Consider the following 112,224-nt stretch of genomic DNA (forward strand, 5'->3'; position numbering starts at 1 on the left):
ATTGTAAACACAACCTAACAAGACTACAACACGAAATGATTATGGAGATATCATTGTATCATTTGTCCCGCTGCTTCCGGTTCATCGTTTCTGCTTGAGAGAGCCCAGACAGGAGCAGGCAGGAGGAGGGAACTCGTGAACTCAATACTGCCGCAATCTGGCAGAGTCAGGTTAGAACCAAAATGCACACATAGAGATAATTACTTGGAATGTCCCCGGGCGGGGTCTCTGTCCTCTGAAGAAGGTAGTGTACGCACATCCGTGACCCAGATGCTAGATGAAGCATCACAAAAGAAAGTAGTCTGCACACTGGTGATGCTGAAAAAGCTCTGTTGTATTAGTATTGTGTCGTCAACATTTCGATGAAACAGATCTTCTGTCCTCTCTCCCTATAGGCTGTTGAAGGACGCAGTGCAGGACGCGGCCTGGGGGAGGCGCTATGAGCAGGTCCTGGGGACCTTGTTGTGTCTGTGCGGAGAGGGGCTGAGGACGGAGCTGGACAAACAGACCCGCCTCGTCACCCTGCTGGGGTCCGTGGCCGAGAGAGTGAGACAGGCTGGAGGAGGGGCCACAAGACAGGTAGGGGTGTGTGTGTGTGTGTGTGTGTGTGCGTGCGGGTGCGGGTGCGGGTGTGCGCGCGTCGCTGGCTGGCAGATTTGGGATGTGTTCTATTAGTACTTTAATGAAGTGAGACAAAGGTGTGTTTGAGCAAAAGTTGTGGGAGAGAGACAGAACTGTCATGGAGTGACATGGCGACTGTGTGTGTTGTTGTGCAGGTGGCTCTCCAGGAGGGTTTAGAGAACATTCAGAGCTTCTTCCAGAGGGGCAGCTGTCGTCTCCCCCTCAGTCCCGGTCTGGTGGCCAAAGAACTGAACATTAAGGTACCCGTCTCCCTCTTAGCTCTCCTACTGTCTCTCTCTCCTACATGGTTTAAAATAATGTCATTCTAACTGGGGACGTGTGTGTGTGTGTGTGCGTGTGTGTGTGTGTGTGTGTGTGTGTGTGTGTGTGTGTGTGTGTGTGTGTGTGTGTGTGTGTGTGTGTGTGTGTTTGTGTGCGTGCACGCAGGCCTGTTCCTTCTTCAACTCCAATGCAGTGCCTCTGAAACTGGCTCTAGTCAACGCTGACCCATTGGGTGAAGAAATTAATGTCATGTTCAAGGTACACAGCACAGGCATACTACATACATAGAACATTGCACCCCCTGATGGCCAGAGTATGACATGACAGTCACATAATATCAAATTGGCATGGAGACATTGTGTGTGTGTGTACTGTGTGCGTGTGCGTGTGCGTGTGCGTGCGTACGTAGGTGGGAGAGGACCTTAGACAGGACATGTTGGCTCTTCAGATGATCAGAATCATGGACCGCATCTGGCTGCAAGAGGGACTGGATCTCCGTATAGTGAACTTCAAATGTATCAATACTGGCAAAGACAAAGGTAACACATGCACATGCATCCAGTATGCTTCCAGTATGCTAAAAAATGCTTTATTTATTTTTTTCTGTTTCCTTTGTATTTTGTTTCTTTTCTTTGTATTAATTTTGTATTTTGTCTTTTCTTAAAGGCTAGGCAAAATAAGCTTCGGCTACAGCCTAGACCTTTTCGGTGCTACCCCTTTGTAAAAAAACGTAAATGCAAATGATGAAACTTAAATAAACTATTCATTCATTAATTCAGTATAATGTCAATTAAAATCATCAATCAACATATGAAAAATAATGTGTGTGTGCGTGTGTGCGTGTGTGTGCGTGCGTGCGTGCGTGCGTGCGTGCGTGCGTGAGTGTAGGCATGATAGAGCTGGTTCCATCGTCAGACACATTAAGGAAGATCCAGGTTGAATATGGAGTCACAGGTTCTTTCAAAGACAAACCGCTGGCTGAGTGGCTTCGCAAATACAACCCCGCTGAGGATGAATATGACAAGGTACATAACAAAACAATTTTTATTATTATGGGTTGATGACATTGGAAGCGGGTGACTGGTTAGACAGGTCTTCCTGCACGGCTCATGGTTATAACCCTGCAAAAGTGCAAATTCATTCATATCTGCTGGTGATATCCTCCGTGACAGTTAAACAGAATGTGGAAACATTATCTTCTTTGCAGAGGTAAACAAACTCAGTACTGCTGGTATGGAGTTTGTTTTTGTCGCTTCGTAAACTGAGCTGACACTCAGCCTGGCATTTGCACTGTGTAATATTTCTCTTGTCATTTACTTTTATGTACATTGTAAGGACGGATAAGTAATTGAGGCTAACGGTGAAGGCAGTATTTTTCTCTCCAACCCTTTTGTTGTTGTTTTAAAACCCAGAGGTTCCCTGTACTGCAAAGTTACAACCATGTGACCTTTAACACCTTTTAAATGTGATACCCTTACTCCCTAGTCCCTACTTCTCCGCACGCACGCACGTGGCACACACGCACGCACGCACGTGGCACACACGCACGCACGCACGTGGCACACACGCACGCACGCACGTGGCACACACGCACGCACACACACACACACAGACACACACTCACTCACTCACACTCCCTCTCACTCACTCATTGTAGAACATGCTCTTCTGGGATTACTTTAGTATTTCAGTATGCAGGCCCTGTTGTATAATTAAGGTCTGCTATTTTTTTTTAATTGAAGAACTACTGACATAGAAACATAGCTTTTTAAGAACTGTCAGGATGTAGAAGACATTTTTAGAATCTGATCTCAGGTCAAAATGGGTTAAAACACGTTCCTGCCATTACTCCCTTTTGATAAGAACTTTATAAATAGATTGTATTGTTAGTGGTTGTTTTTGTAGTTATTGTACTGATGTTTAACAGCCTAAGCAGGGTTTCTTTCAGAATATTCACAATTTCCCCATGTGCCACTTTGTCTCTCTCTCTGTATGTCCAGGCATCAGAGAACTTCATCTATTCATGTGCGGGGTGCTGCGTGGCGACCTACGTGTTGGGCATATGTGATCGCCATAACGACAACATCATGCTGCGCTCGACGGGTCACATGTTCCACATTGACTTTGGCAAGTTCCTGGGCCACGCACAGATGTTTGGCAGCTTTAAAAGGTACAGCGTGTGTCTGATGTGTTTTCATGTCTTTATTAAATACACACAGCCTTAGTTATTCATAAGGACAATACAAAAATGAGCAAGTGACATTAGCCAAGATTAAATCATATTTAATCTAAATACGATTATCAATATTTATCATTGTACCGTTCCTGTGGGAAACAACAATTGCTTGGGTAATAATCTCTGTCTATATACTGTATCTAGGCGTATGGAAATGTCTGTAAGAGTTATATTCTCTGTCTGAGCAAAAAGATTATTTTCAATGGACAAAATACAGTATTTCTTGGCAGATGCCTACTCTAAAGGTGGCCTTACACTAGCCGATTCTTTTTCAATCTGAAATCTGATAGCACCACACACTGCAGGATAATCGGAGCGGGCAGAGCAAATATCAAACATTCTTGATGTTGATCGGGTCGATCCCGATCGCGCTTTGAGCGGTCGGGCACCCCCCGAGCGTCATAAATGCCCGATTATCGGCTAGTGTAAGGCCACCTTTAGTCTTAACGCGCCTGATACAAATCCTAGTACTCTCATCTTCAAATAAGTTCAAATCCAGGATATTATTTTCTCTCCATCTGCCTTGTCTTTCCTAACATTCGTTGTAAAGAAAGTAAAGTGAAGCAGTGAAGCAGCCATTCTTTAAGGATAATTTATTTTTAAACGGTGTCTCTGCCAGGGACCGCGCTCCTTTCGTCCTGACCTCTGACATGGCCTATGTGATCAACGGAGGAGAGAGACCTACCAGTAGATTCCAGCTGTTCGTAGACCTCTGCTGTCAGGCCTACAACCTGATCCGCAAACACTCTGGACTGTTCCTCAACCTCCTGGCTCTGGTGAGACATGCACGCACGCACGCAGACACAGTCAAGCACAGACACAAAAAGGGCCTTTCTGTGTGTAGTTTGCATGTTCTCCCCGTGTCCCCTAGGGTAGGTACCCTCACAAAAAACATTAATAGCAGTAATCCTGGTCTCTAAACTACCTCCCCCTGGCCAGCCAGGGCGCCTGATGGAGGGGAAAGGAACTGGTCGGAATAACGTGTTCCTTCCACGCGCTACGTCCGGCCGGGGAAACTCCCCTGTCAGGTGAAAAGAAGCAGCTTGGACTCCTCATGCATAGGAGGCATGAGGTCAGTCTGCTGCCCCCCCAGGTTGGCAGAGGAAGTGTAGCGCCCAGGATTACATTAGATAATTGACACTGGGTGAAGAAATGGGTTACAAAATCGTGGGATAAAAATCATGTATTGATTGATTGATTGATTGATTGATGGAAATTGTATTCATTCACAGTATGTAGAATGGGTACATTTCAAATGAAAGCACAATTCAAGTCAATACAAAAACTGCTACGAGGATGAAACCAGAAAAGTACTAAAACTTGTCCCTGTGACAGGGACTACACACGTGTGGGGAAAATTGGGAATTGGCATAACTAAGAAAAGAAAAAAATCAAACTAAGCCAAAACTCCATTTAAGTCAAGTCACACTAAATCTTAGTCATACTTTCTTTGTTTTCCCTGTACATACTTAATGTCAGTACTTTGTATGCATGTATGGTGCTTGTGTTGCATTGTTAAACACCTGCAACCCACTGTGTCCAGCAGCATGATAAATGTCCCCGGGTGGTTCCGTGCTTTGTGTGTGCTGTCCTGGATGTGTCCCACCAGGGCCATGTGTCCCACATGGGACATGTTAAATGACTTGTTATGAAACTGGGACATTCCATGATACTATAACTGTACTGCATGTCCTCTATTCACGGCCCTACTTATCTGCTGGAGGACTTCTCAAATTGGTAGTTGTGTTGCACAAACTGTATTAACAGTTTTAGTAAGAAATACTTTGTGTAGTAGGACCATTTATATAACTCAACATTGCATCTGCGTGCGTGTGTGCGCGTGCGAGGCATTGGGGGCGCGGCATTGCAATGCCGCCCCCCAATTGCCTCCCAATGCGCGGCATTGGGGGGCATGTGTTTGCGTCTGCATCTGATTGCATATGCAGTCTAATAGTGTCTGTAATGTGTCCCTGTCAGATGACGTCATCAGGTCTTCCAGAGCTGACAGGTTCTCAGGACCTCAAGTACGTCTATGACGCCCTCCAACCTCACAACTCTGACGCCGAGGCCACCATCTTCTTCACCAGGTACCGCCACCGCCATACAACCATGGACGCTTTAGAGCCGTGTAATCCTGTTAGTTTCATGTCCTCGTCTTGGTCTCCCTCGCGAGAGATCACATTTATTTTTTCATACTGTTTCACAAATCGCCCGGTAGGACTTGGCCATACATTTCCAGTCGTGAGATTTTATTTTTTTAAACCGGAAAAGCATCTGTGTCATTTTAGATTTTTAGCCAGATACCTGTATATGTAGCAAAATTTTTCAGAAAACGGTTAGGATTTAGAACAGTGGTTCTCAAAAGTAGCAGATGTACCTGTGAGCTTGTGCATATGCTATTTTCTTCTTTTTTTAAAACATTTTTGAAACATTTTGAAAGGGTTTGAAAAACTTCAATAATTTTGATCTGGGCGATATATAATATCATTTTGTGGGTCTTTGACACGAAGAGGTTGGGGAACTACTGATTTAGAAAGCATTTGTAGAATGGGGCCTCAGGTTATTATAATGGGTCAATCCATGGACTCTCTCTCTCTTCTTCAGGTTAATTGAGTCCAGCCTGGGCAGCGTCGCCACCAAGTTTAACTTCTTCATCCACAACCTGGCTCAGCTGCGTTTCTCCGGGCTGCCGTCAAGCGACGAGCCCATCCTGTCCTTCTCGCCACGGATCCACAGCCTCAAGCAGGACGGACGCATCCGCCACGCCTCCATCTTCTCCTTCCAGAAGAGATATAACCCTGACAAGCACTATGTGAGCTAACGATACAATACAATGATAACGTTCTTGTCCATGTTGACCACCATGAGTCCTCAATCTCATCATAACAATACAATACAATGATAACGTTATTGTCCATGATGACCACCATGAGTCCTCAATCTCATCATGAATCCTGATGGATGTTAAAACTGCATGTTTAAGGATTCAACAAGGATATTCCATGTTGGATAAAACACTGATTAATGTAGAAATACTTGCAAGCAAAAGAATACCGTTCTGCACTCTGCACATGCACAGTTGTCGACTTGTAGATTGGCTATTTCCGCCATTCGTCGTATGACTGGCATTTTTTTTAGGGGCACTAGCCTCTCCTATATCCAGCTTTGAGGGTTTGTGTAAACGCAAACATTGAAGACAAAAGTGTGTAAACACAAACATTTGAAGATAAAAGTGAGGACGCAAATTGTGATTGGCCAGAATGAGATGATGTATGATGATAAGAGCGCCCCTCACTTCACACAGGTGTTTTTTCCCCAATATATAATAGAAGGAAGTGTTAAGTTAATGTTGTTCCCTGCTTACTACTTCCAGTGAGTGTGTGTGTTATGTGATGCACTGTGACTTTAAGGGAAGACCGGTGGATACAAACCGGATATAACCGGATGTTGTTATACTGTGAGTTAAAGTTGTGTTGTGAAACTACAGTTGTTTTATTCCAGTAACAGGAAGAAAATAATTTCACAATTTCCCTCTTTTAATTTGAAGCCTTTCCTCTTCCTCCCCTCCACGTCCTCATTGTCCCCCTCTCTCTCTCTCTCCCTCTCCCTCCGTCTGTCTCTGTCTGTCCCTCCCTCTGTGTCTGTCTCTGTCTGTCCCTCCCTCTGTGTCTGTCTCCAGGTGTATGTGGTGAGGCTTCTGAGGGAGGGACAGACTGAGCCTCAGTTTGTCTTCAGGACGTTCGATGAGTTCCAGGAGCTTCACAACAAACTCTCCATCCTCTTCCCGCTCTGGAAGCTGCCCAGGTGTGACCCTCTGCTGTCTGTCTGTCTGTGTTCAGTGAGATGGACCTGGAAGTGAAGCTTAGTGGCAGGCCATTATACAATAATATCTCTAACAAAGAAATATTAAATCATTTCATCAGAACTTGGATAGTGTATATTTCCTTCCTCGTCTCTGCACTGCGTCTGTAGTTGGGTGTTTACAGACGCTCAGAGATCTCCGCCTACTGATTTCTTTTTTTTCATCCTTTATTTACCCAGGGAAGTAGCTGAGCACAGGTGCTCATTTTCAGCAACGCCCTGCACATAGAAACACACACACACATTAAAACCTGGGAGCTGACCAGTACAACCACAGTCTTATACTGTTGGCCACTAAGCAGCTCCAGGGGGAGCAGTTGGGTGTTCAGTGCCTTGCTCAAGGGCACTTCAGCAGTGTTGGGTGAGTGATGACAATCATTTCCCCACCCAGATTTGTCATGCCCGTCCGGGGCATCGAACCGGCAACCTTTCGGCAACAAGGGCGCTCCTCTAACCCTTAGGCCACCGCTGCCCCCAAATGATATGTCTATTGCGGTAGCTGCTGGAATAGCAGCAACAATGGCCGCCAACAAATCTACACCTGCTGGTTTGGAAACAAACCCAATATGAAGGACCCCCCTAAAGACTTTGGATTGTGTGTGTTGGTAAACCGTGTCGTCTCTCTGTCTCTGTGTACGTAGTTTTTCCAATAAGATGGTGCTGGGGAGAACACACATGGTAAACCGTGTCGTCTCTCTGTCTCTGTGTACGTAGTTTTTCCAATAAGATGGTGCTGGGGAGAACACACATGGTAAACCGTGTCGTCTCTCTGTCTCTGTGTACGTAGTTTTTCCAATAAGATGGTGCTGGGGAGAACACACATCAAGGACGTGGCGTCCAAGAGAAAGATGGAGCTCAACAACTACATCCATAACCTGATGAGAAGTTCCACGGAGGTCACACAGGTCAGAGGGGAACATACGTACTATATATTTTACACGCACGCATGCATGCACAAACACACACACAGTTGTTACACATGCAGCATACCATTTTTGGTCTTATTTAATGTTTATTCAACCAGGCAAATTATTATTATTATTATTATTATTTAGATAAACTAAACACACACAAACTCAGATGGGTATACACACACACATTGACGTATTCACACATTGCGAGTTTATAGATTTTACGTCCAGGGACCGAAACGTCGTTTGATTAACTCATCCATCGCCACTAGGGGGCGCCAAAAGGCCCTGACCGCCACCATATATCTTTTATTTTATTTTATATATTTTTATTTTTTTCAAAAAAAAAGTCTAGTCTTTTTTTTTTTTTTACCATGTTATAAAACACGAAAAACACGTCCTTGGCGCTCCAGGACATCATGAAAAAGAAGTTAAATAAGTCCTTGGCGATGGATGAGTTTTAATAAGTGTTTCTGCAGGTCCTAGACTGTGTGCGTGTGCGTGTGCGTGGGAACTTTTCCATTTCTTGCACACAGTGACATATTGTTCTTGCTGATGTACTGTTAGTTGTAATAGTTCCGTGTTCTCTCCCTTCAGTGTGACCTCATCTACACATTCTTCCATCCAATCGCACGAGACGACAAGACAGCTCTAGTGGCCAAAGCAGCAGGTGTGGAAAAAACAACAAGTTTCACTTCTCTAACTACACTAACCACATGAACCCTGTGCGTTCTCGGCGAGGTTATCTAACTCCGAATCAGGGCCCACTTAAAACTCTGGACAGCATTTGCGGCCCACCGATCTTTGTTTTTATGATCAATCAATTGATTTGTGTTCCAGCTTGGATCAATGGAATCAACAGAGTATACTTTGAGGTCCTATTTATCGGTATCACTGTGAAAACAAATTTTTCAAGGTTTGAAAGATTTAAAAAAAACCTACTATGACCTATAGAGCGTCGCAGTCCCGCCTCCTACCCTGGACCAGGAAATGAAACCCAATGCATTATTCTCATAGACATTTCTTAAAGTATTTATTTAAAGACGGTTACGCCGCGGACAAAGCCAACTCGAGTCGTGACAACTCATGACGACACAAACAATATTTTGGACCAAACAAATAATTAGAAAGAAGAAAAAAACGGCAGGTTACAACACTTTTTTTGTTGTTTTTCTTCTTTGTAATTATTTGTTTGGTCCAAAATATTGTTTGTGTTGTCATGAGTTGTCACGACTCGAGTTGGCTTTGTCCGCGGCGTAACCGTCTTTAAATAAATACTTTAAGAAATGTCTATGAGAATAATGCATTGGGTTTCATTTCCTGGTCCAGGGTAGGAGGCGGGACTGCGACGCTCTATACTATAGGTCATTCAGGAGGGTCCCCAGCCAAAAACGTTGAGAACCCCTGTCCTATAGTAACCTGACTCCGCCAGATGGGGCAGCAGAGAGTACACTGTTCAGGAGGGGGAACCCAGTGTACTCTCTGCTGCCCCATCTGGCGGAGTCAGGCAAAGCAAAGTAAAGTTCTTTGTTTACCCAGGGTGAATGGACTAAGCTCGAGATGCTTGTTTACAGCCAGACCCTGCTCATAGAACATTTCATGGTAGGGGTTCAATGCCTTGCTCAAGGGCACTTCAGCGGTGGTAATTTTAACGTGCCGGTCCGGGGATTCGAACTGGCGACCTTCCGATAACAAGACCGCTCCGCAAACCGTTCGCCACCGCTGCAGGTTAGTCCTATAGGCCTATAGGTTGAGAATCACTGGTGTAGACTAGTGTAGAGGGAAAAAGGAGTATAAAAAGGATAGAAACTGATCTGGCGCGAAGCTCCGCTCCCCCCCCCCCCCGCTATTCATGTCAGTGGAAGTTGCTCAGTGGCGTGTTGAAGCACCAAAATGTGGTGCCCAAAATGCGGAAGTGCAAACGCGCTCAACGTTAAAGCCCAGCTGCACAGGGTTTCCTCGTCATACTTCCACGGGTCCGCCTGCAGTCCCTCCTCTTACCACTAGGGCCCAGTGCTTCAACGTTGGAAAGCCTCACTGGCCCCTTGGTATAGACCCCCTGGGGGACCCCAGTCTGTCGGTGTAGAACATGATGTGTTGCATCGTCGTGATGTGTCGTGTGCCTTATGGTTGTGTCATGGTGTGTGTTTTGCATCGTCGTGATGTGTCGTGTGTCTTATGGTTGTCATGGTGTGTGTCTTATGGTGTGTCTCATGGTGTGTTTTGCAGAGCCTCCACCAGTGAGTCCTACGTCGGGTCGAGTGGAAGGAGAGGTGAAGCTGTCTGTCTCCTACCGGAACAGCACGCTGTTCATCATGATCATGCACATCAAAGACCTGGTACTGACGCACGCACGCACGCACGCACGCACGCACGCACGCACGTCAAAAAATAAAATAAAAAGATTGTTCTGCTGTGGATATTGTTACAATCTGACTCATGATTGCAACAAAAGGGAGACACAGGCACAGTTAAGTGTATAGAAATATATTTATTTAAAGGTTAACTAAGTAAATCACAAGTATAAGATGTCAGTAATATGAATGATCATCAGTGTGTAAGCAGTGCATGTGTGCGAGTGTATGTGCAGTGGGAATGTTGTAAGGTGTAAACCAAGGCACACAAACAAACAAACCAGTAGAGAGGAGAAAAGACTCAGGAGTGAAGGCAGATTGTCACTTATATAGGCGTGGGACACACCAGACTCAGGTGTGGTCCAATCTCACTGACGATCCAACTCCACCCTGCCAATCAACCCTAGCAGTGGCCATGTTAGGCAGGGTAGGAGAGGGTCGTCACACCCCCCCCCCCCCCCCCCCCATAAAACAGGGACCCTAGGGTCACTGAAAACCAACAAGATCAAACAAACCAAAATTTACCATTAGCTCAATTAAGAAGTTACTGCTGACTCCCCATCCAGCTCAACCACAACCTCAGCAACTCAGACCCAGAAAGTGCTTCTCGAGTCGAGAAGCACTTTAAGAGAACAGGATTGACCCAGCTAGTATGGGAAGAACACCAGATATATTTAACAGGTACTTTAGTTCTGACATGTATTGTGAAAGGACAATCTAAGGACAATGTGAGAGAGCTGACAAATTGTCTCTGAGGCCTCATTCACACGTACCAAACACCAATCAAGCAATGTTTGGTCGTTTTTTTGTTTTTTTGGGCCACCACAATGCTTTTTCAATGGGAGTCACATGGTTTGATCAAACATTTGTGTTTGATCGCTGATTGCTGATTGCTCCCCCCTCATCAAACAAAAATGTTTGGTCAAACCATGTGACTCCCATTGAAAATGAATTGGAGCAGCAATCAAAAAGCAATCAGCCATCACACACGGACCGAACATTTGTTGTGTAGGTGTGAACTAGGCCTGAGAGTGCACAGGCCAAATCCCATGCCATCCTACAGAGAAACCAAACAGGTACCGTACCGTAGCCAACCAGTCTCCAAGCTTTCACAGGCCAAATCCCGTTCCAAGTTCAGAGGAACCAAAACAATGACCACACAATCAGAACATGGACATCACCAAAACGTCAACTATGACGCTAGACCAGACCTCAGGCATTACAGGTGTCCTCCTTGCTCTCAAGGCCCAGGAGACAAACACCACACCATAAGCACCCAATCCCAAATGACTTCAGACGACACTGAAATCCAAATGTGAGCCCAATGAACTGCACCTCGGTACCATGTATTAAGTCTTTGACCATTTGACATGTTCTATGATACTCCCTCACAAACCCTCAACTCCTGAGAGCCCTACATGTCTTCCACACCAACAATAACTTCAGAACTCCTCAATTTACCTGTCCAAACTACTACTTGAGCCAATGCAAAAAACAAACAAAACAAGATAAAACAAAGGGAAGTTCAGGTTCTTAATTCACCATAAGCAAATCTTCCTCCCCATACAAGTACTGTAGCAACCATTGCAAAATGCTCCCTCCCTGGTGGATACAAGGATAAAGACTCAAAGACAGAGACAGAGCTTTCCCCCACCTAGATAACTCACCCTAGTCTTCATGTGTCCTACTGGCGGGAGGTATTTATGCACTTGAGCCCGATGGGTAGATTGGGCAACCATGAAATGGCAACCCTCTCAAAGCCATGGATGTGCCCCCAGGGCCGCACGGAAGACACACAAAAATAACAAACAGTTTAGCAAAAATAATAAACAAATGAGTCCCCCTATCGAGGCCCCATTTCTTTAACCTATCAGGGAAAAGCTCCACACTTCCTTGCACCACACACTTCCTTGCACCACCAGGGAGACAAGCATACCTCTTCAAATATGAAGAGGTATACACATTACACACAGGGTAGTCACAAATAATTATACCGACAAACAGTAAGGCAGAGACATATTAACACATCTAGACAGAGAGACAGACGGCACACGAAAAACAGACTATTCAGTGACATACAGTATGCAATGCATGATGTATACTCCGTGATAACAATCTTGCGTTGTTTAACTGTCATGTTGTCTCTCTGTAAAGGTCTTTGTGATAAACCTCTTTGTATAACGCATTCCATGATTGATTTGGTCTTGACCAGAATCCCCACACTGCTCCATGAAAATAATGTGTCCTTGTTTGTGAATGAATGAATGGCCTCTCCAGGTGTCTGAAGATGGCACAGACCCAAACCCATATGTGAAAACCTACCTGCTCCCGGACCCACACAAGACTTCCAAACGCAAGACAAAGATCTCCAGGAAGACCAGGAACCCAACCTTCAACGAGATGGTAATGGCCATGCTGAACATCACAACCATGCAGATTTATTACCATGCCACCATAGGAAACATTATGAGCTCATGCTTTCAAGATTCAAGGTTTTTATCGTTACGTCTTATTACAGCAGCAATAACAGCAATACGAGAAATATAGAATAACGTGTGCATGGTTCCTCACAGTGTGCACGTTTCTATATGTGTGTATATGTATGTACCAAGGGGGTTTCTTCATTTTGCAGACCCTTTAACACTGAAAATTCAACACTAATATCTTAACAGACCTATGATTCAAAACGGTGCTAATTTGGTTTACACAAATAATAATAATAATGTGAATTCAATCCTCAGAATGTATTAACCTATATAGTTATTGCTTTTCTAGCAAACTACATTAAAAAGTAAACTAAACAACCACTTACCAGATCTCCCATAATAGCACATTTGTCCATCCCAACAGCAGTTGATAGCATTACAGTCAGAATCGGAGATGTCTTCGGGGCCACACTGTATCTTGAGTTGGTCTCCAACCTCACATAAGTTAAATGGTGCGACAGTAGTTGGTAAAAGTATTGGGTCTCTAACTTGTTGTGTGTGTTTAATGCTGACTTTGGAGGCGGGTTTGGGTTTCATGGGTCTGCCAGTGCCAAGAACCTGAGGAGCACCCACATTGTTCAGCAGCACCACCACAAGACAAACATAAATCCACTTCATCGCCTCGGCTTCACAGCGAAAAGTGATTCTCAATGTTTACCAGTTGTTGTGAATAGCGCAGTGAAACTGCTCCCTTTTATTAACCCTAAAAGGACGGGACACACTGACTTGATATCCCACAGGTGATTCGCTGACCACAGGTGTCAACGAACTGCTTGTCAACAAAATGCAGGTCGTGGAGACCTTTTCAAGGCCTCTGTGACCGGCATGTGGTCATGATGATGAACAAAGACCACATTACACAGCAGGGTGTATATGCACATAGGTGGCCTTACACAGGGACAGCTAAAACAATGAAACAAAGACTATAAAAAAGGGGAAAGAAATGGAGAAAAAAAGAACCGTTAAAGACAAAAACAAAATCGATATTCATATATAAATATACTGTAACTCGAGTCAGCAAAATACAATAGGATTATCCTTTTGTTCAAAAAGAAAAAAGGAAAACAATAAACAAAAAAACAAAACAAAAAACATACAGACACTACAGACAAACACAGACAAGGACGAGACAAGACAAATAAGACATGTACAGTAGCCTACAAGGGCTACAGATACAGACAAGGGAGCCAAAAGCAAACCGTTGGGTCACAACGTCATATCAATTAAAAATAATTAATTGAACTGCGTCAAGAGCTTTGGACCAGTTGTCCACAGTGTCCGCTCTGGCGTCATTCATCTTGGCAGTAGATCGCTCCAGTAAACAAATATCAGAAAAGCAATTAAGCCAATCTCTCTTCAAGTTAACAGTCGGTTCAAACCATGATAATTGTTTTCTTATAAACAACACCTGATGTATTGCTATATATGTTAATAAATAAATATCTGTGTGGTATAACTGCATACTGATACGAATGCATGTTGTGTAATCATACTGTACGTTACATCTGCAGATAAAGTGATCATATTGTACAGTCAGGCCACATCTTTGAATGTGAGGACATTTTAGTTCATTGAAGAAGCATTTTATCTGCAGACAGTCAAACTCCTTTTTGAACAGAGATAAGAAACAGCAAGATGGATCTCTTTCATAGAACAGGAGCTCTTTGGTTGTTCAAGGTCTCTTCGGAGAGGAACGGAACAGTACATTATTTAACCTATTTTGACCTGAGATCAGATTCTAAAAATGTCTTCTACATCCTGACAGTTTTCTGAAAAAGCTATGTTTCTATGTCAGTCGTTCTTCGATTTTTCAAAAATAGCAGACCTACAAGTTCATAGTGCGCCACTCGGTGGCGCGCTATGAGCTTGTAGATCTGCTATTTTTCAATAGCTAAAGCATAACATAATGCTAACACCAAAAGGGGTTCCCGCCCAAAATGGGTTAAGACATGTGAAACACAAGATTTCAGATGGATGCAATCATCATAACAAGCGTTCTTCCAGTACAGGTTGACTCTCGTTTTGGACATTATAGGCAAACTATGGGACTGTCAGGCACATATCGTAAATTATTTACAGACTAAAAAGCCAGGCCAGATATTATTATTGGTAGGACAGTTCTGGCCCACGGACCGCCTTTTGCTTACCAGTGGACATGGGGTTCAAATCTGCATGCTTGGTTGGGATGCCGGGCAGGGAGGACTATCTCTGTCACTGCACTAGCGACCTCTAATGGTTGCTCAGGGTACTAATAGGGGTAACCGGAATGCTCACTCTGTTTTGCTGTGGTTAAGGTTAGGAATAAGGTTAGGTTTTGGCATAAGGCAGAGGCAAGGAAGCAACCAGGTGCTCAGGAGGTGTGCAGGTATAAAAATAAAAATAAATAGTAAAAAGGTGATCAATCGGGATAACACATCGATATAGAACAAAGAGGAGATCCGGGCACACTTAATGTTAAAAGGAGGATAACTTTATTGAACCGACATGTTTCGACCTATACGGTCTTCATCAGGGCTAGAAAGGTTTTGGCATGGTTGTACTGAGGTTAGGTTTAGGAATAAGGTTAGGTTTTGGCATTGTTTTACTGAGATTAGCTTTAGGGATAAAGTTTAGTTTAAGCATAGATTTACTGAGGTCAGCTAGGTCAGCTAGTCCAGAAGGAGAAGTGAATGGCTGAGGAGAACGGATCCTCGTTTTACGAGGCTGCCATGATGATGATGATGACATTTAAGAATAAGGTTAGATTTTGACACAGTTTTATTGAGATTAGCTTTAGTACTAGTAACTAAGGTTTAGTTTAAGCATAGTTTTACTGAGGTTACATTTCGGAATAAGTTTAGGTTTAGGCATTGTTTTACTGAGGTTACGTTTAGGAATACCTGGTGGCAACCGTTCAGAGGTCGCCGGATTTACCCCGGGGCGTGCATGTTTTGGGGCAAGTGTTGTTGTATTCAAAAGAAGCAGCTGAAGACATACGTGCACGTTACCTACACCGACAAACCAACCAGTATGAGACAGCAAGGGGGATACAATACGAGGGGAAATGGGAATTGAATTGAATTGAATGGGAAGCAAATGAATAAATGACCACACAAAGCAGATAGTGCTGCTACTGGTGTTGAAATGAAACCTTATGAAGAATGTTGGACGTTCACTTGTTCTTCATCGTTTACCTCTCTCTCTTCCTCAGCTGGTGTACACCGGCCACAGCAAGGAGAGCCTGGCCCTGAGGGAACTGCAACTGAGCGTCCTCAGTGCCGAATCCCTCCGGGAGAACTGCTACCTGGGAGCAGTGGCGCTGAGACTGAAAGACTTTGACCTCAGCAAGGAGACGGTCAAGTGGTACAAACTCACAGCCGTCCCCTACTTCTAGACGACCCCCCCCCCCCCCTTCATTCAAGGAACCTGTGCGTCTGTAGTCCTCCCAACGTGCCCTTGAAAAGGACAACCGGGACAGTGTTGTTTTTTTCTTTTGGAAAACGGATGTCGAAAAACTGAACATTTTTATCAGGCACTCTTAAAACGAAAAGCGATGACGTTTCCATCCCTGAAAAAGAACATCACCACCTCCTCACTCCATCTAGTTTCTTGCCCTTCCCTCTACCTCCCTCTCATTCTTTAACTCATTGAGATTGTTTCTGTGACCAACAATCTCTACTCACATTTTTGCTCCCTCCTCTCTCTCTCTCTCTCTCTCTCTCTCTCTCTCTCTCTCTCTCTCTCTCTTCCTTAAAGCCACGCTGCAGAACTGTAATGTTTTGTACATTATTTTGACGTTAAAGGACCAAAAACAGCTTACTTTCTGAAGAGATATACTATATAGACTGAATGATGCATTTATTTTTTATGGAAATAGGATGAAAAAAAAGGCAGGGGTTGAGGGATAATCTTTACGGGGTTTCTTTTTCTTTTCCTTTAGATTTTTTAATTAAAAGACATAAATTAGACAGACTAGGAGGCACGGGGAGGTGGGGGGGTTACTTCTAGTAAAGCTAAACAAGTGCTACAGGCAGGGATTGTCTTTTTGTTAGCCAGCACGTATAAGTTATGTCCACTGTGGGTTCCCACCACAGATTTGCAGTTTAATTTCTGCATTGGCTCATGATAAATTAGGAAGATAAGCTCTGCATCAAACAAAGGAAGCAAAGAAACAAATACATTATTAAAACCTATATACAAGGTTTTCTTAAACAATATAATTTCTACAAACCAACACTTTTGTTAAGTAAAAGAAGAAGCACATACAGTATCATGTTGTGATATTGACAAAATGTGAAACTCTCTTCTGTTAGCCACAAATCTTATGTTATTGTTGTTATACATCGGGAACCCACTGTGAACTGACTTCCACTGTTAGGACTACAAACCTTAACACACTGTTCCCTAAAATCATCATGTGCCAAAATATTTATAAAGGCATTATAATACAACTACTCTAGCCCGTTTAACCACTCCCCCCTTGAAAACATCTCATTCCATTCTGCGAGAGAAATAATTTTCTTTCGGCAGAAAGAGATACAATGTGATTTTGAGGGGGAGTGGTTGACCCGGCTGCAACTACTCCACCCTGACCAAGGACTGTCTAAAGAGGACGAGACACGAAGACCGTACAGGCGACGCCATGTTGCTCACATGGTGCTCCATGGAAGGAAAGAAACATGCACAGTTGAGACCAGGAAGTTGGACATGACAAATCATAGATATGGCACAAATGGCCCAGCAGATGGCGTGATGCCACTGACAGGAGATATGCTTGTACATATCATGTCACGTCATTGCATTTTACCTTTTATATTAACGTTTTAACAGCAAATGGATAAGTAAGTCCCAGCATGGATCATCACACAGACAGTAATGTTGGTCGGACGTGACATATGTACAAGCATCTCTCCTTTCATTGGCATCACGCCATCTGCTGGGCCATTTGCGCCATATCTATGATTTGTCATGTCCAACTTCCTGGTCTCAACTGCGCATGTTTCTTTCCTTCCATGGAGCACCATGTGAGCAACATGGTGTCGCCCGTACGGTCTTCGCGTCTCGTCCTCTTTAGACAGTCCTTGACCCTGACAGGGAAATGAACCGAGTGCCTTTGTTTTGTGCTCACAATCTCAACTTAATCTCCACTGCCTGGCCTTAATATTGCCGTAATCAAATATATATTTTGTTAACATTGTGATATTTCCCTATTATTATTATTATTATTATTAAAAAACAAAGAGAAAAAAAAAACAGTCTTCTGTAAAGCTATGTCAATAGTTCTTCCAGAGCCAATCAGTCACTGGAGCAAGATTGTAAGGATCATTTTGGAACTTCTTGGAATTGATGGACTGCTACTACTAAGTGTACACTACCAGGTGTTTCTCCTTGTCATGGTATTCATACTGGACTTCCTCTGGCATACACACGCACACACACACACGCACACACACACATGCTCGCACATGCGCGCACGCACGCATGCACACGCACACACACACACACACACACACAGTTTTTTTTAATTATAAGCTTTGAACACACTCTTGTTGGCGTTTCAGGGTGGCCTGAGGTTTAAGTTGTCCTCAAATCACTGATCTGCATGTCAGTTTGAACCTTACGATTGAAATGAACTAAAGCCAAGCAGTTTGGACTTGATGAAAGTGTTTAGGAACTGTTAAATGTAAGTAAGAGCAGAGCAAAGCGTGCGTGCGTGCGTGTGCGTGCGTGCGTGTGTGAATTGTACTGTGTTGTATATGTATAAGTATATTTAATTGTAACGCACTACCTGTGTTTTATGTGGGTTGTGTTCAGGCTACAATACCACAGTCTGTCACCAGAGGGCGCCCTCCTCCACTTTGTGCAGTGATTTCACACCATGCATGATGATTTGGTCATGCAATGTCAAGTTTTACAGACCAGAACCATCATTAGCATTATATTGTCAGTTCTTATGTCATGGCCCCAATGCTAAACCAGTTTAGAACCACAGACTTGGAGATTCCATTCACATGTTTAGATTTCCTATGTGTAGTGATTATCAGCTCTATGAACACTTTCACCTGCTCCATGCTGTGGCAAAATGTCTCGTCGTCTGCTTGAAGATCAGTGTTGACAGGGTAACTTTGTCTCAAAGCACGCACCCCCACCCCCGAGGTTGACGTCTTTGTTTTTTACAAAAGGGAACAAGATCCTGAGATTAGCTGCTTTCCTCTCCTTTAACAAACTACGAAATCTAAGATGTTTAATAAAGAAATTTAAGAAGAATTTATCCTCGACGATTTTGTTTTGTTTTTTTGAGTATCCACTGTAAAACCCTTAAGTGTTCATTTAATTTATCCATTTGTACCTCTGAGAGTTTACTCTCAGGAGTTGGCCTAAAATGAACACAGAGGATTTTACAAAATGATCTGAGAGCTTCACTCACATTATGGGTGGTAGAGATTTGACATTTGATCCACTGTTTAGTGACTGTGAAGATCACATCGGGGCAGAATTTTTATTAACATGGCCAGTTATTTATTCTTAATTGGTGAACCAGGTTGGATCAGTGTGTGCTGTAATCCCTCCTTCTAAAAGCAAATTAAATGTTTTTTGGAACAACATTGATGTCAAACTGATCTGTTCTGATATTGTGTGTGTGTGTGTGTGTGTGCGTGTGTGCGCGTGCGTGCGTGCGTGCGTTACTCAAGTACTGTACTTAAGTACAATTTTGACGTAGGCCTACTTTTACTTGAGTCTTGCCAATACTTTTTTACTCCTTAGTACAATTATTTGAAAACATTAGTTACTTAAAGGACCACTTCACCACTTTTCAACCTATCTTCATATAATGGGTCCTCACTAATAATCATGAAAAAATGGTGCCATTTTTTTCTACTCGGTCTGTGTCTCATAGGAGGGCTGTGGGCAGTTCAGAAACCCGTCCACCAGTGACATCATCGATGGAGAATCCAAGCTAATAGAAACTGCAGGCTTTCTAGTCCTGAAAAGTTGCAATGCGAAAATGGAAGCCATCGTTCTCACGATAATGAAAATCTAAACATTTTTGTAAAAAAATCTTGTTTAAAAAAAGATCTGCCTAATGATGATGTCACTGGAAGATGGTTTCTGAACTGCCCACAGCCCTCCTATGAGACACAGACTGAGTAGAAAAAAAACGTGCCATTTTATCATGATTATTAGTGAGGACCTATTATATGAAGATAGGTTGAAAAGTGGTGAAGTGGTCCTTTAATGTAGATGTTTGTATTATTAGTACCAAACATACAATAACCACTTCAGCCCATCGGCTATTTGAATTATATCATCATAATATCGGTACCTTTTTCCACCACGGAGTGTGTACATTTGTGGCCTCATACTGTTGTTGACAATACATTCTACAGCTCCTTATATATTATCTGGGTTCTCATAATAACTAGATATTGTTGGGGTAATAATGGGTCAGATAGAGACCATTATATTCAACTACAGCGGTCTTGGCTTGTGGGCAGATCGGGTTAACCTGGTCTGAACCCCGGACCTGTGGCAAGATGCTAAATGCCTTTCCACTTGCCATGTGTCCATGGGTAACATGAACACACAGCTTGTTTTCAAAACAAACCGTCCCCATTCCCACAAAGTTTCACTGAAGCAGATGGAAGTTAAGTGCCTCGCTTATAACCACTTAATCCACTTTAAGCCCTACGCTGAGCTCACGCCACGCCATCGTGGTGTGAGCTTGTAGATCTGCTATTTGTTCTATTTTCACCATTTTAAGACATGAGGCAGATTCTGCAAGTGCCTTCAAAATCAGTTTGTTCTCACACTTTCAAGATAAAAAAAGCATACATTGTACAAGCACGGTGAGTTTATAGATCTGCTATTTTTGATTTACCAACGCTCAAATCTAAAATGACAAGGATGCTTTCACAGTTTTAATGGGTTAAAAAGGGTGTCTTCTTCTTCTTCTTCTTTCGTGTATCATCAAATGTCCAACTCAGTATCGAGTAGCCACGCCCTTGTCTCTGGTCCCACGTGGAAGAGGCCGGCCTCCGAAGGAGGTCTGTACAGGGGGCAGGTGTTAATGATGTGCTCGGCAGATTGCTCAGGCTCGCCGCACTCGCATCCTGCACTGTCCGCCAAGCCCCACCTCTTCATTGCTGATTTGAAGGGTGTCGCTGTGTGTATATATATATATATATATATATATATAAGTGAGTTGTGAGCCTCCGCTTTGTAGGGACGCCAGGTTGGAAGTGGTTAAGGGTACAATTTTACAGAAGTTAAAAGGAGGGAAGAGCATTATTCATTTACATTCATGAGTGGGATCTTCCAGCCCCTCTCTGGAGTTTGTAACAATAGCATTACAACATTCTGCAAGCTCACCTTCATAAGCTTCAGACTATCATTGAAAACAAGCTGAAAAATAGATCTCATGTTGATGAATTATCCTTAAGATTTATCTGTAGCAAAGTGTGAAACTGAAAGGAATGTATAGGCTACTGTGAAGATTTCACTGATGTATGCAGAGTAAAGTACATACAGTACATAGTTGCCTTGTAGGCAACACGCTGGTTTCTTAACATTATGGTTGGAATTTAAAATGGACCGATATCTTTTTTTTTTCTTCAACAATGTATTTATTTTCCTTTTTTACACACAAATGACAATACAAATATACAAAAAAACAACAATGAACAGTACAAGACAATTACTGATATAAAGAAAGCAAAACAACAATAACCAAAAACAACAAAACAAAACAACAACAACAACAGCACTACTCCTCTTCAGCTCCATCCATTAAATGTGACAAATTATTGTTCTTTATGTATCTTATAAAACGGCCCCACACCTACTGAAACATTTCTTGTTTGTCCTTAAGAATGTATGCAATCTTTTCCAAAGGTAAACATAAAGACAATTCCCTGAACCACTGTGTAATACTTGGTTTGTCTGGCCTCTTCCAGGTCAATGCTATCACTCTCTTAATGGACCGACCTACAAGGGAAGTTACTCTCGTGTGTTTCCAAACAAGGCAGATCTCCCTGTGTTCTGCAGCTCTTTCCCCATGTCCCCCCCCCCCCCCCCCCGTCCCCCCCCCAATTCTGTCAAAAACACCCACCCAACAACAGTCCTAGGCAACCTAAAGCGTGAGAAACTTTGCTACTACCAGCAGGCTATTTCAGCTTTGTTTTGTCATGTCAAAGTGAAGAGGGGGGAGGTAGTGTAAATATATCTACCACGATGTTGCAGAAAGTCTGGCAGGTGTTCTGTGAAGGGAGCCAGATTGTTGTCAAAATCTGTCTCCCACTTCACTGAACACCTGCCAGAGTTTTGCTGCTGTTAGTCCCAGAAGTGACAAACCATGAGCTGGACAAGACCAGGGGGTATCCTGGGGGAATATATACTGTAGCTACTAGGAGAATCTTTTTGCAGAATGCAAACGAAAATAAAAGCCTGGGTACAGAAGCAGGCTACTAGGAGAATAAAGAAGAAGGGCGTTTTAATGTTATTTATTGAGTTGGCCACCACTTTAACCCATTAAGACCTATAGGCCGATTTTTCAAATGTCTTCTAAATGGTAAATGGTGCATTTATATAGTGCCTTTATCCAAGGCGCTTTACATAGATTGTGCATTACATTCACCCATTCACACACAGATTGTGGCGGAAGCCATGCAAGGTACCAACCAGCACATCGGGAGCAATTTGGGGTTCAGTGTCTTGCCCAAGGACACTTTGACATGTAGACAGGAGGAGCCGGGATTCGAACCGCTGACCCATGGATCATTGGACGACCTGCTCTACCTCCTGAGCCACGACCTGCTCTACCTCCTGAGCCACAGTCGCCCACACTTTTAGGGATGCTCTTCTATATTCTAACAGTTTTCTGAAAGAAAACACTGTTGCTCAGTGGTGCTCAAACGTGTTCATGATGTCAAGGACCCCCCCATCCCCATCTCAAAGATAGCAGATCTACAATCTCAGCGTAGCACAAAGGTACGTGCTATGAGCTAGCCAAAGAAATCTAAAATGACAGATGGGCTAATGTTATTTATTGAGTCGGCTACCACTTTAATTTACCAGAACCCAGCTGGTCTCCCTTATCTGTGAGACATATAATAGAACAATTTCTTGGCTATTTGAGTACACTCAGCTCTGGTCAGTCTGGTGGGATTGGAACAATGCTCAATCAATGACTCATTAGCTGCAGCAGACTATCTGATTGGGTTCTCTGTCCTTAGTCACTGGCCTGCAAGAGTTGGGGAAATCATCTCTTGCCTACAGCACCTGACAATTTGCTGTTTTTATTGGAGGGAGTGAGGGATTATCTGTAGTAGTCCCTCTGTGTGGCACAGGTGACAGGGAAGGTGAAGATGGAATGGTTGTTTCTTTGTCCATAACAGAGAATCCTTGAAACCCCTCCCCTTTACACCATTATGGCAATTTTCATAATAGGAATACACAATCGTATATATGCAAACCATCTGTCATTTTAGCCATTATAAAGCATTGTCTTGTATTTTTGTATTTAGCCACATTTTGACAATGGTGGATTGAGAAAACACCAGATGTGTCCTTTAGACTATAGGATTAGAATAGATTAGTGCACTATTTCACTAAATGTACACACCAGACCAGCCAATGGCATCTCTGTTTGCTGCTGTTTTTTTTGGTCACATGAAGAACATTTTACAATTTACAATTTACAATTTAGGCATTTAGCAGACGCTCTTAATCCAGAGCGATTTACATTAAGCAAGAACAAAAAGCATGGGAATACATCACATATATAAAAAGCATTTATCAAGAAACATGCGTAAACTAAGAACGTAGCTAGAACATATCTATATAATGACACTGTACCTATAAACTATACATATAAACTATACTATGCTGTACATACTATACATATATACATATACTATGTCAGGGGTGGGCAACTTTGACGATGGCGAGGGCCACTATATTTCCACATTCACTCCAGAGGGCCACATGTAGTGCATATTACTGTCGTAGCAAAAATAGCCGATCTACAAGCTCAAAACGCGTCGCAATGCGACGCGTTTTGAGCTTGTAGATCGGCTATTTTTGCTATATTTGAATTGAAAACCTGAATATCTTTTTGCTATTTTTTTATTGGAATCCTGAAAAGTAACCTTTTTTATGAAAAGACAATAACATTTTAATACTATAGTCATTAAGTACTAGTCATACTAGTCATGAAGTAATTAAAGCGGGTTTGGAATTGTAACAGCTGAAATAAATACTATATCAGTATTCTGATATTAACATGCGGGCCGCATTAAGTGAAGGTGGGGGCCGCATGTGGCCCCCGGGCCGCCAGTTGCCCACCCCTGTACTATGAAGTGCTATGACTACATAGAATGCAATTATTGTGCTGTCTACATAACATGCTATAAGTCTGTATCAAAAGTGCTGTCTAAGGGGGTAGGGTAAGTGCTATGGGCCATGGTGGAGTCTGAAAAGGTGGGTTTTCAGACTACGGCGGAAGATTGGGAGTGATGCTGCAGTTCTGACTGCAACGGGGAGTGCATTCCACAGTTTTGGAGCCAGAAGGGAGAAGAGTTTGGGACGTGTGGAGCGTTGTCCTGGGGACCACTATTGTGTTGGGTGGGGATATGGGCTAAGATTAGTGCTTTTGTAAGTTAACACTTGCTATGCATCCCATGTGTATACATGGGATGCGGTCACGGCCACACAGCCAACTCAAGGTACGGCCACAGGGGCCGACTTGGGGACCCAACGCAGCTCCTCCAAGGAAAACAAACAAATGAACGGAGCTGAACGTGAATCCCCCCCACCGCCCACCCCTTTTTTTCCCTCACTGTATGTTTCTTTTCCCTTTTGACCTCCTTTATGATGAATTCCTGTTCTGTCCTATATAGAAGTGTCTATTTGTACGTCTCTAAATGTTTTTGATGAATTGAACATGGTGGACCCTATTGGAAACAAGTGTAATGCTTAATTGGGTCGTCCACTCACAGTTAACAGCCTTTGTATTGAGTTTGTGCTTGAAATGTACTGTAATTCTGCAAACTGTTAATACATTTTTCAATCAATCAATCAATCAATCCCACTGTTTCTCAACCGTTGACTACTACTGGTAAAATGTCCTAATAATAATGACTCAACCAGACAATCCGGTGCACTTCCCCTTTCTTGAGATTCTAACTCCCTTTTTCTGTTGAATTTCTTGAACTCCAACTTGTCAGTAAATTACTACATGGATGAACTCATCATAGGTCACCAGGTCACTCAGTTCACGGTCTCTCAACTAGTAGAAAGAACATTTAAAACAAATCAACAAATCCTACATTACTAAATGCATGGTCCACCAGTGGTCCACGGACCACCTGTTGAAAACCCATGAAAGTGATGCGAAAAACATTTTGTATTGATTCTAGATTCTGTATTGTTTTATATTTTATTTTCATTTTTTATTTAATACTGACCTTATACAGTATTAATATATACTGTATTGATGAACAATATGTTGCCAAACTGGACACTGTAATTGAAGTTTGGCAAAGGATGGAAGGGGATGTTCTGCATTAACAGCATAAACCTGCTCAAATGATTTTAAACCCCTCCCGAAGCTGGATTGCTACATCAGCGTCTCTTATGTCGAATTTATTGGTACACTTCACACTTGTCAATCACTTACTTTGTCCTTGTAAAAGGCGGACTCGGCCACTAACACAGGCTCGTTGGTCTAGGGGTATGATTCTCGCTTAGGGTGCGAGAGGTCCCGGGTTCAAATCCCGGACGAGCCCGCTTTTAGGTTCACGAAAGCCTAAATTAAAACCCCAAATCTACATTCCATTGTCTTGTCCCACAAGAAAATTGCTAAATCTATACGGGTGCGCTTAAACCTCAGTCGTTCATTCCCACAGCAGGAAATCATTTGCACACGAATTTGCACACGAAATGTCTCTTTCTGTGGTGTCTTTGAAACTGTCAACGTGTCATTGTGCTATTACTGTTTTATACAAGCTTTTTAACCATTACTAGTATAATTTGCAGCATCAATAGTTCTATGATTCTTTTTTTCCATATAGGCTAGCTAGACTATATTGAAAATCCAATTGTGAGGTCTCTTATTCATTATTCCAAATTCAAGTAGCCTTAAATAAACCTAAGCCATATGTAATTTAAGGCTACTTGAATATGTGCCATGGATGGATGGACACATGTGGACAAATTATAGCCATAACGCATCTAAACTTGGAGCCGCTTGGCGCTCTACTGATAGATAGTTTGATAGATGTGTATAATGTACTATGCAGGCTATGTCTGCGAATCTTTTGTTGCATATTCCGTTTTTAGACTATTATTAATGTGTCCGTGTGCTATGAGCCATGACCAAGCATATTCCATGTGGTCGCACGTGAGTAGTTTTTTTCTAGAACATTACTTCATCGTGTTATTCACGCCAAGTCAACGGGGGCGCGGGGCTGGGCGCAAAACCAGTGTTATCATCATATAATTCCTTGTGTTTGTTTATCTCTGCTCACGGTGTAGTAGTGGAGTCACTTGAGTGGAGTGGCCAGAGACCGGCCGAGTGCATAACCCGAGAGGGGGGGGCAAGCCTCAGTGTTGCCAGGGTTTGAGAGAAATAAGCGACCAAGTCTATGAAAACAAGTCCAAAAGAATTGTGACTATTCATTCATAGGCCACATGAGCGCTTTAAACTAAGTATAAACTAAGTAACTTTGTATCGACTATTTGATTGCCAACCTACACGTCCACAATGCGTCGCGTTGTGAACGTGTAGTAGGACTACTAGGCTAGGTCTGCTATAAGTGCTACTGGCCTACTGCTATTTTTTTAAAGGGGGGAAACAAAGTTCAAGTCAACATTTGAGTATTAACACATTTTCCTCCGAGGTGGAAAGTCTGGTGACGCAAGGTTAATTTACAACAACAACAACAACACACTACTCTTTAGAAACAAGCCCAACAACCAATAATATTTACAAGCAACTTTACATAAAAAGAAGCCCAAAGTCGCTTATAATAAGCGTACATGGCAACAACACTAGAGGGAAGGGGGCGCGCCCCCAGGAGAATGACAATAGCTTTAAACGGCTGTGTAGTGAATAGTAGTTGGATATGTACCGTGTGCAGTCAGTGCAGTGTTGTGCACACAGCTTGCAACCCAAATCACGGAGCTGACAACAACAGATACTAGCTGAATCATTGTAGCCTGAGGCCTGAAGAAAAAGAAAACTTCGATTTGACATTGGAATTATAGCCTGCATATATGTATAGATTTAGAAGAAGCCTATTAACAATCACATAGGATAATACACCTAATGCTTTTCCCTTTTTACCTCCTTTATGATGAATTCCTGTTCTGTTCTTTGACTATAAGTGTCTATTTGTACGTCTCTAAATGTTTTGATGAATTGAACATGGTGGACCCTCTTGTAAACAAGTGTAATGCTTAATTGGGTCGTCCACTCACAGTTAACAGTCTTTGTATTGAGTTTGTGCTTGAAATGTAGCCTACTGTAATTCTGCAAACTGTTAATAAATATTTCAATCAATCAATCAATCAATGGTATGTGAATTTAAAATAAATCGGATGTGATTTTTACTTGATATGCAAATGTCAAAACCGATTAAAAAATACAAAAGTCTTGAGATCCAACCAAAGCTGTGCATGTTACGCAATGGTGTTTTGGTTTTCCTCGAGTCGAGCCTCCGCATGATGTGTTAATTAATTAGAAATCCATTGTCCCATATACATGTCAACAGCCCCCCCTTACATAATTAAAATGCCATCTCGTCCTCCTCGCCCGGTTGCTGCACACTGCCCCGTCGCCGTCGGGCAGACAGAATGACTGGACACATCAAGTCTCGTGTGCACAAGTTCTCTTTCAATCATTCATCATGGGAAGAAGGCGCGAGACAGCCGCGTTTTGCACCCGGTGCAGTTCCGCCCAGGACGCTATAAAAGCCGCTCCGTCACCGAATATCATCACAACAAACAACCCACATCCTCAACCGAGAGAAGAACAACAGTTACTGAAGACAAAGACCTTTGAAAGAACTTAAAATGGACAAGTGCGACTGCAACAAAAGTGAGTGTTGAAAACAAAATTACTATGGTTTTATTGCTCTTGAATTGTACTAGACTACATTGTCTTTTGTTTTACTTGAAATAACTTGTCTTGTTTTCTGTGACTTATTATTTGTAGCTGGAACCTGCAAGTGCGCTGGATCCTGCACCTGCCCCAACTGCTCCTGCACCTCGTGCAAGAAAAGTAAGTAATACTTCACAAGTTTAAATTAAACTTGACCATTTCTACACTGGTGTGAACTAGTCTGGCTCTGGCATTTATTATCCTTAGCAGCATTGTATAATTGTACCACTTTGCCAACTGTTAAAGTAGACTTATTCAATCAATATTGTATTCTGTTTGGCTGAAACTAATGCATTTCATTAATTCACTGTTTGCTGTAGGCACAGTAGGTTTATTGTCTTTAATGACCACGTGTAGCCTACACACAGGTGTGTTCCCTATGCCAATCACTAATTGTCTACTCTGCCTCTCTTCCTGTGCAGGCTGCTGCCCATGCTGTCCCTCAGGCTGCGAGAAGTGTGCGTCTGGGTGTGTGTGCGAGGGTGGCAAGAACTGTAACACCGGCTGCTGCAAGTAGGATGACCACCTGACCTCCTGCATGGCCCAACCTGTCGTGTTTGAAGACGAAGAATGGATACTGTGCATAATCTACTGTCACTGATAATGCCCCTTTTGCAGTTACAATCGTTTGTGTTTTTGTACCTCATGTAAATGTGATTAATAAAAATGCATTCTTGGATTGCAAATCACTTCATCCTTAACTGTCTGGACTTTCCTATTATGCTGTGCTTCATATGGACTAGCAATAGATTGGTTGACAATGTGTACTGTAGGCATGGTATATAAATCATTGCTGTCAAAATGATAACTCAAAGCTGTAACATCTCAATATGAGACCACATGACTAAAGGCCCTGCAGCTAGTGAGGGAGGTTTGCAAATAAAATTGACATGCGCTCCATCACATTTAGGAAGGGAAGGCACATCCACTTAATGCCAGTTATGTGACAGGCAAACATTTCATTATGCCTAAGTAACCTGTGATGTGACAAACTAGGTGGTTTTCTAGCCTGGATCCAGCCCAAAGATCCCGCTGGGCGCAGTCTGATAATCAGGCTAGTGGTTTTCATGATTCTGACTATTTGCAAGCATAAGTTTTGCATGAAAAACAATCCTTGGGATAAAAACGGCCATAGCCATTATCACAATGTTGATTAATGAGCATTGTCCCTGTCAAATAAAATGTGATGAGGACCTCATTTTATTTGAGGTCATGACATTTGGTCAAGTGGCTATGGTGGATTTTAGCCCAAGGAGTTTTATGTGAAACTATGTTTGGAATGGATTCTGAATCATACAAAACTAGTTTGGCATGCTACTTAAACTTGAAGCATAATGACATTTTGCCCCATCAAACTTTTAGATGCTGTTTTTATCCCAGTTTAACCAGAGTTTAACCTCCAGTTGCTGTCATAAGAACGGGAGGTGCGCAGAGCCTGTTTGTCTATGGTTTGTGCACGGCTGCACGCGCACCTGCAACCCATCAAGTATAATTTATGCTTCGTCCCGCGATGGTGTCGCGCACGCAGACCTCTACGCTCACAACAGTCGCATCCGCGATGCGATGTGAGCTTGTATATCAGCTGTTCTCTGCGTGCAGTACTGTTGCGCTTTGAAGTATAAATATCTCCTAGGGTGCATCTCACTCACTAGCCAACACACAAGAGAAGAGAGATTGAATGGACTGAAACCAGCGCCCTACATGAAACAGTCACCCGTGCGCCCAGTCCCAATGTTTGTAAACAATATTAATTGGTCTATACAGATGGATTTAAAATATCAATCATATTTTATTCATAAAATAAATCCCGGAAAACGGATTACAAGCTGAAGTTTGATTATTGCATATGTTTGTATGTATTATCACTGTCACATCTTGTATAATCATTTGGCGTAAATGTAATGCTTTGAAGATGTGGAACTGATGAAGAAGCGGAACTGACGGAAAATAAGTGGTTTCAATCAGGAATATTTACATTGACGCACACACATATACCGGAAGAGCGTTGTGTGAGCTCGACGACGATGTTTGGTTGTTGTTAATACGATTGTTTACGACATTACCAAACATCTGTGTTCAGTCTCTTTAGTTTAAATTATAAACTAAACGAAAACATGCCGAAGGTCGTGTCGCGAAGCGTCGTGTGCTCCGACACACGAGACAGAGAGGAATACGACGACGGAGAAAAGCCTCTCCAGGTCTACTACTGCCTGTGCGGTCAGATGGTTCTGGTTCTGGACTGCCAGGTGGAGAAGCTGCCCATGCGGCCCCGGGACAAGTCCAGGGTGATAGACGCGGCCAAACACGCCCACAAGTTCTGCAACGTGGAGGAGGACGAGAATGTCTACCTCAAGAGAGCCGACGGCATCGAGAGACAGTACCGCAAGAAGTGCGGCAAGTGTGGCCTGCTGCTCTTCTACCAGCACCAGATGAAGAACACGCCGGTCACCTTCATCGTGGACGGCGCGGTCGTGAAGTTCGGACGAGGGTTCGGGAGCACAAGCGTCTACAGCCAGAAGCTGCCTGAGGCGCCCAAGAAGGTCCGCGTGATGATGACAAAGAGGACCAAAGACATGGGCAAATTCAGCTCGGTCACGGTGTCCACCATCGACGAGGAGGAGGAGGAGATCGAGGCCAGAGAGGTGGCCGACTCGTATGCCCAGAACGCCATGGTGATAGAGAAACAGCTGGAGAGGAAGGGCATGAGCAAGAAGAGGCTGCAGGAGCTGGCCGAGCTGGAGGAGGTGAAGAAGGCCAAGATGAAAGGCACCCTCATTGACAATCAGTTCAAGTAGTAGTAGAGTAGGACAGGACAGTCTCCCTGTGGGGTGGTGCAGCAGACTTTTGACACACACACAGACTCCTTTTCGGTTGGAAACTCGGTGCAGTGCTTTGACAAGGTGGGACGGATACAAGAAGAGTGGGCACAAAGGAAGAGTGGGCACCTCGATGTAAAATGAGCTTTGGTTTTAAATAATAAAGTATACATGATTTGTCGTGCACACATGTACATCATTATCAGCCTTACATTTACTCTCAACTACTTGTTTTTTTATGCTCAAAACGATCGGATGTATTTTTTTTTGTGCTTTTCTTTGCCTTGATACCTTGATTGTGAAATGTTCAATCATGTTCATCAAGTTTTTCACAATGTTTTATTTTAACATTTTGGACCAAATAGCCAATTGTACATGATGGTGCCCACTCTTCCTTAGTGCCCACTCTTCCTGTTACTGGTGGGACCAGCAGTCTATCTGGGGTGTCTGCAGGACACCAAATGTGTCTTATTATTCAAAAATAATTCAAAAATAAATTTCAGATGAAACATAACAACATTCCCCTTTACTTTAAGGAAGATTAAGAACAATACCACTCTTTGCGAGGAATAACACATCATGGTGATGTTGAAAAATGTTTTTGGTATATCCCGTCCAAGCCCAAATCTAAGAAGGCCACATCTAAGAAAATTAAAGACTCTTATTGAGCAACAGCACAATTAAATAGGCCCTTTCCGGGGGGTGCGTAAAGCCCCAATTTAGCTCGAGTGGAACTAACCGTCCAAGGGACAACACCAATACCACTTGGGTTTTTTCTCCGTCTCTCAGAGCGCTTTGGCAATTTTGCATGTTTTCTCAGTCTCTCCGAGCGCCTTGGCAATTTTGCATAGTCAACCGGTATAGAATCGAAGAGGTCCAGTTGTTCCAGCGTCAGAAAGGTCCGTAGTGTCAATACAGGAATAGGCCGGTCACATCTAAATAGGACCACTTTAGGCCAAATTAGGGAAATAAAATACATGGGTTCCCAGTCCATCCCAGCAGCACTGGATTGAGCAGAGGTCCTGGGGCTGCAGGATTCATCATGTGTGTGCAAACGTGTGGAGCCTTCCCGTCCTAAGGTGCCTTGTGACACAAGAGGGAATTGGGGAAAGGAGTTTGTCAAACACCATAAGGATGACGCAAACGGCAGTAATAACACTGTAATACATGTAGCTCTGGTCCATAGCCTTCTACTGCTTCCCTACTGCAGGGCAGAATCGTAGAAGCAGTAGAAGGCTATGGACCAGAGAAATACCGAAAATACAAGCTGAGATTGTGGATTTGCTATTTTTTTAAACGTGAAAAGTTTTGCCTGTAATACATACCCAAATGGGCACACCAGGTTATTAGTGCAAAGAGAATAAGAACAAGTCATTGTTCTGTCATCTGTGTTGGTGTGTTTATGGGTGCTTGTACATGTGAAACTTTGGACAATGGTAAATCTGTGCCACAGTTTTCACTTTTGGCTGAGAGGCATGCCATATACATGGTTGCTTGTTATAGTTTTGTAAATTAAATTGTTTCAAACGATCTCTGCCATTTGTCTATTTTATTTTTGGTGTATCTGCTCTTGCTCTTCATAAACCGGTATTAAAGCTACAGTTTTACGATGATTCAATTCAAATACTGCCTACTGCCTAATCCTGCAACAGAACAGTTGCAGGATTCTTAACGGACCTAGCAAACTGGACTTGAGTTGTCTACAACTCTACATGTATACTTTCTTGGGCCGCTTTTTTCTGTCTGCAGCACCAACTCTATTTGCTAATAGCCGATCTACAAGCTCACAATGTGCCACGTTGTGTGCTGGTACAGCAGCTATTTTTGTCTAATGTTCCCTCCAGAATATGGATGCTGGAGTTCAAGTGGCTAAAAAGTAAGGTTCAAGGTTGTACTTGTTAATGACATAATGGTAAAAGAAATGGACTGGTAAAAGAAATGGACATAACTGTTGTGTCCATTTCTGTTTTCTTAAAGGACAACTTTAGTTTTTTTTCAACCAAGGTTCATGTTTTAGGTTGTTATTAGAGAAAGTAAAAGATGAGTGAGAATTTTAGCTGTTTTTGACAGGGGGGCGGGGGCATTCGAGCATGGGGCTAAATATGTATTTCTTTACAAAATATTATGGCGATTTCTTTTTTTATTATTTACTATAGTCCTAATAAACCCCAGGAAATTACATCTGGCCACAACAAAATCACAGGATCTACTGAATGTGAAGGTAGCCTACTGGGGGGGAAGCCACACTGTGTGTCATAGGCTTAATATGTCAGTTTGACATATTCAGTAGACATCGTGATCTTTTGTGGCCAGATGAAATTTCCTGGGGTTTAGTAGGACTATAGTAAATAATTAAAAAATAAATCAAAGAAAAACAGCTACAATCCCTAAAATGAAAGAAAGCAGCAAATGAAAAAAAAATAACACTCATCTTTTACTTTCTCTAACAACCTAAAACATGAACCTTGGTTGAAAAAAACTAAAGTTGTCCTTTAAACATACATACATACAACTAGATGTAAGCCTTTTGCAGGTTCATGCTTATCTAAAGATAGAAGTAAACCCGATCCAACCTCATACATTTCACATTTACATATACTGGTAGTTCATTGGGCGTGTTGTAGGCCTGTCACCACAATCATGTGCTAATCATGGGCAATTTCCAATTATTTTGTATGAAATTATTAAATATATTATAGCCTGTTTTGGCCATAGTACATTAGGGTGGCTTTGGATCAGGAGGTAGAGCAGGATGTCCAATGATCCGTGGGTCGGCGGTTTTAATCCCGGCTCCTCCTGTCCACATGTCAAAGTGTCCTTGGGCAAGACACTGAACCCTACATTGCCTCCAATGTCGGTGCTAGATTGCCACCGTTGGTGTGGGAAGTTTATGTTTATTGAAGGATCCCCATTAGAGACACGTGAAGAATGAGCCTCTAGTCTAAAATACAAAAACCAAATTGGCACGGTATCTTGATATTCTTTTTTAAAGTAATTTTGTTATGTATTGTAGATAGTGAGGACGCTGGCGACTGTTCACAGCTTCACCTCTCAAGCGCTTTGAGCACTTTAAAATGCTATAATTTTGACTGTTGATTCTCTTCATTGGATGAGACATTATGGTTCAACAGGAGAAAAGAAATGACTACCAAATATTTGGTCATATATGATTTGACGATTAGTATGGTTATGGTAATAAAGGATGCGAGCAAGGATTTCATAATTCATTGTCAGTGAAGTAACAAACATGTATACTATCTCTAAGAGATAGTATACATTGTCTATTCATCTACTAACCTACTAACCTAAACTCTGTGACCTTATGTGCCTGGTGTTCAGGGTTGCAGTCAGTGCAGACTGCAGACGGTTATTTTCACCCTGTGATCATTAACCCCAGTCATGTCATTTGTGAAACGATTTCAACACAAAACCTTCAACCTATGCGTATGTATGTTGAATTTAAATCCTCTTAGAAGACCATTCTTGTGCTTTTTTATGCAAAACTGTTAAAGTATTCAATCAATCAAACACCATACAGGCCTAATATGTGGGGGATGTCAGAAAGAGGAGTCAGAGCAGCACATATTTCTGAGTTGTAGAAGGGTCCGTGATATATATAACGCAGTGTGTGTGTGTGTGTGTGTGTGTGTGTGTGTGTGTGTGTGTGTGTGTGTGTGTGTGTGTGTGTGTGTGTGTGTGTGTGTGTGCGTGCGTGCGTGCGTGCGTGCGTGTGTGTGTGTCAGATTGGTTACATTTGTATACTCTGAGTCTGGAGTTATGTGGTTCAGCTCTGAAGGTGGCGGTAATGCACCAATAGGCTGGATGCAGACAGTCGCAAACCATGAAGAGAAGAAGTGAAGCAGTACAACATCCGGTGCTTCGGACCAATCAGCGTTACGTCCAGAAGTGCCGGGGTAATGCATGTCAAACTAAACACACTGCAAAATAAGACATCATTCACTTACAATAATACAAGCCTCTGATGCTACCATCTGTGGAATAAGGACATTATTATACATAATATAACTGGACGAGGTACCAGGTACGTTGTTTCACACCTTGTTCCACCCAACACCACATAAAAATGTCAAATGTTTCCATTTCAATATGTGTGAATAATATAACTAGCTTAACATGTGGCTAACTAGACAACTAGTTAGCCCATTAATTTATATACCCGTCCAGACAGCTAAACAGCGGCATGATAACGGGGCTGGCGCTGACGACCCACATGGTTTAAATCTCCCCGGCTTGTTGTCCAAGAAGTCCTCCGTGTTTTGTTCACAGAGGGTCTCTTAGTTAGCCTATAGTGACAACATGGTGCTAAGCTAACCCCGGCTAACCATGGGAGGGCATGCGCGCGCTGCATAGTGTCAGCTAGCCTTAATTAATTGGAATTTGGACCCTACCTACACTATCATAGATACATATTTTATCGAGTCAAGTCGGACTCGATAAAATACTACATGATGATAATTGAGTACAAAAGAGTTATTTGTAAGGACCCCAATGGAAACAAGCCATACCTTCGTGGGTTGAAAATCCCAGCAGACCTGGCAACGAACTAGCCTTGATTGATTGATTGATTGATTGAAATATTTATTAACAGTTTGCAGAATTACAGTACATTTCAAGCACAAACTCAATACAAAGACTGTTAACTGTGAGTGGACGACCCAATTAAGCATTACACTTGTTTACAAGAAGGTCCACCATGTTCAATTCATCAAAACATTTAGGCTTTCGTGAACCTAAAATCGGGCTCGTCCGGGATTTGAACCCGGGACCTCTCGCACCCTAAGCGAGAATCATACCCCTAGACCAACGAGCCTATGTTAGTGGCCGAGTCCGCCTTTTACAAGGACAAAGTAAGTGATTGACAAGTGTGAAGTGTACCAATACATTCGGCATAAGAGACGCTGGTGTAGCAATCCAGCTTCGGGAGGGGTTTAAAATCATTTGAGCAGGTTTATGCTGTTAATGCAGGACATCCCCTTCCATCCCTTGCCAAACTTCCATTACAGTGTCCAGTTTGGCAACATATTGTTCATTGATTGATTGATTGATTGAAATATTTATTAACAGTTTGCAGAATTACAGTACATTTCAAGCACAAACTCAATACAAAGGCTGTTAACTGTGAGTGGACGACCCAATTAAGCATTACACTTGTTTACAAGAGGGTCCACCATGTTCAATTCATCAAAACATTTAGAGACGTACAGATACACTTCTATATAGACAAAGAACAGAACAGGAATTCATCATAATGGAGGTAAAAAGAGAAAGCCTAAGATTTACACTCTCGATTGTAGATGTATTTATCGATTCTGACAGATTCATTGAAAATGTCAATCGATAAATACATCTATGAGAGTCTAAATCGTAGGCTAGTATTGAACTGTACTTTCCTGGGCTTTATTTTATTTTTTGCAAATTGCTAATACAATTCAATCAATCATCCATAATAGTCTTGATCTAGCTAGTCGGTTGCCATATAGAAGATAAGATATTATATTATTAAAGATAGATAATATCTAAAGTGTTTACTGTAACTATGTAACAGACCTGCAGTTTTCAAATAATGTTCCATATAGTAGATGCCCTTTGGGAACCCCACAGTGCAGGGGTTTTCAAAAATGTTCAGTCCAATGTTGACCACTTGGACCTGTAGATGAGAGATGAGCGTAGGGGCTAGATGAGAGAGAGAGATGAAGCAGGGATCTATTTCATAGCTTCATAGGCTTGTTAGTTGTTTGACAGACTACTGTACTGTCATTGTGTTGTTAATGTGTATTTTCAGACATCTAACCTCTTGACATAAACAAGATAAAAATAAATTCTTAGTAAACTCTCAGTAGCGTATGCAGGAATTACAAGTTAGCCAGGCGAAAAGCTGACTGACACCCCCCAAAGCCAACAGTGGGGCTTTCGCTTGAAAATCTCTATAACAGAATCGAAGTTCAGACCTTCAGTTAAAAATCAGACCCGTCTGAAGTGAGTGGTGCTGTATTGTACCTGTACTGTACTGTACTGTACAAGCCCTCCTGTTCCGGTGAGCTTCCCAGGTCCGAAATGGTTGAGAAATGACAGAGTTACCGTGTGGGGGTCCCGGGGGGTCCCTGGAACCTCCAGACCCCCAGGAACGCGCCCAGGGTGCCGTCCCAATTCCGGCGAGTCGCCCCGCATCCAAAATGGTTGAGAAATGACAGAGTTACCGTGTGGGGGTCCCTCTACTGTACTGTACTGTACTGTCACACCCGAAATCATCATCATATATAATACAGTTAATATTTGTGTGTGTGTGTTAGGCTGCGCAACATTGACAGTTGGTGGTGAAAACCAACCAAACGCTATTTTTGTGCTCGGACACAGCCAGGGACCCAGGGACAGACAGACCCAGGGACCCAGCCACACATAGCTGTCTGTAGAAGTGGTTGCACCACTCAAATCTCTCAAACGCTAGGAGACAGACCATTTAGGCGAGAGGTTGTCATTGTTCTTCTGCGTGCACTTTTTACTCTTTGTACACTAGTAAACAGGCGTTCAACGGTACATGTGGTCATTGGCAGTGTAATTAGTGCCCTTAAGAAGTAAAACGTCAGCTGAGCAGTCACGCAGAGATTAAAATCGGGTGCATTTTGCATCCCAAAACTTGGTTTATAGCTAAGGGACGCAATAAAACAACGACCTCTGCATCCACGTGATGCACTACTGTACTGTTTTTTATTCTAGTTTATATTGCTAGCTTTAGTTATAATAATCATTTCTTCTTCGGTTTTCTACATGAATATAACCACATATAACCATATAAAATGAAATGGGAGTTAAATGCTGCAATTTGTAAAATATGACTCCTAACGTCGTTGAAGTGGGACTCATAAAATGTCCCTGGGACTCATCTAAAAGACCATCCCTGCATTCCGGGACTCATTACTTTGAAAACCTATTTACATCACTGGTCACGCATCAAATACCTTCAGTAGTGTAGCGTGCATTATATGCAGAATGTAGCCTATGCTGCATATATGCCATATTCAGGTTCATATATGTGCATGTGGATATCCTACCACAAAAAGTTTACGCACCCCCCTGAAGTAACTGCGTCTGAGGATCCCCTAGAGGTCCAGGACCCCCAGTTGAAGACCTGTTGCCAGGGTTAAAATTGAACACTGCTTTGCCATATTTGGTTCTGACAATTGTTTCAGAGTATCCCATCCTATCACAAGAAAGATCAGAAAGCTACTTTGTTTGGGCCCTAAACCATTCAGTGCTATTTTGAACTACATTTTTTGATAGACGGGAAGCCAGGGTAAAGAGCTGACAACTGTAATGGTTATTTTCTTGGTTTAATAATAATGAGAACTGAACTAGGCAGACCGCAGTGGGATTTGTAGTCGGAAGAACCGAGGATGAGCTTGACTGCCCTTTTCTAGAGTCTGCTCCTGGTTGTCAGTGATGTTCAAAATGCCAAACATGAACAGCGTACCCCACAAACTGAATGTTGGATACATCACCTGTCAACATAACATTGTCTAAAAGAATAAAATGTTTCCTGACCTTTCTGCTCATTTATCAGATGTGCTGCCATGGCAACATTTGTCCTCATGCACCATAATATGAATGGGGGCGGGGCCAGCCAGATGGGGGCACCAACCTATTTTGACTGGATAGACTTTCAAATCCTCAAATTCCTTTCCCGGAAAGAGGATATTGATTTATTCTATCTGTGCCAAAACCACGGCTAATGTTTGTCTGTCTGTCCAGCACAGCTGAGTGCTTTAACCCATTTTGACCTGGGAACGATTCTAAAAAATGTCTTCTACATCAAGTTTTCTGAAAAAGCTGTTTCTATGTCAGTGGTTCTTCGATTTTTCAAAAATAGCAGACCTACAAGCTCGTAGCACGCCACTCGGTGGCGCGCTATGAGCTTGTTGATCTGCTATTTTTCAATAGCTAAAGCATAACATAATGCTAACACCAAAAGGGGTTCCCACCCAAAATGGGTTAAAGCTGTGTGGTGCAGAAGTTATGTTGCCGCTAATTCACACAATACAGTATTTCTCATCCTATCCTTTACTCATTCATTATCCTGTCTCCCCTTACTTAGAGCATTAATGTACACTTTTAATGAGCTCTTGCTGAGCCAGAGTTGGAAATCAAATGTACTGTTTTTCTTATCCTGCAACCCATTGCATTTCAAATAAATCAAATCAAAAAGTAAAACACCCGCACACTGTCTTCAAATGCAGTGACCAACTTTTATTAGGGAAACAGCAACGTTTCGGCCTATGCGGCCTTCATCAGGCTATCTTTATAAACCATAAACCATAAAGATAGCCTGATGAAGGCCGCATAGGCCGAAACGTTGCCGTTTCCTTAATTTGAAGACGGTGTGCGGGTGTTTGTTCCTTTTTCATTTTTGGGCACCGTACCCTCTCCTACGCACCTGTCGCCTCGCCTGTAGGTGATTTTGATTTATAAATAAATCAAATCAAAATCTTTCTTTCACTCTCTCTGTTTCACTTTCTCCCTCTCTCTCTCTCTCTCTCTCTCTCCGTGTGTTAGAGTTATGGATGCTGAGGGTTTTGGGGAGCTCCTGCAGCAGGCAGAGCAGCTGGCTGCAGAGACAGAAGCCGTGTCTGAGCTCCCGCACGTGGAGCGGAACCTCCAGGAGATCCAGCAGGCCGGTGAGCGCCTTCGATCGCGCACGCTGACACGCACCTCGCAGGACGCAGCCGACGTTAAAGCGTAAGAGATGCACACTACACACAGGCGCATACATGCTCAAGTACTGTAGCGCCCAATCTGCCCTTTAAAGCCAAAATAACTGAACTATGCTATGTGCAGCATACTCTGCTTGGAACACTCCACATTGGAGGATAATATGCGTTAAATATGGCTGAGGGCAACCATCTTCGGAATAACAGTCAAGTCCTGCAAAATAAAGGTCAGGCCAATTAAAGGGATATTTCACTTTCCAACAAACAATTGCTTCATTGTCTCCACCAGGCCGAAGGCATGGGGAGGAGAGTAGAGCTCTTCACGGGTCCAAAAAAATGGTTCCGAAATTAATCTGACATTTTACCGATTCCGACCTGTTCCGAAAGTATTTTCAAATAGATAAACCAAACCCGAATGGATCCGTGACTATTTCGTCCGACTCCGACCCGTTCCGAGATTTATTTCAAATGGCGGCGCCGAGCCTGACAGAGATCCGATTATTTCCGACATTCCCAGAGACCCGACCCAGCCAGGCAGACCTAAATGTGGACTATATGAAATAATATAATGTATTGACCATTTACCATTTTATGATTAAAGCGTGCGAGAGAGAGACACCGAGAGACAGAGACAGAGGTTCCCTTCAGGCTGCGCGCTGCAGCAGAGGGTGAGAGAGACGGGTCTCGTCTCTTCTCGTCTCCTCGGCGTGCGTGCATTTAAAATTAACCAAAACGGATCATTTGTTTTTTACACAATCATCAGAGTTTTAGCTGAAGCAGGTGCATGTACCGGTCTTGGCTGAATGGAATATTACAAGGCACGACACTCAATGCACTTATAAACAGCTCCTACTTTGCTCTCTTCTTTATCCACGTGTGGGGAATGGGATACACAGGAGAGTTGTCATGGTTGCTTTAAACCTTCTTACATTCATTTGATTTGAGCTTTGCTAGTTTGCTTTCACCTCGTTGAGGTCAACACTGTTGTCGTGATCCGTGATCGTGATATAAAGTATAATTGCACGCCGGTGTTTTCATTCAAATCAGCGCAAGGCAAACCATGCAGGACGGGGCTTGCATTGCGTGGTAGCTAGTCTTGCGCTGCTGATCCTAAACCAGCATAATCATCAAAACCGTAACACAGCCGTTCATGTCGCTGGAACACTAACCTGATCCTAGGTCAGCCTAAATGATCACACTTTAAACGGAACGTTTTTCCCCGTTTTTCTCCTCCGCAGCGCTGCGCAGCATGAGCTCACATGCAGCGGACAGAGAGGAAGATTATACAGTCCGACTGGCACACAATCACACACTGATTGTGCTTTTTTGTTGTTGCAAATGTTAATAAAATATTCAGACAGTAGTCACAGCACACACACACGTCACACACACAGTAGCCTACTACGGGTCTTCTCGGATCCACTCGGACATTACACATAATGAGTGACAGAGGGGGATACGTCCGATTCCGACCCTGATTACGATAAAACACGACACCGACCCGAGCGGGTCTCGGGTCAACTCGGGTATTTTCAGAGTCGGGGGACCCGGTGAAGAGCTCTAGGAGAGAGTATCTTTTGCACTCCGTCCGTGTGTCCATCCGTCCGTGTGTGTCCGTTCGTCTGTGTACAGCTAATCTCCGGCACCGTTAACCCGGTCGATGCCAAACTTTGCACACCCACTCCCTGGATGCCAACGATGAACCTCTGCCCCAAATGTTCCAGAACGACCTGTTATAGCGCCACCAGGAGGCCGACTTTTGTAAAACACATTTTTTGATATTACTCCTCCATATTCTGTCCAAAGATCCCGCAAATCGTTGCACATTATCTCTATAGTCATGTGATCAAGACAGATCTGTTTGATATTTCATATTCCATCCTGATTGGCTAACATTGGCTTTCAAAATTTGCAGGATTGGTCCGTTTTGAACACAAAGCCTCAAATCATGAATGCAGCGTGCAATTTACGTGAAATCTTTCACAGACGTTCCTTCTAGGCTGAGGAATATATCCCACCCTTTTCACATTGGCCTGTTATAGCGCCACCAACAGGTGGATTTTTGCGAACACATTTTTGGAACAAAATGCCTCAAATCATCCAATTGCCATCCAAGGCGTAAGAAGAAATGGCACCCTTTTCACATTGGCTTATTATAGCGCCACCAGGAGGCCACAACCTGACCTGCCCTGGTGGAGACCTGTGCCCCGAGGGGCACTTTTTCTAGTTTTATCATCTACTCAGGCTTATGTGAACACCCAGACTCAGTATTTAGATATTTGATATTCATTTTAGCTGCCCTGCCCCCTTCCTATACAAACCCATTGTAACTTCAAACGCGTGCGTGCGCCTATAATCATTCATTCAATCATAGAAACACGTCACCATGTCAGCCTACCCCAATACCCTTCTCACAAAGACGCTTCTGTGCCATTTACCCTAATGCACACCGCAATCTACCTACCAACCTAATGCACTCTGCTGGCTATCTTGCCAGCAGGTCGGTGCCAGCAAGTCGGTGCAACTTCCCATAGACAGCCCATTCATCCAAACAGAAAAGTCCTATCTAATTGTATTAGACAACATCAAACTCACCAACATTGCAGCTGTAGGGAAAGCTTGAATTATCCTCTTTCAATCTGTAAAGTTTTTGTTTCATAAAAATCCACCGTAGACATGTTATGAGCTACTTCCTGTCAAGAAATTCTGTGCAGGTTATTTTTGTTCCTAAGTGTCAGGGTTTGGGAGTGCTTGTTGGATATTACTCAACAGCCCTGCGTACCACCTGTTTTGAATTTGCACATAATGCAGGTGGCAGCAGGAGGTTGCTTTACTAAAAACAAGTGCATCCAAATTCCAATACTTAACTTAATCACCTGCAAGGAAGTTCTTGACAGAAAGTAGCTCATAACATGAAACAAACACTTTGAAGATAGAAAGAGGATAATTCAAGCTTTCCGTACAGCTGCAACGTCCGATAGGACTTTTCTGTTTGGATGAATGGGCTGTCAATGAGAAGTATCTAGTTAGCACCTTGCTGGCAAGATGGCCGCGGTCTGCATAAGGTCAATTGACGCTTGTCTATCCATCAATGTGTTTCTCTGTCCTTGGTGCTTAGCAATTGAGGATTCTCTGACCAATCAGTCGTCATCAGTGGTTATGTCATAATTTGGTATCACCTCTGCTTCTCTCTGCATGCTTAGAACTAAACTTGGATGCACTGGGCATGAAAAAAGTTAACAACAAAATGCAGGTAAAGATATGTGGCATGCCGAGTAGTGTGCTCTGGAAAAGGGCTATTCGCTTCTGTTTTGGGGTGTAGAAGGTAGAGTCTTCAATCAGGAGGTTCCTTCCTGGCTGCCTCCCAGTTGAATCACCAGGCAGTTCGTCCTGGCTGCTTGTCATTTAACCCCTAAATACTCCTCCACAGCACTGGTTTCCGCCACCGTGGGTGTGTGAATGTGTGTGTGAATTGGTAATTTGGTGTAAGAATGTAATGAATGCACATTGTAAACCTCTTTTTGGAGAAAGGAGCTATTATACTGTAAATGCACCTTTTAAGATAACAAAAGACAGTCTGTTGGTAATACAGACCATGCAGAAGGCATTACATGTTGTTGTTGGGTTCTGACAGATTTATCTGAGACGATTTGACCTGTTATTCAGACTAGAGTGTTTAATAAAATACCATTATTGGAGTGAATAAGCCTCCGTTTACGTTGTCTTACAGTACAGGGGGAGTTACGTCACAGCACTTAACTCAATCACTTAACTGTGAAATCAATGCCAGCATGGATGACTGGCTTTAGGGCCAAATTAAAACATAACCTCTTGTATTTGGGAACATCATGGGTTTCACCCAAATGCCAAGATGAAGCATTAAAACATAACCTCTTGTATTTGGGAATATCATGGGTTTCACCCAAATGCCAAGATGAAGCATTAAAACATAACCTCTTGTATTTGGGAATATCATGGGTTTCACCCAAATGCCAAGATGAAGCATTAAAACACAACCTCTTGTATTTGGGAATATCATGGGTTTCACCCAAATGCCAAGATGAAGCATTAAAACACAACCTCTTGTATTTGGGAATATCATGGGTTTCACCCAAATGCCAAGATGAAGCATTAAAACATAACCTCTTGTATTTGGGAACATCATGGGTTTCACCCAAATGCCAAGATGAAGCATTAAAACATAACCTCTTGTATTTGGGAATATCATGGGTTTCACCCAAATGCCAAGATGAAGCATTAAAACATAACCTCTTGTATTTGGGAATATCATGGGTTTCACCCAAATGCCAAGATGAAGCATTATTTAAAACATAACCTCTTGTATTTGGGAACATCATGGGTTTCACCCAAATGCCAAGATGAAGCATTAAAACATAACCTCTTGTATTTGGGAACATCATGGGTTTCACCCAAATGCCAAGATGAAGCATTAAAACACAACCTCTTGTATTTGGGAACATCATGGGTTTCACCCAAATGCCAAGATGAAGCATTAAAACATAACCTCTTGTATTTGGGAACATCATGGGTTTCACCCAAATGCCAAGATGAAGCATTAAAACATAACCTCTTGTATTTGGGAACATCATGGGTTTCACCCAAATGCCAAGATGAAGCATTAAAACATAACCTCTTGTATTTGGGAACATCATGGGTTTCACGCAAATGCCAAGATGAAGCATTAAAAGTCTGTGTCTGTGCTTGGTGCAACAATATCACAGCATCATGTTCCATTGAACATTATTATGATTGTATCTTTAATATCACAATTCAAATCATGTCCATAACAGGAACTACTCTTTATGAACTGTCTTAGACCTGAGGACGATTCTACAAATGTCTTCTAAATCCTGACAGTTCTCTGAAAAACCCATCGGTCGTTCTCAAACATTTTCATGTGAAGGACCCCCAAACATTATATGTAATTAACCTCCGACCCCCATCTCAAAATATGTTGTTCCAGGGACCCCCCAGAAGCAAAGATTTGAGTTAAAAATGTTCGCTCTGAAAAAATATATTATTCGAAATTTGCACCTTTTTTTTCTTTTTTTTAATCTTTGGTTACTTTAGTTTACAGTAAGTTAAATTAGGTTGATTTTCCCCTAAACTGTCCCCCCTAACCCTAATCTTCTAACAATCTCTTGAAAGACCGACCTTAAAATACCGGTAATATCAATTTAAACAAAAAATGTAAACAGACTACAAACCTAGAAAACCTTCCTGCCCTCTAGTGGGATTGTTGGGTAACTACAAGTTGTCTTTCTGTCCTACACAGAGTGGTACTTCCTCTCTCCCTTACTTAAGATTCAAGACTTTATTGCCATGTCAACAGGGTTGATGGAATTTGATGAATTGCTATTTATTTATTCAACATGAATTGTAACGTTTTGCATTCTTCTTATTTATTGGTCCCCCTCATATGATGTTTGTACTTTTATATCTTGTTCTACTGTCTGAATATGTGATGTGAATATGTGTCTTTTTGTATGTCTGTTTTTCGTGCACTGAAACAAATTCCAATCAACTCTGTTGACATGGAAATACAGTCTTGAATCTTGAATCTTACTTTCCTTCTGTCCAACCTTCTCCCTTCATTCTTTCTCTATATTAGTCCATTCTTATCAAGTCGTCTCCCTCTTGTTGTCCTGTCAGGTCCATACTTATTGGTTCTTATCAAGTGGTCTCCCTCTTGTTGTCCTGTCAGGTCCATACTTATTGGTTCTTATCAAGTGGTCTCCCTCTTGTTGTCCTGTCAGGTCCATACTTCTTGGTTCTTATCAAGTGGTCTCCCTCTTGTTGTCCTGTCAGGTCCATACTTCTTGGTTCCAGAGGACTTGACATCTTCCACATCTCTCAGAGGTTGGAGAGTCTAAGTGCTGCCACCACCTTTGAGCCCCTGGAGCCGGTCAAAGACACTGATATACAGGTAAGTCTGTATGTCCTGGTAAAGAAAAGAAAGTACTCTCACACTGAGGGCTCCGATGCTCGTGAAGTGCCTTTATTTGCACAACAAATTGACTGACGTTTCGAGCGTAATGCTCTTCCTCAGTCTCAGGAAAAGCATTACGCTCGAAACGTCACAGTCAATTTTTTGTGCAAATAAAGGCACTTCACAAGCATCGGAGCCCTCAGTGTGAGAGTACCTTCTTTTCTTTATCTGTGCATTCTACTACTCACCGCTCAGCACCTGCCCAAGGTGGGGTTGGATGTGCATGTCTTTGTACTTTCTTTCGTAAGTCTGTATATCCTACCTGTTGTAGTGCAAGACTATAATCGGTCTGTGGCATAAAACCCAATTTATGAATGCCCTTTTTGCTGGAGATATTGATAACTGGTCTAATGTAGAATGATTAACAATATTGATCTAGAGTGGGGGCGGCAGTGGCTCAGGGGTAGAGTGGCTGGATGGTAACCGCAAGGTTGCCAGTTCGAACCCGGGCTCCCCCAGAGTTAGTGTCGAAGTGTCCTTGAGCAAGACACTGAACCCCTAATTACTCCTGATGTGCTGGTTGATGCCTTGCATGGTTTCCGCCGCCATCAGTGTGTGAATGTGTGTGTGAATGTAATGCACAATCTATGTAAAGCGCCTTGGATAAAGGCGCTATATATAAATGCACCATTTACCATTTATCCAACCAGCGAGATGTATTCCTATACACTGTGTTAGTCCTCCTGGTTAGGCCAATCAGAAGATAGAGATAGATGTATTCCTATACACTGTGTGTTAGTCCTCCTGGTTAGGCCAATCAGAAGATAGAGATAGATGTTAGATGTATTCCTATACACTGTGTGTTAGTCCTCCTGGTTTAGGCCAATCAGGAACACAGAGATAATGGTATTCCTATACACTGTGTGTTAGTCCTCCTGGTTAGGCCAATCAGAAGATAGAGATAGATGTATTCCTATACACTGTGTGTTAGTCCTCCTGGTTTAGGCCAATCAGGAACACACAGATAATGGTTAACAAGGGAAGGCATAAGGACTGAATAGGTTTTCAAAGTAGAGAAAGAAATGGGTAATACGTCTTTCTTGCTGAGAATTAGGGAGGTAACGTTTTGTAGAGATTGTGGAGATTTTCCTCATTGAAAGCATTTATTGTGAAAATACATAAGCATTTTCTTTTCACATCACTGATCTCTACTGTATTTAACAAAGCCTGTTATCCAGTGTCCACACACTGGAAACACGTTTGCTTTATGCTTTCCACCTCGATAGCTGTGGGAAAGCATAACTTTAGTTTATCTTGCATTTCTTTCTGCACTTCCCTTCCCTCCTACTTCAATTCTTGTTTCCGTTGGACCGGCTGGGATTTGTTTTTGCAACAGCAGCCGCTGCCAACGTTCACCTAGTTTGACCTCCGGCTACAGGGTGCTGGGCTCCACTGCTGCTTAGACAGCTATACCAGTTCCACTGCTCACACACAGGGTGCTGGGCTCCACTGCTGCTTAGACAGCTATACCAGTTCCACTGCTCACACCATGGGTTGCTGTGTTGGCAAGCACTGTGCTTTATACATGTCTTTAGGCGAGATAATACGTATAGGGTATATACTTATTACTTTGGTAGTATTTCATCTTTGTGGTGCATGAAAAAATGTATCTGCCCTCAAGCCATTTGTCAGACATGGATACACACACACAGTAAACAATGTGGCTGTAAGTGATGTATTTATCAAGGAATATAAAGCAAAGAGTACATTATCAATACTACTAATCTATGGATCAATCCAAACCAAAGTGACAGTCTCCTAAAAAAAACCCTCGCTTTTGCATAGGCTACCGTGAAACCATACTGACATCAATACCTGTCACTATCTTATCTGCAGCTTCATGCAGTGTATATCGTAGGGCTGTGTGGCGACCGTGACATTTTAATATTTTACAATTGTGTCCAAGATGAACTGTGCAGATGGACGGACACAGACATGTGGACGGGGGCGTTAACATAACATAACCTCTGCCTTGTATTTTCACACTGGTCCAACGACAGACTCGGCAGATGGCATTGCCTTAGCCCATTTTGACCTGAGATCAGATTCTAAAAATGTCTTCTACATCCTGACAGTTTTCTGAAAAAGCTATGTTTCTATGTCAGTCGTTCTTCGATTTTTCAAAAATAGCAGACCTACAAGCTCATAGCGCGCCACCGAGTGGCGCGCTATGAGCTTGTAGGTCTGCTATTTTTCAATAGCTAAAGTATAACATAATGCTAACACCAAAATGGGTTAGTCTCAGACAGAGCAGAGAAAGGAAGCGAACAAACTATACAGTACTGTCAGTGTCAGTAGAAATGGAGTGCAAGAAGATCGGCCTCAAGCTCAATGCCAAGAATACAAAAGCAATGGTATTCAACACGGAGGACAGAGAGAAAAGTATTGCCGTAGCAGACAACCCGCAGCACTCCAGGTTCAAACAAAATCCTTATAGGTGCAAGGCTCGAAGATATAAGTAGAGATGAAGAAAATGCCAGCACTCATTGTATGTCCTTTTACATGATTTTATTTACCTCTGAGACTGAAAAACCGACGCGTTTCGGCCTGTATGGCCTTCCTCAGCGTTTGTCACAACAACAACACGGAGGACAGAACCATTGTTGCTGTCAGTGGTGCGGTCCTCGAGTTATTGTCAAAGACTTCAGATATATCTCTTCTGTGCCTGGTCTGCCTCGACGGAACAGGATCTGAAGCTCCGGAGGGCACTGGCCTGTAATCCCTTCAGTACGAGGATGAGAGTGGAAATCTGAGATGGGAGATGACCTCAAGAGGCAGCTGTTTGTGTCTCCAGTAGAATCCGTACTGCATGGATGGATGCTCACAGGACAGCAGGAAAAGGCCCTATTCAGTATTTTAGCTGCGACGTGAGCGCCCCCTCCTGAGATACATCCGGGTCCTACTTTGTGTCGCTTTTGTGTCCCCATAGAGTTATACTGTGACGCTCCGTCGGACTAAATCTGAGACGAAAACAACCACGAAAGTCTCATTTTACTGCTTTCCTCGCAACAACAAAGCTGCGCTGCTCTCCCAAATCTGGCGGTGACAGGCCGTCTGCCCCACACGGAATACTATCGCCATTTTATTTCAACTAAATCCTAATTAATGCAAACTAGATTCAACATACTCAAGCCTGCAAACATTCTAAATATGCCCCCGAAATATTTTACTGAGCAAATGGACCGTTACCACCTTCAATAATAATGATAATAATAGTCTTTATTGTCTCCACATCATTTTTTTTTGTCATAGACACTTGTACAAAACATTAATAATTCTACTCGAGTTGGAAGCATTAAGACCCATTTTAACCCTCAATGGCTTCCTTTCTGAAAAATAACGTCATTGTAAAAAGATTCACGTGTTTAGATATTCTATTTACAATGAGATGCGGACGGGAGCTGGTGCCACTTGGACCCGGGCGTTACGTAGCACTACAAAATGATGTCTGACTTAAATACTGAATAGAGCGTCGCAGTCCCGCCCCCTGTCATGACGACGCCAGGCCCAGGAAATGATTCCCAATGCATTTTTCCCATAGACATTTCAAAAAGTATTTATTTAAAGACGGTTTAATACGCCGCGGACAAAGCCAACTTGAGTCGTGACAAATAATGACAATAAACACAATATTTTGGACCAAACTAATAATTACAAAGAAGAAAAACAACAAAAGTGTTGTAACCTGCCGTTTTTTTTCTAATTCTTTGTTTGGCCCGAAAAATTGTGTTTGTTGTCATGATTTGTCACGACAAGAGTTGGCTTTGTACGAGGCTTAAAAGGTCTTTAAATAAATACTATTTGAAATGTCTATGAGGAAAATGAACGGAGAATCATTTCTTGGGCCATGGTAAGGGGCGGGACTGCGACGCTCTATAGACGTCACATGGGAGGACCATATCAGAAACGTGGACATCTACGGGGGGATCACGGACAAGATAAGACCTTTTGATTGATCCTGTGACGGAAGTTCAGTCGCGAAACTAGACGGTACAGCATTTCAAATACAGATTACAAGGCAAGGATGCATGATGGAAAGACATCACAGTCAAGGCAACGCCATCAATACACAATGTCTGGGACTTAGTTGGAACCGATGGCGAGCAAACTGTGTGGGAGCCAACCCAAGGCAACATCCTAGAGCTCCGGACTCTGATGCAGGATAGGGGGGAGTGGAGGATAGGGGGGGGAGTGGAGGGCAGTGATCCAGGAGTCCCCAGTTGGTGGTGTTGGCTACAGTAGTTCGTACCAACTCGGTTGAAAGTGGTTAACCCATTTTGACCTGAGATCAGATTCTAAAAATGTCTTCTACATCCTGACAGTTTTCTGAAAAAGCTGTTTCTATGTCAGTCGTTCTTCGATTTTTCAAAAATAGCAGACCTACAAGCTCGTAGCGCGCCACTCGGTGGCGCGCTATGAGCTTGTAGATCTGCTATTTTTCAATAGCTAAAGCATAACATAATGCTAACACAAAAAGGGGGTTCCCGCCCAAAAGTGGTTAAAAGACCATAGACAGTGACGTGTTAATAATGATGGAAATACAACATGTCCCTTTCAGCTAGCTGTTTTAATACAGATGAATGAAAACTATTCTAACGATTATGCAAAATAATTGTGATTAGCTCAAAATAATTGCGACCAAGGGATTATAATTATATAATAATTGTGACAGCCAGGCCTAAGCATATTGCATATAAATAAACAAGACAATTTTCCTGTCTACTTTTTAAATATATGCGGACATTTGGCTTGTTGTGACTTGTGAGCTTGTAGATCAGCTGTTTGACATACAAACGGTGGTCGTTAGTAAATGTCACATATAGCGAACCGAAGTCTGACCTCCCTACCACTAGAGGCCGATATATCCCCCTGGGTCACAGAGTTATTTTCTCCTTTGGAAATACCTTAGGGTCTCTGTAGCATTGTGGCATATAATGATAATAATAATAGCTTGAATTTATATAGGGCCGTTCATTAACCCAAGGACGCTTTACTTCAAAAACAATGAACAACAAACAAACAACCAAACAAAACCACAAACAACTATTTGCCATAAGCCTGGGAGAATAGGTCTTAACCCATTTTGGGCGGGAACCCCTTTTGGTGTTAGCATTATGTTATGCTTTAGCTATTGAAAAATAGCAGATCTGCTATTTTTGAAAAATCGCATCTGGGGGGTCCCTGGATGGGGGTCGGCGGCCAATTACATACAAAATTACACATGAAATATTGAAGACCACTGACATAGAAACATGGGTATTTCAGAAAACTGTCAGGATGTAGAAGACATTTTTAGAATCTGATCTCAGGAAAAAATGGCTTAAAAGAGTCCCGTGTTGGTGGAGCATGCGCATCTCCATTGGCAGAGGGTTCCCCAGGGGCCTGCCACACAGAAGGCTCTGTCCCCCAAGGTTTGCTTGCTTGTTTGTGGAAAGAACTGTGCTCCACAAATAAACAAATAATGTGAGGATATTGCAATTGGGGCCCAAACTAATTGGCATAACAAGATTTTTATGATTATATAACATTAATATATAAAAAGTAATAAAAAAACAAGAATGACTCGTCATAACTGCAGCAAGCTCGCTACAGGTTTTTATCTCCCATTGGCTGCCTTAGAGGATACGACGTCACGTTGCAGCGTTCAGACTATGGGTTTTATCTCCCATTGGCTTAGAGGATACGACGTCACGCTGCAGCGTTCAGACTATGGGTTTTATCTCCCATTGGCTTAGAAGCGCTAGAGACAGCCAATCATGAAAAAGTGTCCACTACTAGGTCCTCACTAGTCTCAACATGGACAGTATAGCCAGGCTGCACCTGGCTAAAAAAAAACATGCAAACGCAGTGTAGGTCCTGATCCAGACAAGGGTTGAGAATCACTGCATTAATATAAGCTAATAAAATGAAATATTTGTGAGTAATGGGGGAGTAACAGCCAGAGAGCTGATGACCATCCCCCCCTATTTTACTGACCTAATTGTTCCTCAGGGAAATAGTTGTGTAGCTACCAGGCCTTGTTCATGTGAGCGTGGGACAAAGGGACATGCAGACAGTCATCATAACCTACCAGGCCTTGTTCATGTGAGCGTGGGACAAAGGGACATGCAGACAGTCATCATAACCTACCAGGCCTTGTTACTGTGAACGTAGGACAAAGGGACATGCAGACAGTCATCATAACCTACCAGGCCTTGTTCATGTGAGCGTGGGACAAAGGGACATGCAGACAGTCATCATAACCTACCAGGCCTTGTTACTGTGAGCGTGGGACAAAGGGACATGCAGACAGTCATCATAACCTACCAGGCCTTGTTACTGTGAGTGTAGGACAAAGGGACATGCAGTCATCATAACCTACCAGGCCTTGTTACTGTGAGTGTAGGACAAAGGGACATGCAGTCATCATAACCTACCAGGCCTTGTTACTGTGAGTGTAGGACAAAGGGACATGCAGTCATCATAACCTACCAGGCCTTGTTACTGTGAGTGTAGGACAAAGGGACATGCAGTCATCATAACCTACCAGGCCTTGTTGATGTGAGTGTAGGACAAAGGGACATGCAGTCATCATAACCTACCAGGCCTTGTTACTGTGAGTGTAGGACAAAGGGACATGCAGTCATCATAACCTACCAGGCCTTGTTGATGTGAGTGTAGGACAAAGGGACATGCAGTCACCATAACCTACCAGGCCTTGTTCATGTGAGCGTGGGACAAAGGGACATGCAGTCATCATAACCTACCAGGCCTTGTTACTGTGAGTGTAGGACAAAGGGACATGCAGTCATCATAACCTACCAGGCCTTGTTGATGTGAGTGTAGGACAAAGGGACATGCAGACAGTCATCATAACCTACCAGGCCTTGTTACTGTGAGTGTAGGACAAAGGGACATGCAGTCATCATAACCTACCAGGCCTTGTTGATGTGAGTGTAGGACAAAGGGACATGCAGTCATCATAACCTACCAGGCCTTGTTACTGTGAGTGTAGGACAAAGGGACATGCAGTCATCATAACCTACCAGGCCTTGTTCATGTGAGTGTAGGACAAAGGGACATACAGTCATCATAGGCAGCGGTGGCCGAACGGATTGCGGAGCGGTCTTGATACCGGAAGGTTGCCAGTTCGAATCAGCGGTCCGACACGTTAAAATTACCACCGCTGAAGTGCCCTTGAACAAGGCATTGAACCACTACGATGAAATGTTCTGGCTGGTTCTGGCCTGGCTGGAAACAAGTTCTTGAGCTTAGCCCAGATACCCTGGGTAAATATAGTAATCATTTCATTTAATTTCATTTCATAACCTACCAGGCCTTGTTGATGTGAGTGTAGGACAAAGGGACACCTACAACCGTTTGGTCCACAGACTCCACACACAAATAAGACTGGGAAAAGCATTTTTTAAATATAATAATAACTACTGTAGATGTGTACCACTGCTAGCTTTCTCCGTCCCTCTGAGCCTCCATTTATCCCACCTCTTTGTTCATCAAAGAGATGTTCTTCCGTACATCGCTTTGGTCCTCCATCCCTCTTTCTTGACCACCCCACCCTGCTGAGGAGGCCCTGGGTTTGGTCCAGGCGTGGGCTTTAGTGCAGTCCAACCTAACGTCATCATCTCTCTCTCTCTCCCTCTGGTCCAGGCGTGGGCTTTAGTGCAGTCCAACCTAACGTCATCATCTCTCTCTCTCTCCCTCTGGTCCAGGCGTGGGCTTTAGTGCAGTCCAACCTAACGTCATCATCTCTCTCTCTCTCCCTCTGGTCCAGGCGTGGGCTTTAGTGCAGTCCAACCTAACTTCATCATCTCTCTCTCTCTCCCTCTGGTCCAGGCGTGGGCTTTAGTGCAGTCCAACCTAACGTCATCATCTCTCTCTCTCTCCCTCTTTAGTGCAGTCCAACCTAACTTCATCATCTCTCTCTCCCTCCCTCTTTAGTGCAGTCCAACCTAACTTCATCATCTCTCTCTCCCTCCCTCTTTAGTGCAGTCCAACCTAACTTCATCATCTCTCTCTCTCTCCCTCTGGTCCAGGCGTGGGCTTTAGTGCAGTCCAACCTAACTTCATCATCTCTCTCCCTGGGTTTGGTCCAGGCGTGGGCTTTAGTGCAGTCCAACCTAACTTCATCATCTCTCTCTCTCTCTTTAGTGCAGTCCAACCTAACTTCATCATCTCTCTCTCTCTCTTTAGTGCAGTCCAACCTAACTGCATCATCTCTCTCTCCCTCCCTCTTTAGTGCAGTCCAACCTAACGTCATCATCTCTCTCTCTCTCCCTCTGGTCCAGGCGTGGGCTTTAGTGCAGTCCAACCTAACTTCATCATCTCTCTCTCTCTCCCTCTGGTCCAGGCGTGGGCTTTAGTGCAGTCCAACCTAACGTCATCATCTCTCTCTCTCTCCCTCTTTAGTGCAGTCCAACCTAACGTCATCATCTCTCTCTCTCTCCCTCTGGTCCAGGCGTGGGCTTTAGTGCAGTCCAACCTAACGTCATCATCTCTCTCTCTCTCCCTCTTTAGTGCAGTCCAACCTAACTTCATCATCTCTCTCTCCCTCCCTCTTTAGTGCAGTCCAACCTAACTTCATCATCTCTCTCTCCCTCCCTCTTTAGTGCAGTCCAACCTAACTTCATCATCTCTCTCTCTCTCCCTCTGGTCCAGGCGTGGGCTTTAGTGCAGTCCAACCTAACTTCATCATCTCTCTCCCTGGGTTTGGTCCAGGCGTGGGCTTTAGTGCAGTCCAACCTAACTTCATCATCTCTCTCTCCCTCTTTAGTGCAGTCCAACCTAACTTCATCATCTCTCTCTCTCTCTTTAGTGCAGTCCAACCTAACTTCATCATCTCTCTCTCTCTCTTTAGTGCAGTCCAACCTAACTTCATCATCTCTCTCTCTCTCTTTAGTGCAGTCCAACCTAACTTCATCATCTCTCTCTCTCTCTTTAGTGCAGTCCAACCTAACTGCATCATCTCTCTCTCTCTCTTTAGTGCAGTCCAACCTAACTTCATCATCTCTCTCTCTCTCTTTAGTGCAGTCCAACCTAACTTCATCATCTCTCTCTCTCTCTTTAGTGCAGTCCAACCTAACTTCATCATCTCTCTCTCTCTCTTTAGTGCAGTCCAACCTAACTTCATCATCTCTCTCTCTCTCTTTAGTGCAGTCCAACCTAACTTCATCATCTCTCTCTCTCTCTCTTCCTCTGTCCCTGATTTCTTCCCCACCCAAACATAATAGCGACATAATAGCAGCCCTTTCTACTACGGGAGAACCTACACGTAGTGTCTACAACGCCATGTCATAACCATGTTTATTGAAATTATAGCTGTCATACATTTACACCGATTGCTCCATCACCTCTCTTATGCTGTGTAATGTGTTGGCATGCTCTGAATGAAGAAATAACACTAATACCATATGTCATATTAACCATGTTTATTAAAACGGTTTTAGAATAACACAGATTGCTCCAACACCTTCCTCTTTCCACTGCTGATCATGTCCAGCGCATGTAAGAATTAAGCAATATCGGCAAGTTAGCTGACGCGCGACGGGGTGTTTTAAAAAAAAGTGTTTGTTTGACACATGGTGCATAGACGCGTCACCATGGGAACCAATGTCGCCGTCGCCGATGGCTGTTTTGATTGACAGCTACGGCGACGGCGTCATAGCCGCCGTACTTCCGAAACAGTCATTGCTTATAGTCCCTATTAGTCAGCCGGATGTACCCTAGCCTGGGTGGGACTGACTGACTGACTGACTGACTGGAAGAGCACTTAGTCACTTAGTTTCTGGCAACATGGGGCTCAAGCACGCATGCACGCACGTCACACACACACACACACACACACACACACACACACACACACACACACACACACACACACACACACACACAAATGACCATTATGATCTTACACCCAGGGCCAACTTTCCAATCACTGAAGCATTTTGTTCTTTATTCATTTAGTAGAAAAGCTGAGTGATAAATGGCATGTTAATGTTGTATAAGATCCCAGAAGGCTCAACGCATGGCTCCAACACATGATAACGCATGGCTCCTGGATGGACCAAAACTCCAGAAGTTCAATAAGGTTCTGAGTCATTTAATATGTGACGTGGTGTATAAACAAATGATTTAACCCATTCAGGCCTGACGTCAGTACAGTATACAAGGTTTTTATCTTCCTAGATCCCTCTTTCCTCTGTCTCGTCTTTGCTCTTCTCTCTCTGGGAATTAGGCTTTAGTTTCCAGAGGATTTCATCGAATCATTCATTGAATCTGCTTATGGACTTGGAGGCTGAATCCTTTCGAATCCCTTTTATGTAACCTTTATTGAACAGTGAGGAAAGCCTTCTCTGTGCAAACGTATAGTACAGCTCTTGTTAGCAGTACTCGTTCAGGCTTCAAAAAGAACATAAATTAATTCATTTGCAAAATGAATGTAAAGCAGACTTCAGATTTGGGGAGGATTCAATAAGCAATGTAGTTCCAAATTGGAACCGGGTGTTGAACCTCAACCCTCCTAAGAATAAGTTATCAATCATACATCATCTCGGTTTCCTAGAATACCATTTTTGGAGCAAATGCCCAAATCCTAAACTTTGATGTCTGTAGTATTTCAAAAGACATGACAAATCAAAGCAATCCACAGGGAAATGTAATGGATTTAATTAGCTTTGCAGTGACTCATGAGAAGGTGATATTGGTGCATTTCCTGTGTTACTTTTGAAGTTGGTGTCTGCTTTTGTGGCTGCAGGGAAAAGTCTCCAGTGTGTTCCAAATGCTATATTCGTGTGTGTGTGTGTGTGTGTGTGTGTGTGTGTGTGTGTGTGTGTGTGTGTGTGTGTGTGTGTGTGTGTGTGTGTGTGTGTGTGTGTGTGTGTGTGTGTGTGTGTGTGTGTGTGTGTGTGTGTGTGTGTGTGTGTGTGTGTGTGTGTGTGTGTGTGTGTGTGTGTGTGTGTGTGTGTGTGTGTGTGTGTGGGGTTCATGTGCATGAATGACCTGATATAGTGATGTACAGCCTCCACTGTCAGTCATAGAGAGAAACACACACCGAGGGAATTGGTGTGTGAATGATACTAGTGTATCATACTAGTAGTGTATACTACTAGTATACACTACTAGTAGTGTATACTACTAGTATACACTACTAGTAGTGTATACTAGTAGTGTATACTACTAGTATACACTACTAGTAGTGTATACTACTAGTATACACTACTAGTAGTGTATACTAGTAGTGTATACTACTAGTATACACTACTAGTAGTGTATACTACTAGTATACACTACTAGTAGTGTATACTAGTAGTATACACTACTAGTATGATACACTACTAGTAGTGTATAGATGTACAGGCAGTAGTAGTACTATCTCTGTGTTGGCCGTTAATCCTAGATTTATCCTTGACCAAGCCTAAATGAATCTAGGAGGCAATTTCTATAGGTCACGCTTTTAGTTAACCTATATATAAGCAACTTTGAGGGTTTGGTAAACAGGCTTTGTCCTTATTTGTTCCTAATATTTTTTTTTGCCAATAACTGGACACATTTAAATTATTTGTGCGTACAAAGTTTTTCCACGCCCGTTAGAAGGAATATATTAACCTCGTGTGCCTTTTTTTTTAAACGAACAAACATAAGAAGACATTTCTGATCTGTGACACGTCGTGTGCTTGTAGATTAGCCATTTTTGAACAACATTAGAAAAAATGCTGATGCATTTTGAAAATGGGGCTTAAGCACTTAATGTTCTAGGATGTGCCATTATTAGGTCAATATCACACACTTGTCTATGGTTCAAATGGAAGGGTCCCTCCCTGTGTGTCTTGTCAGCTAACTGACTAGCTGGGGGTGGGAATTCAGTGCGTGGCTCATTTGTTCTCTGTTATAGCGAGAGAGAAAGAGAGAGAGAGAGAGACTATGATAGAGCTGTTATAGCGAGAGAGAGAAAGAGAGAGAGAAAGACTATGATAGAGCGAGAGAGAGACTATGATAGAGCCTCCCCTTCTGGAGGAGGACAAAAGCCAAGGAAAGGAAATATGTAGGAAAAAGGGTGTAGGAGGAAAATGAGAAAGGAAGGAGAGATGGAGGGAATGAGAGTGTGTGCAGATATAAAGAAATATATATAAAAGGAAGAAATGGCGACTGCCTGCAGGGTGAATTCTCTCCTTTCTGTCCGTCTGCATCTCAGTTATCACTATTCCATCTTTTTCCCTGATACTACCCCCCCCCCCCCCCCCCCCCCCCTCCATCCACCCCACTCCTACTGCATTTAAATCTGTCTCCTCTCATTCTCTCTCTCTTGCTTTCCATTCCTCACTCAGATCTTTCTCTTTCCCTCCCCCATCATGGTGTCTGTCTCCTGCCCCACCGCCGTCTGTCTGTCTGTCTCCTGCCCCACCACTGTCTGTCTGTCTCCTGCCCCACCACCGCCGTCTGTCTGTCTTCATACAGTGATGGCATGTATTGGGTGGACACAGTCTGATAAGAGTGTGTGTGTGTGCGTGTGTGCGTGCGTGCGTGTGTGCGTGTGCGCGTGCGCGCATAGAGTGTTAGAGGGGCAGGGGCTGAAATCCCGTAAGAGGGCACTTTTGGACAAAAACAGCGAAAATGGCAGATCTACAAGCTCTCAACGCGTCGCTATTTTCGTGGTGCAAACCCAGCGTCTTTATTTACTGGAGATGCGGTGTATATACGACATGGATTTCGAAACAAATTAGTTAAAAAAAAGGCAATTCTCCTGAATGCTGCCTTCCAGTATGGCATGGAAAGGAGAGGGAGGGGCATTTGCATTTCTTTCACCATGTAGTAAATGCTGCATTTGTGGTCTGGAGAGGGCAGTTGTTTTATAGACGGGTAAAAGGGGCATGGGGCCGAAGCCCCCTTTGGGCTGTGTGTGTGTGTGTGTGTGTGCACATGTGTGCAATGTGCATGCACGGTATTGCACGCACACTGACGGAGCCCCACCTCTGACATCTCTTAACGCCTCGTGCAGCTTCTGCACATGCGGACAGCATGTGAAAGAACACATGAATGAATGTTTGACTGAATGAATTGTTTGTGTGTACAGGTCAGGTGACACATGGGCACCGCTTCCTTCCATGCTTCTCTGGTGCGTGGCGTCCGTGCACCATGACTACAACAGAGCTGTACGTTGTGAATGAGTGCATGCCATGTGCCTACACTATCACTACACACGCTGCAGGCACGTGTGTTTCCATGCCTGCAATGTTTGCCACAAAGGCAGGTGTGTGTGTGTGTGTGTGTGTGTGTGTGTGTGTGTGTGTGTGTGTGTGTGTGTGTGTGTGTGTGTGTGTGTGTGTGTGTGTGTGTGTGTGTGTGTGTGTGTGTGTGTGTGTGTGTGTGTGTGTGTGTGTGTGTGTGTGTGTGTGTGTGTGTGTGTGTGTGTGTGTGTGTCACCCTACATGCCTCCCACCCCCTTCATTAACTAAACATGACCCTTAAGAGCATGATTAGCCTGGTTTCAACACAGGATGTCGGAAGTCATCAACTGAGAGGAGGAGGAGAGGAAAAAAGCATTACTGTAATTGCATTGCGCCGCCATGGGAGAGAGGAGGGAGGAAAGGAGGGAGGGAGGGAGGAAAGAAACAGGATGCATAGACGGATAAAAGGAACAAACTGAGTGGGACTGAGAGGTTGTGGGGGAGGGGGGGGGGGGGGGATGCTGGGAAGAAGTGAAGGATCGAGAGAGGTAGAGAGAGAGAGTGAGTGAGGGAAAGAGAACAGAGGATGAATGGGGGTGTTAACTTATGGTACGATCTGAGAATATATATGAATCCATAGCTCCCATCTCATGGACCCCCCCCTCCCCCGTGTCTGAGTCCGGAGTTGGTACAGCCCTCCCGACAATAAAACCAACCTCCAGTGAGTCTCGATGTGGCACTTCTACCCGGCTCTCTCGTTGCTTTGCCCACAGAGGCAGTGGCCTGGTTTAGCACGGTGGAAGACTGCGACTGGACCGACATGCAGGCTCCACGGGACCCTGGGAACACGCCCCAGAATGGCGGCCACTTGCTGCTGCCCTGGCTGGCAGAGCCTCAGAGAGATGGGGAGGGTTAGGGGGCCAGGGGTGAGGGGTGCAATGCGGGTCTCACAGGGGCTGTCAAAAGCCTGGACACCTGGCATTACTTAGCTTTTTAGGTACTTTTGTACTTTTACTCTTCTCCTGTTGTCTCATCCTCTCCTGTCCCTGTCTGACTGTCTGCTGGCAGTCTAGAGCTCAGCATGAGTGAGTATCGCCTACACAAGCAAGCACGCACGCACGCACGCACACACACACACACATGCACACACGCACACACACTTAATACACTTAAATATACATGCATGTGTGTTCTGTGTGTGTCTGTCACTCTGTCTCTCTCTATCACCTGTCACTCTTTCTTTCTCCCTCATTGTATTGGCTTACTTTGCAATTAATGTATGTCATGTTATGACAAACAATGATGGTAATATAATGGACCAATGATGATAATAGTGATTACTTTTTGAAGGCATCTGTACAGTATGTATTCTCTACACAGGAAGTGGAGGAGTGATGGGTGGGGTTACACACAGACACACATGCGCTTGCAAACGCACGCACGCACACACGCACGCACACACGCAACGGCTCGCGCAAAGAGCGGCACCGGCTGGCTCATTGTCTCACGGCAACTGAGGACAAAATCCTTCCTTCCTTTCCTTCTTCCCTCCTTCCTTCCCTCCTTCCTTCCCTCCCTTACTTTCAATTTCACATGTCATTCTGACAGATGGCAACCATATGTTTTGCTGAATGCTGAATCAATGCAATTAAAATATAGGTTATACTTTGATGGTTATAGATGTATGTACTTGTGTGTGTGCGTGCGTGTGCTTTCCTCAATAGGATCCTACTATTACGATACTTAATTTGTGGGGAGGAATGTGTTCCTCTTAATCAAAAGAGACTGTGTACAGTCAGTAATACATTGTCATTTTCTGTAACTCTGTCTTCTAAGTTATTGTCTGTAGAAAAGAGGGAGGCTGGAGAGGCTGTTTCCCTTCACGCCTAACAATAGATTGTGTGCCTTATCAGTCAAACTATTCCTATACAATTTCATAATTGGTGATTGTAAGTAGGCTGTGTTGCTGTTAAATCACGATGACCGTGACATACTGTATATTACTTGGAAGATATTTGATGATTTGAGATTTAGGATCGATTGGAAAAGGATAATATAAAACATTGATCCTATCAGCTAATATAAGCTGCCATTTGTCATCATGACTGGCCATCTATACATTTTGTTCAGGCACTGTCTCCTCTTCTTGGCTGACCAAGCCCAAGAAGAGGAGAGAGGCCTGTATGCCAGCGCAGTGTGTGCGCACTCACGCGTGCACATGTATGTCACATTTACATTACACGCCAATCATGTTACATACATGTCAAGAAGTAGAGAATGCATGTCGTGTGTGCCCCCCCCCCCCCCCCACACACACACACACACACACACTTTACCTGTATGTAATAGAGTAACCTTTTACATATACAATTAACCCATTTAGGCCTGACCTCGAAATTAAAAAAAAAAAAAAAAATCTAAATCCTCCAGTTTTTTTAAATAAATATTTTCACGTTTTTTCAAAAAAAATTCAATAGCTAAATTATAACGTAATGATTAAAACACCAAAAGGGGTTCCCACCCAAAATGGGTTAATCTAAAGAAATGATACTTTACAGAGAGCTGTGGTGATTAGTAATCACCACTTTAATTCTGCTGCGACACACATGACATTTTTTATACTGTATATTCTGTATGAGTTTTTGCACCTCTTTTAAAAATATATTCATATTTATGGGAGATCGGGCTATACTTCTGTTTCTCCTGCCGCCGTGTTCCCATTTCCTGCAGAAGCTTCTAGACTGTCTGGCCATCTGTCTGTTGGTGTTACGGTGGGTCGCAGACCTGTGAGAGAGCATAACGTAAGGGGTGGGCCCCCCCAAAAAAGTTACAAAACCCCAATCTAAATCCATTAATTTACATTTAACACATCACAATTTTGTATTGTTTTTGCTGAAGTCTGTCCATATGTTGGGAAGCTTACATTTCATCAGGTTTGTGTGTCAGACTCGGCGCAGGTCTTAAAGGACCACTTCACCACTTTTCAACCTATCTTCATATACTAGTCCTCACTAATGAACATGATAAAATGGCTACCATTTTTTTCTACTCGGTCTGTGTCGCAGTTCAGAAACCCGTCCACCAGTCAGTGACATCATCGATGGGGAATCCAAGCTATTAGAAACTGCAGGCTTTCTAGTACTGAAAAGTTGCAATGCGAAAATGGAAGCCATCGTTCTCATGATCATAATATTTTTTGTAAAAATATCTGCCTAACGATGATGTCACTGGTGGACGGGTTTCTGAACTGCACACAGTCCTGCTATGAGAAGCAGACTGAGTAGAAAAAATGGTGCCATTTTATCATGTTTATTAGTGAGGACCAATTACATGAAGATGGGGTGGAAAGTGGTGAAGTGGTCCTTTAAAGTAAACCTCCCGTTTGCTGTCTATTTTTACCTCTTTAGAATGAAGGCATAGAGGACTAGAAGCTTCTGTAGAATGAAGGCATAGAGGACTAGAAGCTTCTGTAGAATGAAGGCATAGAAGACTAGAAGCTTCTGCAGAATGAAGGCATAGAGGACTAGAAGCTTCTGTAGAATGAAGGCATAGAGGACTAGAAGCTTCTGTAGAATGAAGGCATAGAGGACTAGAAGCTTCTGTAGAATGAAGGCATAGAGGACTAGAAGCTTCTGTAGAATGAAGGCATAGAGGACTAGAAGCTTCTGTAGAATGAAGGCGTAGAGAACTAGAAGCTTCTGCAGTATTTTATCATTTCAAAATGTCGGTTACAGACAGTGGCTACGTCTCACCATGGCATACCTAACAATTGTCTACATACCGATGACGCACAGCATATTACGGCTTACGGCGCCCCTCCTAAATTGATGATCAGTACATGTAAATGTAAATGAATACGAATAGAGAAAGAGAGAACGACATGGATGGAGGAAAGAGGGACGAAGCCCATGGCCTTGTGGATGGACTCATTGACACATTCATGAGTCAAGTGTCAAATGGCACTTTTTAATACTATGGTCATATAACATGTACTATAGGCCCTTTCTTATGTACAGTACATGTGTATATATAGGTTTGATATTAGAGTGTGATACATTGTCAATACTTTGTGGAGGTGGAGATTGGTGATATTTGGCTATAGTCATGTAGATTGACTGCTTTTGCTAGTTGATGCACAACTAAGTGCGACTGTGGCTCAGGAGGTAGAGCAGGTCGTCCAATGATCCATGGGTCGGCGGTTCAAATCCCGGCTCCTGTCTACATGTCGAAGTGTCCTTGGGCAAGACACTGAACCCCAAATTGCTCCCGATGTGCTGGTTGGTACCTTGCATGGCTTCCGCCGCAATCGGTGTATGAATGTGTGTGTGAATGGGTGAATGTAATGCACAATCTATGTAAAGCGCCTTGGATAAAGGCGCTATATAAATGCACCATTTACCATTTACCAATTTTTATACATGTGGTTTAGTGGCTAGCCAGCCTTTGTGCTTTCTAGATACTATTCTATACATTAGTTCAGTGCTCTAGTTCTCTAGTGAGTACTGTTGACTGAGCTGTGACCTTTCCTTTGTTAGTTAAATATAGACATTGTGTAAGATTCTCCTGGGTAGACTGTAGACAGAGGTTGAGGAGGGGCAGCCGGTGGAGAGAGAGGGGGGAGATGGGGCAGGCCATGAGAGGTACACATGTATGCAAGGAAAGATTAGAGGTAGGGATGCACCGAAAGGAAAATTCTTGGCCGAAACCGAATACCGAATATAGGAAACCGTTGGCCGAATACTTAAATAATAACCACTATTATTGGTCCATAAAACATTTATTCAGCTCTTTTGAATGCATTAATTGCATACACTATTCGGTGATATATTTTCTGCCTATTCGAGCCGAAAACCGAATAGGCCGAAAATGCATTTTTAGCCATTTTTAGCCATTTTCTGCCGAATATTTTCTGCGGCCGAATATTCGGTACATCACTAGTACACATGTATGCAAGGAAAGATTAGAGGTGTACCCGTCCGTCCCATACCATTCTTTCCTTCCAGATACCCATAACTTGCGTATCGGTTGATACCGAGTACCGATCCGATCTGTGCAATCTCGATAAAGAACTAGGACAGTGGTTCTCAAAATAGGGTCCAGTTTCTCTCAGGGTTCCAAATGGACCCTTACAGGTCTGTAACTCTGAGAGCGTACAATTGGAACCAAACCAAATGGACCCTTACGTTGAGTGAGAACCACTGATGTAGGAATAAATACAAATGATCTATAAAACAGTAGTACAACATAAACTGAAGCATTCAACATGGCGTAGACTAGCATCCTGATACCGTCCGATACCAGCGTTTTAGGCCCGTATTGGCAGTTTAACAACTCTAGGAAAGATACAGAACCAGAGCGATAGAGGATGAAAGCAAGTCGGAGGGATGCACCAAAAGGGAAATTCTTGGCCGAATACCGAATATAGGAAACAGTTGGCCGAATACCGAATATAATTAATATTATATATCTTTTTTTCCTACCATTGCTGTCATGGCCGTACCTTAAAGCTACCTGATTTATGGCAAAATAAATGGTTATGGCAAAACTTAACTTAAATAATAATCACTATTATGGGTCCATAAAACATTTATTCAGCTTTTTTGAATGCATTAATTGCATACAGTATTCGGTGATATATTTTCTGCCTATTCGGGCTGAAACCGAATAGGCTGAAATATTTTCTGCGGCCGAATATTCGGTGCATCACTAAAAGCGACCATTATGTGAAATGGAAGTGGATAGAGAGAACAAGAGTGCTTTTGAGAGGTAAGGAAGTGACAGTTTGAGGGTTTTTCTGCAAAACGTTGACCTTATTAATTATGTGGTATGCTTTTTAATAGCTTAGCCTACCTGGAAACTAAATGTTGCTTCGGGCAATGTAAACAAGTACATTTTATTGCAAAGATCCTCAAAATGAAATTAGAAAACTGTAGATGGGGATTTCGTCTCTGCCCCTGCCTGCATCTGTGTTCTAGCGGTAGTGCTACTCAGGAACCTGTAGAGGTCGCCTTTTTTCTGACTTGCATGCATGTCTGTCTCAGTGGTAGTTTGAGTCGGTCAGGTGTTAAATACGTATTATTAACCCATTTTGGGCGGGAACCCCTTTTGGTGTTAGCATTATGTTATGCTTTAGCTATTGAAAAATAGCAGATCTACAAGCTCATAGCGTGCCTGACATAGAAACATAGCTTTTTCAGAAAACTGTCTGATCTCAGGTCAAAATGGGTTAATGAATTCTATTTATAATGCACTTTACATTTGGACAAAATCTCAAAAGTGCTACAATAAATATTTGCATAAACACCATCACACCACCGGTCCAAGAAAGCCGTAACAAACCTTAAACGTACCGCAGACATTGTGATTGTGTAGTGACTGACACAGTATTCGGTCCGCCAAACGCAGTGGTTCTCAACGTGGAACCCCTATAGAAGGGTTCTAGGAGCTGCCCAGCTAAATGATTGATAGTTACGCACTATAAAGGCACACTTTGACTGACACTTTTGTTGTTTTAAGTTCATGGTGGATGAGTAGTGCAGGACACAATGGCTGCGTGGGTACTAGACCTCGTCCATCATAACAGAATTTGGTCCCAGAAGATGAGAGGGAGAGAAATTAAGGAGCCAATATGGTAGACAGTTTTGAGACGGGAAAGGAAATGTGAAATAGATTAAATGTGAAATAGATAAATGGAGGTATAGTGAGCACGTCAGCACGATGGTGACGATGTGTGGACCGCGGGGTGAAACTCTTATGAGAGGGGTAGATAAATGGAGGTATAGTGAGCACGTCAGCACGATGGTGACGATGTGTGGACCATGGGGTGAGCCTCTTATGAGAGGGGTAGATAAATGGAGGTATAGTGAGCACGTCAGCACGATGGTGACGATGTGTGGACCGTGGGGTGAGACTCTTGAGAGAGGGGCGAGTAAAACTATGTGCTTTAGAAAGCATGTAAGCTGCTCCCACATGCTTCAAGTAGACGGACAGTGAAATAACAGCCCATCACCAGACAGGAGAAATAAGTAGCTGTCAGTTAAAGGGATCTTTTGTCAGAGATATATGTCTGCACTCTGCACTTACATGCTTTTTTTCCATGCTTACATTGATCATATAATACTCTACCTTTCATATCTAAGACATGGAAATTCATCTTCATCTTCCAAGTCTAGCTAATTAATACACCAATGGTTTGGGATCGGGACCGAGGAAATATTTTGTTCAGTACATAAGGTCATACTTTTCAGTTTTCATCTCTTCAGATTTCTATGGTAAAAAGTGGGCAGATGAAATTATATATAAAACAAATTGTTCAATGTGTGTGTGTGTGTGTGTGTGTGTGTGTGTGTGTGTGTGTGTGTGTGTGTGTGTGTGTGTGTGTGTGTGTGTGTGTGTGTGTGTGTGTGTGTGTGTGTGTGTGTGTGTGTGTGTGTGTGTGTGTGTGTGTGTGTGTGTGTGTGTGTGTGTGTGTGTGTGTGTGTGTGTGTGTGTGTGTGTGTGTGTGTCGCGTGTATTTTCTGTGCAGATTGTAGGGATGCATTAACTCTCTGCTCCAATACCGTTTCAGAAAACCCTTTGAAAGCTTTGTTGAGGTCTAAATTCATGACGACAATGCTCTATAAATAAAATGCTTTTATCGCCCGTTTAGAAACCGCCTGCCTATGATTTTAGCATTGATTTTATTTTTATATTTGTTCCCTGTAGTTGTGACCTTGCTGTATGCTCTGCCAGCATAAAACTCCCAGCAACGTCACCCACCCCCCCCCCCGTGTGTCCTTAGAGCAGGAAGTGAACGTGTGTGCATACAGCAAGGCCTCCATTTTAATGTTGTCTTAAGATGGCTGCCCTCCTGACTGTTCCCTGTCCTCATCCGCTTCCCCAACCCTCTCTGAAGAGGGCAATTATGTACTCTCCTACACCCGGCAATAATTACCATGTAATCACTCGCTAATTCACATCCTATATATAGATCGAGGAGCCTGTGTTTTATTGGGATAGGTGAGTGAGAGGCATAATTGCTACATTTCAGCTGGAAAATGCAGAGAATGGGGACAGATGCATCGTGATGCAGGTGCAGCCATCTTGAGACGACACCAAAAGCGGAGACTGCAGTGCCCTGCTTTGAGAGAGAGGACACTTAAATGGTGTATGGATGAGTTCACCCATTTCGGACGATTATTCTACAAATAGCTTCTATATCATAACTGTTTTCTGAAAATCTTATTCAGTGGTGCTCAAAAGGTTTTCATGTCAAGGACCCCCAAAATGATATGTATTTGGCCACGCCCCCTTCCCCCCCCATCTCCAAATACTGTTTCAGGGACTCACAAATTTTAGTTAAAGATCTTCACAAATTTTCTAAAATAGCAGATCTACAAGCTCATGATGTGGCATGAAGTGGCGCGCTAATATGATTGTATATCTGCTATTTTTGAATAATAGTTAAAGTGGTTAAAATCAAAAAATTACCCAGACGCTTTCCCAGTTTTAATGGGAATACAGTGTGAGCAGTTCCTGTATGCCTGCTGATCATTGCAAATGATTTGTGAATAATTTCAAGCATCCATACTGTAGATTAGCCAGGTTTTCCAGGTGTTGTACACAAATGTGCTATCGATTTGTGAAAGAATGAAAATGTGTGAAAACATAATTAAGCAGGTTTTTATCTCACATGGACGAAGCTGCTGATTGTGCACCTGTTAAATCGGTTCCATCACACGCTGTATTCCTTGGCTTCAAATGTCTTCTGATCTTGCTCTGTTTGTCATTCACTCATCCCTTGGTTTCTTTCACAGGGCTTCTTGAAGAACGAGAGAGACAACGCCCTCCTGTCGGCCATCGAGGAGTCACGACGCAGGGTTGGTATCTATTTAGTGGGGAGCATCTCTTAAAGACTCTTGGTAAAACCTGGATGAAATTGTAAATGTGAAACACTCGCGTGTGCATGACATTATAGTAGTGCGTAAACCGATGCCAGATTCTTGGTTCCAATCTTAGACGACTGTTATAGAATCTTTTGGAGAGCACTTATAACACAGTAAAATAACATAATGAGACAGACACAATTCAGAGTTTCAAAGTATTAGAATCTTGTATTCGAATACGGAGCCAGCGTCAAGCGTTACAATGGAACACCATGTACTGACTCACCACAACTCAGTCAGACTTCAGCTTAAATACATTCCTACATCCTCAAGGAGTAGGTGGGTCTTACCACATGAGACAATGGGAAGACCCTTCCCTCAGACCACACAGGTCAAATGTCAGTAAAGATAATAATGGGACAGAAAACAACTTCTCATAGTTTAGTTTCCCATGAGTGATTTGATCTCCTTAAATGTATAACTTAGTGTATTCCACATTTCCTCGACACAACCAATTACCAATGTTTTGAGAGATATTTCATCACAAATTGTAAAATTTGTAAAAATGTGGAGAACATTTAACTTATAACAAAGAAAAACAAATACTCAAATAAAATGGCGAATGGGAGGGCCGACACACTGACCACCACCGTCCCCCACTCATAAAATCTGTGCGTGGGCCTCGTCAAGCACTTGAGAGAGTGCCCAACGTCGAGTCCTTCTGGTAGGCGGTTTTCCAGGACCACCAATCCGACTGATATGTCCATATATGGGCTTATATCAGGGATCTCCATATGTGGCCATAAAAGGGACAAGAACTGACTGATATACAGATTAGGGCATTCACTTCTAGTCATTTCTACTAGTTGACTAGTTAAACAACTAGTCGACTAGTTGTTTAACTACCTACTACCTATTTTTCTTTTCTTTTTTGAAATAAATATTTGTACATTTAAAAACTGTGTACATTGGTGACTATAACTATAATCTACCTGATCTTGAGGCCTACAAAATCGGGAAAAAAATAAAAACCTTTTTTTTTTCTTATCAACTAGTCAACTAGTACCAACAAGGTCGACTAGTGGATTTACTAGTCGACTAGTAAACTAGTCGACTAGTTGCTTAATGCCCTAATACAGATCCCAATATATGGGAATAAAAGGAACTTAAATTTGAGGGAACAATCCTGAAATGGTTTTGTTGTTAATCTCATTTGGGTTTAGTAAGAACTAAGGAATGTGAATCGTAGCCCTCATTAATCTCATTTGGGTTTAGTAAGAACTAAGGAATGTGAATCGTAGCCCTCATTAATCTCATTTGGGTTTAGTAAGAACTAAGGAATGTGAATCGTAGCCCTCATTAATCTCATTTGGGTTCAGTAAGAACTAAGGAATGTGAAACGTAGCCCTCATTAAAGTTTTATAAGTGAAGTATCCTGTACTCTAAACCCCTTGTGGTGTAAGTCTTATGGGGACTGTTGTGTGAAATGGTTTTCCTGATGTTCACCAGAGAGTCATTTGGTTTAATTAGCTGCCTTTCCATTATCTCTCTGAGTCTCTGTGCTCCCTGAGAGGGAAAATAATATCCTTGGATTGCATGTAGGGATAGAAATCAAATACACCTGATGATGGAGTTTAAAGAAATATGCTATATCTGTGTAGGCTGTGGATGTCGTTTTTCACTTTTGTATTTCCCAAATAGTTAATCTAATCTCGTTTTCACCTCAGATTTTGAGATTACAACATTCACAAAAGTTACTTGACTTCCAGGTTTGCCTTTGTCTATTGTCCAAACTGCAGTGGATTCGTCTAAAGCAAGTGGTATGGCTTGACTACAATGCTGATATAATTTACACTTGAAGTACCTTCACACATGTCCCTGAGCGACACAATTCAAATTTAACCCATTTTGACCTGAGATCAGATTCAAAAAATGTCTGTTTGAAAATGACAGTTTTCTGAAAAAGCTATGTTTCTATGTCCGTCGTTCTTCGATTTTTCAAAAATAGCAGACCTACAAGCTCATATCGCGCCACTCCCGCGATAACTTTTATTGTGTGTTCTTGCCAATGTACATGTAGATTCTAATATCTATCTATTGAGAATAATACAAGAATGCTCGCACCAAAACACGCTCGCCCCGGGTGAAATCTGGCGACCTCGGAACGGTCGTCGGTACGTTTACGTTTAGGTGTCCCTAAACGTAACCTCAGTAAAACTATGCCTAAACCTAACCTTATTCCTGAATGTAACCTTGTAAAACTATGCCTAAACCTAACCTTATTCCTAAATGTAACCTTGTAAAACTATGCCTAAACCTAACCTTATTCCTAAATGTAACCTTGTAAAACTATGCCTAAACCTAACCTTATTCCTGAATGTAACCTTGTAAAACTGTGCCTAAACCTAACCTTATTCCTAAATGTAACCTTGTAAAACTATGCCTAAACCTAACCTTATTCCTAAATGTAACCTTGTAAAACTATGCCTAAACCTAACCTTATTCCTGAATGTAACCTTGTAAAACTATGCCTAAACCTAACCTTATTCCTAAATGTAACCTTGTAAAACTATGCCTAAACCTAACCTTATTCCTGAATGTAACCTTGTAAAACTGTGCCTAAACCTAACCTTATTCCTAAATGTAACCTTGTAAAACTATGCCTAAACCTAACCTTATTCCTAAATGTAACCTTGTAAAACTATGCCTAAACCTAACCTTATTCCTGAATGTAACCTTGTAAAACTGTGCCTAAACCTAACCTTATTCCTAAATGTAACCTTGTAAAACTATGCCTAAACCTAACCTTATTCCTAAATGTAACCTTGCAAAACTATGCCTAATCTTGAACTTATTCCTAACCTTAACCTCAATGAAATGAATACAAGAATACAAGAAGTGTTGGGGGCGAGCAGTCCGAGAAGAGATTACTAAATTGCTAGTACTAAAGTGAAAGGCTGAAAGAAAAAAGAATGAAAAATGTACATCGACTAAAGCAATTCAGTTTCAAACATTTCAACATTTGGCGAATAGAAGAAGAGGGGAGCGCTGCCGTGGTCCGTTGTTTGTTGAACTGAATACAGGTGCTCGTTGGCGAGTTTAGAATAACATAAAAGAAGAGGATCCAAGGCACTCTGTTCCAGTGAGGTGAAAATTGGTTATAAGGCATGGCATGGCAAAGATCATTACAAAGAGGACCAACGCGTTTCGGCACTCAGCCTTCGTCAGGGTCCCATGGGACCCTGACGAAGGCTGAGTGCCGAAATTGTGCCGAGATTGTAATGATCTTTGCCATGCCTTATAACCAATAAAAAAGGCTTTTTTTCACCTCACTGGAACAGAGTGCCTTGGATCCTCTTCTTTTATGTTATATTCCAACATTTGGCGTTCTTCCTCTCTGTGTTGAGACGAAATTCTGTGACACAATAATGTGTGTGCAGACGATTAATAATGTGTGTGCAGACGTTGGCCTCCATACGCTAACCGAGGTTAAATGAGGAAGATTGAGAAGTTGCTCAGCCTACTTCTGTTTCCGGGAAGCCAAAACCTAACACAGTGAAATCCTCACTGTTAATGGTGCCAATTCCACTCCACAACAAGTGTGGAGTGGAATGTAATGGGGTCCATTTGGTTTAACATTGGTACACTCCAACACCCAGCATTTTACTGTGTATGAAGCGAACAAATTAACCTGGATCCGTAATTTAAAAAGACAGAGCGAAGCAGGGGCTCTGTGTTCATCAGCGATCCTGAAATAAGTGTTCTTCTGAGACTAGTCGGAACCATAATGAGGTTTACATGGAGCTGACCTACATCGTAGTAGTCTTAATGCGTTTCCTTGCAAAATGATAAAGTGATGAAGCATGGTTGGAAAAACAATGATAAAACATATTTCAAAAGTCACAATTCTGGGATTTGCAATGTATTTAATACTATATTTAATACATGTTTTTAAGGGTGTGTTTGGGGTGAGGGAGGTGGAGTCGGCATTTGCTGCATTTGAGCTTAACGCTGTATTCAGTATATTAAGGTCTGCCTGCAACGGTTCATCAAATTAATTGATTTAATCAATTATAGGAAATGATTGATTTGAATAAAAATCATTGGTTTTTGAATTTGACAACTTTCTATTGAATGTGACACACATTATATTGAAATAAAATACATAATTTTGTTGTTTGTACATGTCTTTAAAGCGGGAACCCCTTTTGGTGTTAGCATTATGTTATGCTTTAGCTATTGAAAAATAGCAGATCTACAAGCTCATAGCGCGCCACCAAGTGGCGCGCTATGAGCTTGTAGATCTGCTATTTTTGAAAAATCGAAGAACGACTGACATAGAAACAGCTTTTTCAGAAAACTGTCATTTTCAAACAGACATTTTTAGAATCTGATCTCAGGTCAAAATGGGTTAACAACATAAACCCTCGCGTCCTTATTCTGGCCTTGCTGTAGTGGTGAGAATAGCCAGTCGACGACAAGCTCGCTTCGTGATCAGGCATTTTCGCAGAAGAGTTTTGATGTCGGGCGGAGCAGGGGTTCATGTCTACACCCCTGCAGGAAACCATTATATAATGGTTTAACCCATTTTGACCTGAGATCAGATTCTAAAAATGTCTTCTACATCCTGACAGTTTTCTGAAAAAGCTATGTTTCTATGTCAGTCGTTCTTCAATTTTTCAAAAATATACCTAATGCTAACACCAAAAGGGGTTCACGCCCAAAATGGGTTAAATGGCTGTAAAGACTGTAAAATCCAATAGGGCTGCTAATCGATTAGAGAAATCGGTAACAGTTTTTGTGTCGAGTGTATATATTTTATTTAAAAAGTGTTACTCAGTGTGTCTCAATTTGATTAATTGTAAAAGTGATTGTGTTGATAGATTAATCGGTAAGAAAGTAATCAATAGTTGATGTTATAAAATAGCCTGTATATTATATGCTACTGTACATGTTATAAAATAGCCTGTATATTATATGCTACTGTAAACTGCTGCAGAATAATCAGTAGCCTGTATCCGTGTGTAACCAAGAGGTATTAAATGTAGTCTACATTGTTTCTCCCCAAGCTGCAGATTGACAGCTTTTAATTAGCTGATGTTCCCATTATCTCACCCTGAGAGAGACTCCAGGGAGAAGAGAAATAGACAGGAGTCTGTCCTGGTGGGCTGGCAGAAACCTGATGGGGGTCTAGCTCGTGTGTGTGTGTGTGTGTGTGTGTGTGTGTGTGTGTGTGTGTGTGTGTGTGTGTGTGTGTGTGTGTGTGTGTGTGTGTGTGTGTGTGTGTGTGTGTGTGTGTGTGTGTGTGTGTGTGTGTGTGTGTGTGTGTGTGTGTGTGTGTGTGTGTGTGTGTGTGTGTGTGTGTGTGCACTCTTTGCCTGCCTTAGGCGGTATAAGTAGTGTACCTGTTGGGAGTTATTTTGGTGCTTAAATCCAGGTTCACATGCTGGTGCTGCTCAACTCAGACCCAGTTAGTGTGTGCGTGGAATGGATGCACATATTTGACCTGTATTCCTTCTCCTACATATATTGACCCATTTCAGTACGCCAGGTTTATTTGCTACACTTCAGAAGTGTGATTCTCAATCTTTTTAATTTCACTCGGCTCATGGATCACCTTTTGATATGATCGCTTAATCACCAGGACCCCAATCTACTCTACCTTTTACCTCTGATGGTGTACAAATGGAATGTGTGCACTCATGGAGTTATAGACCCTTAACCCATTTTGACCTGGGAACGATTCTATAAATGTCTTCTAAATCCTGACAGTTTTCTGAAAAAGCTATGTTTCTATGTCAGTCGTTTCTATGTCAGACCTACAAGCTCGTAGCGCGCTACTCGGTGGCGCGCTATGAGCTTGTAGATCTGCTATTTTTCAATAGCTAAAGCATAACATAATGCTAACACCAAAAGGCGTTCCCACCCAAAATGGGTTAAAGATGTGGTGAAATAAAAATCTCACCCATGTGAATTGAGGGGCGCTCTTATCATACATCTCATTCCGGCCAATCAGAATTTGCGTCCTCACCTTCGTCTTCAATGTTTGCGTTTACACAATGTTTGTGTTTTACACAAACACTCAAAGCTGGCCATTCATTAGCTGGCAGTGGCAGCCCCCTGGAAACTCCCCAAGGACCCCCCTGGGGTGTTCAGACCCAAATAATTGGTAATAGTTTTGGAGGTAAAGTTTTGTAGCCTGGAATCCAGACTGATTTTGCTCCATAAAATAAAAATTAAATTACGTTTTAAAATGACCCCCGTCTTCCTTTCCTTTCCCACTACTTCCTGCTCTTTCCTGCCCTCCCCTCCAGACATTCCTATTGGCTGAAGAGTACCATCGCGAGTCAATGCTGGTCCAATGGGAACAGGTGAAGCAGAGAGTGTTACACACGCTGCTGGGAGCAGGAGAGGATGCACTGGACTTCAGTCAGGAAGCCGAGGTACAACACACACACACACACACACACACACACACCCACACACACACATACACACACACACACACACAGCAGGTTTCAATACTAAACGAATGCAGTGCCTTCCGCACTCCTCATTACCTAATCCATATAGTAAATCTTTACCGTATAGAGCGTCGCAGTCCCGCCCCCTTTCATGACTACGCCAGGCCCAGGAAATAGTTCCCAATGCATTTTTCCCATAGACATTTCAAAACGTATTTATTTAAAGACCTTATAAGCGTCGTACAAAGCCAACTCTTGTCGTGACAAATCATGACAACAAACACAATATTTTGGACCAAACAAATAATTACAAAGAAGAAAAACAACAAAAAAAGTGTTGTAACCTGCCGTTTTCTTCTTCTTTCTAATTATTTGAAAATTTGTGTTTGTTGTCATGATTTGTCACGACAAGAGTTGGCTTTGTCCGCGGCGTAAACGTCTTTAAATAAATACTTTCTGAAAAGTCTATGAGGAAAATGAACGGGGATTTATTTTCCGGGTCTCTCGAGGGGGCGGGACTGCGACGCTCTATATGACACAACACCACCACCAGCCCCTGATACCCCAATGGCAATCAGGTCATGCTTCAACGATGACTTTTCGAGACCAAGAATCATCATATCTAAAGAAAGGATCACCCGAGCATATTATTTCACCAGCACAAAAATATTCTGTCCTGATGAATGTATAAGGACCGAAACGTTGTTTTGTAAATAACAGTTTTCTGAAAAAGCTATGTTTCTATGTCAGTGGTTCTTCGATTTTTCAAAAATAGCAGACCTACAAGCTCGTAGCGCGCCACTCGGTGGCGTGCTATGAGCTTGTAGATCTGCTATTTTTCAATAGCTAAAGCATAACATAATGCTAACACCAAAAGGGGTTCCCGCCCAGAATGGGTTAAAGCCTAAAGAATGACTAAACAATATGGTCCCATCCCTTTGCTCTCTTGTAAGTAGCAGAATTAGGGGTTTGCAGAATGTAGGGCCTCCACACCCCCTTCCATCCTTTTGACATGACTTTCCATCAAAAATTAATACGTTTCCAAAAAGAAAATGGCAAGAAGCATATTGCCTTTTAATAATGGAATAGCACGAGCAGAGCAATCTGTTTATAGGCCTCTCACTCAGTTTGGTGTAACCTTTAAAGGTCTGAAGATTTTTATTTTGTTTGTTTAATGAAATTGGAACGAATAAAATACTTTTGAGTGGAAATTAAATAATTGTAATAAATGAAATATTATTTTAATAATAATCATGGTTTCGATTACGCATGCATTTATCCCACTTTTTCTAACACTGTGTATAAAAACACGTGAGCATTTGTAAATTAGAGGGTTTTATTATATTTTCTCTAAATATTTTCAATTTTTGTGTCCAGCCCAGCTTTGTGAGCGATGTGGCCGTTCCAGGCAGGAGCTCCTTGGACAGTGTGGAGGTGGCTTACGGCCGACAGGTCTGTACCGGATTTTAACCACTTTAATGCCTGGCATTCATACTGGCAGTATGGCATTGATAGCCCCCCCCCCATGCACCCCCCTCCCCCCTGTCTTTCTGTTTTTAAATATTGTAATTGACAAATATTTTTTTTTCTTCTTTTCTCCCATGCATTTAAAGGAGAATTCCATACTAGAAGGCTTTCTTACCTTTATTTGTAGTTGTTACCTCCCCACAAAAGAGGTCCAGGTGTTATTTTGTGCAAAAGTGCATTATTGGCTATTTCCCCTAATATAAGCCCTCAATGGGGGTTGGGTTTTTGTGCTAATTCGCTTATTTCCATCGAAATAAGTAGTAAAGTGTGCCACTTGGGATACTATTTACATTATGAAGAGAGGATATATACAAAAGAAATTGATTTTTGAGCGATGGAAATAAGCGAATTAGCACAACACCCCATAGCCCCATTCAATTCAATGCAATTCATTGAGGGCTTATGGTAGGGGAAATAGCCAATAATGCACTTTTGCACAAAATCACACCTGGACCTCTTTGGTGGGGACGTAACAACTACAAATAAAGGTAAGAAAGCCTTCTAGCATGGAATTCTCCTTTAATGCATCAAATGACATTGATTGTAACAATGATGCGGTCCGAGGCCCGGCCCAGTCTGTGTTGTTTGTATTGTACTGACCCTCTGGTCCATTCAGTGAGAATGAGGTCAGGCTAACGGGGGCATCGACAGATCAAACACTCTGATTAACAGGGAGAGAGGGGTACTCTGGGTAATTTCCCCTGTGGGGGCAGATTCTCTCTCTCTGTCTCCCTTGGTCTGTGTTTAAATCTATATTTATACCAGTGTAATGTGTGTACAGTATGTATGTCTCCTTCGTCCCTCTGCCACCCTTCCGTCACCTCTTCTTCCTCGTTTGTCTGTCCCATAATTCCCTCTCTTTGTCCACCGTTCGTTGATCGGCTGTACGGCCACTTCTTGACCATGTGCCGTCACATTGCCTGCGGGGTCATTTTCCTGGTCTTTATCGTCTTCTTCGATGACCTCCTGAACGCTCTGCTTCTTCTTGCCCTGTTTTTCGTCATCCACCATTTTACACTGAGGTCGTAGCGCCATGAAGAAACGGAGCTGTAGGCCGACATCTGTTTTCTTTGTTTCGTTTTGTTTTTTTGCTCTATTATGACATGATGGCCGGTTGAATTTGCTCAACGGTTTTGATTTTGTTTTATGTGACTTTTATTGGTTTGGCGTAAAATACATATTTTGTCTCTTTTTTTTTATTTGCTCCTGTCCCCTCCCCTCCTCTGCCCTCCATCTTGTTACATGGTCAGATCTACGTCTTCAATGAGAAGATTGTGAATGGCCATGTCCAGCCTAACTTAGGAGACCTGTGTGCATCTGTAGCTGAAAGTCTAGATGACAAGGTAAGCATAATTATATCATACAGTATATGTGACATTATGGGAGGCCGTTTTTTTTGTGTAGCACATTTCAACAAGGCAATTCAATGTGCCTTTTCACAGAACATCAAGCAAAAGAATCGCAATTATACAATTATAAAATGTTATTATTAGCATTAGCATGCATTAAACAAAATTAAGTAAAATTCATAGATTTACAGAGAGTTACAGTGCCGAAGAGAAAATATAAGTGAAAAAAGAAAAATAACTTGAACAAAGGTGGCGGCAAAAATAAATATGTTTGGCAGCAGACATGCAGTTTTCTGCAAGGTTGTTCCAGATGTGTGGTGCATAGAAGCTCAATGCTGCTGCCCAATGTTTATTTGTGGTTGTAAAGGACCAACCAGGCCTTTCCATTTTCTGTCTGGATGGTTCTTGATATCGTACAAGATCAGAAATGTATTTTGGCCCTAAACTATTTAAAGCTTTGCTCAACAGTAGTATTTTGAAATAAATTCTTTGAAACACAGGGAGTATTGTATTTATGCAACATGATGTTAACAGAGGTTATATAGGTTCACTTCATGCCATCATCAGCATTCGGCAGAGACTGAGAATTCAGTGCCATTGGTCTATTTTAATTGACAGCCCAGTGACTTGGGGTTTTCTTCTTCTGCGTTTCTGTGACAACCCTATTGTGTAGTGCTGCAGAATGTCTCAGAGATGTGGCTGATGGTTTGTTTCTGTGACAACCCTGTTGTATAGTGCTGCAGAATGTCTCAGAGATGTGGCTGATGGTTTGTTTCTGTGACAACCCTGTTGTATAGTGCTGCAGAATGTCTCAGAGATGTGGCTGATGGTTTGTTTCTGTGACAACCCTGTTGTCTCCTGCAGAATGTCTCAGATATGTGGCTGATGGTTTGTTTCTGTGACAACCCTGTTGTCTCCTGCAGAATGTCTCAGATGTGGCTGATGGTTTGTTTCTGTGACAACCCTGTTGTCTCCTGCAGAATGTCTCAGAGATGTGGCTGATGGTTTGTTTCTGTGACAACCCTGTTGTCTCCTGCAGAATGTCTCAGAGATGTGGCTGATGGTTTGTCTCTGTGACAACCCTGTTGTCTCCTTACAGAATGTCTCAGAGATGTGGCTGATGGTGTGTTTCTGTGACAACCCTGTTGTCTCCTGCAGAATGTCTCAGAGATGTGGCTGAAGGTTTGTTTCTGTGACAACCCTGTTGTCTCCTGCAGAATGTCTCAGAGATGTGGCTGATGGTTTGTTTCTGTGACAACCCTGTTGTCTCCTCCTACAGAATGTCTCAGAGATGTGGCTGATGGTTTGTCTCTGTGACAACCCTGTTGTCTCCTTACAGAATGTCTCAGAGATGTGGCTGATGGTTTGTTTCTGTGACAACCCTGTTGTCTCCTGCAGAATGTCTCAGATGTGGCTGATGGTTTGTTTCTGTGACAACCCTGTTGTCTCCTGCAGAATGTCTCAGAGATGTGGCTGATGGTTTGTTTCTGTGACAACCCTGTTGTCTCCTGCAGAATGTCTCAGAGATGTGGCTGAAGGTTTGTTTCTGTGACAACCCTGTTGTCTCCTGCAGAATGTCTCAGAGATGTGGCTGAAGGTTTGTTTCTGTGACAACCCTGTTGTCTCCTGCAGAATGTCTCAGAGATGTGGCTGATGGTTTGTTTCTGTGACAACCCTGTTGTCTCCTCCTACAGAATGTCTCAGAGATGTGGCTGATGGTTTGTCTCTGTGACAACCCTGTTGTCTCCTGCAGAATGTCTCAGAGATGTGGCTGATGGTTTGTTTCTGTGACAACCCTGTTGTCTCCTGCAGAATGTCTCAGATGTGGCTGATGGTTTGTTTCTGTGACAACCCTGTTGTCTCCTGCAGAATGTCTCAGAGATGTGGCTGATGGTTTGTTTCTGTGACAACCCTGTTGTCTCCTGCAGAATGTCTCAGAGATGTGGCTGATGGTTTGTCTCTGTGACAACCCTGTTGTCTCCTTACAGAATGTCTCAGAGATGTGGCTGATGGTGTGTTTCTGTGACAACCCTGTTGTCTCCTGCAGAATGTCTCAGAGATGTGGCTGAAGGTTTGTTTCTGTGACAACCCTGTTGTCTCCTGCAGAATGTCTCAGAGATGTGGCTGATGGTTTGTTTCTGTGACAACCCTATTGTGTAGTGCTGCAGAATGTCTCAGAGATGTGGCTGATGGTTTGTTTCTGTGACAACCCTGTTGTCTCCTGCAGAATGTCTCAGAGATGTGGCTGAAGGTTTGTTTCTGTGACAACCCTGTTGTCTCCTGCAGAATGTCTCAGAGATGTGGCTGATGGTTTGTTTCTGTGACAACCCTGTTGTCTCCTCCTACAGAATGTCTCAGAGATGTGGCTGATGGTTTGTCTCTGTGACAACCCTGTTGTCTCCTGCAGAATGTCTCAGAGATGTGGCTGATGGTTTGTTTCTGTGACAACCCTGTTGTCTCCTGCAGAATGTCTCAGAGATGTGGCTGATGGTTTGTCTCTGTGACAACCCTGTTGTCTCCTGCAGAATGTCTCAGAGATGTGGCTGATGGTTTGTTTCTGTGACAACCCTGTTGTCTCCTGCAGAATGTCTCAGAGATGTGGCTGATGGTGAAACAGATGACAGACGTGCTGCTGGTCCCGGCCAAAGACACCCTGAAAAGTCGCACGGCTGTTGACATGCAAATGAACTTCGTACGCCAGGCACTCAGCTTCCTAGAGAACAGGTAAGTGTGTGCCTGTGTGTCTGCGCGCGTGTGCACGTGCGTGCATGCGTGAGTGTGTGGGGCGACTGTGGCTCAAGAGGTAGAGCAGGTCGTCCAATGATCCATGGGTCGGCGGTTCGAATCCCGGCTCCTCCTGTCTACAAGTCGAAGTGTCCTTGGGCAAGACACTGAACCCCAAATTGCTCCCGATGTGCTGGTTGGTACCTTGCATGGCTTCCGCCGCAATCGGTGTATGAATGTGTGTATGAATGGGTGAATGTAATGCACAATCTATGTAAAGCGCCTTGGATAAAGGTGCTATATAAATGCACCATTTACCATTTTTGTGAGTGAGTGATATTAACTCTTCCGGTCTCCTTTCTCCTCAGTTATAAGAACTACACCTTGGTGACAGTATTTGGGAACCTCCACCAGGCCCAACTAGGAGGAGTGCCCGGAACGTACCAACTCGTCCGCAGCTTCCTCAATATTAAACTACCAGGACCCCTCCCGGGCATGCAGGTAACAACATTAAACTACCAGGACCCCTCCCGGGCATGCAGGTAACAATATTAAACTACCAGGACCCCTCCCGGGCATGCAGGTAACAACATTAAACTACCAGGACCCCTCCCGGGCATGCAGGTAACAACATTAAACTACCAGGACCCCTCCCGGGCATGCAGGTAACAACATTAAACTACCAGGACCCCTCCCGGGCATGCAGGTAACAACATTAAACTACCAGGACCCCTCCCGGGCATGCAGGTAACAATATTAAACTACCAGGACCCCTCCCGGGCATGCAGGTAACACCTACATGCATGCATACACGTAGCTTGTGCCTACATATATATGGTTTCCTGGAAATAATCCCGTGAACCTGCATAGCGTTTATGTCCTGCCCGGGATTTGAACGCGGGTCCATCGCATGTAGGGATGGGTCGATATTATTGTGGTAAAAATAATGCATTCATTCACTCATTCATTCATTCATTCATTCATTCATTCTAAAATAGTTCTTATTGCACCGTTAAGTAAGTTAACCCATGTAGACATGAGGCCGAATGTACAAATGTCTTGTAAATCCTACGTTTTCTGAAAACCCTATGTTGCTATATTGGTGGTTCTCAAACCTATGGACCTATATCTTGTACCAGGGACTCCCCAGAAGCAAAGATTTGAGTTAAAAATGTTCGCATCAAAAATGTATATATATATATATATTCAAAGATTTGCACAAATGTTGGAGATTTTTCAAAAATAGCAGACCTACAAGCTCATAGGACACGAAGCTATTTCTGAATACCGGTAGCCAACCAATGTGCAATAATAGCTCAAATCTAAAATGACACATCTATGCTTTCCGGTTTTATTGGGTTAATGTGAATTGCTAACAGGATGGCGATGTGGAGGGTCACCCAGTGTGGGCTGTGATCTACTTCTGCCTGCGCTGTGGAGACCTGAATGCAGCCATGCAGGTGGTGAACAGAGCTCAGCACCAGCTGGGAGACTTCAAGACCTGGTTCCAGGAGTACATGAACAGCCCTGACCGACGGTGAGAAGAAGGGCCTCACACACATTATGTTTTCCTGTTTTCCGCTTTTAACTGGATTTATCTCCAGGTTTTTCCTTACACAGCACGGTTGCGAGGGGCCGAGCCGTCTAGAACACTGGTTCCCCAAACTCTGGGTCAGGACCCATTTGTGGGTCACAGACAAATTCTTATGGGTCCCTTTTTTTTTGTTTCTAACATTTTTTTATTTTATTTTTAAATCCTATTTTTCATTTAAAAACAAATTCAATGAATTCTCAAAATATAAGAATTTCCATAAATTACAAAACAGATGTTTAAGAAGTAGTGAAAATTGGCCATCTACAAGCTTCGCAAGGTGGCGTGAGGTGACGCGTAACGCGTTGTGAAAGAACAGTGTTCTATCAGAGGGTCTGTGAGAATGTGTGTGTGTCTCCGTGGCATACCGTTGGATCGATCGGCAGCACATTTATTTTGCATACTGCCAGTAGGCCAATTAATTTAACTTTCACTCACTTGACATCCCTTTTGTTTTGTAGCCTCGCCCCGGGGTCAGAGAACAAGCTTCGGCTGCACTACCGCAGAGTTCTGAGGAACAGCGCTGACCCCTACAAGAGAGCCGTCTACTGTCTCATAGGGAAGTGTGACATCAGCGACAACCACGGAGAGGTGGCAGACAAGACCGAGGACTACCTGTGGCTGAAGGTAAGTTAACAACAGTTGGATTGTTATGGCGTCGTCATTGTTATAATATGGAGGCCACTGTCTGTCTGCTGCTGACGTTGTTGTTGTTGTTGTTATTCTGTAGTTGAACCAGGTGTGTTTTGACGATGATGGCAGCAGTTCTCAGGACAGACTGACTCTGCCACAGCTCCAGAAACAGCTGTTGGAGGATTACGGTATGGAACTCTTCTTATGTGCTTCTGTTGAGGTCTGTTCAAAAGACAAAAGTCTTTGTCTGCAATGTATGTTTGTTTACCATACCTTATAATTTGGCACTAAAAAACATGCTCTACAGGAACTGTAACCAAATGATGACCCTGTGCAAAAATGTATAAAGGCCTACTGCAAATGGCTTTTTCAAATTAAAAATAGAGTGCTGTGGTTTCTTCCACCCTAAAACATGATCATCAGGACCATTGCACATAAAAACGACTCCAGGGTATCTAATGAAGTACTGTCACCTCATAGACACATGAAAAACTGGAATTAAACGCCCAGGCTACTATTTGGAAATATACAGTATTCCGCAAAAACGCATATAAAAACCTATGTTTATAAAAAAATAACCGGCTACGTCTGGGCGCTGGGACTGAGTCTGACACAATGGCAAAGTGGACGCTGTGTCAGTATGGACAATGGAGATGTTATTGTGTTGGTCTCTACACAGTAGCACTTAAAATATCAAATAGGACTACAAAAGGCACTTCAGATGACATGGTAGCTTTTCCTGCTGTAGACGAAAAATGAGGATTTTATGAGGAGAGATTACGAAGAGCACCTTTTAGAGAGAGAGTATTTTTTTTAAGTTAGTTTTTATGTTTTCTGCATGTATATTTGATTGCAATATTACAGTGGGACATAGTTTAAGTTCGTTTTTATGTTTTCTGCATGTATATTTGATTGCAATATTACAGTGGGACACAGTTCAAATGTCTTTATTCTAGTATGACTGAAAAAAGAGAGAGAGAGAGAAAGGGAAGGTTTTGGATGTCACTCAGTGAGTGAACAGAGAGAAAACTAGAAAAAGTGCCCTTCCGGGCACAGGTCTCCACCAGGAGGATAGGAGTGTGTGTGATGTTTGGCAAGGATGTTTAGGAGGATTTTTTTATTTTTTTTGATGATTTGAGGCATTTTGTTCCAAAAATGTGTTTTGCAAAAATCAACCTGTTGGTGGCGCTATAACAGGCCAATGTGAAAAGGGTGGGATATATTCCTCAGCCTAGTAAGAAAAAGTGTGAAAGATTTCACGTAAATTGCATGCTGCGTTCATGATTTGAGGCTATTGTTCTAAACGGGGCAATCTTGCAAACTGTGAAAGCCAATTATAGCCAATTAGGATGGAATATGAAATATCGGACAGATCCAACTTGAGCACATGACCATAGAGATACTGTGTAACGATTTGTGAGATTTTTGGACAGAATCTGGAGGAGTAATATAAAAAAATGTGTTTTACAAAAGTCGGCCTCCTGGTGGCGCTATAAAAGGCAGATGCGGAAAATGCAGGTCAAAGGTTTGTCCTTGGCCTCTAGGGAGTGTGCATGCAACGTTTCACGCAGATCGGTGCAGTTGTAGGTCAAAAATGTGAAAAGCTGCCTCATGGTGGCGCTATAACTGGCCGTTCTGGAAAATGTGGGGCAGAGGTTCATCGTTGGCATCCAGGGAGTGTGTGTGCAAAGTTTGGCATCGGCCGGGTTAACGGTGCCGGAGATTAGCTGTACACAGACGGACGGAAGGACACACACACGGACGGACGGACACACACACGGACGGAGTGCAAAACATACTCTCTCCCCATGCCTTCGGCCTGGTGGAGACAACAACAAATGCTGGAGGGTATGGACACAATGGGTAGGAAGACACAGGCAGCCTTGGCCTATGGATGTTGTGTAAATGAAACCTCTGGGGCGCTGGTAGCTGACTCACTGGATAGTGTGCCATTGGCCCCATACCACCCGTCGGTCTGGTTCCCTTCCAGACACTCCTCTGCCCTTCGGCTTTGTGTCTCTCTATAGAAACCTGCTGCTTAAATAATACTCTTAAAACCTTGACTTGAAACCTTGACTTGAAAAGCATGTTTTAAACATTAACAAATATGACTCTCACACTCATTTTCTGTCACTCGCTCTCTCTCTCACACACACATACACACACACACACACACACACACACACACACACACACTTGACTGGAAGCGTTGCCTCCCACAGAGTTGGAGAGTGCTGTGTTCTCTCTGCGGGTGTGTACTGCTGTGCTCTGTTCAGATAAGACCTCACTCTTTCTCTCAAATCAATCTCTTCTCTCTCTTTCTCTCAATCTCTTCTCACTCTCTCCATCTTTCTCTCAATCTCTTCTATCTCCTCCCTCTGTCTCCTTCAATCTCTGTCCTTTTCTCCCTCTTGTTTGGTTCTTCTCTCTGTCCATCTGAGGTGTTTTCCTCTGTCTCTCACACACACACGGCTTCCGGTGCGATTAAAAAACAAAACAAAGAAAAAAGTGCTGGCTTATGCTGTCTTCAGGATATTTCTTCCAGGCTGCGTTTTGGATCAAAACAACCTTTTTGCGCGACATGTTAAATAGCGTTTTTTCACGTCCTGTTTCTCTGTTTCCGAGTGAAACGCCTTTCAAAATAAGACATTTAACATTGTGGAGAACGGTGGCGGTTCTGGAGTACACAATTCAGCTACAAATGGTGGTCTTGGCGGCGAATGAGTTAAGAAATTCTTCAATTAAACTTAACAATTAATCGAAAAATCTGCGGTTCTCTGTGATTGTAATGCCCCCCCCCCCCCCCCCCCCCCCCCCCCCCACCTTGGCAGCCACAGAAACATCTCTGCTTTTGCATTTGATGTGACAGACAAGATAATGTACTTTTAATTTCATTTTATTCCTCATACAAAGATACCATTGCCTGGCCCTGTATCTCAAATAGTTAAATAAATATTTGATTAAGGAATATAATATGCATTTTGTATTCTTTCTGTATATCAGCAAAATGTAGATTTTTTTATGTTAGACATTGAGGGAAATTAAGATTCTCAGATTAGTATTTTACAAATACGATGCTTTCTGGTTAAACGATCGATAAGATAGCAATTATTGAATGAATCGATAATTCTCATCCCTAACTCTACATAGTAATTATAATTATATAAACTAATCTAATATGTTTTGTGTATAGATAGATAGATAGATTAGGGCATTCACTTCTAGTCATTTTTACTAGTCGACTAGTTGTTTAACTACCTATTATGTAAAAAATAAAATAAATTAAAAAAATAAACTTTTTTTTTTTGGGAAATAAATATTTGTACATTGAAAAACTGTGTACATGGTGACTATAACTATAATCTACCTGATCTTGAGGCCTACAAAATCGGGAAAAAGTAAAATAAATAATCTTTTTTTTTTTTTTTTTTTTTATCAACTAGTCAACTAGTACCAACAGTGGATTTACTAGTCGACTAGTAAACTAGTCGACTAGTTGCTTAATGCCCTAAGCTAGATAGATAGATAGATAGATAGATAGATACATAGATATTATATTTTTGGAGGTGTGTTGGCTTATTTCTCTCTCTCTCTCTCTCCGTACACCCTCCGACACAGCACCATTATTCTACTTTATTACTCTCTCCGTGTCTTTCCTCGTCTTTCTCCTCACCTCTTCATTTATTCTCTCTCGCTCGCACTTTCATTTCGTGTTCACTGTCTGTCTTCCCCCGCACGGAGCACGGCGCACGCACCACCACCACCATCAGGCCCACTCTTATCTCTCCTCCTTTGTCTTTCTCCTCTTCATCTCGCTCTCTCTCTCTCTCTCTCTCTCTCTCTCTCTCTCTCTCTCTCTCTCTCTCAACTAAAGCGCTGGTACTGTGAGATAAGGCAGCGGAATGGCTGACATGGCCGAGCGTGTGTTCTGTGTTTGACTCCAGCAGCAAGTTTCAGCCAGCGAGAGGATTAAGAATTTTAATTAAAAAGTAAAGTTGATGACTAAGGAATTCCAGCTGAACAAAACATTTCTCTCTCTCTCTCTCTCTCTCTCTCTCTCTCTCTCTCTACCCCCCTAAATTCATACTTTCACGACTTTAGCTTGATTGCAGCTGTTAGACAATAGATTTTTTTTTTTTTTATAAAGGTGTAATTAGAGGACAAGAATAATATGTTATAGTATTGGCATAATTATTATAGTCGGCAGAGTAAAATATTGACATGGATTTGATTGAGACGAAGGCATTCACCATTTTAATACACTAATTGGTATAGCTTTAAAAATGTCATGTATTTATTTATTTGTATGCCTTTATAATGTTCTGATGAATTGAAAATGGAGGACCCTGATATAAACAAGTCTTAGACTTAGTGCTTTTTCTGGTTTTATCCTCGTAGCAGTTTTTGTATTGACCTGTACTTTCGTTTGAACTGCACCCATTCTACAAAGTCCTTTTTAGTTCACTAGATTCATTATCTGATTCAATAGGCACCCTTTTGTTAGGGGGAGCACATGTTCCTGTATCGCTCGCCGAAAATAGCATGGGACGCCAAAAAAAGAAAAAGCATCAAAACAAGCAGACAATAGATTACATCACACTACACAGGGAAAACAAAGCATAAATACAGAAACGGTAACTTAGCATTAAGTACCTCAGCGTTCTGTTGCCGTCCAAGCAGAACCATGGTTTGGGCTGTCACGATTACGACAGACGTTTTATCCTCGCTCCAATGATTGCGATTAATGATTTAACCCATTCTGACCTGAGATTTGACCATATTAGAGGTGCTAATTCTATCAAGACTTTTAAATCTCTTCTCAAGACACACTTTTTTTGCATTTGCTTTAGTCTTATGTCTTGACCTGATTGATGTATGTAACGTGTGGCTTTGTTGTTGCACTTGCATATTTTCTGCTTGACATTTTTGTTTCACCTCGTACAGCACTTTGGTAAATATTTTGTAAATATGCTCTTATCAAATACTTTTAGATTTGATCATTTGGAGTACTAATTGTGCCGGCCTAACCCGTGGTGTATATCATCTCTTTGGTCCAACAGGGGAGTCTCATTTCTCCTAACCCGTGGTGTGTATCATCTCTCTGGTCCAACAGGGGAGTCTCATTTCTCCTAACCCGTGGTGTATATCATGTCTTTGGTCCAACAGGGGAGTCTCATTTCTCCTAACCCGTGGTGTATGTCATCTCTCTGGTCCAACAGGGGAGTCTCATTTCTCCTAACCCGTGGTGTATCTCTTTGGTCCAACAGGGGAGTCTCATTTCTCCTAACCCGTGGTGTGTATCCTCTCTCTGGTCCAACAGGGGAGTCTCATTTCTCCTAACCCGTGGTGTATATCATCTCTCTGGTCCAACAGGGGAGTCTCATTTCTCCTAACCCGTGGTGTATGTCATCTCTTTGGTCCAACAGGGGAGTCTCATGTCTCCTAACCCGTGGTGTATATCATCTCTTTGGTCCAACAGGGGAGTCTCATTTCTCCTAACCCGTGGTGTGTATCATCTCTCTGGTCCAACAGGGGGGTCTCATTTCTCCTAACCCGTGGTGTATATCATCTGTTTGGTCCAACAGGGGAGTCTCATTTCTCCTAACCCGTGGTGTGTATCATCTCTTTGGTCCAACAGGGGAGTCTCATGTCTCCTAACCCGTGGTGTATAATGTATATCATCTCTTTGGTCCAACAGGGGAGTCTCATTTCTCCTAACCCGTGGTGTATAATGTATATCATCTCTTTGGTCCAACAGGGGAGTCTCATGTCTCCTAACCCGTGGTGTGTATCATCTCTTTGGTCCAACAGGGGAGTCTCATTTCTCCTAACCTGTGGTGTATATCATCTTCTCTTTGGTCCAACAGGGGAGTCTCATTTCTCCTAACCCGTGGTGTATATCATCTCTTTGGTCCAACAGGGGAGTCTCATTTCTCCTAACCTGTGGTGTATATCATCTTCTCTTTGGTCCAACAGGGGAGTCTCATTTCTCCTAACCCGTGGTGTATATCCTCTCTTTGGTCCAACAGGGGAGTCTCATTTCTCCGCCGCCCAGCAGCCCTTCCTGTACTTCCAGGTGCTCTTCCTGACGGCCCAGTTCGAGGCCGCCGTGGCCTTCCTTTTCCGGGCGGAGCGGCTGCGGAGTCACGCCGTGCACGTGGCCCTGGTCCTCTACGAGCTCCGGCTGCTGCTCAAATCGTCCGGCCAGAGCGCTCAGCTTCGTAAGTGTTGTTCCACCATCATTCTAGAGCAGTGGTTCCCAAACCTTTTTCATGTCAAGGACCCCTAAATTGACACTAATCAGCCCGCGGACCCCCTTTTGAAGAGATATGCCAGGGACCCCCCCCATAAGAGAAGATATTTATTATTATTTATGGCATTTCTATCGCTGGCGCCCCCAATTTATATTGTAAAAGCAATGTTAATTTAACTCAGAGTGTACAAATGGAACCAAATGGACCCGTTAGGGTCCGACTCCATTTGGTTCCATTTGTACACTCAGAGTTACAGACCCATAAGGGTCCATTTGGTTCAAAGCTATCATTTAGCTGGGGACCGCTGGAACTCCCTCAAGGACCCCTGGGGGTCCCCGGACCCCACTTTGGGAACCACTGATCTAGAGCAGTGTACACGGAAAATGGCAAAAAAAAATCCAAATGTTATCAAAGTATAACATTTGTGTACCGCCAGAATACTTTGATAACATTTGGAATTTTTCAATATCACTTTAGTTTAACCAGTTGTTTTTATAATCGTCATGGGGGCAAGTCCCCCCTCCCCTTGTAACACTTTTTAAACGTGTCACAGTGTTTAGATTATAAACAGAAGAGCATGTTTAAACAAACGGGACGAACCGAGGCGAATATATATAAGGTCTAATTCCTCATGGGGGCCGAGGCCCCGTGGCCCCCACGGACTCTACGTCACTGCTTCTAGTATAACGGACAGAGTTGCACTGTGCTTGGTGCATTCTTCTTCGATCTACACCAAGTCTCTTATTAAATAGCAGATCCTTCAAGAATAGGAATGAAGTGGTTCAAGTGGTTAAATGTCAAACTATAAAGTTAGCAATCTGTCCTAATGGAAATGTTATGGGTATTGGTTATCAATATTGGTATCAGGAAGGAGAAAATGGTGTCATCGTTGTCATTGTCCAGCGAAACGGGAAGAGGAAATACGGAGCCGATTGCTGATTATTGCCGTAAAGCCCTTTCCTCCTCTTCTCTGCAGTGAGTCAGGAGGCTGGTGATCCGCCTATGGTGCGTCGCCTCAACTTCATCCGCTTGCTGATGCTCTATACTCGCAAGTTTGAGTCCACAGATCCACGCGAAGCCCTGCAGTACTTCTACTTCCTACGGTAAATTATAGCACACAACACATTCATTATATACTGTATAAACACACATGCAATACATTGTAGAAGTCATACATTCCGTTGAGCGTTTCAGCTCAGCTGTCACAAACACTTAACCCATTTTGACCTGAGATCAGATTCTAAAAATATCTTCTACGTCCTGACAGTTTTCTGAAAAAGCTATGTTTCTATGTCAGTCGTTCTTCGATTTTTCAAAAATAGCAGACCTACAAGCTCGTAGCGCGCCACTCGGTGGCGTGCTATGAGCTTGTAGATCTGCTATTTTTCAATAGCTAAAGCATAACATAATGCTAACACCAAAAGGGGTTCCCGCCCAAAATGGGTTAATTTGTCCTCCTCACTTCGACACACCTCCCACCACAATCGACACACGACAGAATAAGAACATTCATCTGTCTACGATCAATACACTCGACTCTGTTTCACTCTCCTGTGCGGTGGCTTTTCAAAATGCCGGACATTCTCTTCCTCGTAAACACGTCATTGTCATCCACTAGTAAGCTCTTAAAACAATGTCTCTAATCCGTGTGTCTTTCTGTCTTCAGCAATGAGAAGGACAGCCAGGGAGAGAACATGTTCATGCGCTGCGTCAGTGAGCTCGTCATCGAGAGTCGAGAGGTAAGAAACCCATCGTTGAACACCAGACGACTTCGCCTCTTTTCAACCAGAATCCCTTTGGTTCTATTGTAAAGTTGGGAAACATGTTGGAAAACACTTTGCAGTGCATTTTTGTGAGAGCTCGCTCTGAAGAACTAGAAAAAACTGCTAGCCTATTTAAAATGTGTCATCCGGCAGAGAGCAGACAGGTTTGTCCTCGGCTGACACAGCCTTTGAGGGTGAGCTCTGCACACAGAACAGACCACAGTGGGAAGTGATGCCCTCCACATGCCCTCTTCATAGTCATGAACTGATGCCCTCCACAGGCCCTCTTCATAGTCATGAACTGATGCCCTCCACAGGCCCTCTTCATAGTCATGAACTGATGCCCTCCACATGCCCTCTTCATAGTCATGAACTGATGCCCTCCACATGCCCTCTTCATAGTCATGGACCTGATGCCCTCCACATGCCCTCTTCATAGTCATGGACCTGATGCCCTCCACATGCCCTCTTCATAGTCATGAACTGATGCCCTCCACATGCCCTCTTCATAGTCATGAACTGATGCCCTCCACATGCCCTCTTCATAGTCATGGACCTGATGCCCTCCACATGCCCTCTTCATAGTCATGAACTGATGCCCTCCACATGCCCTCTTCATAGTCATGGACCTGATGCCCTCCACATGCCCTCTTCATAGTCATGAACTGATGCCCTCCACATGCCCTCTTCATAGTCATGGACCTGATGCCCTCCACATGCCCTCTTCATAGTCATGGACCTGATGCCCTCCACATGCCCTCTTCATAGTCATGGACCTGATGCCCTCCACATGCCCTCTTCATAGTCATGGACCTGATGCCCTCCACATGCCCTCTTCATAGTCATGGAACTGATGCCCTCCACATGCCCTCTTCATAGTCATGGACCTGATGCCCTCCACATGCCCTCTTCATAGTCATGAACTGATGCCCTCCACATGCCCTCTTCATAGTCATGAACTGATGCCCTCCACATGCCCTCTTCATAGTCATGAACTGATGCCCTCCACATGTCCTCTTCATAGTCATGGACCTGATGCCCTCCACATGCCCTCTTCATAGTCATGAACTGATGCCCTCCACATGCCCTCTTCATAGTCATGAACTGATGCCCTCCACATGCCCTCTTCATAGTCATGGACCTGATGCCCTCCACATGTCCTCTTCATAGTCATGAACTGATGCCCTCCACATGCCCTCTTCATAGTCATGGACCTGATGCCCTCCACATGCCCTCTTCATAGTCATGAACTGATGCCCTCCACATGCCCTCCACATGCCCTCTTCATAGTCATGGAACCAATAGAACTGATGCCCTCCACATGCCCTCTTCATAGTCATGGACCTGATGCCCTCCACATGTCCTCTTCATAGTCATGAACTGATGCCCTCCACATGCCCTCTTCATAGTCATGGACCTGATGCCCTCCACATGCCCTCTTCATAGTAATGAACTGATGCCCTCCACATGCCCTCCACATGCCCTCTTCATAGTCATGGAACCAATAGAACTGATGCCCTCCACATGCCCTCTTCATAGTCATGAACTGATGCCCTCCACATGCCCTCTTCATAGTAATGAACTGATGCCCTCCACATGCCCTCTTCATAGTCATGAACTGATGCCCTCCACATGCCCTCTTCATAGTAATGAACTGATGCCCTCCACATGCCCTCTTCATAGTAATGAACTGATGCCCTCCACATGCCCTCTTCATAGTAATGAACTGATGCCCTCCACATGCCCTCCACATGCCCTCTTCATAGTCATGGAACCAATAGAACTGATGCCCTCCACATGCCCTCTTCATAGTCATGAACTGATGCCCTCCACATGCCCTCTTCATAGTAATGAACTGATGCCCTCCACATGCCCTCTTCATAGTCATGAACTGATGCCCTCCACATGCCCTCTTCATAGTAATGAACTGATGCCCTCCACATGCCCTCCACATGCCCTCTTCATAGTCATGGAACCAATAGAACTGATGCCCTCCACATGCCCTCTTCATAGTCATGACCTGATGCCCTCCTCATGCCCTCTTCATAGTCATGGAACCAATAGAACTGATGCCCTCCACATGCCCTCTTCATAGTCATGAACTGATGCCCTCCACATGCCCTCTTCATAGTCATGAACTGATGCCCTCCACATGCCCTCTTCATAGTCATGGAACCAATAGAACTGATGCCCTCCACATGCCCTCTTCATAGTCATGGAACCAATAGAACTGATGCCCTCCACATGCCCTCTTCATAGTCATGGAACTGATGCCCTCCACATGCCCTCTTCATAGTCATGGAACTGATGCCCTCCACATGCCCTCTTCATAGTCATGGAACTGATGCCCTCCACATGCCCTCTTCATAGTCATGGAACCAATAGAACTGATGCCCTCCACATGCCCTCTTCATAGTCATGGACCTGATGCCCTCCACATGCCCTCTTCATAGTCATGGACCTGATGCCCTCCACATGCCCTCTTCATAGTCATGGAACTGATGCCCTCCACATGCCCTCTTCATAGTCATGGAACTGATGCCCTCCACATGCCCTCTTCATAGTCATGAACTGATGCCCTCCACATGCCCTCTTCATAGTCATGAACTGATGCCCTCCACATGCCCTCTTCATAGTCATGAACTGATGCCCTCCACATGTCCTCTTCATAGTCATGAACTGATGCCCTCCACATGCCCTCTTCATAGTCATGGACCTGATGCCTCCACATGCCCTCTTCATAGTCATGGAACCAATAGAACTGATGCCCTCCACATGCCCTCTTCATAGTCATGGACCCAATAGAACTGATGCCCTCCACATGCCCTCTTCATAGTCATGAACTGATGCCCTCCACATGCCCTCTTCATAGTCATGAACTGATGCCCTCCACATGCCCTCTTCATGCCCTCTTCATAGTCATGGAACCAATAGAACTGATGCCCTCCACATGCCCTCTACATAGTCATGGAACTGATGCCCTCCACATGCCCTCTTCATAGTCATGAACTGATGCCCTCCACATGCCCTCTTCATGCCCTCTTCATAGTCATGGAACCAATAGAACTGATGCCCTCCACATGCCCTCTACATAGTCATGGAACTGATGCCCTCCACATGCCCTCTACATAGTCATGGAACTGATGCCCTCCACATGCCCTCTTCATAGTCATGGACCTGATGCCCTCCACATGCCCTCTTCATAGTCATGAACTGATGCCCTCCACATGCCCTCTTCATAGTCATGGACCTGATGCCCTCCACATGCCCTCTTCATAGTCATGGACCTGATGCCCTCCACATGCCCTCTTCATAGTCATGGACCTGATGCCCTCCACATGCCCTCTTCATAGTCATGGACCTGATGCCCTCCACATGCCCTCTTCATAGTCATGGACCTGATGCCCTCCACATGCCCTCTTCATAGTCATGGACCTGATGCCCTCCACATGCCCTCTTCATAGTCATGGACCTGATGCCCTCCACATGCCCTCTTCATAGTCATGGAACTGATGCCCTCCACATGCCCTCTTCATAGTCATGGAACCAATAGTATTCAAATAAGAAATGAGCCAAGTGTCAAGTTCCATCCAGGTACCTTCAGGGGAGACTATTTGGTCATTTCAGCCTTTTAAGGCTGATATTTTTCTCCCGATGAGCACCAACCTGCTCATCGGGAGCAGTTAGGTGGTTAAGACTCTTAGTCAAGGACACTTTGACGTGCAGCCAAAAGCCGGGGATCGAACTGGGAACCTTCCTGTACAAAGACGTCAACTCTATCTCCTGAGCTACCGTCATAAAAGTTGATTCGTACTTCATTGCTCAACACTTATCGCTCAAGTGTCATATTCAACCGAAAAAAAATTACATTTAAAAAGAAAACATGTCATTGAGTGATATTTGTTGAACAGTCTGTGCAGTTAATTATGAATTAGCCCTAAGGGATTTGGAAGGGGCTCTATGGATGTTTCTGCCTCAGGCTGGTGTGTTTATTTCCAGGAGGGAAAAAAAATAAAGTATTCCGTTTGAAGTAATGCCTGCTCTTTTGGGTCATATTTTGAGATGTGAATATATAAACTAATTCTGCTGAACAACAACGACAAACAAGTGCTGTAATCTGCTTGGCAGTGACTTGTCTACTGTATTCATGTATTCATGTAGACAGCACAATAATTGCATTGTACTGTATGTAGTCATAGCACTTCATAGTATGTATGTACAGCATAGTATAGTATATATGTATAGTTTATATGTATAGTGTCATTATATAGATATGTTCTAGTTACGTTCTTAGCTTACGCATGTTTCTTGATAAATGCATTTTATATATGTGATGTATTCCCATGCTTTTTTGTTCTTGCTTAATGTAAGTCGCTCTGGATTAAGAGCGTCTGCTAAATGCCTAAATTGTAATTGTATGTGTTCTCAACACTCTCTTCTTCTACAGTTTGACATGCTGCTGGGGAGGCTAGAGAAGGATGGCAGCAGAAAGGTAGGAAAATACTGCTTTTGTTTCGTTCTATTTTATCTCTGTTTTCTCGTAATTAATTTGTTTCCATTTCCCCTTCTCTCAATTTGCCTCCCTCGTCGCAGCTCAGTAGACACCCCACACGTTTCTGTGTTTCTGTCTCGCCTTTGTTCTAGGGCATTAAGCAACTAGTCGACTAGTAAATCCACTAGTCGACCTTGCTGGTACTAGTTGACTAGTTGATAAGAAAACAAAAAAAACGTTTTTTTTATTTTCTTCCCCGATTTTGTAGGCCTCAGGATCAGGTAGATTATAGTTATAGTCACCAATGTACACAGTTTTTAAATGTACAATATTTATTTCCCCCAAAAACAAAAGGAAATGTTTTTTTTAAACATAATAGGTGGTTAAACAACTAGTCGACTAGTAAACTAGGCAACTAGTCAACTAGTAAAATTGACTAGAAGTGAATGCCCTACTTTGTTCGTCATTTCTTCTTGTGTGTTTTTAATCACAGCTGTGAAGCTGGGGTTACCTGCAAGCCTTAAATCCATTAGCTCCTCCTTAAGTCCTCTATATTAGATTTGTATGTACAAATATATCGTTGCTGTCGTGCAGAAACCTTTTGTTGGTGAATTAATTCCCACTTCATCATAATACAGTGCCACACAAAAATAGCAAATATATGAAAAATCACCTTTTCATGTCATTGACCTTCTTCTTCTCTTCTTTCTAAAGCCTGGAGTGATAGACAAGTTCGCCGGTGACACCAGGGGCATCATTAGTAAGGTGGCTCTGGAAGCAGAGAACAAAGGCTTGTTCGAGGAAGCCATTAAACTCTACGAGCTGGCCAAGGTGAGCCATCATCAGCTCTCATATTGGGCTGTTTAAGGGAACCTGGCAGAACCTCCACAACTATGGAATGAACTTCTCATTGCAATCAGAACTGTAGACTCACTCTCAATCGCCATAGTCTGAAAACTCAGTACCACTTAAACCATATATACTTGATAAAAGTGACCTGTAAATTCAGTACCACTTAAACCCTCTATACTTGATAAAACTGACCTTTTAAAGAGCGTGTTTGGTACGCTCTTATTTCACTACACAAATCTCATTCTCTCTTTCTCTCTCCCTCTCCACTCTGTAGAATCCAGACAAGGTCCTAGAGCTGATCAACAGGTTGTTAAGTCCAGTCATCGCCCAGGTCAGCGCTCCCCAGTCTAACAAGGAGAGGCTGAAGAATGCAGCTGTGGCTATCGCAGAGAGGTAGATGCACAAACACATACAGTATACACACATTGTCTTCCTCACCTCACTTACTGTACTCTCATCTGTCACGTCTTCTCATCCGTGTGTTTCCAGGTATCGCTCTCAGGGCGTATCGGGAGACAAGTCGGTGGACAGCACGTTCTACCTGCTGCTGGACCTGATGACCTTCTTTGATGAGTACCACGCTGGACACATCGACAGGGCCTATGATGTGAGTAGAGAGCCCGTCCATTCCAACTCTGATCCCCATTTTGGCCAAGTCCCTAGCCCATTTTGACCTGAGATCAGATTCTAAAAATGTCTTCTAAATCCTGACAGTTTTCTGAAAAAGCTATGTTTCTATGTCAGTCGTAATTCGATTTTTCAAAAATAGCAGACCTACAAGCTCGTAGCGCGCCACTCGGTGGCGCGCTATGAGTAAAAAATGGTAAATGGTAAATGGTGCATTTATATAGCGCCTTTATCCAAGGCGCTTTACATAGATTGTGCATTACATTCACCCATTCACACACCGATTGCGGCGGAAGCCATGCAAGGTACCAACCAGCACATCGGGAGCAATTTGGGGTTCAGTGTCTTGCCCAAGGACACTTCGACATGTAGACAGGAGGAGCCGTGATTCGAACCGCCGACCCATGGATCATTGGACGACCTGCTCTACCTCCTGAGCCACAGTCGCAGATCTACAAGTCGCCGCTTGTAGATCTGCTATTTTTCAATAGCTAAAGCATAACATGATGCTAACACCAAAAGGGGTTCCCTCCCAAAATGGGCTAGACCAGGGGTTCTCAACGTTGTTTGGCTGGGGACCTCCGGAAATGCTTTGGCCATGTCTCGTTACCCCCGCCCCCTCAATACAAATTGACCTCTACAATAACCTTTAACACATCTTGTGCCCAAGACGTCTGTGGACGTCCTGGGTATTGCGCAACGTGCATAGCCCAAGACGTCTGTGGACGTCTTGGAAAAAAAAAAAAAAAAAAAAAGTTTTTTTTTTTTTTTTTTTAATTATTTTTTTTAGTAAAAAAAATCAGAAAAATCAAAACACTTTTTTTTTTTTTTTTTTTAACACGTGGTGCCAAAGTTTGTTTTTTTCGCCATTGAGAATGCATTTGGCGTTTAAATTAAATAACTCAGAAACTATAAAACATTTCAAAGTAAAAAGTTCCAGCATGTGTCTCCACAGTCAGCTGAATTATAAAAAATGTGAATGGATTTTCTAGGTGAAAGTGATTTTGGGCAGTTAAGCGTGGGCTCTCAATGTGTTAATAATAGAGAAAATACATCATAAATAAATACTGAAACCAGATATAATCATTAAAGGAGCATTCAGTGATTTGGAAAAAAACCTGGTCCACCCCGGTAACAAGATGTGCACATGTACACGCTCTACAGTGGGGGAAGTACAGTACAACAGACTAACAGCACATGCACCAAGGCCCGCCCCACTCGATCATGATTGGAGGAAGGTCCCTCTCATCCTGATTGGATGAAGGCTTTGCCGCCCAAACCGAAACTAGGGCTCACTGGGGACAGGGAGGAACTCCTTATATGGTCAGCACACTTTATAGTAGGGAGGATTATCCAAAAAATAAGTGATATTTGAATTAAGTGAAATCACTGAATATACCTTTAAGGAAAGTTTATGCATGCACTATGTAAACTCTTAATTTCAATTTTCCAGCCATTCAGTTGCAAGTGTTCTACTTTTTTTTGCATAAAAATCCCAACTCTATCTTAAATAAATACATCTTTCCATCTCTCCTCTTTCTCTCTGTATTAATCTCTCTCTGTGTGTGTGTGTGTGTGTGTGTGTGTGTGTGTGTGTGTGTGTGTGTGTGTGTGTGTGTGTGTGTGTGTGTGTGTGTGTGTGTGTGTGTGTGTGTGTGTGTGTGTGTGTGTGTGTGTGTGTGTGTGTGTGTGTGTGTGTCTTTCTCTCTCTCTCTGCCCATTAGGTGATGGAAACTTTGAAGATTCTTCCGCTCAGTCAGGACAGTGTGGAGGAAAGAGTGGCCGCCTTCAGGAACTTCAGTGATGAGGTGAGGTGACCAAACGCTTCATGTCAGTCTTGAGTAGACAATCAAGAGATCTAGATTGCTACATTTTGGAATATAAAAAAAATAACAGAAAAATCACAGAACCGAAGCAAAGGCTTTAGTGCGGCCCTTCATATGGGATGTTGGTGTCAGGATTGTTTTTCAAAATCTGCACTGGTTTTCTCTGCCGTTCAAGCCCATGTGATGAATTTAGATTTACCCCAGTCAGTCGTGTGGACTGTGGAGGTCTCTGATTGTCTGGCTGCACAAGAATGCTTGCACACATTCCTACACTATGTAGAGCATGGGTTCCCAAAGTGGGGTCCGGGGACCCCTGGGGGTACTTGAGGGAGTTCCAGGGGGTACCTAGCTCAATTAGAGATAGCTGGGAACCAAATGGACCCTTCTGGGTCTGTAACTCAGAGTGTACAAATGGAACCAAATGGACCCTAGCGGGTCCATTTGGTTCCATTTGTACACTCTCAGAGTTAAATTAACAGTGGTTTTAAAATATAAATTGGGGTACCAGAGTTAGAAATGCCATTCAATCGGGAATCTGTAGCCTAATGCGTGTGAAACTGGGGGTCCATGAAATTAATATGTTTCGGAATCACTGCTAGAGCCGTAAAAATCCTCCCTTATCGGGGTCACTGGCATATGTTTTCAAATGGGGGGTCCGTGGCCTAATAAATGTTGATTTGGGGGTCCTTGACACGAAAAGGTTTGGGAACCACTGTCCTACACTATGTAGAGTAGGGAACAGCAAAACAGCAAATGGAAAAGCTTTTGTGTGATGCTGTAGTATGATGAAGTAGGGTGTTAATTTACAGGAAAAACACAGTGTGAATATGGAGAATACAAGGTTTTGAAATGACTTCTGCAAAAGAGTTTTCTGCAAAACATGTTGCTATAAATATAGCTAAAATCTAAAATGAGACGGTTTTAACCCATTTTCACCTGAGATCAGATTCTAAAAATGTCTTCTACATCCTGACAGTTTTCTGAAAAAGCTATGTTTCTATGTCAGTGGTTCTTCGATTTTTCAAAAATAGCAGACCTACAAGCTCGTAGCGCGCCACTCGGTGGCGCGCTATGAGCTTGTAGATCTGCTATTTTTTAATAGCTAAAGCATAACATAATGCTAGCACCAAAAGGGGTTCCTGCCCAATTATGGGTTAATGCGCAAAATAAAGAAAAGCAACATCTGAAGCAACTGTGCGTTTTTGTCTTGGTCTCATTCTCCCCTAGTTGCGTCACAACCTGTCCGAGGTGCTGCTGGCCACCATGAACATCCTGTACACGCAGTACAAGCGCCTGAAGGGGGCGCCGTCGGGAACGCCCGGCCGAGCACAGAGGACCATCGAGGAGAGAGATGTGGTAAGGACTATAATAGGCCTAGTAATATATACTGTATATATTCTGTCCTCACAAAACGTTGTCCCCATGGACGTATATTACTCAGCTAGACAGACAGTTAAACACTCTGCTAATCAAGTTCCAAAGAACAGGCCAGGTGTGTTGAGTTAATTTACGAAGAAACACAAAAAGTTAAAATGATGGAGATAAGAGGTTTATGCCCGACAGCAGCGATATGTTCCAGTCTTTGTATCTGAATTAATTGTCAACTCAAATGTCATGATGGTCACGACAGCCCTTCTGAGGACACAGAAGACACGACAGCCCTTCTGAGGACACAGAAGACGGCACAGAGCAGCTGAAAGGCGACAGTGGTTTACTGAGTGCTGTATAATTTTCCTCTCTAGAGGAACGATTTTCTCACGACAGCTCTATGGGGCTGTTGTTTATAACAGGCTGCAATTGTATGCTTCTGCTAGCATCAGAATGTCTCGCGCGCACACACACACACACACACACCAACACACAAAAAGACAGACCAAACAAAACTATCATTTGTAAGGTTGCAATGACTTTACTTTCATGCCTGGGAGCGTGCTGAGCAAGCATCAATGCATATTTATTCTAGAGCAGGGGTCTTCTTCACTTCAGGCCCCCCAGAATAGAGTGTATGCCCTTGACAAGACCATACATCCAAACAGAAATGTCCTATCTGATTGCATTAACCCATTTTGGGGCGGGAACCCCTTTTGGTGTTCGCATTATGTTATGCTTTAGCTATTGAAAAATAGCAGATCTACAAACTCATAGCGCGCTAGGAGCTTGTAGGCCTGCTATTTTTTTTAAATCGAAGAACGACTGACATAGAAACATAGCTTTTTCAGAAAACTGTCAGGATGTAGAAGACATTTTTAGAATCTGATCTCAGGTCAAAATGGGTTAAACAACGTTAAACTTTTTTCCTTTTTTTTTCTTCATGAAAACATTTATTATTTATGACACACACCACCCTCACCACGAGTCCTTGTTCTGTCCCCTGTGTGTCTGTCAACAGCAACTCCGCAGCCAAGCCAGAGCCCTGATCACCTTCGCTGGGATGATCCCCTACAGGATGGCTGGGGACACCAACGCTAGACTGGTGCAGATGGAAGTGCTGATGAACTGAGAGAGAAACGCATACAGTACAACCTGCCAAGCTGCCAATAGTTTGGCTTGAAATCCAAACATAATAGGCACAATACATCCCACAATACACACACACACACACACACTCTCTCTCGCTATCTCCATAGGTTGTCTCCTGTTTTTGTATAGTACCATTTTTTGTACACGCATACAAACACGTAGCAGTTTGATAGCTTCTCCTCCTGTCATTCTGTCTCTATTGTTTATCCCATTTTGTTGCTCGTTATGTATTATTATCTTCTTTCAGATTTTCAAATAAATGTTAAATGTTTTTGTTTACTTTTGTTTGGTTTCGTCTCATTTTACATTCTTTATGTTATTTATTCATTATTTTATTTTCCATCTTCCATCACGTTGAGGTTCCAACATGAGACACTAAAGAAAAATCTTTTTGAACCTTCTGAAATTCTATTATCATTGTCTACGGTCTAATTTAGTCTTTGTCTACAGTAAGTCTTTATTCCATTGGATAGGTTTGGCAACAATATATCATACCAAATTCATAATTCACAAAGATTCTAATTCCGTGAATGGTTGAAAATGTCCTTGGATTGGAAACACGAGGTGTGCAGTCACACATTGGGCGCATTCGGAAATACGCTGCAGGAATAATCTCCAATGTCAGATCGCTCGGACATCGTAGAGTGCTCTTATCAGTTAAGATTGTGGAACAACTGTTCCACAATCTTCTTCCGCCGACTGCTATATAGAGTCTGGAACTACACCTCCCGATAGTCGAAAGGAAGCTGTCATCTGTTGATTTCTGAAAACAAATTAAATTCATCCCACGTATAAACATGACGGTGTCTGTCTGTTCCCTAGTCTGCCCTGAGAGAACGCAGATGGAGGCTCCATCCTGTTTGGATGCTCTACTTTACCAGATAATGGCTGCTGTCACCCTTGGAACATTTCAATGTTTCTTTGCTGCTCAATGTGCTCATAATATACACAAGCTTGGACAGGTCTTAGTTGTACGATGGGTTCCATATTGAAAAGCCCTAAACTCTGCCATGGTGACATACTGTACACATACTCAAAAGTTATGGTTATGAAAACTACAAATCTGCTTGCACAAGCATGTACCATTTCTGGAGCCCTTGCCAAGTGCTAAGAGCTAGCCAATTAACACTCAAAGTGTAGCCTCCTCTCAACCTTGTTTTTATTGGTGTCTGCCTGTAAAGATACACTGTCTGTCTGGCCCCACCATGATAAAATGTTATGACTGCCGTAACTATTATAGTTCGCCGATTAGCCTCTATATTGTTCCATTTAATGCTTCAATATGTTTTATTTAAGTAAAACGTTAGCCTACTTAATCTTTTGGAGGATTTTTATGGCCCGGAATATTTGGAGTGCTTGAAGTGCCTTTAGCTTGCTGAGGGGTGGGAATGACCCAGTTTTCCTTCCAACTTCCAAGTCTTCTTCTGTCTTCATGTGATGTCCTAGACCTCGCCTCCTAAAGACGTGATCTTCTTCCTCGTGTAAGGCGGCCATCTGCTACATCACATCTTACCCATGGTTGGTGCATGCTGGCGAGTGGTGACCAGGTCATCTCCAGTACATTGTGGAGCGTATTGTAGCTACCTTGCAGCCTCCTATGACCAGGTCATCTCCAGTACATTGTGGAGCGTAGCTACCTTGCAGCCTCCTATGTCCAAGTGGTTCAGCCAGATCATCTCCAGTACATTGTGGAGCGTAGCTACCTTGCAGCCTCCTATGTCCAAGTGGTTCGGCCAGATCATCTCCAGTACATTGTGGAGCGTAGCTACCTTGCAGCCTTCTATGCCAACCCACAGATGGTTCAATGTGTGTGGCAGTAGGTGAGGAGGTAGAGTGGCCACTTGGGAATTGGAAGGTTCCCGGTTCGATCCCTGGCTCCATCTGTACTGTCCCAAGACACTGAACCCCTAACTGCTCCCTGTGAGCAGGTAGGTGTCGGGCTGGGGTGTGTGTGTGTGTGTGTGTGTGTGTGTGTAGGGGAGAATTCACATTGTAAAGTGCTTTGGATAAAGGCACTATATAAATGCATCATTTATCTTTCTTTTTGAGTGGTGCAAACCACTCCAACAACTGGCTTTGTCTGTATGTTTGTGTACCTGTACCTGTCCGTGCACAGGTGAGCATGGTTACCATGGTCACTGACATTACGTCAGACCACAGCTGATCAGGCTATATAAGACCTTGCACCACTCAGTTCACACGGGTGTGATTTTGTCTTCCTACTTGGTGGTTTGCCGTGGCCAGTAGCGAAACACTTGCCTGGGGGACGTGATGCCCTCCTTTGTCCATTGGGTTGTCTGGCTGCCAAGGCTTGTCCACTGGTTGTGCCATTCAGTAATCCTGGCATCGCCAAGTCTTCAGTGGCGTCCAAGAAACAACCCTGGAGACGAACTCTGACAGTGTCGGTTTGTGATTGGCCTGCTTTGTACACGCTGGGCTTTGGCGGTACCTTCTCTGTGGATGTCAGTTGTTTTGATGGGGGGGGTTATTTTGTTTGTTGCTTGTGATGCACCTAGGGGTCTAGTTTGTGTGCATCTTGTAGTGTACCATGATGGAAGGACAGGTTTATTTGGTGATAGAGAAGCACAAGGCTATAGTGCCCATTTACGCAGTGTACTTGGGTGAGTCGTGAGCCCTCGATCCCCTTTGAATTGTTAACTGTCGCAGAAGGCAGGAAACCTTGGCTCTCGTTTTCTGGATGTGTTCTGGTCAGTGGTTTTCAAGCCATCCAAGGTTATGTTGAACTCCTTTTAATCTCCCTGCTTTTAAGAAGGAAGCTGTAGATTTGGGTTTTCCCAGGGTTTGGGCTCAGGCGGGTTTTCCAGATAAAGGTTGTTTAAATTGGGAGGTCATGCTGCTGCATGAAGTAGAGCTGCTAGTTTCAAAATGATCTCAACGGGGACAACATGAAGAAAGTAGACTGCTTATATATACTTAGCAGAAATAAAGGTTTTCTGGTGTGAAGCAGTGTATTACCTTCAGAACTAAGCCTAGTTATACTTGGGAAAACAAAGGGATTCCACCACCGCGCCTCAAGCCAAGTTCAGGCTAGTGCATCTCAGGAGAGGAACTGAGATGCACCGGACCAGCTAGTTATACAGCACTTTAATTTGTTGTACGACAATTAGGGGTGTCAAAAAAAATCGATTCGAATTAGAATCGTGATTCCGTTATGAACGTTTCAAAATCGATTCATAATTTCCAAAATATTTGTTTATCTTTTTAGATTTATTTTCCTGGTTACAGTTACAGGAGTTTTCACTACATGGTGTTTGTGATATGAAATGTAAGCTCCCCCTAATCACAGTAAACATCATGTCTTCAGTCATTTTCAAGTTACTGTAGTCACTTCAGTTCAAGACTGGAGTAGATTGTGATGAAATCCTATGTATTGAATCGAGAATCATTTTGAAAAGAAACTTGTTTTGAATCTGGAAAAAAATGCTTTTGAATTTTAAAAAAATCGTTTTTGGATTGAATCGTGACCCCAAGAATCGGAATCGAATCGAATTGTGGGACACCCAAAAATTCACAGCCCTAACGACAATGTAATTCACCCAAAATAGCACATCTACAAGCTCATCATAAGATCTATCCGTGAGGTGCTGTGAGCTCGTAGATTGGTTATTTTCGTAGAGGCTTCAGTGCAGCCACTTTATTAAAAGCAAACTTTTTTTGAAATCTTTTGCACACCTGAGTGTGCAGTAGGTATAGAGATGTGCATCAACATCAAGGTACTCCCCCACACATCTTCACTTGATTTAAACATCTTGTTCTTCTTTGTTTCTATACTTTATTGAAAGGGAAGCTAACTGTAATGATTCAAAGAGCAACTACAAGCAGGGGATTAAATAATATAGCAGCATCCATCTTGCACAACTCTGGAAATATATTTATAGAAATGGATGTACAAAGCATATAAAAAAGTATCTCAGCATAAGGTACTTTTACTTTCGGCACTGGAATGTTGAATACTTTTTCGATTAATCTGAACCGTTTTTTGGGGGGTTGTTTTTCTTTATATATCAACAAATTGATTAACCACTTAAAGGGGAATACGACTCATTCTCAATTTCATTTTCAACATCATTAATATACCTTAAAGTTGTTGTGTGGAAATAATACAAAACAAGTCCCCCCTTTCCTTCTGTGTAGCCTAGAACTGGAGGTCATGTGATCAGTGACATCATGAAGATGTACTCTGCAAGCCAAAAAGTACATCTTCGTGATGTCTCTGATCACATGACCCCAAGATCTAGACCTCCAGTTCTAGGCTAAATAGAATGGGGGGGGGGCTGACCCTGTCATTAGTGGCAGCGGTGGCCGAACGGATTGCGGAGCGGTCTTGATACCGGAAGGTCGCCAGTTCGAATCAGCGGTCCGACACGTTAAAATTACCACCGCTGAAGTGCCCTTGAACAAGGCATTGAACCACTACAATGAAATGTTCTATGAGCAGGGCCTGGCTGGAAACAAGTTCTTGAGCTTAGCCCAGATACCCTGGGTAAATATAGTAATGCAGTGGTAACATGCAAAAATTGTGAAAATAGCAGATCTTCAAACCTTTTGAAAAATATCACCTATAAAGAACATTCCCAAATTAGTGATTGATTATTAACCAATATTTATTCATGATCGGTCAATCTGGGAACCCAGATGCTGTTAGCAGAATCTGTCTTGAGAGATTTATGATCATCTATAAAATTGATTACTTTGATTAAAGGAGAATTCCATGCTAGAAGGCTTTTTTACCTTTCTTACCTTTCTTTGTAGTCGTTACGTCCCCACACGTGTGTGTGTGTGTGTGTGTGTGCGTGTGCGTGTGTGTGTGCGTGCGTGCGTGCGCACATCTTGTCGTCCTGACGTCCATCAGCAGGTCAGAGGTGGTGTCTCTCTATCAGGTGTGTGTGCTGCAGCTGGTGTTGTGAATCAGGCCGCTGCAAAAACCCATCTTAAAACCCGGCTATTTCACAACACCAGGGTGGCACCTCACCACTGAGCACCGTGACGACACCACCCACTGCTCCACCTCACCACTGAGCACCGTGACGACACCACCCACTGCTCCACCTCACCACTGAGCACCGTGACGACACCACCCACTGCTCCACCTCACCACTGAGCACCGTGACGACACCACCCACTGCTCCACCTCACCACTGAGCACCGTGACGACACCACCCACTGCTCCTCCTCACCACTGAGCACCGTGACGACACCACCCACTGCTCCACCTCACCACTGAGCACCATGACGACACCACCCACTGCTCCACCTCACCACTGAGCACCATGACGACACCACCCACGCTCCTCCTCACGGTAACAGGTCATCTCGCCCCGGAATTTCGAAAAGTGAAGACGGCTCGCCCCAAGCCGTGGATAGCTCGCCCCCCAAAGCGTGGATATCTCGCCCCAAAGCACGGATATCTCGCCCCATGTTTATTTCATGTTTATTTTACCTTATTTCTCATATTGGAGAACATTTAGAACCAGTATTCCACCTCACCACTGATGATGTTCATGAAGTGGATACTGCAAGGGCTATACGTAGCCCTCAGGTTGGAATCTACAAGCTCACAGTGTAGGCTACATAGATCTGCTGTTTTCACTATATTTGTACATTCTTGAAAAGTATATATACTGTCAAAATACAATGTTACCGTGAGAATTATCAATATTGATGTATATTTTGTCAAATATCGGGTTTTTGTATTTATTTTATCCAGCAGGGATCAGATGTTTTTTTTGGCTTGATTTTAAGAAGGTCGTTCAGTCCTTGCCTTTTTCTTCCAGTTATGTAAACATTGGAAAAATGGAATCCATTCTCAGCACACAAGGTGGGGGGGGGGGGGGGGAATCATTAATGCATCTGTTTCATCCTTTCATCTCTCACTCTGTTCTCTTCTCCGTTTTTCTTTCAATCTCACTCTCTGTCTGTCTGAAAAATATCAAAATATCTCAATAGACCTAACACACACACACACTAATATGAGGGGCCGTTTCTCTCTCACACACACACACACTAATATGAGGGGCCGTTTCTCTCTCACACACACACACACTAATATGAGGGGCCGTTTCTCGCACACACACACACACACACACACACACACACTAATATGAGGGGTTGTTTCTCTCTCACACACACACACATATGAGGGGCCGTTTCTCTCTCACACACACACGTTCACACACCCATATGAGGGGCCGTTTCTCTCTCTCACACACACACATACTATGAGGGCCGTTTCTCTCACACACACACACACACACATGAGGGGCCGTTTCTCTCTCACACACACACACACACACATATGAGGGGCCGTTTCTCTCTCACACACACACGCACACACACACATATGAGGGGCCGTTTCTCTCTCACACACACACGCACACACACACATATGAGGGGCCGTTTCTCTCTCACACACACACACACATATGAGGGGCCGTTTCTCTCTCACACACACAAGCACACACACACATATGAGGGGCCGTTTCTCTCTCACACACACACGTTCACACACACATATGAGGGGCCGTTTCTCTCTCTCACACACACGTTCACACACACATATGAGGGGCCGTTTCTCTCTCTCACACACACACACACATATGAGGGGCCGTTTCTCTCTCTCACACACACACACACATATGAGGGGCCGTTTCTCTCTCACACACACACGTTCACACACACATATGAGGGGCCGTTTCTCTCTCTCACACACGTTCACACACACATAATATGTGTGTGTGAACGTGTGTGTGAGAGAGAGAAACGGCCCCTCATAATATGAGGGGCCGTTTCTCTCTCTCACACACACGTTCACACACACATATGAGGGGCCGTTTCTCTCTCTCACACACACGTTCACACACACATATGAGGGGCCGTTTCTCTCTCTCACACACACACACACATGAGGGGCCGTTTCTCTCTCTCACACACATACACACTATGAGGGCCGTTTCTCTCACACACACACGCACACACACACTAATATGAGGGGCCGTTTCTCTCTCACACACTCGCGCGCACACACACACACACACACACTAATATGAGGGGCCGTTTCTCTCTCACACACGTTCATGCAAAGTAGAATATGCTTCTCTCACTATTGATTGATTGATTTATTAACACAAACAGTTTGTAGAATTACAGTACATTTCAAGCACTAAGTGCTTGCACCTGGTCCACTGTTAGTTTCAAGTGGGTTTGGGTCTGTCTTTATATCAACCGTTGGTTGGTTTTGTAAATAAATGTGAAATGTTTGAGAATTCCCTGCCCTGAAGGCAGAAACAACTGAATAAAATGTGTTTTTACTCCGATGTCTGCATCTTATACTGAAGTGACATTTATCTGGTTTGTACTTCCTGGAAGGTAAATCCACTGACCTTCTATGACCACCACATGACCAAAGCAATGTGTGTTTCACATGTTTTAATGTATAGTTAAAACATGGCCTGCTATACATTACAAACTAATGAAGGATTTTGTCATAAGAAAGAGTTACTTTTAGAAAAAAAAACTTGATTATCAACTAAGAAAAATTACAAATCCCTACTTTCTTTCTTTATAGCAATACGATAGGCTTAAAGGGATCCCTGGCTAATAAGACTTATATGCCTTAAAACATTATACTTGCCCCGCCCATAGATAAGATAAAGGCTGACTGGGAACATGATCTGGGGCTCACACTGTCTGATGACGTATGAGATTCTATTTTTTCTTCTATACACAAGTCCTCTCTTTGTGCACGACATTGCTTAGTGCAGTTTAAAATAGTCCATAGAGCTCATATGCCTAAGGCTAGACTGGCTAGTATTTATCCTGACGTAACTCCTACCTGTGACAAGTGCAAGAGCGGTGATGCAACTTTGATCCATCAGTATTGGATGTGTCCTAAATTACAACCATTTTGGGGGAATGTGTTCAATACTCTATCCAACATTCTACATCAAAATCTAGACCCAGATCCCTTAGTGGCTCTCCTTGGCACTGCTGGAAGGGATGACCTTCCTCTAACACGCATAGGCCCTCATTTATCAACCGTGCGTACGCCAAAATATGGGTGTACGCCAAAATTACCGCAATTTTCGGCATTTATGATTTGCGCCAAAGATTGAAAATGATCTTGTGCCAAGACAAAACTCACGTCTGGTCGGGAGCTGTCGTACGCTTTGTCCTCACCTGTCGTAGAACAGCGGAGCAGCATTGTTTGACCAGCTGAGAGGCTGTCACAGGCATCAAAACATATGTATTCACTCCTAAAATGTTTATATAAAACTGTGTAGGTATGTATATGGGCTAAATGTAAAAAATAAAATAAAAAGTAAAGGAATACATCAACGATGTGTCTTTGTGTCATAGGAAATTAGTAGGAGATTTCCAACTTTACAAGCAAGCAATTAAAATCGCGCATTTAAAAACAATGTTGCAAGTTAGATGCGTAAGCCATTTAAACAGTGTTTTGCATGATGAGCGCATACATGCGAGGATTTGGGCTGTCTGTGCTGAAATATTTCCATGACGGGACGATGGAGAGTAGCCTATAGTGCACTGCTGCAGCGCGGAGAGTCCCAACATGGGTAGCCTACTGTAGCCTAATCTACAGCAGGCCGATGTCTTTCTGGAGTTACAGTATGCGCAATCTCCTCCTCGCGTCGCTCGAATGCCAAATGTGCCGTGCCAGCGCAAGTGGGAACGCATCGGAGATAGTATAGGCTAAGCCAGCCTGCAGCCCACCACTGTCCAGTGCCACATGAGGCTATATTTTATTAGGTTTATTTATTTAAGATACAACAAGTTGCGTGCGTCTGTGTGTGTGTATGGGAGGGGGCAGCAAGGCAATTTAGGTGACATTCACACCAGAAAGCTTTGCTGCGATTCAAACGAATCCTGCGCATTGTCAGAAAGTGCACTTCGTTTGACAGGTGAAACTTTTTTCCCCCTGTAACCATGGTTTCCAGGTCGTATTGCAGTTGTTCATGTCGCAAAAACGAGGGCGAGGCTAGATTTTATAGGGCGTGCCAGATAGATTTCAGCCGTCACATTTATTAACGTCGGAACGAAATTAAGGAAGAAACAGCTGTCTGCGATCACTTTGTAAATGCCGACCCGACGTGGGTGTACTACGAATCCTACACTCGAATTTGGGGCAGATTTTACACTTGATTGATAAATGAGGGCCATAGAGTGTCGTATGGTCGACTTTGCCTTGTTGCTCGCTAGGCGTGCCATTCTGCTCAAATGGAAGGATGCTGCCCCGCCCGTGCTCCGTCAGTGGCTTTGTGATATAATGTCCTGTCTCGAGTAACTAAAATCAGAAATGAAAAACACCTTAAATATTTTATTTATCCTAGAAATAGTATGTTTTTCACTGAATAGGAGCCGCTCCTGTCGCAAGTTGATGATGTTTGATTGATTGATATTTTTCCACAGTATAGGCCTATAGAATGGGTACATTTCAAACAAAAGCACAAGTCAATACAAAACCTGTTACTTGTGGACGAACCATGACTTGTTTACAACAGGGTCCACCATTTTCAATTTATCAGAACATTTAGAGACGTACAAATATACACTTCTATATAAAGAAAAACTGGAATTCATCACATAAAGAAAAACATGGAACGGGGAAAAGGGGTGGGGGGGCGGGGGACTCAGACTTTATTTATGGGGGCCAGTTTCGAATTGCTAATGCTTTGTTCAGTTAGACTTTACTGATACTGTGCACATTAATGATAAACCTAATGACTGCACACTCACTGCTTCAGGCGTTACAAGCCGTGTAATGGTTCGAGACGGTGGTTAACCCATTTCTGGTGTTTGCATTATGTTATGCTTTAGCTATTGAAAAACAGCAGATCTACAAGCTCATAGCGCGCCACCGAGTGGCGCGCTACGAGCTTGTAGGTCTGCTATTTTTGAAGAATCGAAGAACGACTGACATAGAAACATAGCTTTTTCAGAAAACTGTCAGGATGTAGAAGACATTTTTAGAATCTGATCTCAGGTCAAAATGGGTTAACAAAACAATGTAATTTACTACAGCGCTTATAGCCCTACCATGATGACAAGACACAGGAGTCATTGCTACGCATCATGTTGTGCAGACATTGCAATCATTTAGTACATGCAGGTCTTATATGATCCTACAAAGAGACATCAAGTTACATCAAACACTAGATCAAGGTCAATATGTTTATTTATTTATTATCCTCTTTTATTTTCTTACTGCTCATACTCTTAGCGGTATTGTATTTGTTAATCGTTCACAATAGTGATTCTAATTCCACTCCAGATTGGTTCATTTCAATATATGCACATGGATAAATGAGATATATAAGGTAGCATTATGTCCCATGAAATCCTATTATTCACTGGACCAGTGAATAATAAGAGATTTAGTTAAATGAACACTGAGGATTCATTGTACTCCATCCTTGTATCAGTCAAGGTTATCTAGTGAGTTTCTCTCTGTGTGTGTGTGTGTGTGCGTGCGTGCGTGCGTGCGTGTGCGTGCGTGCGTGTGTGTGTAATGATGCTGTTTACAGCCTGCATACAAGCTCCAAACCCCTCAGGGTAGCAGCAGTGCTCTCTAATATTAACCATATAACATGTTCACAGTGCTACGCCCAACCCAACTGAGCTGGAAGGTTTAGGTTCATTGTATTCTTAACCATTTTGTTTCTTTATGTTTAATATTATGTTTACAGAGACTGGGACAATACGAGAAACAATGTATCAAGTTATAAAAACGTTGCATTTTATGTGCCGTTTAGCCATAGGGCTAATTTGCAACCTGGTTAGGCCTTTCTATACAAATATATAGCAGAGGCAAAGAAACTCAATTTTGACCTGAGATCAGATTCTAAAAACGTCTTCTACATCCTGACAGTTTTCTGAAAAAGCTATGTTTCTATGTCCGTCGTTCTTCGATTTTTCAAAAATAGCAGACCTACAAGCTCGTAGCGCGCCACTCGGTGTCGCGCTATGAGCTTGTAGATCTGCTATTTTTCTACAGCTAAAGCATAACGTAATGCTAACACCAAAAGGGGTTCCCGCCCAAAATGGGTTAAAACAGTAAAAAGGTGCTCCTGGATCAGTCGGGATAAGACATCAGATAAAAAAGAAGGAGATCCGGACACTCAAAGTTTAAAAAGAGGAGAAGATACTTATATTATATTACTTATATTGATCCAACATGTTTAGGTCTTCATCAGGGCCCTGACTTGATCGATCAGCCATTTATGTAAAAGTCAATCACATATATGGGCTAGTATAATATTGCTTCATGCCCAGACATCCCCTCCCCTCCACACGGTGCACTTTTAACAATTAATGTAGTGTAGTGTAGTTTACTATGAAAATGTGCATTTCCTGTCAGTCCATCCGCCACCCCACGCCTCCATATATGGTCATGCCTCGTGACATCACATGACATAACGTGACATCAACAGAGACGGAGATCCCTGGTGTCATCAATATTAAGACTCTAGACGGGGCCACCGGCAGCCGGAGAAAACTAGAGTTCTCAACAGGCCCGGAAATTAAGGCCCAGCCCTACCTGGGCCCTCATCAAACCCTGTATACTCAAGACACTTCCCCCGCTGCCACCCTTAGATCTCCATATATGGAGCTGACCTGTTCTGACATTTCATATGTTGATCTGACCTCATCAAACCCTGTACACTCAAGACACTCTCCATATATGGCCAGTACAGAATTCATTCCATATGTTGATCTGACCCCCCATGCCAAAGCGCCAGCGCTCACCCAGCAGTCTGCCGTCACCCAGGCAGATGCGTCATGCACGCCCTCAGTGCGTCTTACTGGTAATAATTTGGGAAATATGAGAGCACAAAGTCGGTATCTGGCCAATGTGAGAAAACATTGGTGATCGGAATCGAACACAAAGAACCTGATCAGAGCACCCCTAATAATCATGGGACATACACATATAGGACTCTCGGAGTGTATGGTCTAACTGGCTGATCCATAAGGTGATAAGGTGAGTCTTGTGATTAGTCAGGTTAGAATATTGAGTTACTCATGTTTAGCCCGAGGCTCTTCCTGCCTTGGTTAAGGTCATGTATAAAAACCAATGAATGCACACGGAAAGGGTCACTAA

General features: G+C 43.1%; 3 protein-coding genes across 4 annotated transcripts in view; all 3 read left to right on the plus strand.

Annotated features, from left to right (window-relative positions):
- pik3c2a (phosphatidylinositol-4-phosphate 3-kinase, catalytic subunit type 2 alpha) overlaps positions 1–19,333 on the plus strand; it is a 108,900-nt gene extending 89,567 nt beyond the window's left edge. For both annotated transcript variants that reach the window (XM_079501665.1, XM_079501666.1), the window contains 15 exons: positions 396–579; positions 777–881; positions 1,069–1,161; positions 1,313–1,442; positions 1,792–1,928; positions 2,904–3,073; positions 3,759–3,915; positions 5,117–5,226; positions 5,744–5,951; positions 6,819–6,943; positions 7,788–7,905; positions 8,509–8,581; positions 10,141–10,250; positions 12,543–12,668; positions 15,942–19,333. In XM_079501665.1, the coding sequence (XP_079357791.1) occupies positions 396–579; positions 777–881; positions 1,069–1,161; positions 1,313–1,442; positions 1,792–1,928; positions 2,904–3,073; positions 3,759–3,915; positions 5,117–5,226; positions 5,744–5,951; positions 6,819–6,943; positions 7,788–7,905; positions 8,509–8,581; positions 10,141–10,250; positions 12,543–12,668; positions 15,942–16,124 (2,029 nt within the window). In that variant the 3' untranslated portion in view covers positions 16,125–19,333. The remainder of the gene's footprint in view (positions 1–395; positions 580–776; positions 882–1,068; positions 1,162–1,312; positions 1,443–1,791; positions 1,929–2,903; positions 3,074–3,758; positions 3,916–5,116; positions 5,227–5,743; positions 5,952–6,818; positions 6,944–7,787; positions 7,906–8,508; positions 8,582–10,140; positions 10,251–12,542; positions 12,669–15,941) is intronic.
- A 10,485-nt stretch (positions 19,334–29,818) lies between these two features.
- steep1 (STING1 ER exit protein 1) lies at positions 29,819–30,892 on the plus strand. The gene has a single exon (XM_079501377.1). The coding sequence runs from the start codon at positions 30,005–30,007 to the stop codon at positions 30,683–30,685; it is 681 nt and encodes a 226-aa protein (XP_079357503.1). The 5' UTR covers positions 29,819–30,004; the 3' UTR covers positions 30,686–30,892.
- A 3,696-nt stretch (positions 30,893–34,588) lies between these two features.
- Positions 34,589–100,364, plus strand: nup93 (nucleoporin 93). The gene is made up of 22 exons (XM_079500565.1): positions 34,589–34,748; positions 39,275–39,457; positions 45,259–45,376; positions 67,395–67,457; positions 73,778–73,906; positions 75,305–75,379; positions 76,705–76,797; positions 79,388–79,527; positions 79,896–80,028; positions 80,907–81,064; positions 81,580–81,745; positions 81,849–81,939; positions 87,781–87,972; positions 88,982–89,108; positions 89,672–89,744; positions 94,216–94,260; positions 94,975–95,091; positions 95,387–95,505; positions 95,602–95,719; positions 97,464–97,547; positions 98,793–98,921; positions 99,955–100,364. Exons 2-22 carry the CDS (start codon positions 39,279–39,281, stop codon positions 100,063–100,065), a joined length of 2,460 nt encoding a protein of 819 aa, XP_079356691.1. The 5' UTR covers positions 34,589–34,748; positions 39,275–39,278; the 3' UTR covers positions 100,066–100,364.
- The last annotated feature ends 11,860 nt before the right edge of the window (positions 100,365–112,224 follow it).

Source organism: Electrona antarctica (genome assembly GCF_951216825.1).
Source record: "Electrona antarctica genome assembly, chromosome: 5".
NCBI lineage: Eukaryota > Metazoa > Chordata > Actinopteri > Myctophiformes > Myctophidae > Electrona > Electrona antarctica.

Bases quoted from the DNA above. Each gene is read 5' to 3' on its own strand.
- nup93 (XM_079500565.1), top strand. From the start codon at position 39,279: ATGGATGCTGAGGGTTTTGGGGAGCTCCTGCAGCAGGCAGAGCAGCTG. The intron at 81,065-81,579 runs GTGAGAAGAAGG...TTTGTTTTGTAG, and splicing joins ATGAACAGCCCTGACCGACG to CCTCGCCCCGGGGTCAGAGA. The intron at 81,940-87,780 runs GTATGGAACTCT...TTGGTCCAACAG, and splicing joins ACAGCTGTTGGAGGATTACG to GGGAGTCTCATTTCTCCGCC.
- steep1 (XM_079501377.1), top strand. From the start codon at position 30,005: ATGCCGAAGGTCGTGTCGCGAAGCGTCGTGTGCTCCGACACACGAGAC.